This window comes from Oncorhynchus keta, chromosome 18 (assembly GCF_023373465.1).
Source record: "Oncorhynchus keta strain PuntledgeMale-10-30-2019 chromosome 18, Oket_V2, whole genome shotgun sequence".
Lineage (NCBI taxonomy): Eukaryota > Metazoa > Chordata > Actinopteri > Salmoniformes > Salmonidae > Oncorhynchus > Oncorhynchus keta.
The window spans coordinates 47,565,040-47,709,218 of record NC_068438.1 but is presented as its reverse complement, the minus strand read 5'-3'; the positions used below and the strand labels follow the sequence as shown (position 1 = coordinate 47,709,218).

At 46.7% G+C, this 144,179-nt stretch overlaps 4 protein-coding genes, 2 long non-coding RNA genes and 1 pseudogene across 15 annotated transcripts; 2 read left to right on the top strand and 5 right to left on the bottom strand.

The window, feature by feature from the left end:
* Positions 1-5,315, bottom strand: part of LOC127908862 (syntaxin-1A-like) — a 239,195-nt pseudogene extending 233,880 nt beyond the window's left edge.
* Positions 5,316-5,649: 334 nt separating this feature from the next.
* On the bottom strand, positions 5,650-16,728 carry LOC127908861 (uncharacterized). The gene is made up of 7 exons (XR_008068785.1): positions 16,246-16,728; positions 15,913-15,950; positions 15,423-15,728; positions 12,114-12,159; positions 11,972-12,033; positions 11,241-11,835; positions 5,650-8,463 (listed from the first exon to the last, which is right to left on the bottom strand). It is a non-coding gene; the product is annotated as an uncharacterized LOC127908861 (long non-coding RNA).
* A 26-nt stretch (positions 16,729-16,754) lies between these two features.
* Positions 16,755-22,452, top strand: LOC118379036 (dnaJ homolog subfamily C member 30, mitochondrial-like). The gene has a single exon (XM_052468623.1). It carries the CDS (start codon positions 17,594-17,596, stop codon positions 18,023-18,025), a length of 432 nt encoding a protein of 143 aa, XP_052324583.1. The 5' UTR covers positions 16,755-17,593; the 3' UTR covers positions 18,026-22,452.
* Positions 22,453-28,831: 6,379 nt separating this feature from the next.
* Positions 28,832-92,614, bottom strand: LOC118397000 (SH2B adapter protein 2-like). Of its 6 annotated transcripts, XM_052468619.1 has the most exons (10): positions 67,510-67,758; positions 54,832-54,919; positions 53,766-54,711; positions 45,269-45,376; positions 40,418-40,509; positions 39,636-39,736; positions 39,180-39,341; positions 35,326-35,531; positions 33,457-33,655; positions 28,832-30,600 (listed from the first exon to the last, which is right to left on the bottom strand). In XM_052468619.1, exons 2-10 carry the CDS (start codon positions 54,864-54,866, stop codon positions 30,230-30,232), a joined length of 2,220 nt encoding a protein of 739 aa, XP_052324579.1. In that variant the 5' UTR covers positions 54,867-54,919; positions 67,510-67,758; the 3' UTR covers positions 28,832-30,229. The 6 variants fall into 6 exon arrangements, with proteins under 6 accessions (XP_052324579.1, XP_052324582.1, XP_052324581.1 ...); XM_052468622.1 differs by lacking the exons at positions 54,832-54,919; positions 67,510-67,758 and adding an exon at positions 92,038-92,614; XM_052468621.1 differs by lacking the exon at positions 54,832-54,919 and having other exon boundaries at positions 67,510-67,757.
* Positions 92,615-100,680: 8,066 nt separating this feature from the next.
* LOC118396999 (protein CASP-like) lies at positions 100,681-106,167 on the bottom strand. The gene is made up of 7 exons (XM_052468905.1): positions 106,075-106,167; positions 105,910-105,990; positions 104,677-104,763; positions 102,577-102,633; positions 101,627-101,707; positions 101,474-101,538; positions 100,681-101,353 (listed from the first exon to the last, which is right to left on the bottom strand). Exons 1-7 carry the CDS (start codon positions 106,165-106,167, stop codon positions 101,305-101,307), a joined length of 513 nt encoding a protein of 170 aa, XP_052324865.1. The 3' UTR covers positions 100,681-101,304.
* An 11,101-nt stretch (positions 106,168-117,268) lies between these two features.
* Positions 117,269-124,011, top strand: LOC127908854 (uncharacterized). 3 transcript variants are annotated; one of them, XR_008068772.1, is made up of 3 exons: positions 117,269-117,538; positions 117,930-118,166; positions 123,587-124,011. It is a non-coding gene; the product is annotated as an uncharacterized LOC127908854 (long non-coding RNA). The 3 variants fall into 3 exon arrangements; XR_008068771.1 differs by having other exon boundaries at positions 117,930-118,212; XR_008068773.1 differs by having other exon boundaries at positions 117,269-117,561; positions 117,930-118,212.
* A 4,444-nt stretch (positions 124,012-128,455) lies between these two features.
* LOC127908853 (dynein heavy chain-like) lies at positions 128,456-130,244 on the bottom strand. 3 transcript variants are annotated; one of them, XM_052468616.1, is made up of 4 exons: positions 130,053-130,244; positions 129,275-129,879; positions 128,894-128,918; positions 128,637-128,813 (listed from the first exon to the last, which is right to left on the bottom strand). In XM_052468616.1, exons 1-4 carry the CDS (start codon positions 130,242-130,244, stop codon positions 128,637-128,639), a joined length of 999 nt encoding a protein of 332 aa, XP_052324576.1. The 3 variants fall into 3 exon arrangements, with proteins under 3 accessions (XP_052324574.1, XP_052324576.1, XP_052324575.1); XM_052468614.1 differs by having other exon boundaries at positions 128,456-128,813; positions 129,275-130,244; XM_052468615.1 differs by having other exon boundaries at positions 128,749-129,879.
* Positions 130,245-144,179: the final 13,935 nt, after the last annotated feature.

The following is a 144,179-nucleotide window of genomic DNA, read 5'->3' as shown; positions in this document are numbered from 1 at the left end:
AGGCTATATAAAGAACTATAACCCCTAGCAGGCTATATAAAGAACTACAACCCCTAGCAGGCTATATAAAGAACTACACCCCTAGCAGGCTATATAAAGAACTATAACCCCTAGCAGGCTATATAAAGAACTATAACCCCTAGCAGGCTATATAAAGAACTATAACCCCTAGCAGGCTATATAAAGAACTACACCCCTAGCAGGCTATATAAAGAACTATAACCCCTAGCAGGCTATATAAAGAACTATAACCCCTAGCAGGCTATATAAAGAACTACAACCCCTAGCAGGCTATATAAAGAACTACACCCCTAGCAGGCTATATAAAGAACTACACCCCTCGCAGGCTATATAAAGAACTACACCCCTCGCAGGCTATATAAATTTACATTTAAGTCATTTAGCAGACGCTCTTATCCAGAAACCCTAGCAGGCTATATAAAGAACTACAACCCCTAGCAGGCTATATAAATAACTACACCCCTACCTAGCAGGCTATAAAAAGAACTACACCCCTAGCAGGCTATATAAAGAACTATAACCCCTAGCAGGCTATATAAATAACTACACCCCTAGCAGGCTATATAAAGAACTACACCCCTAGCAGGCTATATAAAGAACTATAACCCCTAGCAGGCTATATAAAGAACTACAACCCCTAGCAGGCTATATAAAGAACTACACCCCTAGCAGGCTATATAAAGAACTATAACCCCTAGCAGGCTATATAAAGAACTACAACCCCTAGCAGGCTATATAAATAACTACACCCCTACCTAGCAGGCTATAAAAAGAACTACACCCCTAGCAGGCTATATAAAGAACTATAACCCCTAGCAGGCTATATAAATAACTACACCCCTAGCAGGCTATATAAAGAACTACACCCCTAGCAGGCTATATAAAGAACTATAACCCCTAGCAGGCTATATAAATAACTACACCCCTAGCAGGCTATATAAAGAACTACACCCCTAGCAGGCTATATAAAGAACTACACCCCTAGCAGGCTATATAAAGAACTACACCCCTAGCAGGCTATATAAAGAACTACACCCCTAGCAGGCTATATAAAGAACTATAACCCCTAGCAGGCTATATAAAGAACTATAACCCCTAGCAGGCTATATAAAGAACTACAACCCCTAGCAGGCTATATAAAGAACTACACCCCTAGCAGGCTATATAAAGAACTATAACCCCTAGCAGGCTATATAAAGAACTACAACCCCTAGCAGGCTATATAAATAACTACACCCCTACCTAGCAGGCTATAAAAAGAACTACACCCCTAGCAGGCTATATAAAGAACTATAACCCCTAGCAGGCTATATAAATAACTACACCCCTAGCAGGCTATATAAAGAACTACACCCCTAGCAGGCTATATAAAGAACTATAACCCCTAGCAGGCTATATAAATAACTACACCCCTAGCAGGCTATATAAAGAACTACACCCCTAGCAGGCTATATAAAGAACTACACCCCTAGCAGGCTATATAAAGAACTACACCCCTAGCAGGCTATATAAAGAACTACACCCCTAGCAGGCTATATAAAGAACTACAACCCCTAGCAGGCTATATAAATAACTACACCCCTAGCAGGCTATATAAATAACTACACCCCTAGCAGGCTATATAAAGAACTACACCCCTAGCAGGCTATATAAAGAACTACAACCCCTAGCAGGCTATATAAAGAACTACACCCCTAGCAGGCTATATAAAGAACTATAACCCCTAGCAGGCTATATAAATAACTACACCCCTAGCAGGCTATATAAAGAACTACACCCCTAGCAGGCTATATAAAGAACTACACCCCTAGCAGGCTATATAAAGAACTACAACCCCTAGCAGGCTATATAAAGAACTACAACCCCTAGCAGGCTATATAAAGAACTATAACCCCTAGCAGGCTATATAAAGAACTATAACCCCTAGCAGGCTGTATAAAGAACTACACCCCTAGCAGGCTATATAAAGAACTATAACCCCTAGCAGGCTATATAAATAACTACACCCCTAGCAGGCTATATAAAGAACTACACCCCTAGCAGGCTATATAAAGAACTACACCCCTAGCAGGCTATATAAAGAACTACAACCCCTAGCAGGCTATATAAAGAACTACAACCCCTAGCAGGCTATATAAAGAACTACAACCCCTAGCAGGCTATATAAAGAACTATAACCCCTAGCAGGCTATATAAAGAACTACAACCCCTAGCAGGCTATATAAATAACTACACCCCTAGCAGGCTATATAAAGAACTATAACCCCTAGCAGGCTATATAAAGAACTATAACCCCTAGCAGGCTATATAAAGAACTACACCCCTAGCAGGCTATATAAAGAACTACACCCCTAGCAGGCTATATAAAGAACTACAACCCCTAGCAGGCTATATAAAGAACTACAACCCCTAGCAGGCTATATAAAGAACTACAACCCCTAGCAGGCTATATAAAGAACTATAACCCCTAGCAGGCTATATAAAGAACTACAACCCCTAGCAGGCTATATAAAGAACTATAACCCCTAGCAGGCTATATAAAGAACTATAACCCCTAGCAGGCTGTATAAAGAACTATAACCCCTAGCAGGCTATATAAAGAACTACAACCCCTAGCAGGCTGTATAAAGAACTATAACCCCTAGCAGGCTATATAAAGAACTACAACCCCTAGCAGGCTGTATAAAGAACTATAACCCCTAGCAGGCTATATAAAGAACTATAACCCCTAGCAGGCTATATAAAGAACTACAACCCCTAGCAGGCTATATAAAGAACTATAACCCCTAGCAGGCTATATAAAGAACTATAACCCCTAGCAGGCTATATAAAGAACTATAACCCCTAGCAGGCTATATAAAGAACTACAACCCCTAGCAGGCTGTATAAAGAACTATAACCCCTAGCAGGCTATATAAAGAACTATAACCCCTAGCAGGCTATATAAAGAACTACAACCCCTAGCAGGCTATATAAAGAACTACAACCCCTAGCAGGCTGTATAAAGAACTATAACCCCTAGCAGGCTATATAAAGAACTATAACCCCTAGCAGGCTATATAAAGAACTATAACCCCTAGCAGGCTATATAAAGAACTACAACCCCTAGCAGGCTATATAAAGAACTACAACCCCTAGCAGGCTGTATAAAGAACTATAACCCCTAGCAGGCTATATAAAGAACTATAACCCCTAGCAGGCTATATAAAGAACTATAACCCCTAGCAGGCTGTATAAAGAACTATAACCCCTAGCAGGCTATATAAAGAACTATAACCCCTAGCAGGCTGTATAAAGAACTATAACCCCTAGCAGGCTATATAAAGAACTATAACCCCTAGCAGGCTATATAAAGAACTATAACCCCTAGCAGGCTATATAAAGAACTACAACCCCTAGCAGGCTATATAAAGAACTACAACCCCTAGCAGGCTGTATAAAGAACCGCTCAGCTGGTTGCTGTCTTTACTTGGTGACAAATGGTTTGTAAAAAAACAACCATTAAATCAAATGGGATTGATTGATACTTTTACCATCAAGGACCAATCTGGAAATGAGTGTTTTAATTAATACTTCTTAGTGTTCTCATCTGGGAACACATTATTATTGTGTAGATTTTTACCCAAATCAATGGGGGCGGCAGGGTAGCCTAGTGGTTAGAGTGTAGAGGTGGCAGGGTAGCCTAATGGTTAGATTGTAGAGGTGGCAGGGTAGCCTAGTGGTTAGAGTGTTGGACTAGTTACCGGAAGGTTGCGAGTTCAAACCCCCGAGCTGACAAGGTACGAATCTGTCGTTCTGCCCCTGAACAGGCAGTTAACCCACTGTTCCCAGGCCGTCATTGTAAATAAGAATGTGTTCTAACTGACTTGCCTGGTTAAATAAAGGTAAAATAAAATAAAAAATTAAATTGTCATACACACACAGATGTATTATGAGGGCACTGGGATTTTCTGTGTGCTTAACACATAGTCTATACATGACACTGGAATGAAATGCCACGTCCCTAACACCCTCCCTTTCGGGTCCCACCAAAAGTATCACCTACACCAGCTATTGGTGTAGGTGATACCAGGTCGTTACCAGGTTGAAATTCAACATCATTCCTTCGACGGAGATTCATAACAGAGAGAATCCTCATGGATAAGTCAACCGTACTGTATACATTTGCGCGTAACAGCGTTACGCACAGTGAGGTGTCCAGTGCCCACATGCCAGCTGCTCGCTCATATGGTGATGAAAGCGCAATGGAAATGTGCAATTCCAGGAAAAACAAATGTGGAGTGAGGCTGGAGTGCCCATCTCGAACCTCTCTTCGTGGTGGACTGTGAAAATAATAGCCCAGTTTATCTCATTCATTGTCTATTGACAAAAATGCAGGCAACGCCTCGATAATCGGCGCTGGAGCTGTTATTTATGATAACATGTCTGTAATATGCGAGACCATGGTCACCAATGGTGACACTTTATATATGTACCACCCCAGACCCCACCTCAAAAACTCGTTTATAGGACCGTTTTCATTATAACCAGGAGCAATTGTGTCACCATAGGTTAATAATACAGTAAATAAATTGTCATACCCAAAGTAAGCTAGATTGTTTTAAAAAATATATACTTTTTCCTCGTCTAGTCCAATTTGACAACTGTTGCTTGGCACAATGTTTCCCACTAAGACATTCCCGCTAATTTATGATGTCCAGTTATTCCATCAGACGTTTGAATCGTCTACAATAGCCTACAGTCAGATACAATTGCCACTGTGACCATTCCTTCTTCGATAACTGTAAACGGACTATTTATAGATCGACAAAAAGTGTCAACTCGCCTGTCGAAGTTCTTGCGTGCGGTCTTTCATCATCACTTATGTTACACTTTGTCCGACTCTCTCCGTAACGCCCCTTTATGAATGTGGTGGTGGTGATGGTTTCCCCGCTTATTCTTTATATTTTCTAAAATCTTCAAAAGAGCGGTGGCAAAAAGCAGAGAGAGCAGAAGGGTGTCCAAACGTCGAGTGCGCGCTTCAATCGGCTGCTGGATGGCAAGCTAGTAGCGTGATTTCCTCGTCCGTGTTTTTGGAAGGTGGGACTCCCTCGGGGTTGACGCGCTTGAAAGGTGAGGCTAGGCCACCCGTTTTTTCACACATGAATCCCCAGTGTTCATCGCAACAGATTATATCCCCATATCAAAATACATTCTGATGCAACATTTTTTTTTTTTACCCCTCCACTCAATCATTCAAATTGGCCTAAAAGACCACAGGCGAGAACAAGGAATGGACACGGTTTAACACGTCGCCAAGACGACGATAACGCCCAAGTGAGCCTCGATAGTGGAGATGTCATTTCTGGGGGAAGCTATTTGTTGTGCAAGAGCGGCCTCTATAGGTATAAAAGACAGCACGGTTGAAATTATTGTAGACCTGTCGCCTAACTTTATTAATCGATTTCTACTGATTGCTACCAGATTACGTACAAACTAATCTAGACATGCATTATGCATGTCTCTTGTACGAAATTATACAATACATTACGCCATTAATACATCGTTTGGAATCATTACCAATGTCGTGTGTCTGTGCAGTAGTGATCTTGCTCATAGACACTTCCAACAGCATGGAGAAGAGCTGAGTCACGTGTAGAGAACATGTTTATTATTACAGAGATAAGACACGTTGTTCAGTTAATAACTGCATTCAGATGAACGAGACTATCGACAATGTAATACGGGGCATATCTCAAAATAATTACATGTAGCCCACAGGCCTGGGATGACTAGTGGCCTCTAAATGATATAACTAACCACTGGGATGACTAGTGGCCTCTAAATGATTTAACTAACCACTGGGATGACTAGTGGCCTCTAAATGATTTAACTAACCACTGGGATGACTAGTGGCCTCTAAATGATTTAACTAACCACTGGGATGACTAGTGGCCTCCAAATTATATAACTAACCACTGGGATGACGAGTGGCCTCTAAATGATTTAACTAACCACTGGGATGACTAGTGGCCTCTAAATGATTTAACTAACCACTGGGATGACTAGTGGCCTCTAAATGATTTAACTAACCACTGGGATGACGAGTGGCCTCTAAATGATTTAACTAACCACTGGGATGACTAGTGGCCTCTAAATGATTTAACTAACCACTGGGATGACTAGTGGCCTCTAAATGATATAACTAACCACTGGGATGACTAGTGGCCTCTAAATGATTTAACTAACCACTGGGATGACGAGTGGCCTCTAAATGATTTAACTAACCACTGGGATGACTAGTGGCCTCTAAATGATTTAACTAACCACTGGGATGACTAGTGGCCTCTAAATGATATAACTAACCACTGGGATGACTAGTGGCCTCTAAATGATATAACTAACCACTGGGATGACTAGTGGCCTCTAAATGATTTAACTAACCACTGGGATGACTAGTGGCCTCTAAATGATATAACTAACCACTGGGATGACTAGTGGCCTCTAAATGATTTAACTAACCACTGGGATGACTAGTGGCCTCTAAATGATTTAACTAACCACTGGGATGACTAGTGGCCTCTAAATGATATAACTAACCACTGGGATGACTCGTGGCCTCTAAATGATTTAACTAACCACTGGGATGACTAGTGGCCTCTAAATGATTTAACTAACCACTGGGATGACTAGTGGCCTCTAAATGATTTAACTAACCACTGGGATGACTAGTGGCCTCTAAATGATATAACTAACCACTGGGATGACTAGTGGCCTCTAAATGATATAACTAACCACTGGGATGACTAGTGGCCTCTAAATGATATAACTAACCACTGGGATGACTAGTGGCCTCTAAATGATTTAACTAACCACTGGGATGACTAGTGGCCTCTAAATGATTTAACTAACCACTGGGATGACTAGTGGCCTCTAAATTATATAACTAACCACTGGGATGACTAGTGGCCTCTAAATGATATAACTAACCACTGGGATGACTAGTGGCCTCTAAATGATTTAACTAACCACTGGGATGACGAGTGGCCTCTAAATGATTTAACTAACCACTGGGATGACGAGTGGCCTCTAAATTCCATGACTATTGGCCTCTAAATTACATGACTATCCACTGGGTTGACAATTGGCCTCCAAATTACATGACATGAATATTCACTGGGATTGATATGGGCCTATGAATCAAGACATCAAATCAAATTTTATTTGTCACATGCGCCGAATACAACCGGTGTTGACCTTACCGTGAAATGGCTTCCTCTCAAGGCCTTTACCAACAGGTGTTGACCTTACCGTGAAATGGCTTCCTCTCAAGGCCTTTACCAACCGGTGTTGACCTTACCGTGAAATGGCTTCCTCTCAAGGCCTTTACCAACCGGTGTTGACCTTACCGTGAAATGGCTTCCTCTCAAGGCCTTTACCAACAGGTGTTGACCTTACCGTGAAATGGCTTCCTCTCAAGGCCTTTACCAACCTGTGTTGACCTTACCGTGAAATGGCTTCCTCTCAAGGCCTTTACCAACAGGTGTTGACCTTACCGTGAAATGGCTTCCTCTCAAGGCCTTTACCAACAGGTGTTGACCTTACCGTGAAATGGCTTCCTCTCAAGGCCTTTACCAACAGGTGTTGACCTTACCGTGAAATGGCTTCCTCTCAAGGCCTTTACCAACAGGTGTTGACCTTACCGTGAAATGGCTTCCTCACAAGGCCTTTACCAACCGGTGTTGACCTTACCGTGAAATGGCTTCCTCTCAAGGCCTTTACCAACAGGTGTTGACCTTACCGTGAAATGGCTTCCTCACAAGGCCTTTACCAACCGGTGTTGACCTTACCGTGAAATGGCTTCCTCACAAGGCCTTTACCAACAGGGGTTGACCTTACCGTGAAATGGCTTCCTCACAAGGCCTTTACCAACAGTGCAGTTAAAGACATGTTACAGAACATGTTTAATTCAAGCTTTCAAACAAAAAGTCCACATCAAACATTTAAAATAGAATATGCAGCTCGAGGGGAAATTATCTAGTCCAGAAGAATGGGTCTAAGATCAGAGAGAGGAATTTATTTTCTTTGCTGTCCATTTGTTGGGGCCAGTTTCTGTCCAGAGGTTTGGGACCATGTCCTAGAGAGGGGTCCGTTTCTGTCCAGAGGATTGGGACCATGTCCTTGAGAGGGGCCAGTTTCTGTCCAGAGGATTGGGACCATGTCCTCGAGAGGGGCCAGTTTCTGTCCAGAGGATTGGGACCATGTCCTCGAGAGGGGCCAGTTTCTGTCCAGAGGATTGGGACCATGTCCTAGAGAGGGGCCAGTTTCTGTCCAGATTCTGTCCACAGGACAGTAGTATTCCATAATGGTGAATCTCCAGGCCCGGAACACACAGGACTGACTGGGGTTCAGAAGTGAGTCCTTCTCTGCCGGGCAGTGTACGTTGTGTCAGCTCGGACCTCCCTGAGAGACAGAACACACCACAGACAGTAAGAGACCAGCCTTTCTGTTACAGAGCCTACTGGCTTCATCCAAATGGGGTTGTAAACTATATGAATGTAATAAGTTGATGATACTAATGTTAACCTGTACAGGATCACCACCCAATGAGACAGTGTAGACAGAGGGGTAAATACCTGCCCTGTCTTCTCAATGAGGCAGTGTAGACAGAGGGGTACATACCCACCCTGTCTTCTCAATGAGACAGTGTAGACAGAGGGGTACATACCCACCCTGTCTTCTCAATGAGACAGTGTAGACAGAGGGGTAAATACCCACCCTGTCTTCTCAATGAGACAGTGTAGACAGAGGGGTACATACCTGCCCTGTCTTCTCAATGAGACAGTGTAGACAGAGGGGTAAATACCTGCCCTGTCTTCTCAATGAGACAGTGTAGACAGAGGGGTACATACCTGCCCTGTCTTCTCAATGAGACAGTGTAGACAGAGGGGTACATACCTGCCCTGTCTTCTCAATGAGACAGTGTAGACAGAGGGGTACATACCTGCCCTGTCTTCTCAATGAGACAGTGTAGACAGAGGGGTAAATACCTGCCCTGTCTTCTCAATGAGACAGTGTAGACAGAGGGGTACATACCTGCCCTGTCTTCTCAATGAGACAGTGTAGACAGAGGGGTACATACCCACCCTGTCTTCTCAATGAGACAGTGTAGACAGAGGGGTAAATACCTGCCCTGTCTTCTCAATGAGACAGTGTAGACAGAGGGGTACATACCTACCCTGTTTTCTCAATGAGACAGTGTAGACAGAGGGGTACATACCTACCCTGTTTTCTCAATGAGACAGTGTAGACAGAGGGGTACATACCTACCCTGTTTTCTCAATGAGACAGTGTAGACAGAGGGGTACATACCCACCCTGTCTTCTCAATGAGACAGTGTAGACAGAGGGGTACATACCTACCCTGTTTTCTCAATGAGACAGTGTAGACAGAGGGGTACATACCCACCCTGTCTTCTCAATGAGACAGTGTAGACAGAGGGGTAAATACCTGCCCTGTCTTCTCAATGAGACAGTGTAGACAGAGGGGTACATACCTGCCCTGTCTTCTCAATGAGACAGTGTAGTCAGAGGGGTACATACCTACCCTGTCTTCTCAATGAGACAGTGTAGACAGAGGGGTACATACCTACCCTGTCTTCTCAATGAGAGAGTGTAGACAGAGGGGTACATACCTGCCCTGTCTTCTCAATGAGAGAGTGTAGACAGAGGGGTACATACCTGCCCTGTCTTCTCAATGAGACAGTGTAGACAGAGGGGTACATACCTACCCTGTCTTCTCAATGAGAGAGTGTAGACAGAGGGGTAAATACCTGCCCTGTCTTCTCAATGAGACAGTGTAGTCAGAGGGGTACATACCTACCCTGTCTTCTCAATGAGAGAGTGTAGACAGAGGGGTACATACCTGCCCTGTCTTCTCAATGAGACAGTGTAGACAGAGGGGTACATACCTACCCTGTCTTCTCAATGAGCCAGTGTAGACAGAGGGGTAAATACCTGCCCTGTCTTCTCAATGAGACAGTGTAGTCAGAGGGGTACATACCTACCCTGTCTTCTCAATGAGAGTGTAGACAGAGGGGTATATACCTGCCCTGTCTTCTCAATGAGAGTGTAGACAGAGGGATACATACCTGCCCTGTCTTCTCAATAAGAGAGTGTAGACAGAGGGGTAAATACCTGCCCTGTCTTCTCAATAAGAGAGTGTAGACAGAGGGGTAAATACCTGCCCTGTCTTCTCAATGAGAGAGTGTAGACAGAGGGGTAAATATCTGCCCTGCCTTCTCAATAAGAGTGTAGACAGAGGGGTAAATATCTGCCCTGCCTTCTCAATAAGAGTGTAGACAGAGGGGTAAATACCCACCCTGTCTTCTCAATAAGACAGTGTAGACAGAGGGGTAAATACCTGCCCTGCCTTCTCAATAAGAGTGTAGACAGAGGGGTAAATATCTGCCCTGCCTTCTCAATAAGAGTGTAGACAGAGGGGTAAATATCTGCCCTGCCTTCTCAATAAGAGTGTAGACAGAGGGGTAAATATCTGCCCTGCCTTCTCAATAAGAGTGTAGACAGAGGGGTAAATACCTGCCCTGTCTTCTCAATAAGACAGTGTAGACAGAGGGGTAAATACCTGCCCTGTCTTCTCAATAAGACAGTGTAGACAGAGGGGTAAATACCTGCCCTGTCTTCTCAATGAGACAGTGTAGACAGAGGGGTAAATACCTGCCCTGTCTTCTCAATGAGACAGTGTAGACAGAGGGGTAAATACCTGCCCTGTCTTCTCAATAAGACAGTGTAGACAGAGGGGTAAATACCTGCCCTGTCTTCTCAATAAGACAGTGTAGACAGAGGGGTAAATACCTGCCCTGTCTTCTCAATAAGACAGTGTAGACAGAGGGGTAAATACCCACCCTGTCTTCTCAATAAGAGTGTAGACAGAAGGGTAAATACCTGCCCTGTCTTCTCAATAAGACAGTGTAGACAGAGGGGTAAATACCTGCCCTGTCTTCTCAATGAGACAGTGTAGACAGAGGGGTAAATACCTGCCCTGTCTTCTCAATGAGACAGTGTAGACAGAGGGGTAAATACCTGCCCTGTCTTCTCAATAAGACAGTGTAGACAGAGGGGTAAATACCTGCCCTGTCTTCTCAATAAGACAGTGTAGACAGAGGGGTAAATACCTGCCCTGTCTTCTCAATAAGACAGTGTAGACAGAGGGGTAAATACCTGCCCTGTCTTCTCCTCCCCTCCAGGATCCAGTCTTTCCCTTCTTTGCAGACTTGCCCTTCATGTTCTTAAAGCGAGATCTTCACGAAGACAAACAGGAAATGACCACCAGCAGACACAGGAAGGGATCGAGACACCGCAGCGCTAATCAACCTGTAGTTGTTTTTACTCAACTTTAACTTCAATCTGCTCTATGTCTCGTGACAGATTGTAAAGGACGTCACACGCTGCTTTCCAAACGAGTACCACTTCCTCCTGATTCGGCTCACACCAAGGCTGGAACCCAGCAAACACTGCAAACACCTGTGACCACTTCCTCCTGATTCGGCTCACACCAAGGCTGGAACCCAGCAAACACTGCAAACACCCGTGACCACTCACCTGAAGCGGCTGACCCATAAAGCTATTCAGCAGGCGCAAGTGGAGACCCTACAGGCTGAGCAGTGAGTTTCCCAAATCCCCATCTGCTTGATCATGTGATGTCAGAGGGAGGAAAAGCTGCCGGGCAGTAACTGTAGTCAGGCAGGACGACAGCCCTCTATGTCCATCTGGGTCCTTCAACCTCATCAGGGCAGGGAAATGTGCCTGGCCTGACCTGAGGAAAAGACCTGCCCAATGTCATCTACCCAACTATGCTAGTACTTTTATTAATAGGTATTTTCTTTAACATAATGGTGGTAATTAAGCATTACAACATGTCTAAAGTTGACAATCTTATTAAATCACTTTACCTCTGTCCTGTGAATTGGACTTGACTTGGGACACTCCTGTCCACCGTCTCTGACCCCAACCACTGAAAACACAAACCATCAGCATTCAGCACTCAATACTGCATAGTCTATTGAAATAAAACCCCCCTGTTCTTTTACTCACCTTGGATAGGCTTCCTGAAAACCCAACCAACAGACACAGGAAGAACCTGAGGAGAAGAATGTCAGTTTGACATTCAAGCACCAACAACATTTACACGTGAGTAATTTAGCAGACACTCTTATCCAGAGAGACTTGCAGTTAGCGCATTCATCTCAAGGTAACTAGGTGAGACAACCACATATGAGTCATACCAAAGTCAAACTTTTCCTCATTAAAGCAGCTGTCAGCGGTCAGTTAAGTTAAAAAAAACAGACTTGTTTTATTTCTAGTGTGACCACCATAGAAGCTATCATTATGCACTTTAACTGGGGAGCGATGCTTATCATTATGCACTTTATCTGGGGAGCGATGCTTATCATTATGCACTTTAACTGGGGAGCGATGCTTATCATTATGCACTTTAACTGGGGAGCGATGCTTATCATTATGCACTTTATCTGGGGAGCGATGCTTATCATTATGCACTTTAACTGGGGAGCGATGCTTATCATTATGCACTTTAACTGGGGAGCGATGCTTATCATTATGCACTTTAACTGGGGAGCGATGCTTATCATTATGCACTTTAACTGGGGAGCGATGCTTATCATTATGCACTTTAACTGGGGAGCGATGCTTATCATTATGCACTTTATCTGGGGAGCGATGCTTATCATTATGCACTTTAACTGGGGGGCGATGCTTATCATTATGCACTTTATCTGGGGAGCGATGCTTATCATTATGCACTTTAACTGGGGAGCGATGCTTATCATTATGCACTTTAACTGGGGAGCGATGCTTATCATTATGCACTTTATCTGGGGAGCGATGCTTATCATTATGCACTTTAACTGGGGAGCGATGCTTATCATTATGCACTTTAACTGGGGAGCGATGCTTATCATTATGCACTTTAACTGGGGAGCGATGCTTATCATTATGCACTTTAACTGGGGAGCGATGCTTATCATTATGCACTTTATCTGGGGAGCGATGCTTATCATTATGCACTTTAACTGGGGAGCGATGCTTATCATTATGCACTTTAACTGGGGAGCGATGCTTATCATTATGCACTTTAACTGGGGAGCGATGCTTATCATTATGCACTTTATCTGGGGAGCGATGCTTATCATTATGCACTTTAACTGGGGAGCGATGCTTATCATTATGCACTTTAACTGGGGAGCGATGCTTACTACTAGTGTGCATTTGTATTTGCCAAAGGGTCAAATCATTACATCTCTAACAAGCTCTGTACACAAAACGTTATTCAATTTTTTTTAAACGATTTATTGGCTAGATATTTCAACTCTCTGTATCGTAAAGCGTTACATGTCTGGCTGAAAAGGCTTAGGAGTCACATCTCATTCTAGATACATTAACAATCTAATCACATCTCATTCTAGATACGTTAACAATCTAATCACATCTCATTCTAGATACGTTAACAATCTAATCACATCTCATTCTAGATACATTAACAATCTAATCACATCTCATTCTAGATACATTAACAATCTAATCACATCTCATTCTAGATACGTTAACAATCTAATCACATCTCATTCTAGATACGTTAACAATCTAATCACATCTCATTCTAGATACGTTAACAATCTAATCACATCTCATTCTAGATACGTTAACAATCTAGTCACATCTCATTCTAGATACGTTAACAATCTAATCACATCTCATTCTAGATACGTTAACAATCTAATCACATCTCATTCTAGATACATTAACAATCTAATCACATCTCATTCTAGATACATTAACAATCTAATCACATCTCATTCTAGATACATTAACAATCTAATCACATCTCATTCTAGATACGTTAACAATCTAATCACATCTCATTCTAGATACGTTAACAATCTAATCACATCTCATTCTAGATACATTAACAATCTAATCACATCTCATTCTAGATACATTAACAATCTAATCACATCTCATTCTAGATACATTAACAATCTAATCACATCTCATTCTAGATACATTAACAATCTAATCACATCTCATTCTAGATACATTAACAATCTAATCACATCTCATTCTAGATACATTAACAATCTAATCACATCTCATTCTAGATACGTTAACAATCTAATCACATCTCATTCTAGATACAACAATTCTCAACAAGATCTTAACAATCTAATCACATCTCATTCTAGATACGTTAACAATCTAATCACATCTCATTCTAGATACATTAACAATCTAATCACATCTCATTCTAGATACATTAACAATCTAATCACATCTCATTCTAGATACATTAACAATCTAATCACATCTCATTCTAGATACGTTAACAATCTAATCACATCTCATTCTAGATCTTAACAATCTAATCACATCTCATTCTAGATACACAATTAATCACATCTCATTCTAGATCAACAATCTAGTCATCTCATTCTAGATACATTAACAATCTAGTCACATCTCATTCTAGATACATTAACAATCTAATCACATCTCATTCTAGATACGTTAACAATCTAATCACATCTCATTCTAGATAAATTAACAATCTAATCACATTTCATTCTAGATACGTTAACAATCTAATCACATCTCATTCTAGATACATTAACAATCTAGTCACATCTCATTCTAGATACGTTAACAATCTAATCACATCTCATTCTAGATACATTAACAATCTAATCACATCTCATTCTAGATACATTAACAATCTAATCACATCTCATTCTAGATACTTTAACAATCTAATCACATCTCATTCTAGATACATTAACAATCTAGTCACATCTCATTCTAGATACATTAACAATCTAATCACATCTCATTCTAGATACGTTAACAATCTAGTCACATCTCATTCTAGATACATTAACAATCTAATCACATCTCATTCTAGATACATTAACAATCTAATCACATCTCATTCTAGATACGTTAACAATCTAATCACATCTCATTCTAGATACGTTAACAATCTAATCACATCTCATTCTAGATACGTTAACAATCTAATCACATCTCATTCTAGATACATTAACAATCTAATCACATCCTCTTCTTTTTCTTCTTCTCTTGCGAGACAGATGGGTAACCAAGTGAATAATCTTGTAGTGTGCGACGGTCGTTTAAATGCGATGGGTTCAGCGATGTTCAGGTTTTAAAAGTCATGTCCGCCTGGCAGACCCCACTTAGCCCCGAGTCACACGTGGATGGGACAAGTTATATACACACACTCAGTCTGAAGTAGCTTTAATGTCTTGTTCTCCTACCCATACCTATTACATTAATGAGAGCCCTCAGACGTCCCCTGGCCGGTACACCTACCCCACATCTAGCAGGATACAGGGCTGGTCCTCAGGCAGGTTCAGCAGCTCCACAGCCCTCTAGGACATCATGCCCATCTAGCAGGATACAGGGCTGGTCCTCAGGCAGGTTCAGCAGCTCCACAGCCCTCTAGGACATCATGCCCATCTAGCAGGATACAGGTCTGGTCCTCAGGCAGGTTCAGCAGCTCCACAGCCCTCTAGGACATCATGCCCATCTAGCAGGATACAGGGCAGGTCCTCCGGCAGGTTCAGCAGCTCCACAGCCCTCTAGGACATCTGGCCCTGGATCTCAATCACCCGAGAACTGGAAATCAATGAGGAAATTATTGAACTGTTGATTACTTAGTTACCTTTAATCATATTACATTATACTATGTATCAAACATATTCTATCAAGGACAGCCTCTGATCAGTATGTAAATGTTAAATGCAACGACTGATTCATATTCTGCAGCCCATAAGAGGTCATTGTCAAACTCTGGACTCACTTTTGAAAATATTTATTGGCCTCCTCTTCGTTGTAGAACTACATAATGAGTTGAAATCAAAACAGAAGAAGTTAAGTGCTATATCAATCAAATGTATAAAGTCCATTGTACATCAGTAGAGTGTTTAGCTAGCTATACATAAACCCAGCCCAAAACCCCAAATGTAGTGCACATAATGAACTAAATGAATGACCAGTCACTTGGTATGTAGGCATTTGAGAGCAGATCACTAGAGAACTTAGCAAACGTTAAGTCTTCCTACAGTTAGCGGCTAACAGGGCGCTAGCTAGCTCTCATTACTATCTTTAAAACCAGTGAACATGTCATACTAACCATTCTTAAGCGGGGCAATATGCTCTGGTTTTCGACAACTTGAGGCCATGCTTTTTTTTTTTTGTTTAATACAAGTTATCCAACAGTGATCGATTGAAACCAAAAGAAGTCGTTCTGATGTCGAGCCCCAGCTCTATCCAGACATGTCAGTATGACGTAGAATGTCTGCGCCAAAGGGGGGCAAGTGATTTAAGGAGGCAGCCACAGTTTAAAAATTAAAAATACTTTCACATACGACTTCAACAACTAAAACTTGAATTAAATGCATATATAAACCCAATTTTAAATCATACGAAAAATTCAGTTGCACAGACTATCGCAAACTCTTTACCATAATACCCGAGAGGAAGAGGTGGCATTTGATAACGTTCAAGCCTCAATTCCTCTTATATAATTTGATGTCAGAATACGTTTTTGTGACCACTTAACATTTCTATCGACTCTCGTGTGTGCTATACATTTTACCGGATACCACCCCTGTATTTCCTCCATGGTCGCTGTACCTGCTGCTACGGGAGAATGGAGGTCAGTCGGAGATTGGGGAGCGAAGCGTACAGATTAGAAACGCACCGACTCATTCCCTCCGCTGCGCCAAAGGTCAAGAAAACAGAACGATGTCAGTAGCAGCAGGTTTTATAATTGGAGCCAGAACCTGTAGAGGCAAGGTAACCGCACAGTGGATTTACAAATGTCAGCAGGTGTCAACAAGGGACATTCGGGCAAGTTCCTGGGAACCGGAAAATGAAAACCTCAAAGATAATGCCCTTGAATGAATGGAGTTAAGGGCACAGAGCTCAAATACTTTTTAGCCTAAAACATGAGAACAGACTGGGTTATGGGACATTACCTCAAGTTTGTTCAATTTATGATTTACTTTTATTAGACATTGATGCTCAACCCTCCGTCAAATGAGCAACTGTTCTGCCCAGTGTACAGCCTATGTCCCAGGGTAAACTAGTAATAACAGTACACAGGATGACGTGTTGGAATAGCAGAGGTGTTGTCATGGCCACCTTTCACCCTGAAACCTTTGGGTCACCTCAGCAGCTCCAAGAATTCAGCACGGTCATGTTCAACCTGGCAGAGCAGCAGTCAGGCCGGTTTCGACCTCACCCAGAGGTCCTGTACTCCACCAGGGCTCACAGCTGGAGGAGCAAAATCAACCAATCAGACTTCCCACCTCTTCACAGGAGCAGAACGGCCTACTACGACATCCTCAGAGTGTCCCCAAGTAAAGACCGCCTACTAGAAGCAGTCGTTCATCTACCACCCAGACAAGAACCCTGACAACGAGGAAGCCAGCCAGCGTTTCTCTGAGATCAGTGAGGCCTTTAGCGTGCTGGGGAGCATGGCCCTGAGGAGGAAGTACGACCACAGCATCTTCAGTGGGTCAGACCAGGAGGCTGGCAGACCCTCTGAACGGGAGTCCACCTACAACACCAGAGCCTCTAGCCCACAGCAGTATCAACAACAGCAGAGATCCCCACGGTTCTCCAACGTTGGAGGGAAGGCCATGTTTGACCTTGATGCCTTCTTCCAGGCTCACTATGGTGAGCAGCTGCAGAGGGAGAAGGAGCTCAGGTCCAGAAGGGCCCAGTACCAGCAGAAACAGCAGCATGATTATAAGCAGTGGAAGCTGGGGAAGATGTTGGAGATTACTGTAGGGGTGCTGCTGGCCATCAGGGGTCAGGGGTCATCTTCACTATCACCAGGTCCTGATTGTAGGGGTACTGCTGGCCATGAGGAGTCAGGGGTCATCTTCACTATCACCAGGTCCTGATTGTAGGGGTGCTGCTGGCCATCAGGTGTCAGGGGTCATCTTCACTATCACCAGGTCCTGATTGTAGGGGTACTGCTGGCCATGAGGAGTCAGGGGTCATCTTCACTATCACCAGGTCCTGATTGTAGGGGTGCTGCTGGCCATCAGGGGTCAGGGGTCATCTTCACTATCACCAGGTCCTGATTGTAGGGGTGCTGCTGGCCATCAGGGGTCAGGGGTCATCTTCACTATCACCAGGTCCTGATTGTAGGGGTGCTGCTGGCCATCAGGGGTCAGGGGTCTTCTTCACTATCACCAGGTCCTGAAATAGATCTTAACCAACCTGTCCCTACCTGCCTGTTGAGGTTTTGTTTTTGGACTGGTGGTTTCCCTCTCCACGGGTCCTTCTCACAGCAAACCACTGACATTTAAGAAGAACACCAGATACTGATGTCGTTAATGGGCCCTACTCTCCACAGTGTCATTATCAGAATTGATACCAGGCGTTTAGCCTACTTCGTTCCTACACAATTGATTATAGCCACACATACATAGTCAAGCTATTCTTAAAAACTCAATCAAACCACAATGGATTGTTTATACAGGGATGTTTTCATTTATTAGGATCCCTATTGGCTAAAGCAAATGTAGCAGCTACTGTTCCTGGCGTCCACACAAAACATGATACACATGACAAGAGTACAGAACAGTTATAGACAACATAAGATAATATGTTAAGTAAAAAATAGCATAAAAGTAAATTATGACGACTAAACTGAATTGTGGTTACTTTTAGAGTTCTCAGATGACGACCTCATAACTGGTTCTATGGGTTCAGTCAGAGTTTGATAATGGGGGTGTTTAACAATGCAGACGATTTTAAGGTCTAGACTGACTGATCTACAAAACACCTTGCATTATAAATAACTACTTGATATTATTTGTAGATCAGTCAGTCACAATATACCCATGATGCACTACATGACCAAAAGTGTGTGGACATCTACTCGTTGAACATCTCACTCCAAAGTCATGGCCATTAATATGGAGTTGGTCCCCACTTGCTGCTATAACAGCCTCCACTCTTCTGGGAAGGCTTTCCACTAGATGATGGAACATTGCTGCTATAACAGCCTCCACTCTTCTGGGAAGGCTTTCCACTAGATGTTGGAACATTGCTGCTATAACGACCTCCACTCTTCTGGGAAGGCTTCCACTAGATGTTGGAACATTGCTGCTATAACAGCCTCCACTCTTCTGGGAAGCCTTTCCACTAGATGTTGGAACATTGCTGCTATAACAGCCTCCACTCTTCTGGGAAGGCTTTCCACTAGATGTTGGAACATTGCTGCTGTAACGACCTCCACTCTTCTGGGAAGGCTTCCACTAGATGTTGGAACATTGCTGCTATAACAGCCTCCACTCTTCTGGGAAGCCTTTCCACTAGATGTAGGAACATTGCTGCTATAACAGCCTCCACTCTTCTGGGAAGGCTTTCCACTAGATGTTGGAACATTGCTGCTATAACAGCCTCCACTCTTCTGGGAAGGCTTTCCACTAGATGTTGGAACGTTGCTGCTATAACAGCCTCCACTCTCCTGGGAAGGCTTTCCACTAGATGCTGGAACATTGCTGCTATAACAGCCTCCACTCTTCTGGGAAGGCTTTCCACTAGATGTTGGAACATTGCTGCTATAACAGCCTCCACTCTTCTGGGAAGGCTTTCCACTAGATGTTGGAACGTTGCTGCTATAACAGCCTCCACTCTCCTGGGAAGGCTTTCCACTAGATGCTGGAACATTGCTGCTATAACAGCCTCCACTCTTCTGGGAAGGCTTTCCACTAGATGTTGGAACATTGCAGCTGTAACGGCCTCCACTCTTCTGGGAAGGCTTTCCACTAGATGTTGGAACATTGCTGCTATAACGGCCTCCACTCTTCTGGGAAGGCTTTCCACTAGATGTTGGAACATTGCTGCTGTAACGGCCTCCACTCTTCTGGGAAGGCTTTCCACTAGATGTTGGAACATTGCTGCTGTAACGACCTCCACTCTTCTGGGAAGGCTTTCCACTAGATGTTGGAACATTGCTGCTATAACAGCCTCCACTCTTCTGGGAAGGCTTTCCACTAGATGTTGGAACATTGCTGCTATAACAGCCTCCACTCTTCTGGGAAGGCTTTCCACTAGATGTTGGAACATTGCTGCTATAACAGCCTCCACTCTTCTGGGAAGCCTTTCCACTAGATGTAGGAACATTGCTGCTATAACAGCCTCCACTCTTCTGGGAAGGCTTTCCACTAGATGTTGGAACATTGCTGCTATAACAGCCTCCACTCTTCTGGGAAGGCTTTCCACTAGATGTTGGAACATTGCTGCTATAACAGCCTCCACTCTTCTGGGAAGGCTTTCCACTAGATGTTGGAACATTGCTGCTATAACAGCCTCCACTCTTCTGGGAAGGCTTTCCACTAGATGTTGGAACATTGCTGCTATAACAGCCTCCACTCTTCTGGGAAGGCTTTCCACTAGATGTTGGAACGTTGCTGCTATAACAGCCTCCACTCTCCTGGGAAGGCTTTCCACTAGATGCTGGAACATTGCTGCTATAACAGCCTCCACTCTTCTGGGAAGGCTTTCCACTAGATGTTGGAACATTGCAGCTGTAACGGCCTCCACTCTTCTGGGAAGGCTTTCCACTAGATGTTGGAACATTGCTGCTGTAACGGCCTCCACTCTTCTGGGAAGGCTTTCCACTAGATGTTGGAACATTGCTGCTGTAACGGCCTCCACTCTTCTGGGAAGGCTTTCCACTAGATGTTGGAACATTGCTGCTGTAACGACCTCCACTCTTCTGGGAAGGCTTTCCACTAGATGTTGGAACATTGCTGCTGTAACGGCCTCCACTCTTCTGGGAAGGCTTTCCACTAGATGTAGGAACATTGCTGCTGTAACGGCCTCCACTCTTCTGGGAAGGCTTTCCACTAGATGTAGGAACATTGCTGCTGTAACGGCCTCCACTCTTCTGGGAAGGCTTTCCACTAGATGTTGGAACATTGCTGCTGTAACGGCCTCCACTCTTCTGGGAAGGCTTTCCACTAGATGTAGGAACATTGCTGCTGTAACGGCCTCCACTCTTCTGGGAAGGCTTTCCACTAGATGTTGGAACATTGCTGCTGTAACGGCCTCCACTCTTCTGGGAAGGCTTTCCACTAGATGTAGGAACATTGCTGCTGTAACGGCCTCCACTCTTCTGGGAAGGCTTTCCACTAGATGTTGGAACATTGCTGCTGTAACGGCCTCCACTCTTCTGGGAAGGCTTTCCACTAGATGTTGGAACATTGCTGCTGTAACGGCCTCCACTCTTCTGGGAAGGCTTTCCACTAGATGTAGGAACATTGCTGCTGTAACGGCCTCCACTCTTCTGGGAAGGCTTTCCACTAGATGTTGGAACATTGCTGCTGTAACGGCCTCCACTCTTCTGGGAAGGCTTTCCACTAGATGTAGGAACATTGCTGCTGTAACGGCCTCCACTCTTCTGGGAAGGCTTTCCACTAGATGTTGGAACATTGCTGCTGTAACGGCCTCCACTCTTCTGGGAAGGCTTTCCACTAGATGTTGGAACATTGCTGCTGTAACGGCCTCCACTCTTCTGGGAAGGCTTTCCACTAGATGTTGGAACATTGCTGCTGTAACGGCCTCCACTCTTCTGGGAAGGCTTTCCACTAGATGTTGGAACATTGCTGCTATAACAGCCTCCACTCTTCTGGGAAGGCTTTCCACTAGATGTTGGAACATTGCTGCTATAACAGCCTCCACTCTTCTGGGAAGGCTTTCCACTAGATGTTGGAACACTGCTGCTGTAACGGCCTCCACTCTTCTGGGAAGGCTTTCCACTAGATGTTGGAACATTGCTGCTGTAACAGCCTCCATTCTTCTGGGAAGGCTTTCCACTAGATGCTGGAACATTGCTGCTGTAACGGCCTCCACTCTTCTGGGAAGGCTTTCCACTAGATGTTGGAACATTGCTGCTGTAACGGCCTCCACTCTTCTGGGAAGGCTTTCCACTAGATGTTGGAACATTGCTGCTATAACAGCCTCCACTCTTCTGGGAAGGCTTTCCACTAGATGTTGGAACATTGCTGCTATAACAGCCTCCACTCTTCTGGGAAGGCTTTCCACTAGATGTTGGAACACTGCTGCTGTAACGGCCTCCACTCTTCTGGGAAGGCTTTCCACTAGACGTTGGAACATTGCTGCTGTAACAGCCTCCATTCTTCTGGGAAGGCTTTCCACTAGATGCTGGAACATTGCTGCTATAACAGCCTCCACTCTTCTGGGAAGGCTTTCCACTAGATGTTGGAACATTGCTGCTATAACAACCTCCACTCTTCTGGGAAGGCTTTCCACTAGATGTTGGAACATTGCTGCTATAACGGCCTCCACTCGATGTAGTGATTTTGCCCGACCTAATGAAGTCGGGCAAATAGAAAAAGGAATGAACAGAACAAGTAAATATATACTACCTTTCAAAAGTTTGGGGTCACTTAGAAATGTCCTTGTTTTTGACAGAAAAGCAAATTTTTTTGTCCATTAAAATAACATCAAATTGATCAGAAATACAGTGTAGACATTGTTAATATTGTGAATGACTAATGTAGCTGGAAACTGCTGATCTTTCAATGGAATATGTACATAGGTGTACAGAGGCCCATGATCAGCAACCATCACTCTTGTGTTCCAATGGCACGTTGTATTAGCTAATCAAAGTTTACAGAGCAAATTGGCTCTAACCAGAATAAAAAGAGTGAGAGGCCTCAGTGCACAACTGAGCAAGAGGACAAGTACATTAGTGTCTAAGTTTGAGAAACAGACGTCTCACAGGTCTTCAACTGGCAGCTTCGTTAAATAGTACCCGCAAAACACCAGTCTCAACGTCAACAGTGAAGAGGCGACTCCGGCATGCTGGCCTTCTAGGCAGAGTTCCTCTGTCCAGTGTCCTCAGTCCTCTGTCCAGTGTCCTCAGTCCTCTGTCCAGTGTCCTCAGTCCTCTGTCCAGTGTCCTCAGTCCTCTGTCCAGTGTCCTCAGTCCCCAGTCCTCTGTCCAGTGTCCTCAGTCCTCTGTCCAGTGTCTTCAGTCCTCTGTCCAGTGTCCTCAGTCCAGTCTGAAATATATATTTTTCTTTGCGACTCTGCGTGTTAAATCTTCAGAGCTGCTACTTAATTATGCTTCCTGCTTTACTGCCTGAGACAACTATATTGTAGTCTATGGGCCCGTATCCACAAAGCATTCAATGTCATATTAATGTTGTTCATTTATGATGTTAAAAGCTAAACTGATTTTAAATCAGCAGTACTACAGTGAGATGTTTTTATGGCTAACAGGCCCTTGGCCCTAATTTACCAATATGACACTATTTAAGTAGACCTATTTGTTAAATATTCATGCATATTAACACACAATTATACAAGCATATGCCTAATACATGACACTGGTGGTCTCTTTGTAGGATATACAGCACCTTTGGAAAGTATTCAGACCCCTTGAATTTTTTCCACATTTTGTTACGTTACAGCCTTTTTCTAAAATGGATTACTTTTTCCCCTCATCAATCTACTTACAATACCCCATAATGACATCACAATACCCCATAATGACATCACAATACCCCATAATGACATCACAATACCCCATAATGACATCACAATACCCCATAATGACATCACAATACCCCATAATGACATCACAATACCCCCATAAAGCAAACACAGGTTTTTAGAAAAACCTGGTTGCAAAAAAGCCAGAAATATTACATTTACATAAGTATTAGACCCTTTACTCAATACTTTGTTGAAATATGTTTGGTAGCGATTACAGCCTTGACTTTTCTTTTTTCTCATGGTCAGAAGAGTCGTTAGGTGCCTTTTAGCAAACTCCAAGTGGGCTGTCGTGCTTTTTACTGAGCAGTGGCTTCCATCTGGCCCCTCTACCATAAAGGCCTCATTGGTGGAGTGCTTCTGGAAGGTTCTCTCATCTCCACAGAGGAACTCTGGAGCTTTGTTAGAATGACTATCAGATTCTTGGTCACCTCCCTGACCAAGGCCCTTCTCCCCCGATTGCTCAGTTTGGCCATGCAGCCACTTGGTGGTTCCAAATGTCTTCTATTTAAGAATGATAGGGGCCACTGTGTTCTTGGGGACCTTCATAAATGTTGGGGACCTACATAAATGTTTTGGTACCCTTCCCCAGATCTGTGGCTTGACACAATCCCATCTCGGAGCTCTACAGACAATTCCTTCGACCTCGTGTCTTTGTTTTTGCTCTGACATGCACTGTCAACTGTGGGACCTTATATAGACAGCGGTGTGCCTTTCCCAATCATGTCCAATCAATTGATTTTACCACAGGTTGACTCCGATCAACTTGTAGAAACATCAAGGATGATCAATGGTAACAGGATGCACCTGAGCTTAATTTTGAGTCTCATAGTAAAGGGTCTGAATACTTATGTAAATAAGGTGTTTTATATATATATATCCATACATACATTTCTAAAAACCTGCTTTTGTACAGCTGTGGCCAAAAGTTGGCAATGACACAAATATTAATTTTCACAAAATCTGCTGCCTCAGTTTGTATGATGGCAATTTGCATATACTCCAGAATGTTATAAAGATTGATCAGAAGTCCCTCTTTGCCATGCAAATGAACTGAATCCCCAAAAAAACATTTCCACTGCATTTCAGCCCTGCCACAAAAGGACCAGCTGACATCATGTCAGTGATTCTCTCGTTAACACAGGTGTGAGTGTTGACGAGAACACTGCTGGAGATCACTCTGTCATGCTGATTGAGTTTGAATAACAGACTGAAAGCTTCAAAAGGAGGGTGGTGCTTGGAATCATTGTTCTTCCTCTGTCAACCATGGTTACCTGCAAGGAAATATGTAATCATTGCTTTAAACAAAAAGGGCTTCACAGGCAAGGATATTTCTGCCAGTAAGATTGCATCTAAATCAACCATTTATTGGATCGTCAAGAACTTCAAGGAGAACGGTTCTATTGTTGTGAAGAAGGCTTCAGGGCGCCCAAGAAAGTCCAGCATGCGCCAGGACCGTCTCCTAAAGTTGATTAAGCTTCGGGATCGGGCACCACCAGTACAGAGTTTGATCAGGAATGGCAGCAAGCAGGTGTGAGTGCATCTGCACGCACAGTGAGGCAAAGACTTTTGGAGGATGGCAAGGTGTCAAGAAGGGCAGCAAAGAAGCCACTTCTCTCCAGGAAAAACCATCAGGGACAGACTGATATTCTGCAAAAGGTACAGAGATTGGACTGCTGAGGACTGGGGTAAAGTCATTTTCTCTTATGAATCCCCTTTCCGATTGTTTGGGGCATCTGGGAAAAAAGCTTGTCCGGAGAAGACAAGGTGAGCACTACCATCAGTCCTGTGTCATGCCAACAGTAAAGCATCCTGAGACCATTCATGTGTGGGGTTGCTTCTCAGCCAAGGGAGTGGGCTCACTCAACTTCTCCCAACCATCCAGGAACAGTTTGGTGAACAATGCCTTTTCCAGTATGATGGAGCACCTTGCCATAAGGCAAAAGTGATAACTAAGTGCCTCGGGGAACAAAACATCGATATTTTGGGTCCATGGCCAGGAAACTCCCCAGACCTTAATTCCCTTGAGAACTTGTGGTCAATCCTCAAGGAGGTGGGTGGACAAACAAAAACCCACAAATTCTAACAAACTCCAAATATTGATTATGCAAGAATGGGCTGCCATCAGTCAGGATGTGGCCCAGAAGTTAATTGACAGCATGCCAGGGCAGATTGCAGAGGTCTTGAAAAAGAAGGGTCAACACTGCAAATATTGACTCTTTGCATCAACTTCATGTAATTGTCAATAAAAGCCTTGGACACTTATGAAATGCTTGTAATTATACTTCAGTGTTCCATAGTAACATCTGACGAAAAATATCTAAAGACACTGAAGCAGCAGGCTTAGAAAATGTATATTTGTCATTCTCAAAACTTTTGGCCACGACTGTAGATTGAGGGATAAAAATAATAATGACTTAAGAAAATGTTTTTTTTTTAAATCAATGGGTCTGAATACTTTCCAAATGCAGGAGTCTCTGCCTCTGCAGTGGTGCAGGAGTCTCTGCCTCTGCAGTGGTGCAGGAGTCTCTGCCTCTGCAGTGGTGCAGGAGTCTCTGCCTCTGCAGTGGTGCAGGAGTCTCTGCCTCTGCAGTGGTGCAGGAGTCTCTGCCTCTGCAGTGGTGCAGGAGTCTCTGCCTCTGCAGTGGTGCAGGAGTCTCTGCCTCTGCAGTGGTGCAGGAGTCTCTGCTCTGCAGTGGTGCAGGAGTCTCTGCCTCTGCAGTGGTGCAGGAGTCTCTGCCTCTGCAGTGGTGCAGGAGTCTCTGCCTCTGCAGTGGTGCAGGAGTCTCTGCCTCTGCAGTGGTGCAGGAGTCTCTGCCTCTGCAGGGGTGCAGTCTCTGCCTCTGCAGTGGTGCAGGAGTCTCTGCCTCTGCAGTGGTGCAGGAGTCTCTGCCTCTGCAGTGGTGCAGGAGTCTCTGCCTCTGCAGTGGTGCAGGAGTCTCTGCCTCTGCAGTGGTGCAGGAGTCTCTGCCTCTGCAGTGGTGCAGGAGTCTCTGCCTCTGCAGTGGTGCAGGAGTCTCTGCCTCTGCAGTGGTGCAGGAGTCTCTGCCTCTGCAGTGGTGCAGGAGTCTCTGTCTCTGCAGTGGTGCAGGAGTCTCTGCAGTGGTGCAGGAGTCTCTGCCTCTGCAGTGGTGCAGGAGTGCCGTGGTGCTCTGCTCTGCAGTGGTGCAGTCTCTGCCTCTGCAGTGGTGCAGGAGTCTCTGCCTCTGCAGTGGTGCAGGAGTCTCTGCCTCTGCAGTGGTGCAGGAGTCTCTGCCTCTGCAGTGGTGCAGTCTCTGCCTCTGCAGTGGTGCAGGAGTCTCTGCAGTGGTGCAGGAGTCTCTGCAGGAGTCTCTGCCTCTGCAGTGGTGCAGGAGTTCTGCAGTGGTGCAGGAGTCCTGTCTACCTAGTGGTGCAGACTAGTCTGCAGTGGTGCAGGAGTCTCTGCCTCTGCAGAACACCTTTGGTGTCCACTAGAGATCTCTGCAGTGGTGTCCAGTCAGTAAAAGTCCAAACCTATTCTCAGTGGTGCAAGTGCTGCAGTGGTGCAGTGTTCAATTCAAGTATGTTGTGAGTGGTGCAGGAGTTGGCCTGCAGTCAGTGAACCTGTCAAATGTCTTGTCCACTAGGGTGTCCATCAGCCAAACCTATTCTCATGAAGTGCTGAGCAGTGTTCAATTCAATATGTTGTGATCGGGGTTGGTGCTTGATCAAATGTCTTGTGGGTGGCTTAGAAACGGAAGACATGATGTTCATAATAACAGTTTGCTCAAGTTTTATTCACAGAAATATAAAGTTATGTCAAGTACATCACTCGGTACAAAATTACACAGACTCAAACTCAGCCAGACAACATAAATCAACACTACATGTTAAGTAAAACGAAGAGGACACCGGTCCGGCACGAGCCTCTGATATGTGACCAAGTCTGCTGTGACTCACTGGTTGCACTGAGAACAATGAAGAATGACATCAATAAGACTCGGTAGGAAAATTTAATTTACAACAGCTGAGGAATAAATACTCTTTAAAAAAAAAATACAATTTTAATTGGCACATTTACCACGAACTGCCCTTCCCCTCCCCTCATCCCTCCTCCTGTCAGTCTGATATGGCCATTATGGTGACAACGACCGTTGCCCTATGCTAGACAGGACTAATTACAAAATGCTGTATTAATACAAACCTGTTTCCGATTCTGTCCTAGCATGACCATCTAGGAACTACTGTACAGTTCTCGGTCCTTCCCGTAGGCCCCTGCCCCCTTGACTTCACCATGCAGCAGTGCCAGTATGAGGCACTAAGTCCCCCAATATATGGTCGCCAAGTCCCCCAAACTGTGGTCGCCAAGTCCCCTAAACTACGGTCGCCAAGTTCCCTGAACTATGGTCGCCAAGTCCCCCAAACTACGGTCGTCGAGTCCCCCAAACTACGGTCGCCGAGTCCCCTAAACTACGGTCGCCAAGTCCCCTAAACTACGGTCGCCAAGTCCCCTAAACTACGGTCGCCAAGTCCCCTACGGTCGCCAAGTCCCCTAAACTACGGTCGCCAAGTCCCCTAAACTACGGTCGCCAAGTCCCCTAAACTACGGTCGCCAAGTCCCCCTGTTTCAGCTGGTTTTCCTGTATTCTAATTCCATAATCAACCAGTTCTTTAGAATGTTCCAAACCAATTTTTTGAAACGAGTCAAGTCTTCAGGTGTCTGGAAATGATATGATACCTCAGACAGAAGACCATCACATAAAGGGGTGCTATAGGACCAGGTTAAGGAAACAACAGTAGCACATCACACATCAGGCTTGGGGCTGGACATCACAAGAGGTTAGTCAAACCCATAGAGGTCAGCCAGAACAATCCTCTGATATAGCTGATCATATCACTATTGCATGGCTTTCAAACAGCTGTCTTGGAGGTGCTTTCCATCGTACAGCACCTTTTTGTCTATATGTAAGATACCTCTTACAGTATATTCTGGAATGCCGAGCTGTGTTCCGGTAGGTGGAGATGTGAGCTGGAATGCTGAGCTGTGTTCCGGTAGGTGGAGATGTGAGCTGGAATGCTGAGCTGTGTTCCGGTAGGTGGAGATGTGAGCTGGAATGCTGAGCTGTGTTCCGTTGGAGATGTGAGCTGGAATGCTGGCTGTGTTCCGGTAGGTGGAGATGTGAGCTGGAATGTGTTCTGAGCTGGAATGCCGAGCTGTGTTCCGGTAGGTGGAGATGTGAGCTGGAATGCTGAGCTGTGTTCCGGTAGGTGGAGATGTGAGCTGGAATGCTGAGCTGTGTTCCGGTAGGTGGAGATGTGAGCTGGAATGCTGAGCTGTGTTCCGGTAGGTGGAGATGTGAGCTGGAATGCTGAGCTGTGTTCCGGTAGGTGGAGATGTGAGCTGGAATGCTGAGCTGTGTTCCGGTAGGTGGAGATGTGAGCTGGAATGCTGAGCTGTGTTCCGGTAGGTGGAGATGTGGCTCATGTTTTCAGGGTTGGGGTCAATTCCATTGGAATTCCAGTCAATTCAGGAAGTACACTGAGATTCCAAATTCTCTTTATTGCTTTTCAAGAGGACAATGTGGAATTGGAATTTGATTAACTTTCTGAATTTACTAGAATCGAAATGACCCCAACCCTGCATAATTTATCACCTTGACCTGAGGTCATCACTGCCAATGATCACATCATATGATCAAAGCGCTGTGTAACTGACAAGCACTAGGACCTTTTGCCTGTACACTGAGAACATCTCAAATAACACTAACACACCCATTACTATTACTGATGTTACCATTCATTTTGGCAAAGCTATAGGAAAAGAAAGCTTGTTGAACTTGTAACTCCCCTTGGGGACAGTGAGGATATCCGGGACAGACGAGAAGCAGCTTCACAAACATTAGGGATATGCTCAAGAGGGCCTGGGGAGGAAAACCATTTAGGTAGGGTAGCTTCAGCTCTGGTTACTTAGCAGGGCGGGGACAGAGGCTTTGTTCCTAGGGAATTGTGGGTAGGGCAGACAGGAAGTGGTCTGGTGAAGTGAATCAAAACCTCCACTGGGCCACTTCCTCTCTCTCTCTCTCTCCACCATCCCTGTCTCTCTCCATCCATCCCTGTCTCTCTCCATCCATCCCTGTCTCCATCCCTGTCTCTCTCCTTCTCCATCCATCCCTCTCATCACTCTCTCTCTCCATCCCATCTCTCCATCTCTCTCCCTCCATCCCATCTCTCTCCCTCTCCATCCCAACCCTCTCCCTCTCGATACATCACTCTCTCCCCCTCTCTCCTCCTCCATCCATCCATCTCTCTCCTCATCCATCCCATCCCTCCCGCTGTCTCCATTCATCCCTCCCTCTCTCTCTCTCATGACTAAATCATCTGTTTCTTCATATCCTTAATGTCAGCTGATGAGTGTGGCCACAGAGCCAGGGGTGAACTGGACACAGACACACCTTGGAGAAACAGGACATCTCTTGGAACACAAACAAGCAAATAAACAAGATAATGAGTGATCCATGTCCATCCATGACATTTCACATATTTAGTCCAAATCCCTGTACGTCCTGTGTCTCAGCCAATGAGAGCTCCCGGTTTGGTTGCGCCCAGTCTCAGTAGAAGGAGTACTGGTTCTCCACAGCTCTGGCCCTGCGTGTTCCATCTGTCTCTTGGTAGTCCTCAGAGGCACCACTAGAGGGATCTAACAGACGTTCTGAGCTGTTGCTCCTGCTAACCAGCCCCTCGCCTCCTCCTCCTCCTCCTCCTCCGCTGCCTGGCTCACCACGGGAGTGGGAAGGAAAGGCGATGGGCGAGGATGAGGAGCTGGATGATATCGGGGTGTCGGAGGGGGGCCCTGCCGGCAACGAGAACCCAGGGAGGTGAAGGGTTGGGTCAGTCCAGCAGCCTTGGTCCCTGGGTGGGGTGGGGAGCTGAGGCACGGTCACATCTGTGTGAGAGCAGTAGAGAGAGACGGGATATCTGTCTGTAAGAAAAGAGAAGTGTTTTTAGAGGCCTGATGCAGTTTGTTTTATCAAAGTATCTTTCATTAAACATAAAACACAAGTTAAAGTGTTGACGACCTTCTATACCATCACCTCTCTTGGTGGGACAACAACAGTAGTGCCACTGATGAAAACACGGCTAAGCAGCTTCTATCAATTACGCTTTTTACACGCTGGACCAACAACCCACTCACTGTGTGTGTGTGTCCGGGGGAAACAGAGGGTCTCTTTGTGAGTGTTGTGTTGGGGCCTGAGGCTGGGCCTGTTGTATAATCACCCCCCTCTCTCTCCCCCGTCTCTCTCTATGCACAGGAGGGCATTCATCCCCTGCCAGGCGAGTGGGTGGGGTGCGGTGGGGGTTGGGGCGGGGGGCTGGTCACTGGTTAAAACATCTAGTTAAAACTTTAAGACGGAGAAAAACATCAGTCTGAGGTCATCCCGCTGAAAGGTTGCTGACTTCTTCCCAAGCGATTCACTGGACCGAACGATGTTGTTGTTTCCTGCCAGACGTCAGACTGTCCTCTTTAATAACAAGGGTCAGACAGAGCTACCCAGGGGCTGTCCAAACTGATCATGAATGACAAACTGTTTCTAGAAGGACGTTCTCAACATTGGACCAGTTAAGAGCTTTAGAGTATATATATTGTAATGAAACAGCAGGCAGGGAGCAGGTCGAGAGGTCAGGCAGGGAGCAGGTCGAGAGGTCAGGCAGGGAGCAGGTCGAGACGTCAGGCAGGGAGCAGGTCGAGAGGTCAGGAAGGGAGCAGGTCGAGAGGTCAGGCAGGGAGCAGGTCGGGAGGTCAGGCAGGGAGCAGGTCGCGAGGTCAGGCAGGGAGCAGGTCGAGAGGTCAGGCAGGGAGCAGGTCGAGAGGTCAGGCAGGGAGCAGGTCGAGAGGTCAGGCAGGGAGCAGGTCGAGAGGTCAGGCAGGGAGCAGGTCGAGAGGTCAGGCAGAGAGCAGGTCGAGAGGTCAGGCAGAGAGCATGTCGAGAGGTCAGGCAGGGAGCAGGTCGAGAGGTCAGGCAGGGAGCAGGTCGAGAGGTCAGGCAGGGAGCAGATCGAGAGGTCAGGCAGGGAGCAGGTCGAGACATCAGGCAGGGAGCAGGTCAGGCAGGGAGCAGGTCGAGAGGTCAGGCAGGGAGCAGGTCGAGAGGTCAGGCAGGGAGCAGGTCGAGAGGTCAGGCAGGGAGCAGGTCGAGAGGTCAGGCAGGGAGCAGGTCGAGAGGTCAGGCAGTGAGCAGGTCGAGAGGTCAGGCAGGGAGCAGGTCAGGCAGGGAGCAGGTCAGGCAGGGAACAGGTCAGGCAGGGAACAGGTCAGGCAGGGAACAGGTCAGGCAGGGAACAGGTCAGGCAGGGAACAGGTCAGGCAGGGAGCAGGTCAGGCAGGGAGCAGGTCAGGCAGGGAGCAGGTCAGGCAGGGAACAGGTCAGGCAGGGAGCAGGTCGAGAGGTCAGGCAGGGAGCAGGTCGAGACGTCAGGCAGGGAGCAGGTCGAGACGTCAGGCAGGGAGCAGGTCAGGCAGGGAGCAGGTCGAGAGGTCAGGCAGGGAGCAGGTCGAGACGTCAGGCAGGGAGCAGGTCGAGACGTCAGGCAGGGAGCAGGTCGAGACGTCAGGCAGGGAGCAGGTCGAGACGTCAGGCAGGGAGCAGGTCGAGACGTCAGGCAGGGAGCAGATCGAGAGGTCAGGCAGGGAGCAGATCGAGAGGTCAGGCAGGGAGCAGGTCGAGACGTCAGGCAGGGAGCAGGTCAGGCAGGGAGCAGGTCGAGACATCAGGCAGGGAGCAGGTCGAGAGGTCAGGCAGGGAGAGAGGTCAGGCAGGGAGCAGGTCGAGACATCAGGCAGGGAGCAGGTCAGGCAGGGAGCAGGTCGAGAGGTCAGGCAGGGAGCAGGTCGAGAGGTCAGGCAGGGAGCAGGTCGAGAGGTCAGGCAGGGAGCAGGTCGAGAGGTCAGGCAGGTAGCAGGTCGAGAGGTCAGGCAGGGAGCAGGTCGAGACATCAGGCAGGGAGCAGGTCGAGAGGTCAGGCAGTGAGCAGGTCGAGAGGTCAGGCAGGAGCAGGTCGAGAGGTCAGGCAGGGAGCAGGTCGAGAGGTCAGGCTGGGAGCAGGTCGAGAGGTCAGGCTGGGAGCAGGTCGAGAGGTCAGGCAGGGAGCAGGTCGAGAGGTCAGGCAGGGAGCAGGTCGAGAGGTCAGGCAGTGAGCAGGTCGAGACGTCAGGCAGGGAGCAGGTCGAGAGGTCAGGCAGGGAGCAGGTCGAGAGGTCAGGCAGGGAGCAAACCTTCTTGCCACAGCTCGCATTGATGTGCCATCCTGGATGAGCTGTACTACCTGAGCCACTTGTGTGGGTTGTAGACTCCGTCTCATGCTACCACTAGAGTGAAAGCACCGCCAGCATTCAAAAATGACCAAAACATCAGCCAGGAAGCATAGGAACTGAGAAGTGGTCTGTGGTCCCCACCTGCAGAACCACTCCTTTATTGGGGGTGTCTTGCTAAATGCCTATAATTTCCACCTGTTGTCTATTCCATTTGCACAACAGCATGTGACATTTATTGTCAATCAGTGTTGCTTCCTAAGTGGACAGTTTGATTTCACAGGAGTGTGATTGACTTGGAGTTACATTGTATTGTTTAAGTGTTCCCTTTATTTTTTTTTTAGCAGTTTATATAAACCTGTTGTTCATGTTTAGAGGTGTGTGGGTGTGTGTGTGTGTTGGGCGTACCTGTGGGGGTGTGTGTGTTGGGCGTACCTGTGGGGGTGTGTGTGTGTATTGGGCGTACCTGTGGGGGTGTGTGTGTGTGTGTGTTGGGCGTACCTGTGGGGGTGTGTGTGTTGGGCGTACCTGTGAAGGTGTGTGTGTTGGGCGTACCTGTGGGGGTACCCTGTACTTGTACGTAGGAACGCAGTGTGATGTCAGCGGAGCCCCCCGACTCCAGAGGGATGGGGTGGGCATGGAAGTGCCTGAGCATATCTGACACGGTGTGGAACCACAGATGATGAACATGACACTGACCGTTACCATTCAGCGACAGACGCAGGTGCTGGGGGGCAGAGGAGAGAGAGGGGGGAGAGGGGGGAAGAGAGAGGAGGAGAAGGGGAGCGGGGGGGATTGTGAGTAATATAAAGTTTCACTTATAACACTCCTGTACATTAATGTAAGAGAGAGAGGGAAAATAAGAGGTTAAAAATAAGTAGAAGGGGAAGAATAGAGAGAGGAGTAGAGAGGTGAGGAGTAGAGAGGAGTAGAGAGAGGTGAGTAAGGAGTAGAGAGGTGAGAGAGGGGAAGAGAGAGGTGACTGAGGAGTAGAGAGGAGTAAAGAGGGGAAGAGAGAGGAGTAGAGAGGAGAAGAGAGAGGTGAGTGGGGAGTAGAGAGGTGAGAGAGGGGAAGAGAGAGGTGAGTGAGGAGTAGAGAGGAGTAAAGAGGGGAAGGGAGAGGTGAGTCAGGAGTAGAGAGGAGTAAAGAGGTGAGTGAGGAGTAGAGAGGAGTAGAGAGGGGAGTGAGGAGTAGGAGAGGTGAGTGAGGAGTAGAGAGGTGAGTGAGGAGTAGAGAGGTGAGTGAGGAGTAGGAGAGGTGAGTGAGGAGTAGAGAGGTGAGTGAGGAGTAGAGAGGTGAGTGAGGAGTAGAGAGGTGAGTGAGGAGTAGAGAGGAGTAAAGAGGGGAAGGGAGAGGTGAGAGAGGAGTAGAGAGGAGTAAAGAGGGGAAGGGAGAGGTGAGTGAGGAGTAGAGAGGAGTAAAGAGAGGTGAGTGAGGAGTAGAGAGGTGAGTGAGGAGTAGAGAGGTGAGTGAGGAGTAGAGAGGAGTAAAGAGGGGAAGGGAGAGGTGAGTGAGGAGTAGAGAGGAGTAAAGAGGTGAGTGAGGAGTAGAGAGGAGTAAAGAGAGGTGAGTGAGGAGTAGAGAGGAGTAAAGAGAGGTGAGTGAGGAGTAGAGAGGTGAGTGAGGAGTAGAGAGGAGTAAAGAGGGGAAGGGAGAGGTGAGTAAAGAGAGGTGAGTGAGGAGTAGAGAGGTGAGTGAGGAGTAGTGCAGTACAGTGTGCATTTATTTATTATTTTATATTTAGAGTAGAGAGGAGTGAGGAGGAGTGAGGAGTAGAGAGGAGTAGAGAGGTGAGTGAGGAGTAGAGAGGTGTAGAGAGGTGAGTGAGGTGTAGAGAGGTGAGTGAGTAGAGAGAGGAGTGGAGTAGAGAGGTGTAGAGAGGAGTAGAGAGGTGAGGAGTAGAGAGGTGTAGAGAGGAGTAGAGAGGGGGAAGCAGGTACAAGTTACACCATATTGCTTATACCAATCAAATCCTCTCAGATCTCCACAAGTGCGTAGGGGTCCATTTGGGATTTGGCCTAGCCCACTATACAGTGTGCATGCCCATAATATCCACACCAGTACTTAAGTCTGGGATAAACAGGGACATTGTCAATAGTCTGTCAGCAACCTGTCCTGTTTCCTGAAAGCAAATCCTTCAGTTGGCATCTTATGTTTGAAGATCAGTGCATGTGAAGGGGAGGAGGTATAAGTAAACCGCCTGCGATTGGCTGACCTTGCCCTGTCTGCAAATGGCTGGCCTTGGCGTTTCCCTTTCTGTGATTGGCTCACCTTGGTGTTTCCCTTTCTGTGATTGGCTGGCCTTGGTGTTTCCCTTTCTGTGATTGGCTTGACCTTGGTGTTTCCCTTTCTGTGATTGGCTCACCTTGGTGTTTCCCTTTCTGTGATTGGCTCACCTTAGCTTTGCCCTGGAAGTTAAAGGTGAGGACGTACTCTCCCGGGCGCGTCTCGCTTTGGCGAATCACAAACAGCCCGTGGCTCCTAGCTCCGCCCGCCAGCACCAGTTGGGCAGCACGCACGCGTGACAATGTCCCGTGGAACCATGGGTACTCCGCCAGGCTGGGTTCTGCCTCCGTCTCAGTCGCCCCGTCACCTAGAACCCCTGAAGGGAGGAGACAAAGATAAAGATCACATGATAAAAAGGTAGACCACCTTATTGATATTGAGTTGCAACCCCTTTTTTTCCCTCAGAACAGCCTCCATTTGTCGGGGCGTGGACTCTACAAGGTGTTGAAAGAGTTCCGCAGGGATGCTGGCCCATGTGGACTCTACAAGGTGTTGAAAGAGTTCCGCAGGGATGCTGGCCCATGTGGACTCTACAAGGTGTTGAAAGAGTTCCGCAGGGATGCTGGCCCATGTTGACTCTACAAGGTGTTGAAAGAGTTCCGCAGAGATGCTGGCCCATGTGGACTCTACAAGGTGTTGAAAGAGTTCCGCAGGGATGCTGGCCCATGTGGACTCTACAAGGTGTTGAAAGAGTTCCGCAGGGATGCTGGCCCATGTGGACTCTACAAGGTGTTGAAAGAGTTCCGCAGGGATGCTGGCCCATGTTGACTCGAATGCTTCCAACAGTTGTGTCAAGTTGGCTGGATGTTCTTTGGGTGGTTTACCTAAGGGTGACCAACGGGAACTGAACCCACTATCCTCGCGTTGCAAGCACCATTCAGTTCCCTTTACCTATTTACCTCAGGGGGACCAACGGGAACTGAACCCACTATCCTCGCGTTGCAAGCACCATTCTGTTCCCTTTACCTGTTTACCTCAAGTGGACCAACGGGAACTGAACCCACTTTCCTCGCGTTGCAAGCACCATTCTGTTCCCTTTACCTATTTACCTCAGGGGGACCAACGGGAACTGAACCCACTATCCTCGCGTTGCAAGCACCATTCTGTTCCCTTTACCTGTTTACCTCAGGGTGACCAACGGGAACTGAACCCACTATCCTCGCGTTGCAAGCACCATTCTGTTCCCTTTACCTGTTTACCTCAGGGGGACCAACGGGTACAGAACCCACTATCCTCGCGTTGCAAGCACCATTCTGTTCCCTTTACCTGTTTACCTCAGGGGGACCAACGGGAACTGAACCCACTATCCTCGCGTTGCAAGCACCATTCTGTTCCCTTTACCTGTTTACCTCAGGGGGACCAACGGGAACTGAACCCACTATCCTCTCGTTGCAAGCACCATTCTGTTCCCTTTAACTGTTTACCTCAGGGGGACCAACGGGAACTGAACCCACTATCCTCGCGTTGCAAGCACCATTCTGTTCCCTTTACCTGTTTACCTCAGGGGGACCAACGGGAACTGAACCCACTATCCTTGCGTTGCAAGCACCATTCTGTTCCCTTTACCTATTTACCTCAGGGGGACCAACGGGAACTGAACCCACTATCCTCGCGTTGCAAGCACCATTCTGTTCCCTTTACCTGTTTACCTCAGGGGGACCAACGGGAACTGAACCCACTTTCCTCGCGTTGCAAGCACCATTCTGTTCCCTTTACCTATTTACCTCAGGGGGACCAACGGGAACTGAACCCACTATCCTCGCGTTGCAAGCACCATTCTGTTCCCTTTACCTGTTTACCTCAGGGGGACCAACGGGAACTGAACCCACTATCCTCGCGTTGCAAGCACCATTCTGTTCCCTTTACCTGTTTACCTCAGGGGGACCAACGGGAACTAAACCCACTATCCTCTCGTTGCAAGCACCATTCTGTTCCCTTTAACTGTTTACCTCAGGGGGACCAACGGGAACTGAACCCACTATCCTCGCGTTGCAAGCACCATTCTGTTCCCTTTACCTGTTTACCTCAGGGGGACCAACGGGAACTGAACCCACTATCCTTGCGTTGCAAGCACCATTCTGTTCCCTTTACCTATTTACCTCAGGGGGACCAACGGGAACTGAACCCACTATCCTCGCGTTGCAAGCACCATTCTGTTCCCTTTACCTGTTTACCTCAGGGGGACCAACGGGAACTGAACCCACTTTCCTCGCGTTGCAAGCACCATTCTGTTCCCTTTACCTATTTACCTCAGGGGGACCAACGGGAACTGAACCCACTATCCTCGCGTTGCAAGCACCATTCTGTTCCCTTTACCTGTTTACCTCAGGGGGACCAACGGGAACTGAACCCACTTTCCTCGCGTTGCAAGCACCATTCTGTTCCCTTTACCTATTTACCTCAGGGGGACCAACGGGAACTGAACCCACTATCCTCGCGTTGCAAGCACCATTCTGTTCCCTTTACCTGTTTACCTCAGGGGGACCAACGGGAACTGAACCCACTATCCTCGCGTTGCAAGCACCATTCTGTTCCCTTTACCTATTTACCTCAGGGGGACCAACAGGAACTGAACCCACTTTCCTTGCGTTGCAAGCACCATTCTGTTCCCTTTACCTGTTTACCTGGGGGACCAACGGGAACTGAACCCACTATCCTCGCGGTGCAAGCACCATTCTGTTCCCTTTACCTGTTTACCTCAGGGGGACCAACGGGAACTGAACCCACTATCCTCGCGGTGCAAGCACCATTCTGTTCCCTTTACCTGTTTACCTCAGGGGGACCAACGGGAACTGAACCCACTATCCTCGCGTTGCAAGCACCATTCTGTTCCCTTTACCTGTTTACCTCAGGGGGACCAACGGGAACTGAACCCACTATACTCGCGGTGCAAGCACCATTCTGTTCCCTTTACCTGTTTACCTCAGGGGGACCAACGGGAACTGAACCCACTATACTCGCGTTGCAAGCACCATTCTGTTCCCTTTACCTGTTTACCTCAGGGGGACCAACGGGAACTGAACCCACTATCCTCGCGGTGCAAGCACCTTTCTGTTCCCTTTACCTGCTTACCTCAAGTGGACCAACGGGAACTGAACCCACTATCCTCGCGTTGCAAGCACCATTCTGTTCCCTTTACCTGTTTACCTCAGGGGGACCAACGGGAACTGAACCCACTATCCTCGCAGTGCAAGCACCATTCTGTTCCCTTTACCTGTTTACCTCAGGGGGACCAACGGGAACTGAACCCACTATCCTCGCAGTGCAAGCACCATTCTGTTCCCTTTACCTGTTTACCTCAAGTGGACCAACGGGAACTGAACCCACTATCCTCGCGTCGCAAGCACCATTCTGTTCCCTTTACCTGTTTACCTCAGGGGGACCAACGGGAACTGAACCCACTATCCTCGCAGTGCAAGCACCATTCTGTTCCCTTTACCTGTTTACCTCAGGGGGACCAACGGGAACTGAACCCACTATACTCGCGGTGCAAGCACCATTCTGTTCCCTTTACCTGTTTACCTCAGGGGGACCAACGGGAACTGAACCCACTATACTCGCGGTGCAAGCACCATTCTGTTCCCTTTACCTGTTTACCTCAGGGGGACCAACGGGAACTGAACCCACTATCCTCGCGTCGCAAGCACCATTCTGTTCCCTTTACCTGTTTACCTCAGGGGGACCAACGGGAACTGAACCCACTATCCTCGCAGTGCAAGCACCATTCTGTTCCCTTTACCTGTTTACCTCAAGTGGACCAACGGGAACTGAACCCACTATCCTCGCGTCGCAAGCACCATTCTGTTCCCTTTACCTGTTTACCTCAGGGGGACCAACGGGAACTGAACCCACTATCCTCGCAGTGCAAGCACCATTCTGTTCCCTTTACCTGTTTACCTCAGGGGGACCAACGGGAACTGAACCCACTATCCTCGCAGTGCAAGCACCATTCTGTTCCCTTTACCTGTGGTGGGGCTTTTCCCCTGGGCCTCTGGGGACTGGAGGAAGCGCTCCAGGGGGACATGGGAAGGGTGCTGGGTGAAGGGTAGTTCTCTACAGCGGACAGAGGGGGCGCTATACAGTTCTGCTGCGGAGCCGCAGGATCTCTCAGGGGTGCGATGAACACCTTGGACACAGAAACACAACATTATAAGATACTGTACATACATTACAACCTTACACAGCAGCCAGATTGACAGCACATCCATTTCCCTCAAAAGGCAATGTGTGTGTGTGTGTGTGTCCCTGTACATTTACCTGTATGTATGTGTGTGTGTGTGTCCCTGTACATTTACCTGTGTGTGTGTGTGTGTGTGTGTGTGTGTGCGTGCGTGCGTGCGTGCGTGCGTGCGTGCGTGCGTCCGTCCGTCCGTCCGTCCGTCCGTCCGTCCGTCCGTGAGCGTGTTTGTGTTTGTCTCACCCTCTGACAGAAGCTCACAGCTGCAGGAGGCCACCATGGAGAACTCTTTAGACGCCTGGCCGTGGGGACATGACGCCAGCTCAATGTCATCTCCACTGTCCCTGTGTCACACACACAGACACACAGGTAAATGTACAGGGACACACACAGTGCCCACACACACACAGGTAAATGTACAGGGACACACACACACACACACAGGTAAATGTACAGGGACACACACACACACACACACAGGTAAATGTACAGGGACACACACATACAGGTAAATGTACAGGGACACACACAGTGCCCACACACACACACAGGTAAATGTACAGGGACACACACACACATACAGGTAAATGTACAGGGACACACACACACACACACACACACACACAGGTAAATGTACAGGGACACACACACACACACATACAGGTAAATGTACAGGGACACACACACACACACACACACACACACAGGTAAATGTACAGGGACACACACACACACAGATACAGGTAAATGTACAGACACACACACACACACACACACACACACACACACACAGGTAAATGTACAGGGACACACACACACACACATACAGGTAAATGTACAGGGACACACACAAAATGTATCTCTGTTTATGGCTGTCTAAATACATGCCTGGACTGAACAGACAAACTCACTGTACCAGGAAAAACTCAGTGTGAGAGAGGGATCTGTCAAACTCTTACAGGGTGATTAATGGCTGTGTGCTGTTCCCCCCTCGGTGAACAGTAAATATTTAACCCTCCATTTACCCAGGGTCCATACAGTCCTGGATGTCAGACACCCAGGAGTTTTTCTGCAGCGAGTCGATGGTCTCCAGGATATATTCACCTCCATTTTCCACCTGTGGAGAGAAAACACACCAAACCACAGAACAGTTACTGTGGGAGTCCAGAGGGGAGACAGACTGCAAGAAAGAGAAGCAAGCTGTTAGTTTGGTTTGTCAGGTATTCGTGTCTATAAAGTAGTGTGGTGAGAACAGAACAGAGAGAAGACAGGGTAGTGTGAGAGAACAGAACAGAGAGAAGACAGGGTAGTGTTGTGAGAGAACAGAACAGAGAGAAGACAGGGTAGTGTTGTGAGAGAACAGAACAGAGAGAAGACAGGGTAGTGTGAGAGAACAGAACAGAGAGAAGACAGGGTAGTTGTGAGAGAACAGAACAGAGAGAAGACAGGGTAGTGTTGTGAGAGAACAGAACAGAGAGAAGACAGGGTAGTGTTGTGAGAGAACAGAACAGAGAGAAGACAGGGTAGTGTTGTGAGAGAACAGAACAGGGAGAAGACAGGGTAGTGTTGTGAGAGAACAGAACAGAGGGAAGACGGGGTAGTGTGAGAGAACAGAACAGAGAGAAGACAGGGTAGTGTGAGAGAACAGAACAGAGAGAAGACAGGGTAGTGTGAGAGAACAGAACAGAGAGAAGACAGGGTAGTGTTGTGAGAGAACAGAACAGAGAGAAGACAGGGTAGTGTGAGAGAACAGAACAGAGAGAAGACAGGGTAGTGTGAGAGAACAGAACAGAGAGAAGACAGGGTAGTGTGAGAGAACAGGGAGAAGACAGGGTTGTGTGAGAGCACAGAACAGAGAGAAGACAGGGTAGTGTTGTGAGAGAACAGAACAGGGAGAAGACAGGGTAGTGTGAGAGAACAGAACAGAGAGAAGACAGGGTAGTGTTGTGAGAGGTAGAACAGGGAGAAGACAAGGTAGTGTTGTGAGAGGTAGAACAGGGAGAAGACAGGGTAGTGTTGTGAGAGGTAGAACAGGGAGAAGACAGGGTAGTGTTGTGAGAGGTAGAACAGGGAGAAGACATGGTAGTGTGAGAAAACAGAACAGAGAGAAGACAGGGTAGTGTGAGAGAACAGAACAGAGAGAAGACAGGGTAGTGTTGTGAGAGGTAGAACAGGGAGAAGACAGGGTAGTATTGTGAGAGGTAGAACAGGGAGAAGACAGGGTAGTGTTGTGAGAGAACAGAACAGGGAGAAGACAGGGTAGTGTTGTGAGAGAACAGAACAGGGAGAAGACAGGGTAGTGTTGTGAGAGGTAGAACAGGGAGAAGACAGGGTAGTGTTGTGAGAGGTAGAACAGTGAGAAGACAGGGTAGTGTTGTGAGAGAACAGAACAGAACAGGGAGAAGACAGGGTAGTGTTGTGAGAGAACAGAACAGAGGGAAGACAGGGTCGTGTTGTGAGAGAACAGAACAGGGAGAAGACAGGGTAGTGTTGTGAGAGAACAGAACAGGGAGAAGACAGGGTAGTGTTGTGAGAGAACAGAACAGGGAGAAGACAGGGTAGTGTTGTGAGAGGTAGAACAGGGAGAAGACAGGGTAGTGTTGTGAGAGGTAGAACAGGGAGAAGACAGGGTAGTGTTGTGAGAGGTATAACAGAGAGAAGACAGGGTAGTGTTGTGAGAGAACAGAACAGGGAGAAGACAGGGTAGTATTGTGAGAGGTAGAACAGGGAGAAGACAGGGTAGTGTGAGAGAACAGAACAGGGAGAAGACAGGGTAGTGTGAGAGAACAGAACAGAGAGAAGACACGGTAGTGTGAGAGAACAGAACAGGGAGAAGACAGGGTAGTGTTGTGAGAACAGAACAGGGGGAAGACAGGGTAGTGTTGTGAGAGGTAGAACAGGGAGAAGACAGGGTAGTGTTGTGAGAGGTAGAACAGAGAGAAGACAGTGAGTGTAGTGTTGTGAGAGAACAGAACAGGGAGAAGACAGGGTAGTGTTGTGAGATGTAAAACAGGGAGAGGACAGGGTAGTGTGAGAGAACAGAACAGGGAGAAGACAGGGTAGTGTTGTGAGAGGTAGAACAGGGAGAAGACAGGGTAGTGTTGTGAGAGAACAGAACAGGGAGAAGACAGGGTAGTGTTGTGAGAGGTAGAACAGGGAGAAGACAGGGTAATATTGTGAGAGAACAGAACAGGGAGAAGACAGGGTAGTATTGTGAGAGAACAGAACAGGGAGAAGACAGGGTAGTATTGTGAGAGGTAGAACAGGGAGAAGACAGGGTCGTGTTGTGAGAGGTAGAACAGGGAGAAGACAGGGTAGTGTTGTGAGAGAACAGAACAGAGAGAAGACAGGGTAGTGTTGTGAGAGAACAGAACAGAGAGAAGACAGGGTAGTGTTGTGAGAGGTAGAACAGGGAGAAGACAGGGTAATATTGTGAGAGAACAGAACAGGGAGAAGACAGGGTAGTGTTGTGAGAGAACAGAACAGGGAGAAGACAGGGTAGTGTTGTGAGAGGTAGAACAGGGAGAAGACAGGGTAGTGTTGTGAGAGGTAGAACAGGGAGAAGACAGGGTAGTGTTGTGAGAGGTATAACAGAGAGAAGACAGGGTAGTGTTGTGAGAGAACAGAACAGGGAGAAGACAGGGTAGTATTGTGAGAGGTAGAACAGGGAGAAGACAGGGTAGTGTGAGAGAACAGAACAGGGAGAAGACAGGGTAGTGTGAGAGAACAGAACAGAGAGAAGACACGGTAGTGTGAGAGAACAGAACAGGGAGAAGACAGGGTAGTGTTGTGAGAACAGAACAGGGAGAAGACAGGGTAGTGTTGTGAGAGGTAGAACAGGGAGAAGACAGGGTAGTGTTGTGAGAGGTAGAACAGAGAGAAGACAGTGAGTGTAGTGTTGTGAGAGAACAGAACAGGGAGAAGACAGGGTAGTGTTGTGAGATGTAAAACAGGGAGAGGACAGGGTAGTGTGAGAGAACAGAACAGGGAGAAGACAGGGTAGTGTTGTGAGAGGTAGAACAGGGAGAAGACAGGGTAGTGTTGTGAGAGAACAGAACAGGGAGAAGACAGGGTAGTGTTGTGAGAGGTAGAACAGGGAGAAGACAGGGTAATATTGTGAGAGAACAGAACAGGGAGAGGACAGGGTAGTATTGTGAGAGAACAGAACAGGGAGAAGACAGGGTAGTGTGAGAGAACAGAACAGAGAGAAGACAGGGTCGTGTTGTGAGAGGTAGAACAGGGAGAAGACAGGGTAGTGTTGTGAGAGGTAGAACAGGGAGAAGACATGGTAGTGTGAGAAAACAGAACAGAGAGAAGACAGGGTAGTGTGAGAGAACAGAACAGAGAGAAGACAGGGTAGTGTTGTGAGAGGTAGAACAGGGAGAAGACAGGGTAGTATTGTGAGAGGTAGAACAGGGAGAAGACAGGGTAGTGTTGTGAGAGAACAGAACAGGGAGAAGACAGGGTCGTGTTGTGAGAGGTAGAACAGGGAGAAGACAGGGTAGTGTTGTGAGAGAACAGAACAGGGAGAAGACAGGGTAGTGTTGTGAGAGAACAGAACAGGGAGAAGACAGGGTAGTGTTGTGAGAGAACAGTAGAACAGGGAGAAGACAGGGTAGTGTTGTGAGAGAACAGAACAGAGAGAAGACAGGGTAGTGTTGTGAGAGAACAGAACAGAACAGGGAAGACAGGGTAGTGTTGTGAGAGAACAGAACAGGGAGAAGACAGGGTAGTGTTGTGAGAGAACAGAACAGGGAGAAGACAGGGTAGTGTTGTGAGAGAACAGAACAGGGAGAAGACAGGGTAGTGTTGTGAGAGAACAGAACAGGGAGAAGACAGGGTAGTGTTGTGAGAGGTAGAACAGGGAGAAGACAGGGTAGTGTTGTGTGAGAGGTAGAACAGGGAGAAGACAGGGTAGTGTTGTGAGAGGTATAACAGAGAGAAGACAGGGTAGTGTTGTGAGAGAACAGAACAGGGAGAAGACAGGGTAGTATTGTGAGAGGTAGAACAGGGAGAAGACAGGGTAGTGTGAGAGAACAGAACAGGGAGAAGACAGGGTAGTGTGTGAGAACAGAACAGAGAGAAGACAGGGTAGTGTGAGAGAACAGAACAGGGAGAAGACAGGGTAGTGTTGTGAGAGAACAGAACAGGGAGAAGACAGGGTAGTGTTGTGAGAAGTAGAACAGGGAGAAGACAGGGTAGTGTTGTGAGAGGTAGAACAGAGAGAAGACAGGAGTAGTGTTGTGAGAGAACAGAACAGGGAGAAGACAGGGTAGTGTTGTGAGATGTAAAACAGGGAGAAGACAGGGTAGTGTTGTGAGAGAACAGAACAGGGAGAAGACAGGGTAGTGTTGTGAGAGGTAGAACAGGGAGAAGACAGGGTAATATTGTGAGAGAACAGAACAGGGAGAAGACAGGGTAGTGTTGTGAGAGAACAGAACAGAGAGAAGACAGGGTAGTGTTGTGAGAGAACAGAACAGAGAGAAGACAGGGTAGTGTTGTGAGAGGTAGAACAGGGAGAAGACAGGGTAATATTGTGAGAGAACAGAACAGGGAGAAGACAGGGTAGTGTTTTGAGAGAACAGAACAGGGAGAAGACAGGGTAGTGTTGTGAGAGGTAGAACAGGGAGAAGACAGGGTAATATTGTGAGAGAACAGAACAGGGAGAAGACAGGGTAGTATTGTGAGAGAACAGAACAGGGAGAAGACAGGGTAGTATTGTGAGAGGTAGAACAGGGAGAAGACAGGGTAGTGTTGTGAGAGAACAGAACAGGGAGAAGACAGGGTCGTGTTGTGAGAGGTAGAACAGGGAGAAGACAGGGTAGTGTTGTGAGAGAACAGAACAGGGAGAAGAGTGTTGTGTGCTGGTTTCTTACCCTTACCTTCAGGACGAAGGTGTTGTCTCTGTCAGGCATCTCCAGGGGCATGGTGGTCCTCACCTCCACAATGGCAGACAGAGGGATGCTCACCTTGGGCTTTGATGACTGTTAAACACACACACAGGCACACACACAGGCATACACACACACACAGGCATACACACAGGCGCATGCATACACACATACACACACACAAACACCCCCACACACACACACAGGCACACACACACCCATACAGGCATACACACACCCATACAGGCACACACACACCCATACAGGCACACACACACACACACACACACAGCCATACACACACACACAGCCATACACACACACACACAGCCATACACACACACACACAGGCATTCACACATACACACACAGGCATACACAGGGGAGTATTGTGACACAGAACAGGCACACACACAGGCATACACACACACACACCCATACAAACACAGGCATACACACACACACACCCATACAAACACAGGCATACACACACACACACACAGGCATACACACACACATAGGCACACACACACAGGCATACACACACACACACCCATACAAACACAGGCATACACACACACACACAGCCATACACACACACACAGCCATACACACACACACAGCCATACACACACAGGCATTCACACATACACACACACAGGCATACACACAAACATAGGCACACACACAGGCATACACACACACACACCCATACAAACACAGGCATTCACACACACACACCATACAAACACAGGCATACACACACACACACACAGGCATACACACACACATAGGCACACACACACAGGCATACACACACACACACCCATACAAACACAGGCATACACACACACACACACAGCCATACACACACACACAGCCATACACACACACACAGCCATACACACACAGGCATTCACACATACACACACAGGCATACACACACACATAGGCACACACACACACAGGCATACACACACACACACCCATACAAACACAGGCATTCACACATACACAAACAGGCATACACACACACACAGGCATTCACACACACACACAGGCATACACACACACACAGGCATTCACACACACACACACACATACCTTTTAGATTTCAATTCAAATGTTCTGTGTGTGTGTGTGTGTGTGTGTGTGTGTGTGTGTGTGTGTGTGTGTGTGTGTGTGTGTGTGTGTGTGTGTGTGTGTGTGTGTGTGGCATGTCAGTTGATCTGACTGGATCATCAGTCTGTTCTTTATCTCCCTGTACACTGACTAGCTGTCCTGGTCCTCCACTCAGCTCATCTCCCATACGACTGACTCGCTGTCCTGAGTCCTTCACTCAGCTCATCTCCCTGTACAACTGACTAGCTGTCCTGAGTCCTCCACTCAGCTCATCTCCCTGTACGACTGACTAGCTGTCCTGAGTCCTCCACTCAGCTCATCTCCCTGTACGACTGACTAGCTGTCCTGAGTCCTCCACTCAGCTCATCTCTCTGTACGACTGACTAGCTGTCCTGAGTCCTCCACTCAGCTCATCTCCCTGTACGACTGACTCGCTGTCCTGAGTCCTTCACTCAGCTCATCTCCCTGTACGACTGACTAGCTGTCCTGAGTCCTCCACTCAGCTCATCTCCCTGTACGACTGACTAGCTGTCCTGAGTCCTCCACTCAGCTCATCTCCCTGTACGACTGACTAGCTGTCCTGAGTCCTCCACTCAGCTCATCTCCCTGTACGACTGACTAGCTGTCCTGAGTCCTCCACTCAGCTCATCTCTCTGTACGACTGACTAGCTGTCCTGAGTCCTCCACTCAGCTCATCTCCCTGTACGACTGACTAGCTGTCCTGAGTCCTCCACTCAGCTCATCTCCCTGTACGACTGACTAGCTGTCCTGAGTCCTCCACTCAGCTCATCTCCCTGTACGACTGACTAGCTGTCCTGAGTCCTCCACTCAGCTCATCTCTCTGTACGACTGACTAGCTGTCCTGAGTCCTCCACTCAGCTCATCTCCCTGTACGACTGACTAGCTGTCCTGAGTCCTCCACTCAGCTCATCTCCCTGTACGACTGACTAGCTGTCCTGAGTCCTCCACTCAGCTCATCTCCCTGTACGACTGACTAGCTGTCCTGAGTCCTCCACTCAGCTCATCTCTCTGTACGACTGACTAGCTGTCCTGAGTCCTCCACTCAGCTCATCTCCCTGTACTGACTAGCTGTCCTGAGTCCTTCACTCAGCTCATCTCACTGTACGACTGACTAGCTGTCCTGAGTCCTCCACTCAGCTCATCTCCCTGTACGACTGACTAGCTGTCCTGAGTCCTCCACTCAGCTCATCTCCCTGTACGACTGACTAGCTGTCCTGAGTCCTCCACTCAGCTCATCTCCCTGTACGACTGACTAGCTGTCCTGAGTCCTCCACTCAGCTCATCTCCCTGTACGACTGACTAGCTGTCCTGAGTCCTCCACTCAGCTCATCTCCCTGTACGACTGACTAGCTGTCCTGAGTCCTCCACTCAGCTCATCTCTCTGTACGACTGACTAGCTGTCCTGAGTCCTCCACTCAGCTCATCTCCCTGTACGACTGACTAGCTGTCCTGAGTCCTCCACTCAGCTCATCTCACTGTACGACTGACTAGCTGTCCTGAGTCCTCCACTCAGCTCATCTCCCTGTACGACTGACTAGCTGTCCTGAGTCCTCCACTCAGCTCATCTCCCTGTACGACTGACTAGCTGTCCTGAGTCCTCCACTCAGCTCATCTCCCTGTACGACTGACTAGCTGTCCTGAGTCCTCCACTCAGCTCATCTCCCTGTACGACTGACTAGCTGTCCTGAGTCCTCCACTCAGCTCATCTCCCTGTACGACTGACTAGCTGTCCTGAGTCCTCCAATCAGCTCATCTCCCTGTACGACTGACTAGCTGTCCTGAGTCCTCCACTCAGCTCATCTTCGGGGGATGAATATAAAAAGGGTACTTCCTGTATCTAAAAGGGATATTTCCTGTTCCTCTTGCCCCACTGAGATCACATCACATCCTTGCCAATAGTCAACAATACCTTGACTCCATTCAAAAACTGTACCTGAAAAACAGTTTGTAACTAATCTCATCTGAGATGACTAGATTGATTAAAAGCACCATGAAGGAGACGTACCTACTTCTATAGGAAGTCAAATCTTCGTGGAGTTAAGGAGAGAAGGAAGCATTTTGGTACTGGCCCTCTGTCTGTTCTGCCTATGCCTCCATCTTGTTATAAGGCAGGGTGCTGCCTAAAGTTTACTGTATGACAAGAGTATTGTGTGTTCTCTCCTCCCGTTGTCTGTCTGTCGGTCTGCTGGGAGATTGATGGTGTGCTGGTGGGGCCTGAAGCAGAGGCAGAGCATCCGGGCCAGACCGGGGCCAGGCAAGTGAGACTTCGTGCCTCAGATACTAAGTCTCACAGACACCGTCGACTCCACAGAGCTTTGGCTTGTGAGAACCTGGACCCATAGCCACTTAGTATCACATCCGGCCGTGATCGGGAGTCCCATAGGATGGCGCACAATTGGCCCAGCATCGTCCGGGTTTGGCCGGGGGTAGGCCGTCATTGTAAATAAGAATGTGTTCTTAACGGACTTGCCTAGTTAAATTAAAAGGTTAAATAAATTATTTTAAAGTGTCTCAGAATACGAGTGCTGATCTAGGATCTGTCCATACAATATTATTAGTGTGATCTCTATCCAGACCAATGTTCTCTGTCCTGATCCACCATCCTGACCACTATTCTCCGTCCTGACCACTATTCTCCGTCCTGACCACTATTCTCCGTCCTGACCACTATTCTCCATCCTGACCACTATTCTCCATCCTGATCACTATTCTCCATCCTGATCACTATTCTCCATCCTGATCCACCATCCTGACCACTATTCTCCATCCTGATCCACCATCCTGACCACTATTCTCCATCCTGATCACTATTCTCCATCCTGACCACTATTCTCCATCCTGATCACTATTCTCCATCCTGATCACTATTCTCCATCCTGACCACTATTCTCCATCCTGATCACTATTCTCCATCCTGACCACTATTCTCCGTCCTGATCACTATTCTCCATCCTGATCACTATTCTCCATCCTGATCCACCATCCTGACCACTATTCTCCGTCCTGACCACTATTCTCCGTCCTGACCACTATTCTCCGTCCTGACCACTATTCTCCATCCTGATCACTATTCTCCATCCTGATCACTATTCTCCATCCTGATCACTATTCTCCATCCTGATCACTATTCTCCGTCCTGATCACTATTCTCCGTCCTGACCACTATTCTCCGTCCTGACCACTATTCTCCGTCCTGATCACTATTCTCCGTCCTGATCACTATTCTCCGTCCTGACCACTATTCTCCGTCCTGACCACTATTCTCCGTCCTGACCACTATTCTCCATCCTGATCACTATTCTCCATCCTGACCACTATTCTCCGTCCTGACCACTATTCTCCATCCTGACCACTATTCTCCATCCTGATCACTATTCTCCATCCTGACCACTATTCTCCATCCTGACCACTATTCTCCATCCTGATCACTATTCTCCATCCTGACCACTATTCTCCATCCTGATCACTATTCTCCATCCTGATCCACCATCCTGACCACTATTCTCCATCCTGATCCACCATCCTGACCACTATTCTCCATCCTGACCACTATTCTCCGTCCTGACCACTATTCTCCATCCTGACCACTATTCTTCATCCTGATCACTATTCTCCATCCTGATCACTATTCTCCGTCCTGATCACTATTCTCCGTCCTGACCACTATTCTCCGTCCTGACCACTATTCTCCGTCCTGACCACTATTCTCCATCCTGACCACTATTCTCCATCCTGACCACTATTCTCCATCCTGACCACTATTCTCCATCCTGACCACTATTCTCCATCCTGACCACTATTCTCCATCCTGACCACTATTCTCCATCCTGACCACTATTCTCCGTCCTGACCACTATTCTCCGTCCTGACCACTATTCTCCGTCCTGACCACTATTCTCCATCCTGACCACTATTCTCCATCCTGATCACTATTCTCCATCCTGATCACTATTCTCCATCCTGATCACTATTCTCCATCCTGATCACTATTCTCCATCCTGATCACTATTCTCCATCCTGACCACTATTCTCCATCCTGATCACTATTCTCCATCCTGACCACTATTCTCCATCCTGATCACTATTCTCCATCCTGATCACTATTCTCCATCCTGATCACTATTCTCCATCCTGATCACTATTCTCCATCCTGATCACTATTCTCCATCCTGATCACTATTCTCCGTCCTGACCACTATTCTCCATCCTGACCACTATTCTCCATCCTGACCACTATTCTCCATCCTGACCACTATTCTCCATCCTGACCACTATTCTCCATCCTGACCACTATTCTCCATCCTGACCACTATTCTCCATCCTGACCACTATTCTCCATCCTGACCACTATTCTCCATCCTGACCACTATTCTCCATCCTGACCACTATTCTCCATCCTGATCACTATTCTCCATCCTGATCACTATTCTCCATCCTGACCACTATTCTCCATCCTGACCACTATTCTCCATCCTGACCACTATTCTCCATCCTGACCACTATTCTCCATCCTGATCACTATTCTCCATCCTGATCACTATTCTCCATCCTGACCACTATGCTCCATCCTGATCACTATTCTCCATCCTGATCACTATTCTCCATCCTGATCACTATTCTCCATCCTGATCACTATTCTCCATCCTGATCACTATTCTCCATCCTGATCACTATTCTCCATCCTGATCACTATTCTCCATCCTGATCACTATTCTCCATCCTGATCACTATTCTCCATCCTGATCACTATTCTCCATCCTGATCACTATTCTCCATCCTGATCACTATTCTCCATCCTGACCACTATTCTCCATCCTGACCACTATTCTCCATCCTGATCACTATTCTCCATCCTGACCACTATTCTCCATCCTGATCCACTCCTGATTCTCCATCCTGACCACTATTCTCCATCCTGATCACTATTCTCCATCCTGATCACTATTCTCCATCCTGATCACTATTCTCCATCCTGACCACTATTCTCCATCCTGATCACTATTCTCCATCCTGATCACTATTCTCCATCCTGACCACTATTCTCCATCCTGACCACTATTCTCCATCCTGACCACTATTCTCCATCCTGATCACTATTCTCCATCCTGACCACTATTCTCCATCCTGATCCTGCTCTAAGAGGCTTTGTGGATACGGGCCCTGATTAGACACCCGTAGTGAAGCAGTCACTGTTGAGCCGTGGACTTGTACGTCTCTTCAGGGAACAGTGTCTTTGTGGCCATTGGGCACCTGGATCACAAGTGGTCTCTTTTCCCACCTCGGTGACTGAATCAGTTTACAGAAACTCTCTCTCTCTATATAATAACATTATTAATTCATGTACAAATCATAAAATGACCAAATCTGTTCACAGGAATGGATAACAGTAGAGATTCCTCCAGTCTTCGCAGATTTGGGAAAATCTGCATTTTGTTTTAATACCCCAATTTTGTGGAACATTCTGGAGAGTTCATTGCAGTTATGTGTGCCGGTGCCACTCAGGAAGTTTCAATTATTGATCGAGGACCTCTATGTAGTTGAATGTGATTGTTTTAAAATGTTTATTTTATATTGTTTTTACTGTGCTGACTTTGTTTTATACACATACATGTAGTATGTTTTAATATTCCGTGTTTTATTGTCATGTGTACAGGGCTCTCTTATAAAACAGAGTCTCAAATGACTCCCTGTTTAAATAAAGGTTCAATAAATCAAATCCTCATACTGTGTCTCTCTCCGTAAAGCCATGTGCTCCTGAGTGTTTCCCCTGAGTCTGCTGCTTACCAAGCTGCCTGATTTGAGGTCCTTCAGAAATCCCTCCATCCCCCTCCCTCCCTCCATCTCCCTCCATCTCCCTCCCTCCATCTCCCTCCCTCCCTCCCTCTCCTCCCTCCCGCCCCGCCATCCCCCTCCCTCCCTCCCGCCATCCCCATCTCCTCCATCCATCCCTCTCCCTCCCTCCCTCTCCCTCCCTCCCGCCCGCCATCCCCCTCCCTCCCTCCCAGCCATCCCCCATCCCTCCATCTCCCTCCCTCCCTCACTGAACCCTCTCCCTCCCTCCCTCCCTCCCTCCATCCCTCCATGCCATCCCGACCAAATCCCTCCCAGGAATGGATAACGCCATCCCCCTCCCTGCCGCCATCCCACTCCCTCTTCCATCTCCCTCCCTCCCTCCATCTCCCTCCCTCCATCTCCCTCCCTCCATCCCCTCCCGCCATCCCCCTCCCTCCCTCCCCCTCCAGCTTTCCCGTTTATCCCCCTCCCTCCCTCCCGCCTGATCCCCCTCCCTCCATCTCCCTCCCTCCATCTCCCTCCCTCCCCCTCCAGCTCTCCCCCCTGCTCCTGATCCCGTTTAAATCCATCTCCCTCCCTCCATCCCCCTCCCTCCCTCCCGCCATCCCCTCCCGCCATCCCCTCCAGCTCTCCCTGATTTGATCCCCCTCCCTCCCCCCTCCCTCCATCCCCCTCCCTCCATCCCCCTCCCTCCATCTCCCTCCCTCCCCCCTCCAGCTCTCCCGCCATCCCCCTCCCTCCCTCCCGCCATCCCCCTCCCTCCATCTCCCTCCCTCCCCCCTCCAGCTCTCCCGCCATCCCCTCCCCCTCCCGCCATCCCCCTCCCTCCATCTCCCTCCCTCCATCTCCCTCCCTCCCCCCCTCCAGCTCTCCCGCCCTCCCCCTCCCTCCCTCCCTCCGCCATCCCCCTCCCTCCATCTCCCTCCCGCCATCCCCCTCCCTCCATCTCCCTCCCTCCATCTCCCTCCCGCCATCTCTCTCCCCTCCCGCCATCCCCCTCCCCGCCATCTCCCTCCCTCCATCTCCCTCCCGCCATCTCTCCCTCCCGCCATCCCCTCCCTCCATCTCCCTCCCTCCATCTCCCTCCCGCCATCTCTCTCCCTCCCGCCATCCCCCCCCTCCATCTCCCTCCCTCCATCTCCCTCCCGCCATCTCCCTCCCTCCCTCATCCCCCCTCCCTCCCTCCCGCCATCCCCCTCCCTCCCTCTCCCTCCCCCCCCCTCCATCTCCCTCCCTCCCCCTCCAGCTCTCCCGCCATCCCCTCCCTCCCGCCATCCCCTCTCTCCATCTCCCTCCCTCTCTCCATCTCCCTCCCTCCCGCCATCCCTCTCACTCCAGCTCATCCCCTCCCTCCCTCGTATCCTTGGGCCCCCTGGTATGAAGGGAGAGCAGAGAGATTTAAACAGCTTCAGTCATATTTTCTCACCTTAAGGTCAGAACCAGTGATCTGTGAAGCCCGCATAGACAAATATGACAGTGTGTGTGTTTTTGTGTGTGTTTTTGTGTGTGTTTTCGTGTGTGTGTTTTCGTGTGTGTTTTTGTCTACCTTGGGTGGCACATAGAACTCCAACAGGAACTTGTCACCCCCTTCGTCCCTCCTGGTCTTCCTCAGCAGCAACCTACACTTCTGCCACTGAGGCACCCCTATACAGTTAGTATCATCAGCCACCATGTAACGCAGAGCCCCCTCTCTCTGGATCTCCAGCAGCTCAGCCGTGTGCCCCTGAGACCCCCTGGGAAGACGCAGTCTCTGGGACCATCTCTCCCCCCCTGGCTCCCCTCCTCCATTGACCCGTCTGACCCCTCCGGACCCCACCACAGGGTCTGGTTCAGGGGAGGCGTGGCGGTGCCAGATCTCCTTCACCCCGTCCACCACACACAGACTCATGTTCCTCAGAGAGAATCCCTTCTTGAAGCGGGCCTTGGGGTGTCCCACTGACACGTCCTCTGAGCTGCGTGACTGGCCCAGAGCAGAGGGCTTGTGGGCAGGCTGGGGGGTGCGGGAGGTGGCCATAGAGGAGGAACTACCTCCTCCTATCCCTTCTAGTCCTAAACCTCCACTGTCCATACTGTCCAGGGACTCGCTGGAGGCGTCCTTGCGCCGCTGATAGAGGTCGTTGTGTCCGTAGGGCAAAGGGCAGCCCTGGATGCCCAGGAAGGGAACAATGCTGTACTTGGGGGGAGCGTTGGAGCCGTCGTCCCCTGGCAAGAGCGAGGCCTGGTGGTCCCTGGCCTGGGTGACAGCAGCAGAGAAACACTCCAGGAAGTGTCTGGCGAAGTGCTGCGAGAAGCTGCTGTCGGCACCCGGGGCGTCGTAGCACGGGTTCTCCGTCAGGAAGCGGCGGAACTTGTGGGCAAAGTCGGCGGCGGAGGTACGGGCATGGAGCTCGCAGAACTCTCGCCAGTCGGGCAGCGGGCAGGAGGAGAACTCCGGGCTGCCGGGCACTGCCGCGCTGTTCATCACTGGGCCATGCCAACCCACCTGGGAGAGGCTGAGAGAGATGACAGAAGGAAAGGAAGAGGGAGAGAGAGAGAGGTGTGAGGTGAGAGAGAGAGAGAGAGAGGTGTGAGGTGTGAGAGAGAGCGAGGTGAGAGAGCGCGTGCCAACATACCGTGTGTCTGCCACCAATAGCAGGGAAAGACACATTACAGTGAGAATGTGTGCAGCCTAGCATATACAAATGACAGCGCCAACAGTCCCTGCCGTGTGAAAAACAGAAGATGTGGGAATGAAACAGACTGCTGAGGCTGGGAGATCGTGTCATTTCCCTAAATAGAGGCGACAGGCCACAGCCCCAGTCCTTCTCTCTCTGTGGAAGAACGATCTCCCCACACAGCCCTGCTACACTGACACACATCAATCACAAGGCTCATATACCAGCTGACATCATATGTTGTTAAGAGGTTATTGACATGGACGTGACTAGAGCCAGATGGAATCTGCAGGAAATCATTTCCTTTTAATCGTTCTTATCCGGCTGTGTTCATCTAATAAAATAAAAAAAATCTGTATTCTTGTTTTGTACCAGTGTTTGGTTTGGAATTCTACAGATAGCATGACTAAAGTGCAGATACAATATAATTAAATCCAATTCAAGAGAAACTTAATATATGAACTGTTTGTCAGCTAGAAATCTAAATGTCTAAACTCAAACCGATGAGTTCTCCCTCCCGCTCTTCCCTTTGTCTCAGCCTGCATCCCTGTAAATCAATGTGAAGAGACCGCCTGGTTCTGCTCTCTCTACTGGAGATCCCCATCCCTCTCACCCCCCATCTCCACCATCCCTCTCTGCCTCACTGGATGTATGACTCCCCTATCTCTTCATCCCTGCCTCCCATCTCTCAGGCTCATCCCTCTCACCCCATCAGATCACACACATCCCTCTCTCTCCTCTCTCTCTCCATCCCATTTCTCCCCCCTCCACCATCTCTCTCTGCCTCACTGGATGTATGACTCAACCCCCATCCCTTCTTTCCCTCTGCCCTGCAGGCCCAGGCTGTGCCAAAAATCAGATCACACACAAACGCCCTCGCTCTCTCCCTCTTCTCCATCTCATTTCTCCGCTCTCCTGCTCCCCATTGCTTGTTAGCTCGCCCCCCCCACCCCGTTCTTTCCACTCTGAAGCCCTGCAGTAAAGAACCAACTGAGCTGGATTAAAATCAGGTCACATGAAGGACCCTGACTGAGCCCAGGGAAGGATAAGGAGAAACCCCCCAGTACATATAGCTGAGGGAGAAACCCCCCAGTACATACAGCAGAGGGAGAAACCCCCCAGTACATACAGCAGAGGGAGAAACCCCCCAGTACATACAGCTGAGGGAGAAACCTCCCAGTACATACAGCTGAGGGAGAAACCCCCCAGTACATACAGCTGAGGGAGAAACCCCCCAGTACATACAGCTGAGGGAGAAACCCCCAGTACATACAGCTGAGGGAGAAACCCCCCAGTACATACAGCTGAGGGAGAAACCCCCCAGTACATACAGCTGAGGGAGAAACCCCCCAGTACATACAGCTGAGGGAGAAACCCCCCAGTACATACAGCTGAGGGAGAAACACCCCAGTACATACAGCTGAGGGAGAAACACCCCAGTACATACAGCTGAGGGAGAACCCCCAGTACATACAGCTGAGGGAGAAACCCCCCAGTACATACAGCTGAGGGAGGGAGCTTCCATCTACCACCTTCTTTCAACATGTAAAGACTTGTTTGTAATGCACCGAGATAAAAGTAAATCTAGAGTTTGTGGAGGGAAGGGTAAGATAGGGGCAGGAAGGAGGAGAGGATAGGAGGGAGGAAGGAGGAGAGGATAGGGGGGAGGAAGGAGGAGAGGAAGGAGAAAAATCAAACCAAATATATTTATATAGCCCATCTTACATCAGCTGATATCTCAAAGTGCTGTACAGAAACCCAGCCTAAAACCCCAAACAGCAAGCAATGCAGGTGTAAAAACTCCCTAGAAAGGCCAAAACCTAGGAAGAAACCTAGAGAGGAACCAGGCTATGTGGGGTGGCCAGTCCTCTTCTGGCTGTGCCGGGTGGAGATTATAACAGAACATGGCCAAGATGTTCAAATGTTCATAAATGACCAGCATGGTCGAATAATAATAAGGCAGAACAGTTGAAACTGGAGCAGCAGCACAGTCAGGTGGACTGGGGACAGCAAGGAGTCATCATGTCAGGTAGTCCTGGGGCACGGTCCTCGGGCTCAGGTCCTCCGAGAGAGAGAAAGAAAGAGAGAATTAGAGAGAGCATATGTGGGGTGGCCAGTCCTCTTCTGGCTGTGCCGGGTGGAGATTATAACAGAACATGGCCAATATGTTTAAATGTTCAAAAATGACCAGCATGGTCGAATAATAGTAAGACACATCAGAAGACACATTCATGTTAAGTGAAATCCCTCGCCTCTCTCAACTCTGGATCCAGAGGAAATACAGCAGGAATGATCGGCATTGCATCAATGTCTCCAGTCTTCCCTCAGATGAATCCCAGCCAGAAATCAGCACAATGTAATTAAAGAATCCATAGTCTCGAACCACTTCTGGGAAAATTGGGCAACACTAAACAAACACAGAGTTATTTATGCAAAATGGAGTTGTACGGGTAATTTATTTATTTATTTTACCTTTATTTGTACCTTTGTACCTTGCAACCTTCCGGTTACTAGTCCAACGCTGTTCCCCATTGTTCCTGTTCCCAAGAAAGCTAAGGTAACTGAGCGAAACGACTTCTGTCATCATGAAGTGCTTTGAGAGACGAGTCAAGGACCATATCACCTCCACCCTACCCGACACCCTAGACCCACTCCAATTTGCTTACCGCCCCAATAGGTCCACAGATGACGCAATCGCAACCACACTGCACACGGCCCTAACCCATCTGGACAAGAGGAATACCTATGTGAGAATGCTGAGACCCTGGGTCTCGACCCGCCCTGTGCAACTGGTTACGGGACTTCCTGACGGGCCGCCCCCCAGGTGGTGAGGGTAGGTACCAACATCTCCACCCCGCTGATCCTGAACACTGGGGCCCCACAAGGGTGCGTTCTGAGCCCTCTCATGTACGCCCTGTTCACCCACGACTGCGAGGCCATGCACGCCTCCAACTCAATCATCAAGTTTGCGGACGACACAACAGTGGTAGGCTTGATTACCAACAGCGGGCCATCTGAGTGTGGTGTCAGGAAATAACCTCACACTCAACGTCAACAAAACAGAGGAGATGATTGTGGACTTCAGGAAACAGCAGAGGGAGCACCCCCCTTTCCACATCGATGGTACAGTGGTGGAAAAGGTAGAAAGTTTTAAGTTCCTCGGCGTACACATCACAGACAAACTGAATTGGTCCACCCACACAGACAGCGTGGTGAAGAAGGCGCAGCAGGTCCTCTTCAACCTCAGGAGGCTGAAGAAATTCAGCTTGTCACCAAAAGCACTCACAAACTTCTACAGATGCACAACAACCACCCGAGCCACTGCCTGTTCACCCCGCTGTCATCCAGAAGGCGAGGTCAGTACAGGTGCATCAAAGCAGGGACCGAGAGACTGAAAAACAGCTTCTACCTCAAGGCCGACAGCCACCACGAACATTGAGTGGCTGCTGCCAACATACTGACTCAACTCCAGCCACTTTAATAATCGGAATTGATGGAAAAATGTATCACTGCCACTTTAAACAATGCCATAATGTTTACATACCCTACATTACTCATCTCATATGTATATGTAAATACTGTGCTAATTTAAACTGCTGCATCTTGCCATCTTTATGTAATACATGTATCACTAGCCACTTTACCATCTACTGCATCTTGCCTATGCCGCTCTGTACCATCACTCATTCATATATCTTTATGTACATATCCTTTACCCCTTTACACTTGTGTGTATAAGGTAGTAGTTGTGGAATGGTTCGGTTTGATTACTCGTTGGTTATTACTGCATTGTCGGAAGCACAAGCATTTCGCTACACTTGCATTAACATCTGCTAACCATGTGTATGTGACAGATAAATTGTGATTTGATTTGAGTTAGTACTACAGGATCAGATTTCTGTTTGAAAAAGCTCGCCTTAGCTTTCCTAACTGCCTGTGTATATTTGTTCCTAACTTCCCTGAAGGGGGCTATTCGATGCGAATGCAGAACACCACAATATGTTTTTGTGCTGCTCAAGGGGAGACAGGTCTGGGGTGAACCAAGGGCTATATCTATTCCTAGTTGTACATTTTTTGAATGGGGCATGCATATTTAAGACGGCTATTCTTTAAAAGTGCCTTCCTCACCAGGCATCATCTACTGATGGGATGAGGTCAATGTCATTCCAGGATACCCCGGCCAGGTTGATTAGAAAGGCCTGCTCGCAGAAGTGTTTTAGGGTGCGTTTGACAGTGATGAGGGGTGGTCGTTTGGTCGCAGATCCATTACGGATGCAGGCAATGATCGCTGAGATCTTGATTGAAAACAGCAGAGGTGTATTTGGAGGGCGAGTTAGTTAGGATGACATCTATGAGGGTGCACGTGTTTACAGATTTGGGGTTGTACCTGGTAGAATGCGTTTGGCCGGAGTCAAACGCTCCCTAAAGCATGTCCCAGTTTAGGTCACCTAGTAGCACGAGCTCAGAAGATAGATGGGGGGCAATCAATTCACATATGGTATCGAGGGCACAGCTGGGGGCAGAGGGAGGTCTATAGCAAGCGGCAACAGTGAGAGACTTGTTTCTGGAAAGGTGCATTTTTAGAAGTAGAAGCTCAAATTGTTTGGGTACAGACTTGGATAGTAATACAGAACTCTGCAGGCTATCTTTGCAGTAGATTGCAACACCGCCCCCCTTGGCAGTTCTATCTTGGCGTAAAATGTTATAGTTAGCCATGGAGATTTCAGTGTTTTTGATGGTTTTCCTAAACCAGGATTCAGACACAGCTAAAGACAAATGGGTTGGAGAGATGCAAACTCGGTCTCAACCTTTAAGTCTTTACTAAAGACTTATCTCTTCAGTGGGTCATATGATTGAGTGTAGTCTGGCCCAGAAGTGGGAAGGTGAACGGAAAGGCTCTGGAGCAACGAACCGCCCTTGCTGTCTCTGCCTGGCCGGTTCCCCTCTTTCCACTGGGATTCTCTGCCTCTAACCCTATTACAGGGGCTGAGTCACTGGCTTACTGGGGCTCTCTCATGCAGTCCCTGGAAGGGGTGTGTCACCTGAGTGGGTTGATTCACTGATGTGGTCATCCTGTCTGGGTTGGCGCCCTCCGCCCCCCTTGGGTTGTGCCGTAGCGGAGATCTTTGTGGGCTATACTCAGCCTTGTCTCAGGATGGTAAGTTGGTGGTTGAAGATATCCCTCTAGTGGTGTGGTGGCTGTGCTTTGGCCCTGTCCGGGGGTGTCCTCGGATGGGGCCACAGTGTCTCCTGACCCCTCCTGTCTCAGCCTCCAGTATTTATGCTGCAGTAGTTTGTGTCGGGGGGCTAGGTCAGTTTGTTATATCTGGAGTACTTCTCCATTCCTAGTCTGCTGTCCGGACCTCTGGCAGTCTCTATGGGGGTGCCACAGGGTTCAATTCTTGGACCGACTCTCTTCTCTGTATACATCAATGAGGTCGCTCTTGCTGCTGGTGAGTCTCTGATCCACCTCTACGCAGACGACACCATTCTGTATACTTCTGGCCCTTCTTTGGACACTGTGTTAACAACCCTCCAGGCAAGCTTCAATGCCATACAACTCTCCTTCCGTGGCCCCCAATTGCTCTTAAATACAAGTAAAACTAAATGCATGCTCTTCAACCGATCGCTACCTGCACCTACCCGCCTGTCCAACATGGCGATGTCATTTACAAAATAGCCTCCAATACCCTACTCAACAAATTGGATGCAGTCTATCACAGTGCAATCCGTTTTGTCACCAAAGCCCCATATACTACCCACCATTGCGACCTGTACGCTCTCGTTGGCTGGCCCTCGCTTCATACTCGTCGCCAAACCCACTGGCTCCACGTCATCTACAAGACCCTGCTAGGTAAAGTCCCCCCTTATCTCAGCTCGCTGGTCACCATAGCATCTCCCACCTGTAGCACACGCTCCAGCAGGTATATCTCTCTCGTCACCCCCAAAACCAATTATTTCTTTGGCCGCCTCTCCTTCCAGTTCTCTACTGCCAATGGCTGGAACGAACTACAAAAATCTCTGAAACTGGAAACACTTATCTCCCTCACTAGCTTTAAGCACCAACTGTCAGAGCAGCTCACAGATTACTGCACCTGTACATAGCCCACCTATAATTTAGCCCAAACAACTACGTCTTTCCCAACTGTATTTAATTAATTTATTTATTTTGCTCCTTTGCACCCCATTATTTTTATTTCTACCTTGCACATTATTCCATTGCAAAACTACCATTCCAGTGTTTTACTTGCTATATTGTATTTACTTTGCCACCATGGCCTTTTTTGCCTTTACCTCCCTTCTCACCTCATTTGCTCACATCGTATATAGACTTGTTTATACTGTATTATTGACTGTATGTTTGTTTTACTCCATGTGTAACTCTGTGTCGTTGTATCTGTCGAACTGCTTTGCTTTATCTTGGCCAGGTCGCAATTGTAAATGAGAACTTGTTCTCAACTTGCCTACCTGGTTAAATAAAGGTGAAATAAAAAATAAATAAAATAAATTCGGTGTCCTGTGTGAATCTAAGTGTGCGTTCTCTAATTCTCTCCTTCTCTCTTTTTTTTCTCTCTTGGAGGACCTGAGCCCTGGACCATGCCCCAGGACCACCTGACAAGATGATTCCTTGCTGTCCCCAGTCCACCTGGCCGTGCTGCTGCTCCAGTTTCAACTGTTCTGCCTAATTATTATTCGACCATGCTGGTCAATTATGAACATCTTGGCCATGTTCTGTTATAATCTTCACCCGGCACAGCCAGAAGAGGACTGGCCACCCCACATAGCCTGGTTCCTCTCCAGGTTTCTTCCTAGGTTTTGGCCTTTCTAGGGAGTTTTTCCTAGCCACCGTGCTTCTACACCTGCATTGCTTGCTGTTTGGGGTTTTAGGCTGGGTTTCTGTACACTTTGAGATGTCAGCTGATGTACGAAGGGCTATATAAATACATTTGATTTGATTTGGTTGGCAGAGTGTGCTAAAGCAGTGAGTACAACAAACTTAGGGAATAGGCTTCTAATGTTAACATTCATGAATCCAAGGCTTTTACGGTTACAGAAGTCAACAAATGAGAGCACCTGGGGAGTAGGATTGGAGCTAGGCACTGCAGGACCTGGATTAACCTCCACATCACCAGAGGAACAGAGGAGAAGTAGGATAAGGGTACGACTAAAGGCTATAGGAACTGGCCGTCTGGCACGTTCGGAACAGAGCAAGTTTCTGGGCACGATAGCATAGATACATAGTGTACAGACAAAGGTAAGGTAGGATGTGAGTGCATTGGCGGTAAACCTAGGCATTGAGTAATGAGAGAGATATAGTCTCTAGAGACGTTTAAACCAGGTGATGTCATCGCATATGTAGAAGGTGGAACAACATGGTTGGTTTTTTATTTTACCTTTATTGCCTCTGTCTAGGCAAGTCAGTTAAGAACAAATTCTTATTTTCAATGACGGCCTAGGAACAGTGGGTTAACAGTGTGTGTGTGTGTGTGTGTGTGTGTGTGTGTGTGTGTGTGTGTGTGTGTGTGTGTCAGATGATTTCAGTACCCTAGCAGTAACTGTGTGTGTGTATTAGATGGTTTTAGTACCCCAGCAGTAACTGTGTGTGTGTGTGTGTGTGTGTACCAGATGGTTTCGGTACCCTAGCAGTAACTGTGTGTGTGTGTGTGTCTGTGTGTGTATATATGGGTGTGTGTATCAGATGGTTTCAGTACCGTTAACAGTAACTGTGTGTGTGTGTGTGTGTGTGTGTGTGTGTGTGTGTGTGTGTGTGTGTGTGTGTGTGTGTGTGTGTGTGTGTGTGTATATATGTGTGTGTATCAGATGGTTTCTGTGTGTATATATGGGTGTGTGTATCAGATGGTTTCATTACCGTTAACTGTGTGTGTGTGTGTGTGTCTGTGTGTATATATGGGTGTGTGTATCAGATGGTTTCAGTACCGTTAACTGTGTGTGTGTGTGTGTGTGTGTGTGTGTGTGTGTGTGTGTGTGTGTGTGTGTGTGTGTGTATGGTTTGTACCGTCAACAGTAACTCTGTGTGTGTATGTGTGTGTGGTTTCAGTGTGTGTGTGTGTGTGTGTGTGTGTGTGTGTGTGTGTGTGTGTGTGTGTGTATCATATGGTTTCAGTACCGTCAACAGTAACTGTCCCAGGGGATATGGACAGGAAAAGGGACATTACTTGGAGCAGAAGCAGAGAGGCAACTCCAGCCTGCTAAAACACATTGACCAGGAGACATGAGCAGGACGATCGGATCCAGTCCTCCAAGGAGATGTTCTTTTCAGTACATCACGTTGATTAATACAACAACACTATTACAGCTGCACTCACACTCACACACACACACACACACACACACACACACACACACACACACACACACACACACACACACACACACACACACACACACACACACACTGTTCTGAGGACTTCCCTGCCAGCTCAGCAGGGCTGTGGGTTGGGGACTCTCTCCCTCCAATTGGTTGAAATGGACTGCTGGTGAAGGTGTTCTCCCACCCGAGGGACTCTGGGCCCTGTCATGCTTTCTAAGATAATCCTGGCCAGGACAAGTCATGTGTTCTCTTTACTACAGTAAACACATACACAGGAAGTCACTGCTGGGAAGAGCAGGAAATTGCACAGGCCAAATTCACAACCAGACACATAAGATAAAATGATAGGCAGACACAAGACACAGAACACACACAGGCCTACAAGGGTAGAATGTAGTGTAAACACAGGGCCACAGCCACACATAAGTCTATCTGTTTCCTCTGGGAATTATATCTCAAATTAACAAGATTTGTTCCTTCGGGATCTATAACAGCAGATCAGACAGTGGAGGGTAGTCTAGTGTGACACTACTGGGACTGACTTACTCAGCAAAGGAAGCCTGGCATCAGAGGCCAGAGAAACCAATGGCAGCCTAAATGCATAGCAGAAGAAATGATGCCAGAGAGAGGGAGCAGCAGACATTCAGAATAAAGGATGCCAGAGAGATGGAGCAGCAGACATTCAGAAGAAAGGATGCCAGAGAGACGGAGCAGCAGGCATTCAGAATAAAGGATGCCAGAGAGACAGAAGAAATTATGCCAGAGAGACGGAGCAGCAGACATTCAGAATAAAGGATGCCAGAGAGATGGAGCAGCAGACATTCAGAAGAAAGGATGCCAGAGAGACGGAGCAGCAGACATTCAGAAGAAAGGATGCCAGAGAGATGGAGCAGCAGACATTCAGAATAAAGGATGCCAGAGAGATGGAGCAGCAGACATTCAGAAGAAAGGATGCCAGAGAGACGGAGCAGCAGACATTCAGAATAAAGGATGCCAGAGAGACGGAGCAGCAGACATTCAGAATAAAGGATGCCAGAGAGATGGAGTAGCAGACATTCAGAAGAAAGGATGCCAGAGAGACGGAGCAGCAGACATTCAGAAGAAAGGATGCCAGAGAGATGGAGTAGCAGACATTCAGAAGAAAGGATGCCAGAGAGACGGAGCAGCAGACATACAGAAGAAAGGATGCCAGAGAGACGGAGCAGCAGACATTCAGAATAAAGGATGCCAGAGAGATGGAGTAGCAGACATTCAGAAGAAAGGATGCCAGAGAGACGGAGCAGCAGACATTCAGAAGAAAGGATGCCAGAGAGATGGAGTAGCAGACATTCAGAAGAAAGGATGCCAGAGAGACGGAGCAGCAGACATTCAGAAGAAAGGATGCCAGAGAGATGGAGTAGCAGACATTCAGAAGAAAGGATGCCAGAGGGACAGAGCAACAGACATTCAGAATAAAGGACGCCAGACATTCAGAAGAAATGATGCCAGAGAGAGGGAGCAGCAGACATTCAGAATAAAGGATGCCAGAGAGAGGGAGCAGCAGACATTCAGAAGAAAGGATGCCAGAGAGAGGGAGCAGCAGACATTCAGAAGAAAGGATGCCAGAGAGAGGGAGCAGCAGACATTCAGAAGAAAGGATGCCAGAGAGAGGGAGCAGCAGACATTCAGAAGAAAGGATGCCAGAGAGAGGGAGCAGCAGACATTCAGAAGAAAGGATGCCAGAGAGAGGGAGCAGCAGACATTCAGAAGAAAGAATGCCAGAGAGAGGGAGCAGCAGACATTCAGAAGAAAGGATGCCAGAGAGAGGGAGCAGCAGACATTCAGAAGAAAGGATGCCAGAGAGAGGGAGCAGCAGACATTCAGAAGAAATGATGACAGCCCATAGATTAGACCCCATGCAGTAAGGGGTCAGAGGTCAACGTTATACAACCCTCCCTTACCACACACTATGACCTTTGACCTGACCTCTTTCTTCCCTCATGAGGTCATATCAGTCCTGCCGGCTGCTTCCTGACTCTCAACCAACTGTCACAGAGAGGAATGTTCTCTTCTCCAGGTAGAAGTGGGACGTAGCCTAGCAACAGATCTAGAATCAGTTTTGCTCCCCCCTTCACAGATACAGCCTCTCCTATACAGACGGGTGCCTTCACAGATACAGCCTCTCCTATACAGACTGGTTCCTTCACAGATACAGCCTCTCCTATACAGACTGGTTCCTTCACAGATACAGCCTCTCCTATACAGACGGGTTCCTTCACAGATACAGCCTCTCCTATACAGACTGGTTCCTTCACAGATACAGCCTCTCCTATACAGACGGGTGCCTTCACAGATACAGCCTCTCCTATACAGACTGGTCCCTTCACAGATACAGCCTCTCCTATACAGACTGGTTCCTTCACAGATACAGCCTCTCCTATACAGACTGGTTCCTTCACAGATACAGCCTCTCCTATACAGATGGGTGCCTTCACAGATACAGCCTCTCCTATACAGACTGGTTCCTTCACAGATACAGCCTCTCCTATACAGACTGGTTCCTTCACAGATACAGCCTCTCCTATACAGACTGGTTCCTTCACAGATACAGCCTCTCCTATACAGACTGGTTCCTTCACAGATACAGCCTCTCCTATACAGACTGGTGCCTTCACAGATACAGCCTCTCCTATACAGACGGGTGCCTTCACAGATACAGCCTCTCCTATACAGACTGGTGCCTTCACAGATACAGCCTCTCCTATACAGACTGATAGCGCCAGACTGGGCTGACATGATGACAGCAGTCAGGGCAGGCATAACTTACTGCCCTATGGCCATACTATTTACAAGCATAATGTACTCAGAGTACACACAAACATGAAAACAATGCCTTTGAGGTGTGCTGTATCACAGAAATACTACCGACAGGAATCTATCGCTGAGTTCTGATTCGGGATGTGCCTACTGTTGGTCTACAGGCGCCTCCAGTGCTGTAAAAGAAACAAGGAGGCACTTATAAACAACCCACACGCCACGGTGCATGTTAAACACACTAATTAGCGTGAGAGCAGACCGGAGACAAACAGAGCGAATGTAAATATTGAGTGAGCAGCGTTCCTCCATTATGACCAAAGGTGATAAAGGATAGAGCGCGTGAGACGCTCATTCCGCGACTCGTTGCTTCTTCCGGTTTCTCTCAATCACTATATTCATTTCACAGATGATCAAAACACCCTGAAATTCAAGATGTGGGAGTTTTCTTTTCATCTTGAAACTATAAAATATGACCGGTGCATACATATGCTGTAATCAGAGAATGAATTCTGTGAACAAATAGGTTACTGGATCATGTTTTTTAGTAGACTGGTAACAAAACCAATCAGTAGTAAACATTGCCTAGGTTAGCCTACATGTTGCACTGCACTGATAATTTATTAAGTGGCATGATTGTTGTCTGATCTTCACTGTAGCCTCTGTTTGATCATAGTCTATCGAATGAAACAGTCCGCTATAACAACATTATGCCTATAAGAGCCATTACCAATTAGATAGAACTGTAAAATATATATCACTAGCCTAGGCCTTTTAATAATCAATGGGAAAAATCAATATGCTGTGGTACCATGTGCGCGCGGATGCGGTGCTCATGAATGAGAAATAACCGGCTATTGAACGGCTGAGCACCGAGTCTGCGACTGAAAGAACGGGTCCCGAAATCCGCGTCAATGAAGGTCTGTTAACAGAGTAGACTTTATAGGCAAAGACAGCACACAGACTCTGAGATTGGCAATGACTGCTGGAGACATGTTATTGTGGTCTTTGTTAATGTCCCCTCGAGAGACCTACCCCTAGATCCGCTAAATGGATCAGGGGAAAAGTCCCTTACCGCATAGTCCCAATCCCGAGTAGCGTTGTCTTGAGGAGGAAGCTCATCAATCATTAAGGTGTAATAAGAACGGCATCAATCGAGTCTGTTAAAGCCTAGGCTACCAGTGTGTCCAAACAATGTTTTTAAATGGATGCGTTTCAGCACCAGACGCGTTGTCGGGGCGAATAGACAAACGGCTATCCTTCAGCACCTGGAGCGAACACAGTGAGGGCTGAGCCAAACTGCCGAGCCGAGAATAGCTACCCTCCTCACTAAAGCACGACGCAAACATGTTCATAGCCTATAAATAAAATGATATGTGGAACGTAGCCTAAGCTACAGGTTGGCGACCATAAAGTCAAATAGTAGGCTAGAATGCGCGCTATAGCGCCCAGCAAAATCCAAGCAGGTCGGAAGCCACAAAATGGAAAAACATGAACGCAGCAGCGCTCACCTCGATGTCCGACGCGACGATCCCCGCTGATGTCGGGGAGCCAATCCGTGCACTGCTGGTTGTTGTTATTTTTGTTGTCCAATCAAGGCCAATACTGTGCATTACTTCTCTTCATATCGGAGATTAGGAGTCTACCGCGGCAACGTTACATTTTCTCTATATCCGCTCGACGCACACAACACTTTGGGATCCACCGCCTCTCAGCCCAGGGATGGCTGTGTGTGCGTGTGTTGATCTCTCTCTCTCTGATCTATTTAACAGTCCTCGCAGTCTGCCCTTAAAGGGGCCGAGCGCGATTCCTGCTTTCTCGAGATCGGTTCACATGCCCAAGGTAGAAACGATGCGTGTTTCTTTGTGAGCTAGATGGAAGTCTATTATGTGTAATCCCACCAGGCTCCCTCCTTACCCCCCCCCCCAACACGTTTGTTTTACTGTTTTACTGTCAATTGATTCTCATTCAAAATCCTATCTTCCCTAACCTCTAACCTTAAAAGGCATGTTTCCCCATCCAAAACTGCTTGGAACAGTCTGTGTATATATTATATTTGAGTAAAAATACTACTTAAGTTATTTTTGGGGGTATCTGTACTTTACTATTTATATTTTTGACAACTTTTACTTGACGACGTACCTAAAGAAAATGATGTACTTTTTACTCCTTACATTTTCCCTGACACCCAAAACTACTCGTTACATTTTGATGCTTAACAGGTGAGAGAACTGGTCTAATTCACACACTTATCAAGAGAACATCCCTGGTCATCCCTACTGTCTCTGATCTGACTGACTCACTAAACAGAGAACATCCCTGGTCATCCCTGCTGCCTCTGATCTGACTCACTAAACAGAGAACATCCCTGGTCATCCCTACTGTCTCACTAAACAGAGAACATCCCTGGTCATCCCTACTGTCTCACTAAACAGAGAACATCCCTGGTCATCCCTACTGTCTCTGATCTGACTGACTCACTAAACAGAGAACATCCCTGGTCATCCCTACTGCCTCACTAAACAGAGAACATCCCTGGTCATCCCTACTGTCTCACTAAACAGAGAACATCCCTGGTCATCCCTACTACCTCTGATCTGACTGTCTCACTAAACAGAGAACATCCCTGGTCATCCCTACTGTTTCACTAAACAGAGAACATCCCTGGTCATCCCTACTGTCTCACTAAACAGAGAACATCCCTGGTCATCCCTACTGTCTCACTAAACAGAGAACATCCCTGGTCATCCCTACTGCCTCTGATCTGACTGACTCAATAAACAGAGAACATCCCTGGTCATCCCTACTGTCTCACTAAACAGAGAACATCCCTGGTCATCCCTACTGTCTCTGATATGACTGTCTCACTAAACAGAGAACATCCCTGGTCATCCCTACTGTCTCTGATCTGACTCACTAAACAGAGAACATCCCTGGTCATCCCTACTGTCTCACTAAACAGAGAACATCCCTGGTCATCCCTACTGTCTCACTAAACAGAGAACATCCCTGGTCATCCCTACTGTCTCTGATCTGACTGACTCACTAAACAGAGAACATCCCTGGTCATCCCTACTGTCTCACTAAACAGAGAACATCCCTGGTCATCCCTACTGTCTCACTAAACAGAGAACATCCCTGGTCATCCCTACTGTCTCTGATCTGACTGTCTCACTAAACAGAGAACATCCCTGGTCATCCCTACTGTCTCTGATCTGACTCACTAAACAGAGAACATCCCTGGCCATCCCTACTGTCTCTGATCTGACTGTCTCACTAAACAGAGAACATCCCTGGTCATCCCTACTGCCTCTGATCTGACTGTCTCACTAAACAGAGAACATACCTGGTCATCCCTACTGCCTCTGATCTGGAGGACTCACTAAACAGAGAACATCCCTGGTCATCCCTACTGTCTCTGATCTGACTGTCTCACTAAACAGAGAACATCCCTGGTCATCCCTACTGTCTCTGATCTGGAGGACTCACTAAACAGAGAACATCCCTGGTCATCCCTACTGCCTCTGATCTGACTCACTAAACAGAGAACATCCCTGGTCATCCCTACTGTCTCTGATCTGACTGTCGCACGAAACAGAGAACATCCCTGGTCATCCCTACTGTCTCTGATCTGGTGGACTCACTAAACAGAGAACATCCCTGGTCATCCCTACTGCCTCTGATCTGGCGGATTCACTAAACAGAGAACATCCCTGGTCATCCCTACTGTCTCTGATCTGGCGGATTCACTAAACAGAGAACATCCCTGGTCATCCCTACTGCCTCTGATCTGGCGGATTCACTAAACAGAGAACATCCCTGGTCATCCCTACTGCCTCTGATCTGACTCACTAAACAGAGAACATCCCTGGTCATCCCTACTGCCTCTGATCTGACTCACTAAACAGAGAACATCCCTGGTCATCCCTACTGCCTCTGATCTGACTGTCTCACTAAACAGAGAACATCCCTGGTCATCCCTACTGTCTCTGATCTGGAGGACTCACTAAACAGAGAACATCCCTGGTCATCCCTACTGTCTCTGATCTGACTGTCTCACTAAACAGAGAACATCCCTGGTCATCCCTACTGTCTCTGATCTGGCGGATTCACTAAACAGAGAACATCCCTGGTCATCCCTACTGCCTCTGATCTGGCGGATTCACTAAACAGAGAACATCCCTGGTCATCCCTACTGCCTCTGATCTGACTCACTAAACAGAGAACATCCCTGGTCATCCCTACTGCCTCTGATCTGACTCACTAAACAGAGAACATCCCTGGTCATCCCTACTGCCTCTGATCTGACTGTCTCACTAAACAGAGAACATCCCTGGTCATCCCTACTGTCTCTGATCTGGAGGACTCACTAAACAGAGAACATCCCTGGTCATCCCTACTGTCTCTGATCTGACTGTCTCACTAAACAGAGAACATCCCTGGTCATCCCTACTGCCTCTGATCTGGAGGACTCACTAAACAGAGAACATCCCTGGTCATCCCTACTGCCTCTGATCTGACTCACTAAACAGAGAACATCCCTGGTCATCACTACTGCCTCTGATCTGACTCACTAAACAGAGAACATCCCTGGTCATCCCTACTGTCTCTGATCTGACTCACTAAACAGAGAACATCCCTGGTCATCACTACTGCCTCTGATCTGACTCACTAAACAGAGAACATCCCTGGTCATCCCTACTGTCTCTGATCTGACTCACTAAACAGAGAACATCCCTACTGCCTCTGATCTGACTCACTAAACAGAGAACATCCCTGGTCATCCCTACTGCCTCTGATCTGGAGGACTCACTAAACAGAGAACATCCCTGGTCATCCCTACTGCCTCTGATCTGGAGGACTCACTAAACAGAGAACATCCCTGGTCATCCCTACTGCCTCTGATCTGGAGGACTCACTAAACAGAGAACATCCCTGGTCATCCCTACTGCCTCTGATCTGGAGGACTCACTAAACAGAGAACATCCCTGGTCATCCCTACTGCCTCTGATCTGACTGTCTCACTAATCAGAGAACATCCCTGGTCATCCCTACTGCCTCTGATCTGTCTCACTAAACAGAGAACATCCCTGGTCATCCCTGCTGCCTCTGATCTGACTCACTAAACACAAATACTTTATTTGTAAATGATGCCTAGGGGTTGGAGTGTGCCCCTGGTCCTTCCCCTCATGATGCCACATGAACATGCAAACTACCCCAGCCATTTAGACACAGCAAGATACATACATTCATTTGGTGGCAGACAGACAGACACAGTAACATCATTGAGTGAGTGCGGACAGACATATTTCTGCACACAGAGACAGACAGACAGACAGACAGACAGACAGACAGACAGACAGACAGACAGACATATTTCTGCACACAGAGACAGACAGACAGACAGACAGACAGACAGACAGACAGACAGACAGACAGACAGACATATTTCTGCACACACAGACAGACAGACAGACAGACACGACAGACACGACAGACACGACAGACACGACAGACACGACAGACACGACAGACACGACAGACACGACAGACACGACAGACAGACAGACAGACAGACAGACAGACAGACAGACAGACAGACAGACAGACAGACAGAGTAACATCATTGAGTGAGTGCGTGCAGACGGACATATTTCTGCACACAGAGACAGACAGAGACAGACACAGTAACTCATTGAGTGCAGAGTGACCCAGCCTCCACCATACTATTTCTCACAGTATTGTTCTTTCAGACTGTCTCCTGAAAATCATTCACAGGGGCTTCCTGGGGGAGGGGCTCAGACCAGCTGGACACGGACACACACACACACACACACACACACACACACACACACACACACACACACACACACACACACACACACACACACACACACACACACACACACACACACACAGAGAGCTGCTCTATAGTCCGACCCATTGAGTTCCAGAATGGGGTGAAAATGTCAGCCACATTGTTCAGGGAGAAATTCAAACCAGTCTGACTGGAACGAATGGTCCTAGAGGCATAACATTTACATTTTAGTCATTTAGCAGACGCTCTTATCCAGACCGACTTACAAGAACAGTTAGGGGTTAAGTGCCTTACTCAAGGGCACATCGACAGATTTCTCACCTCGAGGATTCAAACCAGCGACCTTTCAGGTTACTGGCCCAACGCTCTTAACCACTAAGGTTACTGCTCCAACGCTCTCATCCACTAAGGTTACTGGCCCAACGCTCTTCACCACTAAGGTTACTGGCCCAACGCTCTTATCCACTAAGGTTACTGGCCCAACGCTCTTCACCACTAAGGTTACTGACCCAACACTCTTCACCACTAAGGTTACTGGCCCAACGCTCTTCACCACTAAGGTTACTGGCCCAACGCTCTTATCCACTAAGGTTACTGGCCCAACGCTCTTCACCACTAAGGTTACTGGCCCAATGCTCTTCACCACTAAGGTTACTGGCCCAACGCTCTTCACCACTAAGGTTACTGGCCCAACGCTCTTCACCACTAAGGTTACTGGCCCAACGCTCTTAACCACTAAGGTTACTGGCCCAACGCTCTTCACCACTAAGGTTACTGGCCCAACGCTCTTAACCACTAAGGTTACTGGCCCAACGCTCTTAACCACTAAGGTTACTGGCCCAACGCTCCTAACAACTAAGGTTACTGGCCCAATGCTCTTAACCACTAAGGTACTGGCCCAATGCTCTTAACCACTAAGGCTACTGGCCCAACGCTCTTAACCACTAAGGTTACTGGCCCAACGCTCTTAACCACTAAGGTTACTGGCCCAACGCTCTTAACCACTAAGGTTACTGGCCCAACGCTCTTAACCACTAAGGTTACTGGCCCAACGCTCTTAACTACTAAGGTTACTGGCCCAACGCTCTTAACCACTAAGGTTACTGGCCCAATGCTCTTAACAACTAAGGTTACTGGCCCAACGCTCTTAACCACTAAGGTTACTGGCCCAACGCTCTTAACCACTAAGGTTACTGGCCCAATGCTCTTAACCACTAAGGTTACTGGCCCAACGCTCTTAACCACTAAGGTTACTGGCCCAACGCTCTTAACCACTAAGGTTACTGGCCCAACGCTCTTAACCACTAAGGTTACTGGCCCAACGCTCTTAACCACTAAGGTTACTGGCCCAACGCTCTTAACCACTAAGGTTACTGGCCCAACGCTCTTAACCACTAAGGTTACTGGCCCAAAGCTCTTAACCACTAAGGTTACTGGCCCAACGCTCTTAACCACTAAGGTTACTGGCCCAACGCTCTTAAACACTAAGGTTACTGGCCCAACGCTCTTAACCACTAAGGTTACTGGCCCAACGCTCCTAACCACTAAGGTTACTGGCCCAATGCTCTTAACCACTAAGGTTACTGACCCAATGCTCTTAACCACTAAGGTTACTGGCCCAATGCTCTTAACCACTAAGGTTACTGACCCAACGCTCCTAACCACTAAGGTTACTGACCCAATGCTCTTAACCACTAAGGTTACTGGCCCAACGCTCTTAACCACTAAGGTTACTGGCCCAATGCTCTTAACCACTAAGGTTACTGAGCCAACGCTCCTAACCACTAAGGTTACTGACCCAACGCTCTTAACCACTAAGGTTACTGGCCCAATGGTCTTAACCACTAAGGTTACTGGCCCAATGCTCTTCACCACTAAGGTTACTGGCCCAACGCTCTTATCCACCAAGGTTACTGGCCCAATGCTCTTAACCACTAAGGTTACTGGCCCAATGCTCTTAACCACTAAGGTTACTGGCCCAACGCTCTTAACCACTAAGGTTACTGGCCCAACGCTCTTAACCACTAAGGTTACTGGCCCAACGCTCTTAACCACTAAGGTTACTGGCCCAACGCTCTTAACCACTAAGGTTACTGGCCCAACGCTCTTCACCACTAAGGTTACTGGCCCAACGCTCCTAACCACTAAGGTTACTGGCCCAATGCTCTTAACCACTAAGGTTACTGACCCAATGCTCTTAACCACTAAGGTTACTGGCCCAATGCTCTTAACCACTAAGGTTACTGACCCAACGCTCCTAACCACTAAGGTTACTGACCCAATGCTCTTAACCACTAAGGTTACTGGCCCAACGCTCTTAACCACTAAGGTTACTGGCCCAATGCTCTTAACCACTAAGGTTACTGAGCCAACGCTCCTAACCACTAAGGTTACTGACCCAACGCTCTTAACCACTAAAGTTACTGGCCCAACGCTCTTAACCACTAAGGTTACTGGCCCAATGCTCTTCACCACTAAGGTTACTGGCCCAACGCTCTTATCCACCAAGGTTACTGGCCCATTGCTCTTAACCACTAAGGTTACTGGCCCAATGCTCTTAACCCTTAAGGTTACTGGCCCAACACTCTTAACCACTAAGGTTACTGGCCCAACGCTCTTAACCACTAAGGTTACTGGCCCAATGCTCTTAACTACTAAGGTACTGGCCCAATGCTCTTAACCACTAAGGTTACTGGCCCAACGCTCTTAACCACTAAGGTTACTGGCCCAATGCTCTTAACCACTAAGGTACTGGCCCAATGCTCTTAACTACTAAGGTACTGGCCCAATGCTCTTAACCACTAAGGTTACTGGCCCAACGCTCTTAACCACTAAGGTTACTGGCCCAACGCTCTTAACCACTAAGGTTACTGGCCCAATGCTCTTAACCACTAAGGTTACTGAGCCAACGCTCTAACCACTAAGGTTACTGACCCAACGCTCTTAACCACTAAGGTTACTGGCCCAATGGTCTTAACCACTAAGGTTACTGGCCCAATGCTCTTCACCACTAAGGTTACTGGCCCAACGCTCTTATCCACCAAGGTTACTGGCCCAATGCTCTTAACCACTAAGGTTACTGGCCCAATGCTCTTAACCACTAAGGTTACTGGCCCAACGCTCTTAACCACTAAGGTTACTGGCCCAACGCTCTTAACCACTAAGGTTACTGGCCCAACGCTCTTAACCACTAAGGTTACTGGCCCAACGCTCTTAACCACTAAGGTTACTGGCCCAACGCTCTTCACCACTAAGGTTACTGGCCCAACGCTCCTAACCACTAAGGTTACTGGCCCAATGCTCTTAACCACTAAGGTTACTGACCCAATGCTCTTAACCACTAAGGTTACTGGCCCAATGCTCTTAACCACTAAGGTTACTGACCCAACGCTCCTAACCACTAAGGTTACTGACCCAATGCTCTTAACCACTAAGGTTACTGGCCCAACGCTCTTAACCACTAAGGTTACTGGCCCAATGCTCTTAACCACTAAGGTTACTGAGCCAACGCTCCTAACCACTAAGGTTACTGACCCAACGCTCTTAACCACTAAGGTTACTGGCCCAACGCTCTTAACCACTAAGGTTACTGGCCCAATGCTCTTCACCACTAAGGTTACTGGCCCAACGCTCTTAACCACCAAGGTTACTGGCCCAATGCTCTTAACCACTAAGGTTACTGGCCCAATGCTCTTAACCCTTAAGGTTACTGGCCCAACACTCTTAACCACTAAGGTTACTGGCCCAACGCTCTTAACCACTAAGGTTACTGGCCCAATGCTCTTAACTACTAAGGTACTGGCCCAATGCTCCTAACCACTAAGGTTACTGGCCCAATGCTCTTAACCACTAAGGTTACTGGCCCAACGCTCTTAACCACTAAGGTTACTGGCCCAACGCTCCTAACCACTAAGGTTACTGGCCCAACGCTCTTAACCACTAAGGTTACTGGCCCAACGCTCCTAACCACTAAGGTTACTGGCCCAACGCTCTTAACCACTAAGGTTACTGGCCCAACGCTCCTAACCACTAAGGTTACTGGCCCAACGCTCTTAACCACTAAGGTTACTGGCCCAACGCTCTTAACCACTAAGGTTACTGGCCCAACGCTCTTCACCACTAAGGTTACTGGCCCAACGCTCTTAACCACTAAGGTTACTGACCCAACGCTCTTAACCACTAAGGTTACTGGCCCAATGCTCTTAACCACTAAGGTTACTGGCCCAACGCTCTTAACCACTAAGGTTACTGGCCCAATGCTCTTAACCACTAAGGTTACTGGCCCAATGCTCTTAACCACTAAGGTTACTGGCCCAATGCTCTTAACCACTAAGGTTACTGGCCCAACGCTCTTAACCACTAAGGTTACTGGCCCAACGCTCTTAACCACTAAGGTTACTGGCCCAACGCTCTTAACCACTAAGGTTACTGGCCCAATGCTCCTAACCACTAAGGTTACTGGCCCAATGCTCTTAACCACTAAGGTTACTGGCCCAACGCTCTTAACCACTAAGGTTACTGGCCCAACGCTCCTAACCACTAAGGTTACTGGCCCAACGCTCTTAACCACTAAGGTTACTGGCCCAACGCTCTTAACCACTAAGGTTACTGGCCCAACGCTCTTAACCACTAAGGTTACTGGCCCAACGCTCTTAACCACTAAGGTTACTGGCCCAACGCTCTTCACCACTAAGGTTACTGGCCCAACGCTCTTAACCACTAAGGTTACTGACCCAACGCTCTTAACCACTAAGGTTACTGGCCCAATGCTCTTAACCACTAAGGTTACTGGCCCAACGCTCTTAACCACTAAGGTTACTGGCCCAATGCTCTTAACCACTAAGGTTACTGGCCCAATGCTCTTAACCACTAAGGTTACTGGCCCAATGCTCTTAACCACTAAGGTTACTGGCCCAACGCTCTTAACCACTAAGGTTACTGGCCCAATGCTCTTAACCACTAAGGTTACTGGCCCAATGCTCTTAACCACTAAGGTTACTGGCCCAACGCTCTTAACCACTAAGGTTACTGGCCCAATGCTCCTAACCACTAAGGTTACTGGCCCAACGCTCTTAACCACTAAGGTTACTGGCCCAACGCTCTTAACCACTAACCTACTCGGCACGTTACACCGGAACATAAAACTAAGTCATGTGATATATCAGAAATTGTGTAATAGAATTATTGTCAAGCTAAAATATTATTATAAACAGTTTATATGGGTTTTATACCAATTCTCTGTATAAATATCCTCTAGAATGAATATACACGTGAACAGAGTGTAAATGTCTTCATTTTTGTTTTCTTGGAAAGCTGTAACAGAATCCGCCTGGCGAGGGCGCTACAGGACGCTGTATCACTACGTTGTGTGTGGATTTATTTATTTCACATCTGGATCCATGCGGTCAGACTCTTACCAATCCTCCCCCTTTCCCCCTCGTGACAAATCCATATCTCCTCCAACTTGCGACTTCAGCCAATCAGACAATAGCCACCTGTCTCAACCTTGTGCCGTGATTGGCTTGCCAGCCTGACCCATGATCTCCAAGGGAGTAAATATACCTCTGCGGTGTAGGGAAATCATGCACGCTCTAGAATGCCCTTCAAGCCAATCAGAAACGAGTATTCAACAATGCCATGGTACAATTTGTTCTATTCCTTGCATTCCATAAACTGCATTTAAATGTCTGTACAACATAACCATCCTCATGTTCATCTTCGTCAGTGTGTGTAAATAAAGTCCCCTGTGTGTGTCAAGTCTCGGGTTGCTTATCTCCACTTTAACCAGGGTGAGGTAGTCATTGGGTCACAGGTCAGCAAATACGTAGAGCCCGGTCGCTCTCTTTCACGCTCCTTCGAGACGGATTGGTGACTTTGCTGACAACACTACAGTATGGTGGCCCGCAGTGACCACACAGTTCCTCACTGCCCACCTGAGGTCCAGGACGACTGCCGCAATAGCCGAGAGTGCTTTTATATGATACAATATCGGTATTTGTTTCATTTACAACTTGTCCTATAATCAACTGATTTCAGCCAGTTTTTGGCTGTGGATTCACTACATTGTTTCCATGGAAACGTTGGCATGTTGGCAGTAAATTTGAAATATTAATTGAATCATTCCTCTAAATCTGGCTGGCTAGCTAGCTAACAAACATACAGTGAAGATATATATATTATATTATAAGATAAATTCTTCAAATTCAGCACTTTTACACAATATCTTATCACAGCACTGGCAAACCATAGTTGACCAACTCCCCTGAACAAAATGGCCGACCTTCATCCCAGCATAAGAAGGTTCATTACCATTCTAGCGTTCTAACTCCTAATTCTATGCTTGTTACATATAGAGAGACACTGTTAGCTCCCCAGACAGACAGACTCCCTTGGCTCCAGTCTACAACAGGGGCTTCTCTTTCTCTCACCTCTCTTTTTAAAAATTCTATGGTCAAGCCATTGATGCTCCACTCCTCCTGGCGGTGTTCCCCTCCATTAGACAGAAACAAGGTGTGTTTCCCTCCATTAGACGGAAACAAGGTGTGTTCCCCTCCATTAGACGGAAACAAGGTGTGTTCCCCTCCATTAGACGGAAACAAGGTGTGTTCCCCTCCATTAGACGGAAACAAGGTGTGTTCCCCTCCATTAGACGGAAACAAGGTGTGTTTCCCTCCATTAGACGGAAACAAGGTGTGTTTCCCTCCATTAGACGGAAACAAGGTGTGTTCCCCTCCATTAGACGGAAACAAGGTGTGTTCCCCTCCATTAGACGGAAACAAGGTGTGTTCCCCTCCATTAGACAGAAACAAGGTGTGTTTCCCTCCATTAGACAGAAACAAGGTGTGTTCCCCTCCATTAGACAGAAACAAGGTGTGTTTCCCTCCATTAGACAGAAACAAGGTGTGTTTCCCTCCATTAGACAGAAACAAGGTGTGTTTCCCTCCATTAGACAGAAACAAGGTGTGTTTCCCTCCATTAGACAGAAACAAGGTGTGTTTCCCTCCATTAGACAGAAACAAGGTGTTTCCCTCCATTAGACAGAAACAAGGTGTGTTCCCCTCCATTAGACAGATACAAGGTGTGTTCCCCTCCATTAGACAGATACAAGGTGTGTTCCCTCCATTAGACAGAAACAAGGTGTGTTTCCCCCATTAGACAGAAACAAGGTGTGTTCCCCTCCATTAGACAGATACAAGGTGTGTTTCCCTCCATTAGACAGAAACAAGGTGTGTTTCCCTCCATTAGACAGAAACAAGGTGTGTTTCCCTCCATTAGACAGAAACAAGGTGTTTCCCTCCATTAGACAGAAACAAGGTGTGTTTCCCTCCATTAGACAGAAACAAGGTGTGTTTCCCTCCATTAGACAGAAACAAGGTGTGTTTCCTCCATTAGACAGAAACAAGGTGTGTTTCCCTCCATTAGACAGAAACAAGGTGTGTTTCCCTCCATTAGACAGAAACAAGGTGTGTTTCCCTCCATTAGACAGAAACAAGGTGTGTTTCCCTCCATTAGACAGAAACAAGGTGTGTTTCCCTCCATTAGACGGAAACAAGGTGTGTTTCCCTCCATTAGACAGAAACAAGGTGTGTTCCCCTCCATTAGACAGAAACAAGGTGTGTTTCCCTCCATTAGACGGAAACAAGGAACAATTTACCAGACTACGCCACGGCTCGTCCTAATATTTCTACATTTAATTCTTTAACTTTTTAGATTTGTGTGTTTTGTTGTGTATTGTGAGATATTACTGCACGGTTGGAGCTATAAACACAAGCTTTTTGCTTCATCCGTAATGACATATTCTAAATAAGTGTATGTGACCAATCACAATTTTAATTTTGAACCCACATAGACATTTGATTACCCCTGAAAGCATCTGAAGTGGTTGAAAGGGAGATTGGCGTCTTGGGGGCGTTTGAGGATGGATGTGTGGGTCTTCTCAACCCCCCCAAAACTGCCTCTGTCACGAGAGGGACTGGTGACTGCAAGATACCCCTTCCTACTGAGTTACAGAGAGGGCTTACAATGTGAATATGTGGAGATTATAGAGAGAGAGAGAGCAGGGAGAGAGGGAGAGGGAGTTGGATGGAGAGGGAGATGGAGTTGGATGGAGAGGGAGAGGGAGTTGGATGGAGAGGGAGAGGGAGTTGGATGGAGAGGGAGAGGGAGTTGAATGAAGAGGGAGAGGGAGGGGGAGAGGGAGTTGGATGGAGAGGAAGTTGGGGAATTGGATGGAGAGGGAGTTGGATGGAGAGGGAGTTGGGGAGTTAGATGGAGAGGGAGGGGAGGAGGAGTTGGATGGAGAGGGAGAGGGAGTTGGATGGAGAGGGAGAGGGAGTTGGATGAAGAGGGAGAGGGAGTTGGATGAAGGGGGAGAGGGAGGGGGAGAGGGAGTTGGATGAAGAGGGAGAGGGAGGGGGAGAGGGAGTTGGATGGAGAGGAAGTTGGGGAGTTAGATGGAGAGGGAGGGGGAGGAGGAGTTGGATGGGGAGGGAGAGGGAGTTGGATGGAGAGGGAGGAGGAGTTGGATGGAGAGGGGGAGGAGGAGTTGGATGGAGAGGGGGAGGGAGGAGGGGAGGGGGAGTTGGATGGAGAGGGAGTTGGGGAGTTAGATGGAGAGGGAGGGGGAGGAGGAGTTGGATGGAGAGGGGGAGGGGAGGAGGAGTTGGATGGAGAGGGGAGGGGGAGAGGGAGTTGGATGGAGAGGGAGTTGGATGGAGAGGGAGAGGGTGGGGGAGGGGGAGGGGGAGGGAGGGAATTGGGACTTCTGTTCTCCCTAGTGACTGAGAACAGAAAAGGCCCAATGAGCAGAGCTTACTCAGGCTCCCACAATCCCTCAGCACTCATGCGCCTCACTGGGGTTGACAACTACATATTTATTAAAGCAGTTAATGTGTGTGTGTGCGTATTTTAGTCAAATTACACCTGTTCTCTCACAGAGCCAGTGATGTCAGTATGTCTGGGGACAGGAGCAGAGACAACACATAGTAGACAACATACTAAATCATCACAGACCAGGAGAGAAGGATGAATGTGCTGATCCAACTTCATCAACAGAGAGACATCAACAGCACTAATATTCCCATTCACTCCCACAATGACGAAAAAGCCGACAGTATCAATCAATGACATTTCACTGTGCTTTGTAGAAAAAGGAATTTGACACAATGTCCCTGACAGTTAATGTATTCATTTTGACACAGGGTGCTCTTCAATAAACACTGCAGGAGGCTAAGAGTCTGACTGGAAATACAATGTTTTTTTGTTTGTTGTCATGATGCCACGATCAGTGGATTAGTGCAGCAGCCTCTGTCTTCTCTGTCTGCTCTGTCAGCCTCTGTCTGCTCTGTCAGCCTCTGTCTGCTCTGTCAGCCTCTGTCTGCTCTGAGACCCAGCCCCAGAGTCTCCTCTGTCAGCCTCTGTCTGCTCTGTCAGCCTCTGTCTGCTCTGAGACCCAGCCCGAGTCTCCTCTGTCAGCCTCTGTCTGCTCTGAGACCCAGCCCGAGTCTCCTCTGTCAGCCTCTGTCTGCTCTGAGACCCAGCCCGAGTCTCCTCTGTCAGCCTCTGTCAGCTCTGAGACCCAGCCCCAGAGTCTCCTCTGTCAGCTCTGTCTGCTCTGAGACCCAGCCCCAGAGTCTCCTCTGTCTGCTCTGTCTGCTCTGAGACCCAGCCCCAGAGTCTCCTCTGTCTGCTCTGTCTGCTCTGAGACCCAGCCCCAGAGTCTCCTCTGTCTGCTCTGTCTGCTCTGAGACCCAGCCCCAGAGTCTCCTCTGTCTGCTCTGTCTGCTCTGAGACCCAGCCCCAGAGTCTCCTCTGTCTGCTCTGTCTGCTCTGAGACCCAGCCCCAGAGTCTCCTCTGTCAGCTCTGAGACCCAGCCCCAGAGTCTCCTCTGTCAGCCTCTGTCTGCTCTGAGACCCAGCCCCAGAGTCTCCTCTGTCAGCCTCTGTCTGCTCTGAGACCCAGCCCCAGAGTCTCCTCTGTCAGCCTCTGTCTGCTCTGAGACCCAGCCCCAGAGTCTCCTCTGTCAGCCTCTGTCTGCTCTGAGACCCAGCCCCAGAGTCTCCTCCTGGGGGAAGGAGGAGAGGTGGGGAGTCTCTGCCTCACCAAGGGGTGTAAGGGGGCCGGGTGAAGGGGGGCAGGCTCAGAGCGGGAGGAGCGTTGGGGGGGGCCTCTAAACATCTGATTGGCTGGACAGGCGGTCACATGTGTGGGTGACTCAGGCCAGTTGCTGTCAGAGCGTATCAGAGCGCATATTGGGGAGTGTTCAGCAGGAGCAACCTGACGGAGGTCTGTTTCCATGGCAACGACCGGGGGAACCAGGGGGCGAAGCGACTGCACGCTGGGAAAGAGAAATAGAGAGAGGCGGAGCTTGTTGTGGGGGAGAGGAGTTCCCTAGGAGATGAAGGGAATGAGGCAGGAGAGGTGGAGGGGAGGAGAGGTGGAGGTGTGGAGGGGTGTGGTGAATGGTGCCATTGAAAAATGTATGACCCCCTCACACACACTCTATATTAATGATGTGGGGGGGGTGGGGGATCTTGATTAAACATTTTCTGAGCTGACGTAGTTAGCAACACATAAGATAACATCTTGAATGATGTTGAATCAGTGGATGAGATTTCCACAGCTACTAAGAAGTGAATGATTCTGCTTCTGAATGGTTGGCTGGGAATGTTTCACATATAGGACTTCTGGCCTGGGGAGCAGGTTTGGGGTCAATTCCATTTCAATTCAGAAAGTAAGCCAAATTCCAATTTCACATTTTCCTAATTGAAAAGCAATAAAGATAATTGTAATTGGACTTTCAGTGTACTTCCTGAATTGCCTGGAATTGTAATTGAATGAACCCTGACCCCACAGGGCAGTCTTAAAACAGGGGTTTAAAGTAACTGTCCATTTGAAAATCTCACTTTTAAAAGTTCCTATTCTGTTAACTCATACCCAAATCATTTTGTTGACGCATCCTATACTCATAGTTGTAGCCAAAACACAAAAACCCTTCCTCAAAGAGACTGTTTCAAACATGCTTGTTATTTCCTCATAGAGAATAACGTCATCCTCCTGGGGAGAATGAGCTGCCCAATCAGCTGTCTACTTACATGAATACTAATGACCGGTATATGCCCACACCATTCTGTCGTTGGGGTACGCCCACACCATTCTGTCGTTGGGGTACACCCACACCATTCTGTCGTTGGGGTACACCCACACCATTCTGTCGTTGGGGTACGCCCACACCATTCTGTCGTTGGGGTACACCCACACCATTCTGTTGTTGGGGTACACCGCCACCATTCTGTTGTTGGGGTACACCCACACCATTCTGTTGTTGGGGTACACCCACACCATTCTGTTGTTGGGGTACACCGCCACCATTCTGTTGTTGGGGTACGCCCACACCATTCTGTTGTTGGGGTACACCCACACCATTCTGTTGTTGGGGTAGGCCCACACCATTTTTTACATTCAGCACCACTACGTCATGGGAAATATATTATTTCTAACAAAGTTGAGAGCATAGTGACAGGGGAAGTTGAGAGCATAGAGACAGGGGAGGTTGAGCATAGAGACAGGGGAGGTTGAGCATAGAGACAGGGGAGGTTGAGCATAGAGACAGGGGAGGTTGAGCACAGAGACAGGGGAGGTTGAGCACCCAAGGGGAGGTTGACCATTCTGTTGGAGAGGTTGAGAGCATAGAGACAGGAGACCATTCTGTTGTTGAGGTACAGAGACAGGGGAGGTTGAGCATTCTGGGGAGGTTGAGAGCATAGAGACAGGGGAGGTTGAACATAGAGACAGGGAGGTTGAGAATAGAGAGAGGGGAGGTTGAGAGCATAGAGACAGGGGAGGTTGAACATAGAGACAGGGGAGGTTGAGAATAGACCCAGACCAGGTTGAGGCATAGAGACAGGGAGGTTGAGAGCATAGAGACAGGGGAGGTTGAGCATAGAGACAGGGAGGTTGAGCATAGAGACAGGGGAGGTTGAGCATAGAGACCGCCACCATTCAGGGAGGTTGAGAGCATAGAGACAGGGAGGTTGAGAGCATAGAGACAGGGAGGTTGAGCATGGAGTCAGGGGAGGTTAAGAATAGAGACAGGGAGGTTGAGAATAGAGACAGGGGAGGTTGAGAGCATAGAGACAGGGGAGGTTGAGAGCATAGAGACAGGGGAGGTTGAGAATAGAGACAGGGGAGGTTGAGCACAGAGACAGTGGAGGTTGAGCACAGAGACAGGGGAGGTTGAGAGCACAGAGACAGGGGAGGTTGAGAGCACAGAGACAGGGGAGGTTGAGAGCATAGAGACAGGGGAGGTTGAGAGCATAGAGACAGGGGAGGTTGAGAGCATAGAGACAGGGAGGTTGAGAGCATAGAGGGGGAGGTTGAGAGCATAGGGGAGGTTGAGCATAGAGACAGGGGTTGAGTATAGAGACAGGGAGGTTGAGCATAGAGACAGGGGAGGTTGAGCATAGAGACAGGGGAGGTTGAGAGCATAGAGACAGGGAGGTTAAGCATAGAGACAGGGGAGGTTGAGAGCATAGAGACAGGGAGGTTGAGAATAGAGACAGGGGAGGTTGAGCATGGGGACAGGGAGGTTGAGCATGGGGACAGGGGAGGTTGAGCATGGGGACAGGGGAAGTTGAGAGCATAGAGACAGGGGAAGTTGAGAGCATAGAGACAGGGGAGGTTGAGAGCATAGAGACAGGGAGGTTGAGAATAGAGACAGGGGAAGTTGAGCATAGAGACAGGGAGGTTGAGAGCATAGAGACAGGGGAGGTTGAGAGCATAGAGACAGGGGAGGTTGAGCATAGAGACAGGGGAGGTTGAGAGCATAGAGACAGGGGAGGTTGAGAGCATAGAGACAGGGGAGGTTGAGAGCATAGAGACAGGGGAGGTTGAGAGCATAGAGACAGGGGAGGTTGAGCATAGAGACAGGGGAGGTTGAGCATAGAGACAGGGGAGGTTGAGCATAGAGACAGGGGAGGTTGAGCATAGAGACAGGGGAGGTTGAGCATAGAGACAGGGGAGGTTGAGCATAGAGACAGGGGAGGTTGAGCATAGAGACAGGGGAGGTTGAGAATAGAGACAGGGGAGGTTGAGAATAGAGACAGGGGAGGTTGAGCATGGGGACAGGGAGGTTGAGCATGGGGACAGGGGAGGTTGAGCATGGAGACAGGGGAAGTTGAGAGCATAGAGACAGGGGAGGTTGAGCATAGAGACAGGGGAGGTTGAGCATAGAGACAGGGAAGTTGAGAGCATAGAGACAGGGGAGGTTGAGAATAGAGACAGGGAGGTTGAGAATAGAGACAGGGGAGGTTGAGAATAGAAACAGGGAGGTTGAGCATAGAGACAGGGGAGGTTGAGCATAGAGACAGGGGAGGTTGAGCATAGAGACAGGGGAGGTTGAGCATAGAGACAGGGGAGGTTGAGCATAGAGACAGGGGAGGTTGAGCATAGAGACAGGGGAGGTTGAGAGCATAGAGACAGGGGAGGTTGAGAATAGAGACAGGGGAGGTTGAGAGCATAGAGACAGGGGAGGTTGAGAGCATAGAGACAGGGGAGGTTGAGAGCATAGAGACAGGGGAGGTTGAGAGCATAGAGACAGGGGAGGTTGAGAGCATAGAGACAGGGGAGGTTGAGAGCATAGAGACAGGGGAGGTTGAGAATAGAGATAGGGGGAGGTTGAGAATAGAGACAGGGAGGTTGAGAGCATAGAGACAGGGGAGGTTGAGAGCATAGAGACAGGGGAGGTTGAGCATAGAGACAGGGGAGATTGAGAGCATAGGGTCAGGGGAGGTTGAGCATAGAGACAGGGAGGTTGAGCATAGAGACAGGGGAGGTTGAGCATAGAGACAGGGAGGTTGAGCATAGAGACAGGGGAAGTTGAGCATAGAGACAGGGAGGTTGAGAATAGAGACAGGGGAAGTTGAGAATAGAGACAGGGAAGTTGAGCATGGGGACAGGGGAGGTTGAGCATGGGGACAGGGAGGTTGAGCATGGGGACAGGGAGGTTGAGCATGGGGACAGGGAGGTTGAGCATGGGGACAGGGGAAGTTGAGCATAGGGACAGGGAGGTTGAGCATGGGGACAGGGAGGTTGAGCATGGGGACAGGGGAGGTTGAGCATGGGTACAGGGGAGGTTGAGCATGGGGACAGGGGAGGTTGAGAGCATAGAGACAGGGGAAGTTGAGAGCATAGAGACAGGGGAGGTTGAGAGCATAGAGACAGGGGAGGTTGAGAATAGAGACAGGGGAAGTTGAGCATAGAGACAGGGGAGGTTGAGAGCATAGAGACAGGGAGGTTGAGAGCATAGAGACAGGGGAGGTTGAGAATATTGACAGGGGAGGTTGAGAATAGAGACAGGGGAAGTTGAGAGCATAGAGACAGGGGAGGTTGAGAGCATAGAGACAGGGAAGTTGAGAGCATAGAGACAGGGAGGTTGAGAGCATAGAGACAGGGGAAGTTGAGAGCATAGAGACAGGGAGGTTGAGAGCATAGAGACAGGGAGGTTGAGCATAGAGACAGGGAGGTTGAGCATAGAGACAGGGGCGGTTGAGAGCATAGAGACAGGGGAGGTTGAGAGCATAGAGACATGGGAGGTTGAGAGCATAGAGACATGGGAGGTTGAGAGCATAGAGACAGGGAGGTTGAGCGCATAGAGACAGGGGAGGTTGAGCGCATAGAGACAGGGGAGGTTGAGCATAAAGACAGGGAGGTTGAGCATAGAGACAGGGGAGGTTGAGCATAGAGACAGGGGAGGTTGAGCATAGAGACAGGGGAAGTTGAGCATAGAGACAGGGAGGTTGAGAATAGAGACAGGGGAAGTTGAGAGCATAGAGACAGGGGAGGTTGAGAATAGAGACAGGGGAGGTTGAGAATAGAGACAGGGAGGTTGAGAATAGAAACAGGGAGGTTGAGCATAGAGACAGGGGAGGTTGAGCATAGAAACAGGGAGGTTGAGCATAGAGACAGGGGAGGTTGAGCATAGAGACAGGGAGGTTGAGCATAGAGACAGGGGAGGTTGAGCATAGAGACAGGGAAGTTGAGAGCATAGAGACAGGGAGGTTGAGAATAGAGACAGGGGAAGTTGAGAGCATAGAGACAGGGGAGGTTGAGAGCATAGAGACAGGGAGGTTGAGAGCATAGAGACAGGGGAGGTTGAGAGCATAGAGACAGGGGAGGTTGAGAGCATAGAGACAGGGGAGGTTGAGAGCATAGAGACAGGGAGGTTGAGAATAGAGATAGGGGAGGTTGAGAATAGAGACAGGGGAAGTTGAGAGCAGAGACAGGGAGGTTGAGAGCATAGAGACAGGGAGGTTGAGCATAGAGACAGGGGAGATTGAGAGCATAGGGTCAGGGAGGTTGAGCATAGAGACAGGGAGGTTGAGCATAGAGACAGGGGAGGTTGAGCATAGAGACAGGGGAGGTTGAGCATAGAGACAGGGGAAGTTGAGCATAGAGACAGGGAGGTTGAGAATAGAGACAGGGAAGTTGAGAATAGAGACAGGGAAGTTGAGCATGGGGACAGGGAAGTTGAGCATGGGGACAGGGGAGGTTGAGCATGGGGACAGGGGAGGCTGAGCATGGGGACAGGGGAGGTTGAGCATGGGTACAGGGAGGTTGAGCATGGGGACAGGGGAGGTTGAGAGCATAGAGACAGGGGAAGTTGAGAGCATAGAGACAGGGGAGGTTGAGAGCATAGAGACAGGGAGGTTGAGAATAGAGACAGGGGAAGTTGAGCATAGAGACAGGGGAGGTTGAGAGCATAGAGACAGGGGAGGTTGAGAGCATAGAGACAGGGAGGTTGAGAATATTGACAGGGGAGGGAGAATAGAGACAGGGGAAGTTGAGAGCATAGAGACAGGGAGGTTGAGTAGAGACAGGGAAGTTGAGAGCATAGAGACAGGGGAGTAGAGCATAGAGACAGGGAAGTTGAGAGCATAGAGACAGGGGAGGTTGAGAGCATAGAGACAGGGAGGTTGAGCATAGAGACAGGGGAGGTTGAGCATAGAGACAGGGGCGGTTGAGAGCATAGAGACAGGGAGGTTGAGAGCATAGAGACATGGGAGGCTGAGAGCATAGAGACATGGGAGGTTGAGAGCATAGAGACAGGGGGAGGTTGAGCGCATAGAGACAGGGGAGGTTGAGCGCATAGAGACAGGGGAGGTTGAGCATAAAGACAGGGGAGGTTGAGCATAGAGACAGGGGAAGTTGAGAGCATAGAGACAGGGAAGTTGAGAGCATAGAGACAGGGGCGGTTGAGAGCATAGAGACAGGGGAGGTTGAGAGCATAGAGACAGGGAGGTTGAGCATAGAGACAGGGGAAGTTGAGAGCATAGAGACAGGGGAAGTTGAGAGCATAGAGACAGGGGAAGTTGAGAGCATAGAGACAGGGAGGTTGAGCATAGAGACAGGGGAGGTTGAGTATAGAGACAGGGAGGTTGAGTATAGAGACAGGGGAGGTTGAGAATAGAGACAGGGGAGGTGAGTATAGAGACAGGGGAATTTGAGTATAGAGACAGGGAAGTTGAGTATAGAGACAGGGAGGTTGAGAATAGAGACAGGGAGGTTGAGCATAGAGACAGGGGAAGTTGAGTATAGAGACAGGGGAAGTTGAGAATAAAGACAGGGAGGTTGAGCACGGGGACAGGGAGGTTGAGCATGGGGACAGGGAGGTTGAGCATGGGGACAGGGGAGGTTGAGCATAGAGACAGGGGAGGTTGAGAGCATAGAGACAGGGAGGTTGAGAGCATAGAGACAGGGAGGTTGAGAGCATAGAGACAGGGGAGGTTGAGAGCATAGAGACAGGGGAGGTTGAGAGCATAGAGACAGGGGAAGTTGAGAGCATAGAGACAGGGGAGGTTGAGAGCATAGAGACAGGGAGGTTGAGAGCATAGAGACAGGGAGGTTGAGAATATTGACAGGGGAGGTTGAGAATAGAGACAGGGGAAGTTGAGAGCATAGAGACAGGGGAGGTTGAGAGCATAGAGACAGGGGAGGTTGAGAGCATAGAGACAGGGGAGGTTGAGAGCATAGAGACAGGGGAGGTTGAGAGCATAGAGACAGGGGAGGTTGAGAGCATAGAGACAGGGGAGGTTGAGAGCATAGAGACAGGGGAGGTTGAGAGCATAGAGACAGGGGAGGTTGAGAATAGAGACAGGGGAGGTTGAGAGCATAGAGACAGGGGAGGCTGAGATTAGAGACAGGGGAAGTTGAGAGCATAGAGACAGGGGAGGTTGAGAGCATAGAGACAGGAGGTTGAGAGCATAGAGACAGGGAGGTTGAGAATAGAGACAGGGGAAGTTGAGAGCATAGAGACAGGGGAAGTTGAGAGCATAGATACAGGGGAAGTTGAGAGCATAGAGACAGGGGAGGTTGAGAGCATAGAGACAGGGGAGGTTGAGAGCATAGAGACAGGGAGGTTGAGAGCATAGAGACAGGGGAGGTTGAGAGCATAGAGACAGGGAGGTTGAGAGCATAGAGATCGGGGAAGTTGAGAGCATAGAGACAGGGGAGGTTGAGAGCATAGAGACAGGGGAGGTTGAGAGCATAGAGACAGGGAGGTTGAGAGCATAGAGACAGGGAGGTTGAGAGCATAGAGACAGGGGAGGTTGAGAGCATAGAGACAGGGAGGCTGAGAGCATAGAGACAGGGAGGTTGAGAGCATAGAGACAGGGGAGGTTGAGAGCATAGAGGCAGGGAGGTTGAGAGCATAGAGGCAGGGGAGGTTGAGAGCATAGACAGGGAGGTTGAGAGCATAGAGACAGGGAGGTTGAGAGCATAGACAGGGGAGGTTGAGAGCATAGAGACAGGGGAGGTTGAGAGCATAGAGACAGGGGAAGTTGAGAGCATAGAGACAGGGGAAGTTGAGAGCATAGAGACAGGGAGGTTGAGTATAGAGACAGGGGAGGTTGAGCATGGGGACAGGGGAGGTTGAGCATGGGGACAGGGGAGGTTGAGCATGGGGACAGGGAGGTTGAGCATGGGGACAGGGAAGTTGAGCATAGAGACAGGGGAGGTTGAGTATAGAGACAGGGAGGTTGAGTATAGAGACAGGGAGGTTGAGTATAGAGACAGGGGAGGTTGAGTATAGAGACAGGGAAGTTGAGTACAGAGACAGGGAGGTTGAGTATAGAGACAGGGAGGTTGAGCATAGAGACAGGGGAGGTTGAGCATAGAGACAGGGGAGGTTGAGCATGGGGACAGGGGAGGTTGAGCATGGGGACAGGGGAGGTTGAGCATGGGGACAGGGGAGGTTGAGTATAGAGTCAGGGGAAGTTGAGCATAGAGACAGGGGAGGTTGAGCATGGGGACAGGGGAGGTTGAGCATGGGGACAGGGGAGGTTGAGCATGGGGACAGGGGAGGTTGAGTATAGAGACAGGGTAAGTTGAGCTTTCTTGGGGTAGGTGGGTGATGATGTCCAGTGACAGTAGATGATGGTGCTAGTAGGTCCAAATTAAATCATGGAATGGGGGTGTGTTATATTGTAGAACTTAAATGTGTGTCTAGATTCAGACATATATCTCTCTGCCAGTTGTCTGGGACAGGGAGGTTGTCTCGATGTGTCAATTATTAGGAATTTTCTCTGCATTTGAGGCGACTAAGCCCATGAAAGTGGTCCGTGAGATTCTTGATATGTTTATCAAGCTCAGACTCCATGTCGTCAGATAAGACCTTGTGTCCCTCTGCTACTCTGTCACAGCCTCTCTGTGACACAGCTACAAGGATGCTCTTTCATGCTAGGTCTAGGACCTCATATTGTAGCTCATGGAGATCCCAACTGATGTATAGAACAATCTTTAAAATGATCTACTTTGGTTTAAATACAAGTATCATGAAGCCTAAGACACAACACATCCGTTTTTTGGACCCAACTTGCTTACCACCTTTTCAATATGTTTTTTCTTTCACAGACTCCATGAAATGCTGGCCTCTTCCTCAATATTTGGTCACATGATTCATTTTGTGTCTGGTTTCCTTGAAACAAGGGGTGGCTCAAATAACTCTTTGGCTCAACTTACCCCAATATTCCCTATCATTTTTTGGGGGGGAAGGGAAAACGATTTAACTCATATTGTAATTAATTCTAAGTTATATTTAATAGAAATCTGTAAACATTGGACAGTTACTTTAACATCAGTCTTCTGACCTCAACATTATGTGCAGTTTTGTAGTTTCCCTTAATTAAACAGGTCATTTCTCATTAAACATGTGACTTCTTACTTCACTACTATTGGCCTATTTATTTGCTTACCTCCTCACGCCATTTGCACACACTGTATATAGACTTTTTCTATTGTGTTATTGACTGTATGTTTGTTTTACTCCATGTGTAACTCTGTGCTGTTGTTTGTGCCACACTGCTTTACTTTATCTTGGCCAGGTCACAGTTGTTAATGAGAACTTGTTCTCAACTGGCCTACCTGGTTAAATAAAGGTGAAATAAATAAATGTTAAAATAATTCTCATGTATTTTTCAGCAGTGCAGGTTGGATTAAATTACACCCTAATTAGCAGAAGCAGCAGCTCATATGTATCATTGACTGTGAGGTAGAAAGAAACAGAACAGTCAATAGCTTTCTTCCTGCCTGGGGGCATTACAGCACTATTACTAACATATGTTGTCCTGACCATCTTCATCGACAGGAGATGGTCAGATGCACACTGGACAACTGCAAAGAAAGAAAGAAAGAAAGAAAGAAAGAAAGAAACAGACAGACAGACATAGCTCTACACACAGAGACAAACAGACACGACAGATCCCTTTTATCCAAATGCACACTGAAAAACCGCACACAAAGAGACAGACAGGACAGAATGATCCCTTTATCCACATACACACTGGACAACCACACAGACAGAATAAAAGAGAAATATACAAACAAACACAGACACACCTAAGGTGAGGATAAGAGGAGTGTCAGGATGAGGTCAGTAAAGAGAACACATTCTCTATCGCCCTCTGCTGACGGCATGTTGTAGACAGACAGTCAACATGTAAGTGTCTGGATTTCAACTTGCTATTATTTTTTCACATTTATCATTGTGTTTTTGAGCTTAAGTAAGATGGACCGACAGACATTGCAGCTCTGCTTCTAGCTCTTAAGCAACTTGGCAGAATTTATTTTTTTTGTGTGTTATTTCTTACATTATTAGCCAAGAATGGTTTTTGTGTTATTAAATACAGCCATAAATAACTGTTGGACATCAGAGCGGAGGTAACTCACCAGCATTATGACCAGGAATACCACTTTCCCCAATTGGATCCTTTGTTCGTACCCCCCAGGGCAAATGAACTTATCCCAGGGGCTGCTCCAAGATGCCACCGGTGGAGAAAAGGTATTCGGAGTGGTATACTTCTAGTTTGACTCAGGGTGGTCCTTCCGAGTATATTACTCGTTAATGTCCAGTCTCTGGACAATAAAGTAGACGAGCTCAGGGCGAGGATCTCCTTCCAGAGATACATCCGGGACTGTAACATACTCTGTTTCACGGAATCATGGCTCTCTTTGAATATACTGTCCCCGTCCATACAGCCAGCTGGGTTCTCAGAAGAAGGGCGTGGTGTTTGTTTCATGATTAACTACTCATGGTGTGATTGTGAAAAAAATGTCAGAAACTCAAGTCCTTTTGTTCACCCAACTGACTGTATTACCTCCCAAGTGAATTGTCTTCGGTTATAGTCACATTCCCCCTCAAGCCGATACCCCGACGGCCATCAAGGAACTACATTGGACTTTATGTAAACTGTAAACCACACGTCCATTTATTTATTGTAGCCGGAGATAACAAAAACAAATTTGAGGAAAAATGCTACTGAAGTTGTATCAACACATTGACTGTAGTACTCGCACTGGGAAAACACTCGACAACTGCTATTCTCTCTTCCGGGATGCCTACAAGGCCCTCCCCCGCCCTCCCTTCGGCAAATCTGATCACAACTCCCCTTTGCTCCTCCCTTCCTATAGGCAGAAACTCAAACAGGAAATACCCGTGCTAAGATCTATTCATCGCTGGTGTCTGACCAATCGGAATCCATGAAAGATTGTTTTGATCGTGAGGACTGGGAAATGTTCCCGGGTTGCCTCAGAGAATAACATTGATGTATACACGGACACGGTGACTGAGTTCATCAGGAAGTGTATAGGGGATGTTGTTCCCACTGTGACTATTAAAACCTACCCAAACCAGAGACCGTGGACAGATGGCAGCACTCACACTAAACTGAAAGCGCCTACTAGCACCAGATTTAACCTTGGGCAAGATGACTGGGAATATGGTTGAATACAAAAACAGTGTAGTTATTCCCTCCGTAAGGCAATCAAACAGGAAATGACTCAGACACAATACGTATGTAGCAGTCTACAGACAATCACAGACTACAAAGGGAAAAGCAGCCACGTCGCAGACACCGACGTCTTGCTCCCAGACCAGCTAAACACCTTCGCTTTGAGGGTAACACAGTGCCATCGACACGGCCCGCTCCCAAGGACTGTGGGCTCTCGTTCTCCGTGGCCGACGTCAGTGAGAGAGTTAAGCGTGTAAACCGTTGCAAGGCTGCCGGGCCAGATGGCATCCCTAGCCGCGTCCTCAGAGCATGTGCAGACCAGCTGGCTGGAGTGTTTACAGACATATTCAATCTCTCCCTACCCAGTCTGCTGTCCCCACATGCTTCAAGATAGCCACCATTGTTCCTGTACCCAAGAAAGCACAGGTAACTGAACTAAATGACTATCGCCCCGTAGCACTCACTTCTGTCATCATGAAGTGCTTTGAGAGGCTAGTTATCACCTCTACCTTACCTGACACCCTAGACCCTCCTCCATTTGCATATCGCCCCAATAGATTCACAGACGATGAAATGGCGATTGGACAATAGGATCATGTGGAATATCTGGATAGGACAAGAGGAATATCTATGTAAGAATGTTGTTCATTGGGTATAGCTCAGCCTTCAACACCATTCTACCCTCCAAGCTCATCATCAAGCTCAGGGCCCTGGGTCTGAACCCCGCTCTGTGCAACTGGGTCCTGGACTTCCTGACAGGCCGCCCCTATGTGGTGAAGGTTGGAAACAACACCTTCACTTCACAAGGGTGCGTGCTCAGCCCCCTCCTGTTCACCCATGACTGCATGATCACGCACGCCTCCAACTCAATCATCAAGTTTGCAGATGACACAACAGTGGTAGACCTGATTACCAACAATGACGAGTCTACAGGGAGGAGGTGAGGGCCCTGGCGGAGTGGTGCCAGGAAAATAACCTCTCCCTCAACGTCAACAAAACAAAGGAGCTGATCGTGGACTTCAGGATACAGCAGAGGGAGCACGCCCCTATCCACATCAACGGAACCGCAGTGGAGAAGGTGCAAAGCTTCAAGTTCCTCGGCGTACACATCACTGACGATCTGAAATGGTCCACCCACATAGACAGTGTGGTGAAGAAGGCACAACAGTGCCTATTCAACCTCAGGAGGCTAAAGAAATGTGGCTTGTCACCTAAAACCCTCACAAACTTCTACAGACGCACAACAAAGCATCCTGTCGGGCTGTATCACCGCCTGGTACGGCAACAGCATCGCCCACAACCGCAGGGCTCTCCAGAAGGTGGTGTGGTCTATCTAACGCATCACCGGGGGCACACTACATTTGCTAAACGTGTATGTGACCAATAGCATTTGCTAAACGTGTATGTGACCAATAGCATTTGCTAAACGTGTATGTGACCAATACCATTTGCTAAATGTGTATGTGACCAATAACATTTACTAAATGTGTATGTGACCAATAACATTTACTAAATGTGTATGTGACCAATAACATTTACTAAATGTGTATGTGACCAATAACATTTGATTTGACCCATCCGAACTATGTATTATTGAGGAAGTGTCATTTGAGACGATTCCTCCGACGCAATTAAAACACACTCTTTAAGAACTATGCTGTTATTTCAGAGACGACGGAGGTGAATATTTATGGAGAGGTTGATGAGAGGAGGAAAACTGACTGACTGCAGAGAGCAAGCGGGAGCTCTGAATAGAGGATGCACTGATTAGATGTGAGTGGCAGGTGGGGTGAGGGGGAGGGATTAGCTGACAGGTAAATTGGGGAGGAAAAAGGTGAATTGAAGTCTCTGAAGATTGGATCAGGCCAGGGTGATTATGCTGACTGGAGGGTGGATGTGAGATGGTCTGGGGAGGAAAAAGGTGAATTGAAGTCTCTGAAGATTGGATCAGGCCAGGGTGATTATGCTGACTGGAGGGTGGATGTGAGATGGTCTGGGGGAGGAAGTGGTGGATGTGTGTGTGGTGGTGGGTTTCCTGTGGTCAGAACACCTCTTTAAAGTTGAATGATCCAGTAAGAGGTTTAGAGACGTGTGGAACTCTTTAAAGGCTCTTCCTCACATTAATAATTCAGTCTCACTCAGAAGCACACAAGACCTGAGACCTCCCACAACCCCCACATACCGTAGACAAGAGACCTCTCATTCCAACACATCAAATTATTGGCACGTTTGAGTGGTAGGGCTCGAGCTACTGACTGGAGACCAACGTCGAAGAGTGAAGTTGGGGGAAGTGCCTCTGCGACAGCCGGAAGTCCAACAGTAAGGCTCAGATCAACGTGGCAGCGTTGCCATGGTTTTATAAAACTGTTTATTCACAACGTTGAAATAAACACGTCTCCAAGCCCCGACACTCAGACTGAAACCATGTGTGTACAAACAATTAGTGTGAGAGAACACCTGAAAATCACATTTTATTTGTATATATATATATATTCGCTGTATAGGCGACATGAATCGCTGTAAAGTTGGTTCCAGTTTGTCGTTTCTTTGGGCGTGGGTCAAACAAAAACGCCTTAATGATTGGTTGACATTAGAGCGTCCCACAATGCAGGCGATGGCTGCAGGATGTATGTATGTGGTCTAGAGCAAAGTGCAGAAACATGCAGTCGACTGCAGTGAAAAAAAAATTCATGACGTCACAATGATCAACGTCTAAATGATGTCACAATGATCCATGTCTAACTGACGTCACAATGATCCATGTCTAAATGACGTCACAATGATCCATGTCTAAATGATGTCACAATGATCAACGTCTAAATTTACATTTACATTTTACATTTCAGTCATTTAGCAGACGCTCTTATCCAGAGCGACTTACAAATTGGTGCATTCACCTTATGACATCCAGTGGAACAGCCACTTTACAATAGTGCATCTAAATCTTTTAAGGGGGGCTGAGAAGGATTACTTTATCCTATCCTAGGTATTCCTTAAAGAGGTGGGGTTTCAGGTGTCTCTCCGGAAGGTGGGATTGACTCCAGGTCCTGGGTGAGGGAGTGTGTTCCACCATTGGGAGCCAGAGCAGCTGAACAGTTTTGACTGGGCTGAGCGGGAACTGTACTTCCTCAGTGGTAGGGAGGCGAGCAGGCCAGAGGTGGATGAACACAGTGCCCTTGTTTGGGTGTAGGGCCTGATCAGAGCCTGGAGGTACTGAGGTGCCGTTCCCCTCACAGCTCCGTGGCAAGCACCATGGTCTTGTAGCGGATGCGAGCTTCAACTGGAAGCCAGTGGAGAGAGCGGAGGAGCGGGGTGACGTGAGAGAACTTGGGAAGGTTGAACACCAGACGGGCTGCGGCGTTCTGGATGAGTTGTAGGGTTTTGGCACAGGCAGGGAGCCCAGCCAATAATTCAGTAATCAGACGGGAGATGACAAGTGCCTGGATTAGACCTCGCCGCTTCCTGTGTGAGGCAGGGTACTCTGCGGATGTTGTAGACATGAACCTCTCAGGAACACATCAATGTTAGTTGGCAACGACAGGGTGTTGTCCAGGATCACGCCAAGGTTCTTAGCGCTCTGGGAGGAGGACACAATGGAGTTGTCAACCGTGATGGCGTCATGGAACGGGCAGTCCTTCCCGGGAGGAAGAGCAGCTCCGTCTTGCCGAGGTTCAGCTTGAGGTGGTGATCCGTCATCCACACTGATATGTCTGCCAGACATGCAGAGATGCGATTTATAAAACCTGGTCATCAGAAGGGGAAAGGAGAAGATGAATTGTGTGTCCCTGCATAGCAATGATAGGAGAGACCATGTGAGGTTACAAGAGCCAAGTGACTTGGTGTATAGCGAGAATAGGAGAGGGCCTAGAACAGAGCCCTCACCAGTGGTGAGAGCGCGTGTGAGGAGACAGATTCTCGCCACGCCACCTGGTAGGAGCTAAATGACGTCACAATGATCAACGTGTAAATGACGTTCACAATTATCAACGTCTAAATGATGTCACAATGATCAACGCTAAATGATGTCACAATGATCAATGTCTAAACGACGTCACAATGATCAATGTCTAAATGACGTCACAATGATCAATGTCTAAATGACGTCACAATGATCAATGTCTGCAGGATGTCATGATCAATGTCTAAACGAGTCACAATGATCAATGTCAGAAACAATGATCAATGTCTCGACGTCACAATGATCAATGTCTAAATGACGTCACAATGATCAATGTCTAAATGACGTCACAATGATCAACGTCTAAATGACGTCACAATGATCAATGTCTAAATGACGTCACAATGATCAACGTCTAAATGACGTCACAATTATCAACGTCTAAATGATGTCACAATGACCAATATCAAATGATCAATGTCTAAATGATGTCACAATGATCAATGTCTAAACGATGTCACAATGACCAATGTCTAAATGATGTCACAATGACCAATGTCTAAATGATGTCACAATGATCAATGTCTAAATGATGTCACAATGATCAATGTCTAAACGACGTCACAATGATCAATGTCTAAATGATGTCACAATGATCAATGTCTAAACGACGTCACAATGATCAATGTCTAAATGACGTCACAATGATCAATGTCTAAACGATGTCACAATGATCAATGTCTAAACGATGTCACAATGATCAATGTCTAAATGACGTCACAATGATCAATGTCTAAACGATGTCACAATGATCAATGTCTAACTGATGTCACAATGATCAATGTCTAAATGATGTCACAATGATCAATGTCTAAATGATGTCACAATGATCAATGTCTAAATGATGTCACAATGATCAATGTCTAAATGATGTCACAATGACCAATATCTAAATGATGTCACAATGATCAATGTCTAAATGATGTCACAATGATCAATGTCTAAATGATGTCACAATGATCAATGTCTAAATGATGTCACAATGATCAATGTCTAAATGATGTCACAATGATCAATGTCTAAATGATGTCACAATGATCAATGTCTAAATGATGTCACAATGATCAATGTCTAACTGATGTCACAATGATCAATGTCTAAATGATGTCACAATGATCAATGTCTAAATGATGTCACAATGATCAATGTCTAAATGATGTCACAATGATCAATGTCTAAATGATGTCACAATGATCAATGTCTAAATGATGTCACAATGATCAATGTCTAAATGATGTCACAATGATCAATGTCTAAATGATGTCACAATGATCAATGTCTAAATGATGTCACAATGATCAATGTCTAAATGATATCACAATGACCAATATCTAAATGATGTCACAATGATCAATGTCTAAATGATGTCACAATGATCAATGTCTAAATGATGTCACAATGATCAATGTCTAAATGATGTCACAATGATCAATGTCTAAATGATGTCACAATGATCAATGTCTAAATGATGTCACAATGACCGCATGATTTTGGTCAAGTTCACGCAGTCGACATGTAGACGCAAGCCTGTCTATTTTTACCCCGATAATGCAACATACTTTTCAGACTTGACAAAAGTGATTCGCTCCAACGCAGATTACAAGTTGTAAACACGGGCATCTTTCTAGAACTTTGACTTTCTGACCTGAAGTTCCCATAGCGCTTCCAGGACAACTGGGAACTCTTGAAAAATACGACATCTAATCATGACGTGATCTTCAGGTCAGAGATCTAGAAAGAAAATTCCCCCGAGTTCCCAGTTATCTTGAATGCACTGCAATCGGAGATTTCCGAGCTCCCAGTTGTTTTGAAAACACCATTAGTACCTGTGATGCAATATGACAGAAAAAAAAAGTTTTATCCCATACTGTGACAACATTCACTTTATCATCGTCCACTGTAACATTAAGCATTGATGGTGACATTGAACATTCTGGCACCACTTATTGTGACATCACTCATTGTGACATCATTTTGACATCACTCACTGTGACATAATTTTGACATTGTGACATCATTTAGACATTGATCATTGTGACGTCATTATGATTCACATTGTAACATCCACATACATTTATTATATTTCTATGACTCCCCGCATAAATAAAGGTGAATCATTCCACATATTGTGACATCTCTCATTGTGACCAAAACACACAGGTAAATGCATAGAGTTTATTTAGAATGATAGCGAATGGTGATGAAAGTGATATATGGTTTGCAGCTCAAGTTAGTACATGTCCTAATAGCAAGTGGAAGGAGGAGGTTGGAGTATAGGAATCTATTTCATCATAATAGTCAATCACATGAGACTCAGCAATCCTTCATTGTGAACTACTGTAACAGAAATCATGACCTGTGTGATGTCATCTGTCCAAATCCATCAATCTAGGAGCCAAAGACCCCTCAACACAACCACATCACCCCTATTCACCTGGCTGGAAACAATGTTCCTGCCTGGACACCCACCCTAAGAAAACAACAGCATGTCATGACACAGATACACTTCAACATAAGATACAAGTTAAACCATACTGCCAATCTAGTTCAATTCAGACATTTATAGCAATAAAAGGTGCTGTGATAATTCAGATTTATAGCAATTATAGGTGCTGTGATAATTCAGATTTATAGCAATTATAGGTGCTGTGATAATTCAGATTTATAGCAATTATAGGTGCTGTGATAATTCAGATTTATAGCAATTACAGGTGCTGTGATAATTCAGATTTATAGCAATTACAGGTGCTGTGATAATTCTTCACATTTTACTGAACTATGTCATCTCAAAGAGGGAAATGTAAAAGCCAAAGATGGAACTTAATCTTTAAACATGATCTCTTAAGTTGTATAGCAATTGTAATTTTGAAATCCATTCACAAATACACACGTACTTTCACAATATTCCTCAACACCCTAAAAATGACCCGAATCAAAGGAAAACAAAACACCCCTCTTGTCAATCACTTCTTCATTCATCAAAATGATTATTTTAATAATATCAGTATTGCAGACTACAGGCTAGGACAGAATATAGCAAAACTAAACATATTGATCCCTTTGGTACTAGGAAATGGTAAGATACCATTGTTAAGTTCAATTTAAACTTTAATCCATTTCTATCAAAAACAGATTCTCAACTTCTCTTAAAAATTATTGTCTTTAGTTAATTAACGTTATTCTTTAACATATCAATGTTAAGGAAGCAGAGGACTATCCAAGACCTTAGACGGATAGTTTACTCTATAAATCAAAGTTTGACATTTTCACACAACATGGTCTAAGGTATGACAAAATGTCTGACAAAATGTCTGACAAAATGTCTGACAAAATGGCTGACAAAATGTCTGACAAACGTGGCTAAATTCTCTTTCATAAGCAGTTAGTTTCTATGCCTTGACACTGGGAAGAGAGCTGGAGAGAGAGCTGGAGAGAGAGCTGGAGAGAGAGCTGGGGAGAGAGCTGGGGAGAGAGCTGGGGAGAGAGCTGGAGAGAGAGCTGGAGAGAGAGCTGGAGAGAGAGCTGGGGAGAGAGCTGGGGAGAGAGCTGGGGAGAGAGCTGGGGAGAGAGCTGGGGAGAGAGCTGGGGAGAGAGCTGGGGAGAGAGCTGGGGAGAGCTGGGGAGAGCTGGGGAGAGAGCTGGGGGAGAGCAGGGGGGAGAGAGCTGGAGAGAGAGCTGGAGAGAGAGCTGGAGAGAGAGCTGGAGAGAGAGCTGGGGAGAGAGCTGGGGAGAGAGCTGGGGAGAGAGCTGGGGAGAGAGCTGGGGAGAGAGCTGGGGAGAGAGCTGGGGAGAGAGCTGGGGAGAGAGCTGGGGAGAGAGCTGGAGAGAGAGCTGGGGAGAGAGCTGGGGAGAGAGCTGGGGAGAGAGCTGGAGAGAGAGCTGGAGAGAGAGCTGGGGAGAGAGCTGGGGAGAGAGCTGGAGAGAGAGCTGGAGAGAGAGCTGGGGAGAGAGCTGGGGAGAGAGCTGGTGAGAGAGAGCCTAAGGGGATTTTTCTGACAGCCCGACTAGCCAACATCTATAACTGACCTTTACATTAACCCTAACCTTAACCAAACTCTTAACCTAACCTTAACCAAACTCTTAACCCCCCCAAAAAAGCAGAGAGAAAGCACACCCCACAGTGGGTAAAATCATCTACTGGAGAAAATAAAGCTGCTATTCCAGTCTGCCCTTAGTCTCGCCACGACCTGTTGACATCACAGGTTGTCATCACAGGTTGTCATCACAGGTTGACATCACAGGTTGACATCACAGGTTGTCCCCGTTCTCATGGAAACGATGCAGGTGATCCGAGTACCTGACAGACGGACAGAAGGGAGGGGATTGAAAGAAGAAGAGATGGATAGAATTAAAGGCAAGCCTAACCTGACACCGCTGTTCTGCTAGCGGGGGGAGGAAGACAGAATGAAGTACTCACTTCTTAGCACAGAAGGCAGAGCAGTCTCGACCGATGCTCTCACTCCAGGCTGTCTTATACAGCACCTGAGAACACACACAAACACACATTATGACATCAGCACCGACATCTGTGAACAGCCAATGGGGTGGTGGGAGGTGTAAGGTTACATACCAGGAAGACCAGGCAATGCAGGAAGAGGGTGTAAAAGAAAGCAATGGTTCTGGCCATCTTGTTGGAGAGAATACCACGACCCTAAAACACATGGGTGAATTACTACCGTTTGTCACACACATGTATGTGTGAACGAATGCACGTCAGTTGGCAGCCCCCATCCCTTATGGGGTTAATTATTATTATTCAACCATGCTGGTCATTTATGAACATTTGAACATCTTGGCCACGTTCTGTTATAATCTCTACCCGGCACAGCCAGAAGAGGACTGGCCACCCCACATATGCTCTCTCTAATTCTCTCTTTCTTTCTCTCTCTCGGAGGACCTGAGCCCTAGGACCGTGCCCCAGGACTACCTGACATGATGGCTCCTTGCTGTCCCCAGTCCACCTGACTGTGCTGCTGCTCCAGTTTCAACTGTTCTGCCTTATTATTATTCCCGTGCTGGTCATTTATGAACATTTGAACATCTTGGTCATGTTCTGTTATAATCTCTACCCGGCACAGCCAGAAGAGGACTGGCCACCCCACATAGCCCGGTTCCTCTCTAGGTTTCTTCCTAGGTTTTGGCCTTTCTAGGGAGTTTTCCTAGCCACCGTGCTTTTACACCTGCATTGTTTGCTGTTTGGGGTTTTAGGCCGGGTTTCTGTACAGCACTTTGAGATATCAGCTGATGTACGAAGGGCTATATAAATAAATTTGATTTGATTTTTGATTTGATTTAATTGACGCATAAACAAACATTAGAATAATTCACTGTGGCAATTAAATGATCAGTATTCTTCTGGTGTTCTCTGCATTGCGCATCGCATAAAGAGTAAAAAAATGTCAGATAAAAATCTATACATAATAGTAAATGATATCCCTAGAGCAGTACAATAATATACATACATACAGCCCCTGCGTGCGTGTGCGTGTGCGTGCGTGCGTGTGTGTGTGTGTGACTCACTAGGCTGAGTGTAACCTTGTCCCAGGGGCTGAGGCTCAGGTATCTGCGCTGGCGTTCCTGTAAACACACATGAGTCTCAACAACAACACATACAAATACACACTGACCAATACACATCAACACACACTGACCGATACACATCAACACAGACTGACCAATACACATCAACACAGACTGACCAATACACATCAACACAGACTGACCAATACACATCAACACAGACTGACCAATACACATCAACACACACTGACCAATACACATCAACACACACTGACCAATACACATCAACACACACTGACCAATACACATCAACACAGACTGACCAATACACATCAACACAGACTGACCAATACACATCAACACATACTGACCAATACACATCAACACAGACTGACCAATACACATCAACACAGACTGACCAATACACATCAACACACACTGACCAATACACATCAACACACACTGACCAATACACATCAACACACACTGACCAATACACATCAACACAGACTGACCAATACACACTGACCAATATACTGACCAATACACATCAACACAGACTGACCAATACACATCAACACAGACTGACCAATACACATCAACACACACTGACCAATACACATAAACACAGACTGACCAATACACACTGACCAATACACATCAACACACACTGACCAATACACATCAACACACACTGACCAATACACATCAACACAGACTGACCAATATACATCAACACACACTGACCAATACACATCAACACACACTGACCAATATACATCAACACAGACAGACCAATACACATAAACACAGACTGACCAATATACATCAACACAGACTGACCAATACACATCAACACAGACTGACCAATACACATCAACACAGACTGACCAATACACATCAACACAGACTGACCAATACACATCAACACAGACTGACCAATACACATCAACACAGACTGACCAATACACATCAACACAGACTGACCAATACACATCAACACAGACTGACCAATACACATCAACACAGACTGACCAATACACATCAACACACACTGACCAATACACATCAACACACACTGACCAATACACATCAACACAGACTGACCAATATACTGACCAATACACAACACAGACAGACCAATACACATAAACACAGACTGACCAATACACATCAACACAGACTGACCAATACACATCAACACAGACTGACCAATACACATCAACACAGACTGACCAATATACATCAACACAGACAGACCAATACACATCAACACAGACTGACCAATACACATCAACACAGACTGACCAATACACATCAACGCATACTGACCAATACACATCAACACAGACTGACCAATACACATCAACACATACTGACCAATATACTGGCCAATACACATCAACACATACTGACCAATACACATCAACGCATACTGACCAATACACATCAACACAGACTGACCAATACACATCAACACACACTGACCAATATACATCAACACACACTGACCAATATACATCAACACAGACTGACCAATACACATCAACACAGACTGACCAATACACATCAATACACACTGACCAATATACTGACCAATACACACTGCAATACACATCAACACACACTGACCAATACACATCAACACACACTGACCAACACACACTGACCAATACACATCAACACAGACTGACCAATATACATCAACACACACTGACCAATACACATCAACACATACTGACCAATACACATCAACACAGACTGACCAAAACACATCAACACAGACTGACCAATACACATCAACACAGACTGACCAATACACATCAACACAGACTGACCAATACACATCAACACAGACTGACCAATACACATCAACACAGACTGACCAATACACATCAACACAGACCGACCAATACACATCAACACAGACTGACCAATAAACATCAACACAGACTGACCAATACACAACACAGACTGACCAATACACATCAACACAGACTGACCAATACACAACACAGACTGACCAATATACTGACCAATACACATCAACACACACTGACCAATACACAATCTGCCTAAAGTGTGTGTGGTTGTCCTCACCCTCTTGCTGAAGGAGGCGAAGGGGTCCAGTCTTTCCTCATACTGGGAGGAGTAACGCACCGTAACCGTGTCATCACTGCCTCCAGCCTGTAGGGGGAGACAGACAGACAGGAAGTCAGTCCAGCCTATAGGGTGAGACAGATCAGTCAGTCAGGAAGTCAGTCCAGCCTATAGGGGGAGACAGATCAATCAGTCAGGAAGTCAGTCAGGAAGTCAGTCCAGCCTGTAGGGGAGACAGATCAATCAGTCAGGAAGTCAGTCAGGAAGTCAGTCAGGAAGTCAGTCAGGAAGTCAGTCCAGCCTGTAGGGGAGACAGACAGTCAGTCAGGAAGTCAGTCCAGCCTGTAGGGGCTCTAGTCAGACAGTCAGTCAGGAAGTCAGTCCAGCCTATAGGGGGAGACAGACAGTCAGTCAGGAAGTCAGTCCAGCCTGTAGGGGGAGACAGATCAGTCAGTCAGGAAGTCAGTCCAGCCTATAGGGGGAGACAGACAGACAGTCAGTCAGGAAGTCAGTCCAGCCTATAGGGGGAGACAGATCAGTCAGTCAGGAAGTCAGTCCAGCCTATAGGGGGAGACAGATCAGTCAGTCAGGAAGTCAGTCCAGCCTGTAGGGGGAGACAGATAGACAGTCAGTCAGGAAACAGTCCAGTCTATGGGGGACAGATCAATCAGTCAGGAAGTCAGTCCAGCCTATGGGGGAGACAGATCAGTCAGTCAGGAAGTCAGTCCAGCCTATAGGGGAGACAGATCAGTCAGTCAGGAAACAGTCCAGCCTGCCAGGGTAGCAGATCTGTCAGTCAGGAACCTCAGTCCAGCCTGTAGGGGAGACAGACAGTCAGTCAGGAAGTCAGTCCAGCCTATAGGGGCCAGATCAGTCAGCTCAGAGAAGTCAGTCCAGCCTATAGGGGAGACAGATCAGTCAGTCAGGAACCAGTCCAGCCTATGCCAGACAGACAGACAGTCAGGAAGTCAGTCCAGCCTCTGGGGAACAGACAGACCCTCCAGGAAGTCAGCCAGCTGGGGAACCTACTCACCCAGTCAGGATGTCAGTCCAGCCTATAGGGGAGACAGATCAGTCAGTCAGGAAGTCAGAGGAGCCTATCACCCTGACAGATCAGTCAGTCAGGAAGTCAGTCCAGCCTATCGGGGAGACAGAGTAAAAGGTAAACGATTTCCCTGCCAGGGTTCCTCTGGAACTCACCCTGCCAGGGTAGCTCTAGAGGAACCTACTCACCCTGCCAGGGTAGCTCTGGAGGAACCTACTCACCCTGCCAGGGTAGCTCTGGAGGAACCTACTCACCCTGCCAGGGTAGCTCTAGAGGAACATACTCACCCTGCCAGGGTAGCTCTAGAGGAACCTACTCACCCTGCCAGGGTAGCTCTAGAGGAGCCTACTCACCCTGCCAGGGTAGCTCTGGAGGAACTTGATCTTCTCGTAGAGTTTGATGTTGTCGGCACGCAGGCTGTCCAGCTCACTCTGCAGGGCCAGCATGGTCACCTGCACGGAACGACTCTCCTGGAGGACACAGAGAGAGGGAAGGGGGGTAAGAAAGAGGGTAGAAAAGTCTGTGTGTGTGTGTGTGTGTATATATTAGAGGTCGACAGATTAATCTGAATGGCTGATTTCAAGTTTTCAGAACAATCGGAAATCAATCGGAAATGCAGATATTAAATGTAAATGCATTTTTTTTTATACCTTTATTTAATCAGGCAGGTCAGTTAAGAACACATTCTTATTTTCAATGACGGCCTAGGAACAGTGGGTTAACTGCCTTGTTCAGGCGCAGAACGACAGATTTTCACCTTGTCAGCTCGGGGGATCCAATCTTGCAACCTTACAGCTAACTAGTCCAACGCTCTAACCACCTGCCTCTCATTGCACTCCACGAGGAGCCTGCCTGTTACGCGAATGCAGTAAGAAGCCAAGGTAAGTTGCTAGCTAGCATTAAACTTATCTTATAAAAAACAATCAGTCAATCATAATCACTAGTTATCTACACATGGTTGATGATATTACTAGTTTATCTAACGTGTCCTGCGTTGCATATAATCGATGCGGTGCGTAGCGTTGCTCCAATGTGTACCTAACCATGACCACCAATGCCTTTCTTAAAATCAATACACAGAAGTATATATTTTTAAACCTGCATATTTAGCTAAAAGAAATCCAGGTTAGCAGGCAATATTAACCAGGTGAAATTATGTCACTTCTCTTGCGTTCATTGCACGCAGAGTCAGGGTAAATGCAACAGTTTGGGCCGCCTGGCTCAAACTTCATTCAAACAGCACTTTAGTGCGTTTTGCCAGCAGCTCTTCGCTGTGCTTCAAGCATTGAGCTGTTTGTGACTTCAAGCACATCAACTCCCGAGATTAGCCTGGTGTAACCGATGTGAAATGGCTAGCTAGTTAGTGGGGTGGGCGCTAATAGTTTCAAACATCACTCGCTCTGAGACTTGGAGTAGTTATTCCCCTTGCTCTGCAAGGGCCGCGGCTTTTGTGGAGCGATGGGTAACGCTGTTTCGAGGGTGGCTGTTGTCCATGTGTTCCTGGTTCGAGCCCAGGTAGGGGCGAGGAGAGGGACGGAAGCTATACTGTTACACTGGCAATACTAAAGTGCCTATAAGAATATCCAATAGTCAAAGGTTAATGAAATACAAATGGTATAGAGGGAAATAGTCCTATAAATACTATATTAACTACAACCTAAAACCTCTTACCTGGGAATATTGAAGACTCATGTTAAAAGGAACCACCAGCTTTCAAATGTTCTCATGTTCTGAGCAAGGAACTGAAACGTTAGCTTTCTTACATGGCACATATTGCACTTTTACTTTCTTCTCCAACACTTTGTTTTTGCATTATTTAAACCAAATTGAACATGTTTCATTATTTATTTGAGGCTAAATGGATTTTATTGATGTATTGTATTAAGTTAAAATAAGTGTTCATTCAGTATTGTTGTAATTGTCATTGCAAATAAATAAATACATAAAAAATAATAATAATATTTATTTATTTAATATATATATATATATATATATAGTTATATAAATCGGCCGAATTAAATCGGTATTGCCTTTTTTGGTCCTCCAATAATCGCTATTGAAAAATCATAATCGGTCGACCTCTAGTGTGTGTGTGTGTGTGTGTGTATATATATATATATAGTGGGACTTGGTTGCTTTTGGAGACCTGCCATTGTTTGCTGTTTGGGGTTTTGGGAGGGGAGGATAACCAGCACCTGTTAGACACAGCACCGTTATGAGATATCAGCACCGATGACACACCCAGCACCACCCAGCACCGTTATAAATAAGCACCATTTGACCATTTGATTTGATTTGACTCACAGCACCACCCAGCACCTGGTTAGACACACCCAGCACCACCCAGCACCGTTATAGACACCTCAGCTCTCTATAGGCTGGAGCACAGTTATGGAGCACAGTTATAGACACACCCAGCACCGTCCATCTGGCACTTATAGACAGCCCAGCACCGTTATAGACACACCCAGCACTGGGCAGGGCACCGTTAGGATAACCAGCACCGTTAGACACACCCAGCACCGTTATAGACACACCCAGCACCGTTATAGACACACCCAGCACCGTTATAGACACACCCAGCACCGTTATAGACACACCCAGCACCACCCAGCACCGTTATAGACACACCCAGCACCATTATAGACACACCCAGCACCATTATAGACACACCCAGCACCGTTATAGACACACCCAGCACCGTTATAGACACACCCAGCACCGTTATAGACACACCCAGCACCACGTTATAGACACACCCAGCACCATTATAGACACACCCAGCACCACCCAGCACCGTTATAGACCACCCAGCACCGTTATAGACACACCCAGCACCACCCAGCACCGTTATAGACACACCCAGCACCGTTATAGACACACACCGTTATAGCACACACCCAGCACCGTTATAGACACACCACAGCACCAGCACCGTATAGACACACCCAGCACCGTTATAGACACACCCAGCACCACCACCCAGCACCGTTATAGACACACCCAGCACCATTATAGACACACCCAGCACCGTTATAGACACACCCAGCACCGTTATAGACACACCCAGCACCGTTACACACCCAGCACCGTTATAGACACACCCACCGCAGCACCGTTATAGACACACCCAGCACCACACACAGCACCGTTATAGACACACACCGTTATAGACACACCCAGCACCGTTATAGACACACCCAGCACAGCACAGTTATAGACACACCCAGCACCGTTATAGACACACCCACACAGCACGTTATAGACACACCCAGCACCGTTATAGACACACCCAGCACCGTTATAGACACACCCAGCACCATAGACACCAGCACCGTTATAGACACACCCAGCACCGTTATAGACACACCCAGCACCACCCAGCACCGTTATAGACACACCCAGCACTGTTATAGACACACCAGCACCGCACCGTTATAGACACACCCAGCACCGTTATAGACACACCCAGCACCGTTTTAGACACACCCAGCACCACCCAGCACCGTTATAGACACACCCAGCACCGTTATAGACACACCCAGCACCGTTATAGACACACCCAGCACCGTTATAGACACACCCAGCACCGTTATAGACACACCCAGCACCGTTATAGACACACCCAGCACCGTTATAGACACACCCAGCACCGTTATAGACACACCCAGCACCGTTATAGACACACCCAGCACCGTTATAGACACACCCAGCACCGTTATAGACACACCCAGCACCGTTATAGACACACCCAGCACCGTTATAGACACACCCAGAACCGTTATAGACACACCCAGCACCATTATAGACACACCCAGCACCACCCAGCACCAGCACCATTATAGACACACCCAGCACCGTTACACACCCAGCACCGTTATAGACACACCCAGCACCACCCAGCACCGTTATAGACACACCCAGCACCGTTAGACACACCCAGCACCGTTATAGACACACCCAGCACCGTTATAGACACACCCAGCACCGTTATAGACACACCCAGCACCGTTATAGACACACCCAGCACCACCCAGCACCGTTATAGACACACCCAGCACCGTTATAGACACACACAGCTCCTACGACATACCTGTAAACATGGCAGTGGCCTCTCTGATTGGCTCAGGGATGCTGTCAATCATGCTGGTCAGGTCAGACCCCTGGTGGAGAAAACATTAAATCAATCTTTATTTAAAGTGCATTTAAATACTTTACACTAATAAGAACAGATTAGACATGGAGTAATTTGGGGTTCAGGACCCGATTCGGACTTAAGTCAACTTCTCTCGTCTGAGAATAGGGACCTATGTGCATCCCAGTGATGGGGAGACTAACACCAGGCTCAAAGTGATGTCACAGAGTCAGGGTAGGTGAAAGGTCAGAGAGGTGAAAGACAAACCTCAGCATCAGGGCGTGACAGGGAGGACATGGTCTGGATGCTGCTCAGGTCGTGTTCCAGTTTGAGGATGAGCTCCTTCTGCTCGGCGCTGGTCCGGACCGCAGACGAGAACTCCAGCTGCAGGTCTGCGTAGCGTCCTGAGGAGGGAACACGTGGAGACAGAGGACAGCCGGTTAAACACACATCATTATAGATCATCAGTGCTTAGGCTTAAAATACATTCAATGCATTTGCAGACACATATTTCATCTGTATGTTCTGGTCATATGTAGCTCCCCAGTCAGTTACTTAGCGGTTTTCAGACGTCAACAGCCGTGGGTCTCGATTACTCCACGAGACATTTTACCTAGGCTTCTGAAGAACACAGGACCAAACAGGTTCTGAAGGACACAGGACCAAACAGGTTCTGAAGAACACTTACCAAACAGGTTCTGAAGGACACAGGACCAAACAGGTTCTGAAGGACACAGGACCAAACAGGTTGAAGGACACTTACCAAACAGGTTCTGAAGGACACTTACCAAACACAGGACCAAACAGGTTCTGAAGGACACAGGACCAAACAGGTTCTGAAGAACACTTACCAAACAGGTTCTGAAGAACACAGGACCAAACAGGTTCTGAAGGACACAGGACCAAACAGGTTCTGAAGGACACTTACCAAACAGGTTCTGAAGGACACTTACCAAACACAGGACCAAACAGGTTCTGAAGGACACAGGACCAAACAGGTTCTGAAGGACACTTACCAAACACAGGACCAAACAGGTTCTGAAGGACACTTACCAAACACAGGACCAAACAGGTTCTGAAGGACACTTACCAAACACAGGACCAAACAGGTTCTGAAGGACACTTACCAAACACAGGATGGAACAGGTTCTTGTCTGAGTTCTGTCCAAAGTTCTGTCCTAACTGGCTTGTTTGTTGAAAGGACACTTTCAAAGTGAGGCTTCTGCCTAAAATGTCTCTGTCTCTGTGTGTGTGTGTCTGTCTCTCTGTGTGTGTGTGTCTGTCTCTCTGTGTGTGTGTGTCTGTCTCTCTGTGTGTGTGTCTGTCTCTCTGTGTGTGTGTCTGTCTCTCTGTGTGTGTGTCTGTCTCTCTGTGTGTGTGTCTGTCTCTCTGTGTGTGTGTCTGTCTCTCTGTGTGTGTGTGTCTGTCTCTCTGTGTGTGTGTGTCTGTCTCTCTGTGTGTGTGTCTGTCTCTCTGTGTGTGTGTCTGTCTCTCTGTGTGTGTGTCTGTCTCTCTGTGTGTGTGTGTCTGTCTCTCTGTGTGTGTGTCTGTCTCTCTGTGTGTGTGTGTGTCTCTCTGTGTGTGTGTCTGTCTCTCTGTGTGTGTGTGTCTGTCTCTCTGTGTGTGTGTGTCTGTCTCTCTGTGTGCGTCTCTCCCTCTCTGTGTGCGATGTCATTTAAAAAAAAATATCATTACATTTTTGAACCCTCAAAGTTCCATAATGGGGTGAAAATGTCAGCCATATTGTTCAGGGAGAAATCCAAACCCGTCTGACTGGAACGAATGGTCATAGAGGCATAATCCTGATTTAACGTTTACATTTTAGTCATTTAGCAGACGCTCTTATCCAGACCGACTTACAGGTTAAGTGCCTTACTCAAGGGCACATCGGCAGATTTCCCTTTTAGTCTGCTCGGGCATTCGAACCAGCGACCTTTCGGTTACTGGCCCAACTCTCTTAACCGCTAGGTTACCTACCGCGCCAGTTACAAGATGACCCGAGGGAAACCGAGGTCAACAAAGTAATTGTAGAGCATCATGGCATCACATCCTTCAGTAGGGAATGAGATGGCAGAAACTTCAAACAAAGACAACACCATCTGTGTTTGTATAAAAGAGATTTACTTCAATTATGACACCTAGGGTGCATGTGAATAAACCTAATAACAACACTACATTGTTTATTACAGTGATATTGCTTCTCCATGTTGTGTAAGGGACTGTCTTACAGCGCTGAGAACAGACAACATGACAGAAATATATTCAACGGAAACAAGCAAAAACCCAAGGCAAGGCCAATGAAAGCAGGTTCAGAAAAAATGGAGCAACCCAAGTGCTAGCTAGGGAAACTAGGATCTCCTAGCCATCCTTTAACAACCATACAAAACACCAACCTGGTCTCAGAGCATTTCCTATTTTTCTGTATGTAAATCAGAGACGCTCAAAATTTCGACGATATGTTAATTTGTGGATGTCCATCACCCATTTCGTATTACAAGTTACGAATTTGCAAAACGTACAATGTTACGAATGAACAAAACGCTAAAGTTGTCTGTGAGGAGATTCGAACATCGCAACCATTAGGTAAGCTAGACGTTCGCGTTATATGCCCACCTGTAACATATTTTACTAAATGGAGTGTCACGGATTTACTCACAGAATAATAGGTATTGCTCTTGAGACCGGGTTGAATACACTGAAACACAAACAAGTGACTGGGATAGGATGAGAAGACTTCAACAACAAATGGTTGCCGACTGAAAGTAACAAATTGTAACGCTTCACTCTGAACTGACAACAAACAAATGATTGGTTCAAGCCACCTAAAGCATATTAAAGCTTTGTGAAGAGGTAAGGATGAACCTTCTCTCTGCATTTTGGTTTACAACTTTAACTCTGATCTCAAGAGTGGGAAACGGCGTAGGGAGAATCTGGGCTAGACGTTTCTCACCAAAAGTTCACTTCAACCAAAGTTTCATTTCATCTTAATGGCTGATATCATATTGATAAGAATATTAAATAGAAAGTGTCTTAGCTTGTGAATGATATGTGGATTTTGTGCAGTGAACGGAACAACTTTTTGTTTGGTTGAGATTTTAACTTGGAGGGGGAAAAAAATGCTTAATCTCTTTATACAACTGCTTTTTCATAAAGACCCATTAGTGTCTCTAGTTTCTGGTCAGAAATAATACCAAGAAACGTTCAAGCAGACATGGTAATCTCATTATGGGAATCAATTGTCCAAACCACAAGTAGCCAGCTAATGACTGGACAGCATGACAACTCAAACAGGAAGTCAGTCCAGTGCAGGGTTGGGGGTCAAATCCATTTAAATTATAGTTTATTCAGGAAGCATACTGAAATTCCAATTATCTTCAATGCTTTTTTTTATTTTTATTTTTTAAATTGGGAACATTTAGAATTTGGTTTTACTTTCTGAATTGACAGGTATTTAAATGGACTTGTCTCTAACCCTGGTCCAGTGCCTTTTACTAACTGGGACATTCTACCCAGTCTCCTCATCCAGCTACCGACAGACCAGAGCCAGTAGAGACAGACAAGGTAGAAACAAACTTATTATGTTCATGTACTATTTATATATATATATATATATATATATATATATATATATGAATGAGAGGTGTGAGTGTCAATAAACATCCTTAAATAGGAGAGCTCCATGAGGGGCATAGACAGGGGCCCGATAAACACAACATTCTCCAGTGTGCTGTGATGTGAGAAAGAGGAAGTGTGTGTGTGTGTGTGTGTGTGTGTGTGTGTTGTGCTGTGCTGTGTATACCAATGATTCTAAAAGTATTTTCCTTCTTACAAAAATCCACTTCAATAATATGTCTTTTAAAAAGTATTAGAAAACAGAGCATTGTTTTTCCTAGTCCTGATATGGAGCCCAGTGCTGCGGTCCAGACCGCCTCTACAACCACATACACTAACAACTACTACTTCAATAGAACAAACAGTATCAACGTTTTACAACTTCAGGAGACACTAACATGATATACAGTCTGTTGCATCTGTACAGCGTTTTATACGACAGTGTATAGAATCATCTGATTTAGCTTTATAGAAAAATATCTGTGGATGGAAAATTCCTGAATTCCCCCCCTCCACCAAACAAAATAAATCCAATCAAATCAGACAATAACATCAAATTGTTCAGCTGTAAAAGACAGATGAGAATATTTATCACAAAACAACCGTTCCTCCTCTTCCCATCAGACACTGCAGGCTGAACCTCGTACAGTCTAATCTGAAAACTTGATTTAGGCTTCCAGAAAGTGACCATCCTCCTAGAGGAAACTGACTGTGTAAATAACCAACCCAAAAGATACATACAACCAAAACACACAGCAGATCCCCTTCTACACAGAATCTCTTGAATGCCACCAAAACTTGACCCTTTACATTTTGACAGAAAAGATGTTGAGAAACAAAAATAAGCTAAAAGAAGAAAAAAAAGAATGTCATCTTTGTATTTTGGTCAATCGATGCAATATGTTCCTACAGTCTTCATGGAAAATGATTAGAGAGACCGGTCTATTGGCAGTGGGTGAGGAGAGAAACACAAGATAAGTTCCATGAGGGGCCTTTAACCTCTTAAGGTATAGGGGGCTATAGGGGGCAGCATTTTCACTTTTGGATAAATAGCGTGCCCAATTTCAACTTCCTGCTACTCATCACCAGAATATAAGATATGCATATTATTAGTAGATTTGGATAGAAAACACTCTGAAGTTTCTAAAACTGTTTGAATAATGTCTGTGAGTATAACAGAACGTATGGGGCAGGCAAAACCCAGAGGACAAACTATTCATATTTTTTAATATATTTTTTTGCCTCCGACTGTACCCTCAGACTTGGTGCATTATATAGAGAACAAGCTGCCATTTGGAGAGAAGCTGTAGTTTCTGTAACGGCAGTCCGGCACTGGGAAGTGTGGCCCAGTCATACAGAGACGACATCATACCGACAGGACATCTGACACGGACGGCACCCATTTGGTTTCCGTGACGATAGAAACCACTTATTAAATTAGGATTCCGTCAGATCAGAATAAACATCGATTCGAGATAGAAGTGGACTATGGTAAACTGCACCGACATTACAGACAGTATGGACACCTGTCATGAAGCAGCTGTTATGTTACAATACCGTAATAGTACACTGTGCGTCTGAAATGGTGCTGTATTCAAACCATTTTCTATGGTTCAGATTTATGTAGCCATCCGTGCTTGTGATATGAGCAAATATCATACGAGTGAAAGGAGGATCTGAGAAGCACTGCTACACAAGCCAACGAAATGGACCTACGGCCTCCAAAATATAGTCTAATCTACATCCAGGTCAAAGGTCTCTTTAACTAAAAGATCACTGCCCTGTGACTGGCTGCTGTCATGCACGGTCTCTGATGATCTCCCACTGTCTGTGATGGAAGTGCTTAAGAGCATCAAAACACTCATGATAAAAGCAGTAGAGGTGGTTTAAGAGACAGTCCAAGCCAGGCAGGAGAAGACAACGTGTCTCTCATTAGGAGATCACAGCTGTTTTACAGCCTTCATCATAGAGAGAGAGAGAGAGAGAGAGAGAGGGGGGAGAGATGGAGAGAGAGGGGGGAGAGATGGGATGGAGGGGGGAGAGATGGAGAGAGAAGGGGGAGAGATGGAGAGAGAAGGGGGAGAGATGGAGAGAGAAGGGGGAGAGATGAAGAGGGGGAGAGATGGAGAGGGGGAGAAATAGAGAGAGAGCACAGTAACCCTGATTCCTTTCTGAAATCCTGATTAATCAAGAAATATATATGGACTTAGAACTCTGGGAATGCTTTTGGTTTCTAACCAACGGTTAGATGTCAAGAGATTGGCTAAGGAGACGCAGTATAATGAAGGGTTTTTGGTTTAGAACCAAGTCCCCTGGGTGCTGCTGGCTGTGTTGTCGCTAAGTGTTGTCGCTAAGGGTTGTCGCTAAGTGTTGTCGCTAAGTGTTGTCGCTAAGTGTTGTCGCCAGGCGTTGTAAGTCAAACACAGTATAAAGAAGCAGTGTCGTGCTGGGCTGCAGGTCATATGAGTAAAGAGCCTGTGTTTGGTTTGGAACCACGTGTGAAAGGTGTACATTTCCCAGAGTTATTTGGAGTGCTGAGCTGAACAGGAGGGTTTTGCTTAGCAGCCTACAGTGAGTCTATGGATGGGTCTGTTATGGCTGCTATGGATACGGGCCGTTTCTACCGATGCATAACAACAGTATTACTATTATCGGATCAATCAATAAGTGTGTTATGATGGCTGGATAATGCTTTAGATCTTGGCGAGGTCATACAGTCTGTAATGTATGGAGCAGACAACGTAAGGGACACGACTGTGTAAAATAACACTTCCTTATTTCCTGAAATATATACTCTTTCAATCTCAATTCGGTTCAGAGATGATTCTCCCGGGCCGAGATCAGTCAAGACTAGTTGTCATGAGTCTATTTCCTATCACCAGACACCATTTTGAACAAAACATACCCACAAACAGGAAAAGGAAACAGCAACAACAGGGTTCAGTGATTCGTCTAAAAGCCCCCGACTTGTACATCAAGGACACCTTGTATGACTGAGTTTATTGCACCGTGTTCTTCAGACGGCACCGATGTAATGTGGCGCCTGTGAAATGAAGACCGCATGTTATTGCCCCAACGACACACCATCAGACATGAGCCATTGGGAGATATAGATACCTCCGATCTAGGAGATAGTGCCAAGAGATACTCTGCGATCTAGGAAAGGGTTTCTTAAACTATAGGTGGGGACCCAAAGCGTGCACTGGGCAAGTGGGGTGGGTCCTGAATTATGAGAATACATCTATAAATCACATACCATTTCTTCTTCATTTGGGTCGTTGTAGGATGATTTTGGTCACAGGAAGATGGTCAATTTCGCATTTGGGTCTTGAGCTGAAAAAGTGTGTAGAACCCCCTAATCTAATAGATGGTTCTTAGCGATATTCTGTGATTTTGAATATAGTGCCAAGAGATATTGTGTAATCTTGTCTTGCAGATGTATCGTTTGATTCAACGATAAAGGGCATAAGCATCGTGAGGGAAAGAGTCAATGCCTGAGCGTGTACTGTAGATGTCATGTAATTGGTACTGTAGATGTCACGTAATTGGTACTGTAGATGTCATGTAATTGGTACTGTAGATGTCATGTAATTGGTACTGTAGATGTCACGTAATTGGTACTGTAGATGTCACGTAATTGGTACTGTAGATGTCATGTAATTGGTACTGTAGATGTCACGTAATTGGTACTGTAGATGTCATGTAATTGGTACTGTAGATGTCACGTAAATGGTACTGTAGATGTCATGTAATTGGTACTGTAGATGTCATGTAAATGGTACTGTAGATGTCATGTAATTGGTACTGTAGATGTCATGTAATTGGTACTGTAGATGTCACGTAATTGGTACTGTAGATGTCACGTAAATGGTACTGTAGATGTCATGTAATTGGTACTGTAGATGTCATGTAAATGGTACTGTAGATGTCATGTAATTGGTACTGTAGATGTCATGTAAATGGTACTGTAGATGTCATGTAATTGGTACTGTAGATGTCATGTAAATGGTACTGTAGATGTCACGTAATTGGTACTGTAGATGTCATGTAAATGGTACTGTAGATGTCATGTAAATGGTACTGTAGATGTCACGTAATTGGTACTGTAGATGTCACGTAAATGGTACTGTAGATGTCACGTAAATGGTACTGTAGATGTCATGTAATTGGTACTGTAGATGTCATGTAAATGGTACTGTAGATGTCATGTAATTGGTACTGTAGATGTCACGTAAATGGTACTGTAGATGTCACGTAATTGGTACTGTAGATGTCACGTAATTGGTACTGTAGATGTCATGTAATTGGTACTGTAGATGTCACGTAATTGGTACTGTAGATGTCACGTAATTGGTACTGTAGATGTCATGTAATTGGTACTGTAGATGTCACGTAAATGGTACTGTAGATGTCACGTAATTGGTACTGTAGATGTCACGTAATTGGTACTGTAGATGTCAGGTAAATGGTACTGTAGATGTCACGTGAATGGTACTGTAGATGTCACGTAAATGGTACTGTAGATGTCACGTAAATGGTACTGTAGATGTCATGTAAATGGTACTGTAGATGTCATGTAATTGGTACTGTAGATGTCACGTAAATGGTACTGTAGATGTCACGTAAATGGTACTGTAGATGTCACGTAAATGGTACTGTAGATGTCATGTAATTGGTACTGTAGATGTCACGTAATTGGTACTGTAGATGTCACGTAATTGGTACTGTAGATGTCATGTAATTGGTACTGTAGATGTCACGTAATTGGTACTGTAGATGTCACGTAATTGGTACTGTAGATGTCATGTAATTGGTACTGTAGATGTCACGTAATTGGTACTGTAGATGTCATGTAATTGGTACTGTAGATGTCATGTAATTGGTACTGTAGATGTCACGTAATTGGTACTGTAGATGTCATGTAATTGGTACTGTAGATGTCATGTAATTGGTACTGTAGATGTCACGTAATTGGTACTGTAGATGTCATGTAATTGGTACTGTAGATGTCACGTAATTGGTACTGTAGATGTCACGTAATTGGTACTGTAGATGTCATGTAATTGGTACTGTAGATGTCACGTAATTGGTACTGTAGATGTCATGTAAATGGTACTGTAGATGTCACGTAATTGGTACTGTAGATGTCATGTAATTGGTACTGTAGATGTCATGTAATTGGTACTGTAGATGTCACGTAATTGGTACTGTAGATGTCATGTAAATGGTACTGTAGATGTCACGTAATTGGTACTGTAGATGTCATGTAATTGGTACTGTAGATGTCATGTAATTGGTACTGTAGATGTCATGTAAATGGTACTGTAGATGTCATGTAATTGGTACTGTAGATGTCATGTAATTGGTACTGTAGATGTCACGTAATTGGTACTGTAGATGTCACGTAATTGGTACTGTAGATGTCATGTAATTGGTACTGTAGATGTCATGTAATTGGTACTGTAGATGTCATGTAATTGGTACTGTAGATGTCATGTAATTGGTACTGTAGATGTCATGTAATTGGTACTGTAGATGTCACGTAATTGGTACTGTAGATGTCACGTAATTGGTACTGTAGATGTCACGTAATTGGTACTGTAGATGTCATGTAATTGGTACTGTAGATGTCACGTAATTGGTACTGTAGATGTCACGTAAATGGTACTGTAGATGTCATGTAATTGGTACTGTAGATGTCATGTAAATGGTACTGTAGATGTCACGTAATTGGTACTGTAGATGTCACGTAAATGGTACTGTAGATGTCACGTAAATGGTACTGTAGATGTCACGTAATTGGTACTGTAGATGTCACGTAAATGGTACTGTAGATGTCATGTAATTGGTACTGTAGATGTCACGTAATTGGTACTGTAGATGTCACGTAATTGGTACTGTAGATGTCACGTAAATGGTACTGTAGATGTCACGTAATTGGTACTGTAGATGTCACGTAAATGGTACTGTAGATGTCACGTAAATGGTACTGTAGATGTCACGTAATTGGTACTGTAGATGTCATGTAATTGGTACTGTAGATGTCACGTAATTGGTACTGTAGATGTCACGTAAATGGTACTGTAGATGTCATGTAATTGGTACTGTAGATGTCACGTAATTGGTACTGTAGATGTCACGTAATTGGTACTGTAGATGTCACGTAAATGGTACTGTAGATGTCACGTAAATGGTACTGTAGATGTCACGTAATTGGTACTGTAGATGTCACGTAAATGGTACTGTAGATGTCATGTAATTGGTACTGTAGATGTCACGTAATTGGTACTGTAGATGTCACGTAATTGGTACTGTAGATGTCACGTAAATGGTACTGTAGATGTCACGTAATTGGTACTGTAGATGTCACGTAATTGGTACTGTAGATGTCATGTAATTGGTACTGTAGATGTCATGTAATTGGTACTGTAGATGTCATGTAATTGGTACTGTAGATGTCATGTAATTGGTACTGTAGATGTCATGTAATTGGTACTGTAGATGTCATGTAATTGGTACTGTAGATGTCACGTAAATGGTACTGTAGATGTCACGTAAATGGTACTGTAGATGTCACGTAATTGGTACTGTAGATGTCATGTAATTGGTACTGTAGATGTCACGTAATTGGTACTGTAGATGTCATGTAATTGGTACTGTAGATGTCATGTAATTGGTACTGTAGATGTCACGTAATTGGTACTGTAGATGTCATGTAATTGGTACTGTAGATGTCACGTAATTGGTACTGTAGATGTCATGTAATTGGTACTGTAGATGTCATGTAATTGGTACTGTAGATGTCATGTAAATGGTACTGTAGATGTCATGTAATTGGTACTGTAGATGTCATGTAATTGGTACTGTAGATGTCATGTAATTGGTACTGTAGATGTCACGTAAATGGTACTGTAGATGTCACGTAATTGGTACTGTAGATGTCACGTAAATGGTACTGTAGATGTCATGTAATTGGTACTGTAGATGTCACGTAATTGGTACTGTAGATGTCACGTAATTGGTACTGTAGATGTCACGTAATTGGTACTGTAGATGTCACGTAATTGGTACTGTAGATGTCACGTAATTGGTACTGTAGATGTCACGTAAATGGTACTGTAGATGTCACGTAATTGGTACTGTAGATGTCATGTAAATGGTACTGTAGATGTCATGTAATTGGTACTGTAGATGTCATGTAAATGGTACTGTAGATGTCATGTAATTGGTACTGTAGATGTCATGTAAATGGTACTGTAGATGTCACGTAATTGGTACTGTAGATGTCATGTAAATGGTACTGTAGATGTCATGTAAATGGTACTGTAGATGTCACGTAATTGGTACTGTAGATGTCACGTAAATGGTACTGTAGATGTCATGTAATTGGTACTGTAGATGTCACGTAATTGGTACTGTAGATGTCACGTAATTGGTACTGTAGATGTCACGTAAATGGTACTGTAGATGTCACGTAATTGGTACTGTAGATGTCACGTAATTGGTACTGTAGATGTCACGTAAATGGTACTGTAGATGTCACGTAAATGGTACTGTAGATGTCACGTAATTGGTACTGTAGATGTCACGTAATTGGTACTGTAGATGTCATGTAATTGGTACTGTAGATGTCATGTAATTGGTACTGTAGATGTCATGTAAATGGTACTGTAGATGTCATGTAAATGGTACTGTAGATGTCATGTAATTGGTACTGTAGATGTCATGTAATTGGTACTGTAGATGTCATGTAATTGGTACTGTAGATGTCATGTAATTGGTACTGTAGATGTCATGTAATTGGTACTGTAGATGTCATGTAATTGGTACTGTAGATGTCATGTAATTGGTACTGTAGATGTCATGTAAATGGTACTGTAGATGTCATGTAATTGGTACTGTAGATGTCATGTAATTGGTACTGTAGATGTCATGTAAATGGTACTGTAGATGTCATGTAAATGGTACTGTAGATGTCATGTAATTGGTACTGTAGATGTCATGTAATTGGTACTGTAGATGTCATGTAAATGGTACTGTAGATGTCATGTAATTGGTACTGTAGATGTCATGTAATTGGTACTGTAGATGTCATGTAAATGGTACTGTAGATGTCATGTAAATGGTACTGTAGATGTCATGTAATTGGTACTGTAGATGTCATGTAATTGGTACTGTAGATGTCATGTAAATGGTACTGTAGATGTCATGTAAATGGTACTGTAGATGTCACGTAATTGGTACTGTAGATGTCACGTAATTGGTACTGTAGATGTCATGTAATTGGTACTGTAGATGTCATGTAATTGGTACTGTAGATGTCATGTAATTGGTACTGTAGATGTCATGTAAATGGTACTGTAGATGTCATGTAAATGGTACTGTAGATGTCACGTAATTGGTACTGTAGATGTCACGTAATTGGTACTGTAGATGTCACGTAATTGGTACTGTAGATGTCACGTAATTGGTACTGTAGATGTCACGTAATTGGTACTGTAGATGTCATGTAATTGGTACTGTAGATGTCATGTAAATGGTACTGTAGATGTCATGTAATTGGTACTGTAGATGTCATGTAATTGGTACTGTAGATGTCATGTAAATGGTACTGTAGATGTCATGTAATTGGTACTGTAGATGTCATGTAATTGGTACTGTAGATGTCATGTAAATGGTACTGTAGATGTCATGTAAATGGTACTGTAGATGTCATGTAATTGGTACTGTAGATGTCATGTAATTGGTACTGTAGATGTCATGTAAATGGTACTGTAGATGTCATGTAATTGGTACTGTAGATGTCATGTAATTGGTACTGTAGATGTCATGTAAATGGTACTGTAGATGTCATGTAAATGGTACTGTAGATGTCATGTAATTGGTACTGTAGATGTCATGTAATTGGTACTGTAGATGTCACGTAATTGGTACTGTAGATGTCATGTAATTGGTACTGTAGATGTCATGTAATTGGTACTGTAGATGTCATGTAATTGGTACTGTAGATGTCACGTAATTGGTACTGTAGATGTCACGTAAATGGTACTGTAGATGTCACGTAAATGGTACTGTAGATGTCACGTAATTGGTACTGTAGATGTCACGTAAATGGTACTGTAGATGTCACGTAATTGGTACTGTAGATGTCACGTAATTGGTACTGTAGATGTCACGTAATTGGTACTGTAGATGTCACGTAAATGGTACTGTAGATGTCACGTAATTGGTACTGTAGATGTCACGTAATTGGTACTGTAGATGTCACGTAAATGGTACTGTAGATGTCACGTAATTGGTACTGTAGATGTCACGTAATTGGTACTGTAGATGTCACGTAATTGGTACTGTAGATGTCATGTAAATGGTACTGTAGATGTCATGTAATTGGTACTGTAGATGTCATGTAATTGGTACTGTAGATGTCACGTAATTGGTACTGTAGATGTCACGTAAATGGTACTGTAGATGTCACGTAAATGGTACTGTAGATGTCACGTAATTGGTACTGTAGATGTCACGTAAATGGTACTGTAGATGTCACGTAATTGGTACTGTAGATGTCATGTAATTGGTACTGTAGATGTCACGTAATTGGTACTGTAGATGTCACGTAAATGGTACTGTAGATGTCACGTAAACTGGATACTGGTAGAGATGTCACGTAATTGGTACTGTAGATGTCATGTAATTGGTACTGTAGATGTCATGGGTACTGTAGATGTCATGTAATTGGTACTGTAGATGTCATGTAATTGGTACTGTAGATGTCATGTAATTGGTACTGTAGATGTCATGTAAATGGTACTGTAGATGTCATGTAAATGGTACTGTAGATGTCATGTAATTGGTACTGTAGATGTCATGTAAATGGTACTGTAGATGTCATGTAAATGGTACTGTAGATGTCATGTAATTGGTACTGTAGATGTCATGTAATTGGTACTGTAGATGTCAGAATTGGTACTGTATGTAATGGTACTGTAGATGTCATGTAAATGGTACTGTAGATGTCATGTAATTGGTACTGTAGATGTCATGTAATTGGTACTGTAGATGTCATGTAATTGGTACTGTAGATGTCATGTAATTGGTACTGTAGATGTCATGTAATGTAGGTACTGTAGATGTCATGTAATTGGTACTGTAGATGTCATGTAATTGGTACTGTAGATGTCACGTAATTGGTACTGTAGATGTCATGTAAATGGTACTGTAGATGTCATGTAATTGGTACTGTAGATGTCATGTAATTGGTACTGTAGATGTCACGTAATTGGTACTGTAGATGTCATGTAAATGGTACTGTAGATGTCACGTAAATGGTACTGTAGATGTCACGTAATTGGTACTGTAGATGTCACGTAAATGGTACTGTAGATGTCATGTAATTGGTACTGTAGATGTCACGTAATTGGTACTGTAGATGTCACGTAATTGGTACTGTAGATGTCACGTAAATGGTACTGTAGATGTCACGTAATTGGTACTGTAGATGTCACGTAATTGGTACTGTAGATGTCACGTAAATGGTACTGTAGATGTCACGTAATGGTACTGTAGATGTCACTGGTAGAGATGTCACGTAAATGGTACTGTAGATGTCATGTAATTGGTACTGTAGATGTCATGTAATTGGTACTGTAGATGTCATGTAATGGGTACTGTAGATGTCATGTAAATGGTAGATGTCATGTAAATGGTACTGTAGATGTCATGTAATTGGTACTGTAGATGTCACGTAATGGTACTGTAGATGTCACGTAAATGGTACTGTAGATGTCACGTAAATGGTACTGTAGATGTCACGTAATTGGTACTGTAGATGTCACGTAAATGGTACTGTAGATGTCACGTAAATGGTACTGTAGATGTCACGTAATTGGTACTGTAGATGTCACGTAATTGGTACTGTAGATGTCATGTAAATGGTACTGTAGATGTCAGAATGGTACTGTAGATGTCACGTAATTGGTACTGTAGATGTCACGTAAATGGTACTGTAGATGTCATGTAATGGTACTGTAGATGTCACGTAATTGGTACTGTAGATGTCATGTAAATGGTACTGTAGATGTCATGTAATTGGTACTGTAGATGTCATGTAATACTGTAGATGTCATGTAATTGGTACTGTAGATGTCATGTAATTGGTACTGTAGATGTCATGTAAGATGTGGTACTGTAGATGTCATGTAAATGGTACTGTAGATGTCATGTAAATGGTACTGTAGATGTCATGTAATTGGTACTGTAGATGTCATGTAATTGGTACTGTAGATGTCATGTAATTGGTACTGTAGATGTCATGTAATTGGTACTGTAGATGTCATGTAATTGGTACTGTAGATGTCATGTAATTGGTACTGTAGATGTCATGTAATTGGTACTGTAGATGTCATGTAATTGGTACTGTAGATGTCATGTAAATGGTACTGTAGATGTCATGTAATTGGTACTGTAGATGTCATGTAATTGGTACTGTAGATGTCATGTAAATGGTACTGTAGATGTCATGTAAATGGTACTGTAGATGTCATGTAATTGGTACTGTAGATGTCATGTAATTGGTACTGTAGATGTCATGTAAATGGTACTGTAGATGTCATGTAATTGGTACTGTAGATGTCATGTAATTGGTACTGTAGATGTCATGTAAATGGTACTGTAGATGTCATGTAAATGGTACTGTAGATGTCATGTAATTGGTACTGTAGATGTCATGTAATTGGTACTGTAGATGTCATGTAAATGGTACTGTAGATGTCATGTAAATGGTACTGTAGATGTCACGTAATTGGTACTGTAGATGTCACGTAATTGGTACTGTAGATGTCATGTAATTGGTACTGTAGATGTCATGTAATTGGTACTGTAGATGTCATGTAATTGGTACTGTAGATGTCACGTAAATGGTACTGTAGATGTCATGTAATTGGTACTGTAGATGTCACGTAATTGGTACTGTAGATGTCACGTAATTGGTACTGTAGATGTCACGTAATTGGTACTGTAGATGTCACGTAATTGGTACTGTAGATGTCACGTAATTGGTACTGTAGATGTCATGTAATTGGTACTGTAGATGTCATGTAAATGGTACTGTAGATGTCATGTAATTGGTACTGTAGATGTCATGTAATTGGTACTGTAGATGTCATGTAAATGGTACTGTAGATGTCATGTAATTGGTACTGTAGATGTCATGTAATTGGTACTGTAGATGTCATGGGTACTGTAGATGTCATGTAAATGGTACTGTAGATGTCATGTAATGGTACTGTAGATGTCATGTAATTGGTACTGTAGATGTCATGTAAATGGTACTGTAGATGTCATGTAATTGGTACTGTAGATGTCATGTAATTGGTACTGTAGATGTCATGTAAATGGTACTGTAGATGTCATGTAAAGATGGTACTGTAGATGTCATGTAATTGGTACTGTAGATGTCATGTAAATGGTACTGTAGATGTCATGTAAATGGTACTGTAGATGTCATGTAAATGGTACTGTAGATGTCACGTAATTGGTACTGTAGATGTCATGTAAATGGTACTGTAGATGTCATGTAAATGGTACTGTAGATGTCACTGGTACTGAGATGTCACGTAATTGGTACTGTAGATGTCATGGTACTGTAGATGTCATGTAATTGGTACTGTAGATGTCATGTAATTGGTACTGTAGATGTCATGTAAATGGTACTGTAGATGTCACGTAAATGGTACTGTAGATGTCACGTAATTGGTACTGTAGATGTCACGTAATTGGTACTGTAGATGTCACGTAATTGGTACTGTAGATGTCACGTAATTGGTACTGTAGATGTCACGTAATTGGTACTGTAGATGTCATGTAATTGGTACTGTAGATGTCACGTAATTGGTACTGTAGATGTCACGTAATTGGTACTGTAGATGTCATGTAATTGGTACTGTAGATGTCACGTAATTGGTACTGTAGATGTCACGTAATTGGTACTGTAGATGTCATGTAATTGGTACTGTAGATGTCATGTAATTGGTACTGTAGATGTCACGTAAATGGTACTGTAGATGTCACGTAATTGGTACTGTAGATGTCACGTAATTGGTACTGTAGATGTCACGTAAATGGTACTGTAGATGTCACGTAATTGGTACTGTAGATGTCATGTAATTGGTACTGTAGATGTCATGTAAATGGTACTGTAGATGTCACGTAATTGGTACTGTAGATGTCACGTAATTGGTACTGTAGATGTCATGTAATTGGTACTGTAGATGTCATGTAATTGGTACTGTAGATGTCACGTAATTGGTACTGTAGATGTCACGTAATTGGTACTGTAGATGTCACGTAATTGGTACTGTAGATGTCACGTAAATGGTACTGTAGATGTCACGTAAATGGTACTGTAGATGTCACGTAAATGGTACTGTAGATGTCACGTAAATGGTACTGTAGATGTCACGTAAATGGTACTGTAGATGTCACGTAAATGGTACTGTAGATGTCACGTAAATGGTACTGTAGATGTCACGTAAATGGTACTGTAGATGTCACGTAATTGGTACTGTAGATGTCACGTAAATGGTACTGTAGATGTCACGTAAATGGTACTGTAGATGTCACGTAAATGGTACTGTCGATGTCACGCAACGGAAAAGACACATCCAATAAACTTCACAATTCCTCAATATACAAACGTACGAGAACTAACTACATCTTGTAAATATTACCCACGATACTGCCGGCAGTCTCAGCCCCGCCCCAAAGTCCGTGCCCTCAGGTAATCCACTATGCAATACAAACACCAAGGCAAATAATAAGCCGTTAGATGATCGATACAGACGAATAAAAACCAAACTATATGTACGATATGACCATACAAGGAGTCTACAGTTAAAATATATCACGCTACTTCATGATGCTAATAATAATAATAATAATAATAACCCATTAAAACAGCTTATAGTAAATGGTGAGTGGCAGTTGTGCACTCTTAAGTGTGTGCAAGTACGAACGAGAAACGCCCCCCCATTCAGAACATAAAAATAAAACAAACACACACACACACACACACACACACACACACACACACACACACACACACACACACACACACACACACACACACACACACACACACACACACACACACACACACACACACACACACACACACACACACACACACACACGACAGAGAGGCAGTGGGCTGACAGGCACTAAGAGAGGATGTTTATGGAGGGGTAAGGGAGGGAGAGAGGGAGAGAAAGAGAGGGAGGGGTAAGGGAGAGAGGGAGAAGGGTAAGGGAAGGAGGGAGAGAGAGGGTGGGATAGGGAGGGACGAGAGAGAGGGAGGGGGTAAGGGAGAGAGGGAGAAGGGTAAGGGAAGGAGGGAGAGAGAGGGTGGGATAGGGAGGGACGAGAGAGGGGAGGGGTAAGGGAGAGAGGGAGAAGGGTAAGGGAAGGAGGGAGAGAGAGGGTGGGATAGGGAGGGACGAGAGAGAGGGAGGGGTAAGGGAGAGAGGGAGAAGGGTAGGGGAAGGAGGGAGAGAGAGGGTGGGATAGGGAGGGACGAGAGAGGGGGGAGGGGTAAGGGAGGGAGAGAGGGAGAGGGAGGGGTAAGGGAGGGAGAGAGGGAGAGTTAAGGGAGGGAGAGAGGGAGAGTTAAGGGAGGGAGAGAGGGAGAGGGAGGGGTAAGGGAGGGAGAGAGGGAGAGGGAGGGGTAAGGGAGGGAGAGAGGGAGAGGTAAGGGAGGGAGAGAAGGAGGGGTACGGGAGGGACGAGAGAGAGATGGAGGGGTGAGGAAGGGAGGGAAAGGGAGGGGTAAGGGAGGGAGAGAAGGAGGGGTACGGGAGGGAGAGAAGGAGGGGTACGGGAGGGAGAGAAGGAGGGGTACGGGAGGGACGAGAGAGAGATGGAGGGGTAAGGAAGGGAGGGAAAGGGAGGGGTAAGGGAGGGAGAGAGGGGGTGAGGGAGAGAGTTTTCATAAAGGTCTAAACCAATAGGTGTACAGTACTAGCTACAGAATGTACAAACACAGCATACAGCTGCCGTACACTCATGACCCATAGTCTAGTGTGACACCGTGTGGAATGAAGGACAGGGGACTTGTAGCCTTGGAGAAGGATCTGGAGTAGGGTGTATGAAGTAGGGTGTGTGGAGCAGGGTGTATGGTTAGGATGTGTGGAGCAGGGTGTATGAAGTAGGGTGTATGAAGTAGGTTGTGTGGAGTAGAGTAGGGTGTGTAGAGTAGAGTAGGGTGTGTAGAGTAGAGTAGGGTGTGTGGTTAGGATGTGTGGAGCAGGGTGTATGAAGTAGGGTGTGTGTGGAGTAGAGTAGGGTGTGTGTGGATAGAGTAGGGTGTGTGTGGAGTAGAGTAGGGTGTGTGGAGTAGAGTAGGGTGTGTGTGGATAGAGTAGGGTGTGTGTGGAGTAGAGTAGGGTGTGTGTGGAGTAGGTGTGTAGAGTAGAGCAGGGTGTGTAGAGTAGAGCAGGGTGTGTAGAGTAGAGCAGGGTGTGTGGAGTAGAGTAGGGTGTGTGGAGTAGAGTAGGGTGTGTGGAGTAGCGTAGGGTGTGTGGAGTAGCGTAGGGTGTGTAGAGTAGAGCAGGGTGTGTAGAGTAGAGCAGGGTGTGTAGAGTAGAGCAGGGTGTGTAGAGTAGAGCAGGGTGTGTAGAGTAGAGCAGGGTGTGTAGAGTAGAGCAGGGTGTGTGTAGAGTAGAGCAGGGTGTGTAGAGTAGGGTGTGTGTAGAGTAGAGTAGGGTGTGTGGAGTAGAGTAGGGTGTGTGTGGAGTAGAGTAGGGTGTGTAGAGTAGAGTAGGGTGTGTGGAGTAGAGTAGGGTGTGTGGAGTAGAGTAGGGTGTGTAGAGTAGAGCAGGGTGTGTAGAGTAGAGCAGGGTGTGTAGAGTAGGGTGTGTGTGGAGTAGAGTAGGGTGTGTAGAGTAGAGTAGGGTGTGTAGAGTAGAGTAGGGTGTGTAGAGTAGGGTGTGTGTGGAGTAGAGTAGGGTGTGTAGAGTAGAGTAGGGTGTGTGGAGTAGAGTAGGGTGTGTAGAGTAGAGCAGGGTGTGTAGAGTAGAGCAGGGTGTGTAGAGTAGAGCAGGGTGTGTAGAGTAGAGCAGGGTGTGTAGAGTAGAGCAGGGTGTGTAGAGCAGGGTGTGTGGAGTAGAGCAGGGTGTGTAGAGTAGAGCAGGGTGTGTAGAGTAGGGTGTGTGGAGTAGAGCAGGGTGTGTAGAGTAGAGTAGGGTGTGTAGAGTAGGGTGTGTGGAGTAGAGCAGGGTGTGTAGAGTAGAGTAGGGTGTGTAGAGTAGAGCAGGGTGTGTAGAGTAGAGTAGGGTGTGTAGAGTAGAGTAGGGTGTGTAGAGTAGAGCAGGGTGTGTAGAGTAGAGCAGGGTGTGTAGAGTGGGACTTTAGTATAAGCCACCTGCCTCTCTGCATGTAGACGAACACAGCAGCCTGTGTTATTGCAGAGCAGGGTGTGTAGAGTAGAGCAGGGTGTGTAGAGTAGAGTAGGGTGTGTAGAGTAGGGTGTGTAGAGTAGAGCAGGGTTTGTAGAGCAGAGCAGGGTGTGTAGAGTGGGACTTTAGTATAAGCCACCTGCCTCTCTGCATGTAGACGAACACAGCAGCCTGTGTTATTGCAGAGTAGGGTGTGTAGAGTAGAGCAGGGTGTGTGGAGTAGAGTAGGATGTGTAGAGTAGAGCAGGGTGTGTGGAGTGGAGCAGGGTGTGTAGAGTAGAGTAGGGTGTGTAGAGTGGGACTTTAGTATAAGCCACCTGCCTCTCTGCATGTAGACGAACACAGCAGCCTGTGTTATTGCAGAGTAGGGTGTGTAGAGTAGAGCAGGGTGTGTAGAGTAGAGCAGGGTGTGTAGAGTAGGGTGTGTAGAGTAGAGTAGGATGTGTAGAGTAGGGTGTGTAGAGTAGAGCAGGGTTTGTAGAGCAGAGCAGGGTGTGTAGAGTAGAGTAGGGTGTGTGGAGTAGAGCAGGGTGTGTAGAGTAGAGCAGGGTGTGTAGAGTAGAGTAGGGTGTGTAGAGTAGGGTGTGTAGAGTAGAGCAGGGTTTGTAGAGCAGAGCAGGGTGTGTAGAGTGGGACTTTAGTATAAGCCACCTGCCTCTCTGCATGTAGACGAACACAGCAGCCTGTGTTATTGACCAAACAGATGATAATGACATGTCTGTGTTGTTCTGTCTAATTTTCCTGATTTGGCCTGAAAATATGTTTTGTGATGAAAACATTGGCAGAGACACAACAGGTCAGAGCAGGTTGGTTATACAGTGAGGTGTACACTTACTAACCCAGAACAATGACAACATATCACTACGTGAGCTCACTACGGCGTTTCATCATATAATCACGTTTCAACTGGGAGTAAACCAAGTTTCCTTTTTTAAAGTTTCAAAACGGTAACTCTTCTCTTTTTTTAGCTTTTGTAAAAAACAATTCTCTAACTTGTACTCTCTGGAGTCAATAGACTGTGCAATCTCTTAGTGGCAACCAAATTGCTGTATAAAAAAAAAAAAATTGGAGGACACCAGGGAACAAAAAAAATCTGGTTCCTCTTCCGTTGAGTGGTGCACGGGACATCCTGCCGCTCAGCACCATCACATGGCTGCTAGCAGGACCACACAGGGTGTGGGTCCTTCTTCCCTCAGTAACTATGGAAACTTGGCCTTTTTAGGTTTGATTCTTCTCTTCAGCTGAATCATCTTGATCCTCAGCCACGCACGGACACGCAGACACAGACACACACACAGCCACACAGACAGACACACACACACACACACACACACTGGAGTAACAAGGAGTAACAAGGTTAAAAAGCCACAGGAACCCTTAAAACAACACACATCAGTGGAGAGAGAACAAGGCAAAAGGTTTGAAACAGCCACTGGACAGTGTGGGGGAAAGAGGTGGCTGGGCTCACTACGTGAGGTCACTACGTGAGGTCACTACGTGAGGTCACTACGTGAGGTGAGTTCTGTGGGACAGGACACCGAGTTGACAGGGGAAAAAATGGATCTCTTCTAAATTAACACATTAAAGAATTTCTCTTCCTGTGAGTGCGTCCATCCATCCTTTAAAACAGCCCCAGCTCAGCATGCCTTCCTGCCTGTCTGTCTGTGGTGCAGCCACCTTCCTGCCTGTCTGTGGTGCAGCCTGCCTTCCTGCCTGTCTGTGGTGCAGCCTGCCTTCCTGCCTGTCTGTGGTGCAGCCTGCCTTCCTGCCTGTCTGTGGTGCAGCCTGCCAGTAACTGATGCTGTTTTGGGGGTACAGCAGGCCCTGTGGCCAGCAGGACAACTAAGTGCTTTACTCAGTAACAAAACTAAACTCAGTATTCAGAGAGCCTAGGATTCAATCCTTTTTGTCTTCTCAGAGTTCATTATATCTTCTCCTACATCTAGGTTTGGGAACCACTTCTCTCCTTTCTCTCAGGAACGAGACTGTGTATAAAAATGGCCATTAAGCTTGGCTTTGGCTGTTGCCCTCTTCTGTCCAATAGGAGAAGACCAGGGCGAGGGTCAAAGGGCAGAGGTTGTGAGGTCATGAGAAGGGGTGTGAGGGGAGGGGGGTTCAGAACTCCCACTCAGATGGGTCTTCCTTGCCGGCAGCCTTCTCCAGTCTGTGGATGATATTGTTGAGGTTGGCAGCTTTCTTCTTGCGCAGGGTATTGTCCCTGGGGTTCCTAGCCGGGGTTGAGGTGTGACTGGCTGGGGCTGAGAGAGAGAGACCTGCCTCAGGGGGACCGAAGAGGCTGCTGCTGCTGGAGCCCGGCCCGGCCGAACCTGAGGTAGTGCAGTTTCTCGGGACAGGGGATCCACCTGACACCCCAGCTTCAACCCTGACCTCCACGTCCTGGTCTTCAGAGGCCTCTTTGTGCTCCTCTGGCCCTGTAGGCCTCCGGTGGCGACCCTCCACCGTGCCATCGGACTCTGTCCCGTCACAGCTGTCCCCCTCCCCTGCTTTAGCTGCTGCCGCTGACCCTGCAGCCTGAATCTCCTCTATGAAGAGCTCCCTGCGGATACGAGACCTGGGGAGGGACGGAGAACAGGGGGTTAAAGACTAGGTCTACGAAGAGCTCTCTGGGGATACGAGACCTGGGGAGGGACGGAGAGCAGGGGGTTAAAGACTAGGTCTACGAAGAGCTCTCTGGGGATACGAGACCTGGGTAGGGACGGAGAACAGGGGGTTAAAGACTAGGTCTATGAAGAGCTCCCTGGGTATACGAGACCTGGGGAGGGACGGAGACGGAGACTAAGTCTACGAAGAGCTATCTGCGGATACGAGACCTGGGGAGGGACGGAGAGCAGGGGGTTAACTTCTCTAGGGTAGGTGGCAGCATTTTAAATTTTGGATGAAAAGCATGCCCAAATTAAACTGCCTTTTACTCGGGCCCAGAAGATAGGATATGCATATAATTAGTATAATTGGATAGAAAACACTAAAGTTTCCAAAACTGTTAAAATAATGTCTGTAAGTATAACAGAACTGATTTGGCAGGCGAAAACCTGAGAAATATCCATTCAGGAAGTAGGATTTGTTTTGTTGTTGTAGTTTTCTATTCAATGCCATTACAGTATCCATTGATTTAGGACTCAGTTCCTGTGCCTTCCACTAGATGTCAACAGTCTTTTGAAATTGTTTCAAGCTTGTATTCTGAAAAATGAGGGATTAAGAGCAGCCTGAATGAGTGGACCCTGCCATGTCACAGAGCCTTTTCATTTAGCGCTACCGAGTGCGCGCCTTTCTTGTTTACCTTTTATATTGACAACGTTATTGTCCGGTTGAAATATTATAGATCATTTAGGCTAAAAACAACCTGAGGATTGAATATAAACATTGTTTGACATGTTTGTACGAACTTTACGGATACAATTTTGATTTTTTTTGTCTGCCTGTTGTGACTGTGTTTGAGCCTGTGGATTACTGAAGAAAACACGCGAACAAAACAGAGGTTTTTGGATATAAAGAGATTCTTTATTGAACAAAATGAAAATTTATTGAATAAATGAATGTCTTCTGAGTGCAAACATATGAAGATCATCAAAGGTAAGGGATTAATTTTATCTCTATTTCTGACTTGTGTAACTCTTCTACTTGGCTGGTTACTGTTTGTAATGATTTGTCTGCTGGGCTATGTTCTCAAATAATTGTAAGGTATGCTTTCGCCGTAAAGCATTTAAAAATTCTGACACCGTGGTTGGATTCACAAGAAGTTAATCTTTAAACCTATATTTAATAGATGAATCTTTACTGACTTTTTATAATGAGTATTTCTGTATTTGAATATGGCGCTCTCCAATCTCACTGGATGTTGGCCAGGTGGGACGCTAGCGTCCCACATACCCTAGAGAGGTTAAAGACTAGGTCTATGAAGAGGGGAGGGACGGAAAGCAGATGGTTAAAGACTGACTCCTCAAACACAACTGGACATCATATGTCAACCAGAAGACCGTAAGTAGAAGTAGATTTGAACTAAACAGTCACCAACTCCACAGTGTGTAATATCACAGCACTAGGATTCACAGCAACAGAACAGACAATGGTTTAATGAATTAGTTATAGCTCTGTTCCTATCCCACACAGGACTCTTAATTAACATACTTCACTGGTGCTATCAACTTCAAAGAGTTAGAAGCACCAGAAAATAAGATGTATTAAATTGATTGATTGATTGATTGATTGATTGCGATGGAGCCAATATTGGACCTAATTGAATTCTAGCTGCTTTTGAAGTACATGTTGTGTACCACAACCCAAAATGTAACACCGTAAAGACATTGGTCTAGTTTATTATAAAAGCCGAAATGTTCATACGAATACCTGTCATTGAAATTACGTCATTTGTGGAATATCAGGTTTCTAGATTTTGTAAAAAAGTTAATTTCCATTTTTTATTTGAACCTTTACTTAAATAGGCAAGTCAGTTAAGAACAACTTCTTATTTACAATGACGGCCTACCCCAAAACCCGGACGACACTGGGCCAATTGTGCCCCGCTCTATGGGATTCGCAATCAGGGCTGGTTGTGATATGTAATGTAAATCCAAGATGGCGTAGCAGTCGTGCGAGTGTTTGTCTTGTCCCGTGTAAATAGTCGGATCTCCATTTTTCTTGTATATATTTCAATCTCACTTTCCACCTACGCTCTAAATATACTTTCCTGCAACCCGCCTCACCCAATGCGGTACGGATCTGCTATTTTTAAACTTCATAACTGGAACCATTAGAAGCAAGCCAGCTAACTAGCTACTAGTCATTGTTAGCCGCGGCTAGCGGCCTTCACCTTTAGCTCGGACACCAGCCAGCTTTAGCTCGGTCAATACCTGCCAGTCTGCACAGCGCGATATCAACCCAGAGCATATCGGACTGCTTTTCTCCACCACCAGCTAATTCGTGGGCTACAATTCCTCTTTGCCAATTGGCCTGGACCCTTTATTGTCGACACGGAGGCCCGCCGATCCATCGAGACTGGTCTGTGGACGTAATTGTCCGATGTGGTTTCAATAGGCTTTTCCATTGCGATGTCGCCGAAGACCCATATGCTAGCCCCGGCCCGCTTTCTGAACCCAGTGTCTCCCTCTCGTCTAACAAAGTTGCGACTTCCGAACGGCTATGACCCTATGATCACTTGGCTACACATGCCTCTCTCTAATGTCATTATGCCTTGTCAACCGCTTTTAATTCACTGTAGAGCCCCCGGTCCTGCTCAAAATGCCTAAGATAGCTCTTTTATCCCACCCCCCACACATGCGGAGACCTCACCTGGCTTAACTGGTGTCTCCAGAGATGCAAGCTTTTTCATTGTCACTCAAATGCCTAGGTTTACCTCCAGTGTACTCAAATCATACAATACCCTTGTCTGTACATTATGACCTGGATCTATTCTACCACACCCAGAAATCTGCTCCTTTTATTCTCTGTTCCCATTGCACTAGACAACCAGTTCTTTTAGCTGTACCATTATCCTACTCCTCCTCTGTTCCTCTGGCGATGTAGAGGTTAACTCAGGCCCTGTAGCCCCCAGCATTACACCTATTTCCCAGGCACTCTTATTTGTTGACTTCTGTAACCGCAAAAGCCTTGGTTTCATGCATGTTGACATCAGAAGCCTCCTCCCTAAGTTTGTTTTATTCACTGCTTCAGCGCACTCCGACAACCCTGATGTCCTAGCCGTGTATCCTGGTTTAGGAAGGCCACCAAAAATCCTGAAATTTCCATCCCCAACTACAACATTTCCGTCAAGATAGAACTGCCAAAGAGAGCAGAGTTGCTATCAACTGAAGAGAGTTGCCTGCGGAGTTCTGTCATACTATCCAGGTCTGTGCCCAAACAGTTCGAGCTTCTACTTTTAAAAATCCACCTTTCCAGAAATAAGTCTCTCAGTGTTGCCGCTTCTTATAGAACCCCCTCAGCCCCCAGCTGTGCCCTGGAGACCATATATGAATTGATTTCCCCCCATCTATCTTCAGAGTTCGTACTGTTAGTTGACCTAAACTGGGAAATGCTTAGCACCCCAGTCGTCCTACAATCTAAGATAGATGCCATCAATCTCACACAAATTATCAAGGAACCTACCAGGTACAACCCTAAAATTGTAAACATGGGCACCCTCATAGATTTAATCCTGACCAACTTGCCCTCTAAATACACCTCTGCTGTCTTCAACCAGAATCTAAGCGATCACTGCCTCATTGCCTGCGTCTGTAATGCGTCCGAGGTAAAACGACCACCCCTCATCACTGTCAAACGCTCCCTAAAACACTTCTGTGAGCAGGCCTTTCTAATCGACCTGGCCGGGGTATCCTGGAAGGATATTGACCTCATCTCATCAGTAGAGGATGCCTGGTAGTTCTTTAAAAGTGCTTTCCTCACCATCTTAAATAAGCATACCCCATTCAAAAAATGTAGATCTAAGAACAGATATAGCCTCTGGTTCACTCCAGACTTGACTACCCTTGACCAGCACAAAAACATCCTGTGGCGTACTGCATTAGCATCGAATAGCCCCCGCGATATGAAACTTTTCAGGGAAGTGTGGAACCAATATACACAGTCAGTTAGGAAAGCTAAGGCTAGCTTTTTCAAACAGAAGTTCGCATTCTGTAGCACTAATTCCCTCCTCCCACTGAGACTAGGAAACACTGTCACCACCGATAAATCTACGATAATCGAGAATTTCAAATAACTTTTTTCCATGGCTGGCCATGCTTTCCACCTGGCAACCCCTACCAACAGCTCTGCCCCCCCCGCAGAAACATGCCCAAGCCCTCACCGTTTCTCCTTCACCCAAATCTAGAAATCTGCATCCCTACAAATCAGCTGGGCTAGAAAATCTGAACCCTCTCTTTCTAAAATTACCCGCCGAAATTGTTGCAACCCCTATTACCAGCCTGTTCAACCTCTCTTTCATATCGTCTGAGATCCCTAAAGATTGGAAAGCTGCCGCAGTCATCCCCCTCTTCAAATGGGGTGACACTCTAGACCCAAACTGTTACAGACCTATATCCATCTTGCCCTGCCTCTCTAAAGTTAACAAACTGATCACCGACCATTTCAAATCCCACCTTACCTTCTCCGCTATGCAATCTGGTTTCTGAGCTGGTCACGGGTGCACCTCAGCCACACTCAAGGTCCTAAACGATATCATAACTGCCATCGATAAAGGACAGTACTGTGCAGCCGTCTTCATTGACCTGGTCAAGAGTTGACTCTATCAATCACCTCATTCTTATCAGCAGACTCAACCACCTTGGTTTCTCTAATGACTGCCTCGCCTGGTTCACCAACTACTTCTCAGACAGAGTTCCATGTGTCAAATCGGAGAGTCTGTTGTCCGGACCACCTATGGCAGTCTCTATGGGGATACCACAGGGTTCAATTCTTGGGCCGACTCTTTTCTCTGTATATATCAATGATATCGCTCTTGCTGCTGGTGATTCTCTGATACACCTCTACGCAGACGACACCATTCTGTATACATCTGGCCCTTCTTTGGACACTCTGCTATTAAACTTCTGAAGGAGTTTCAATGCCATACAACACTCCTTCCGTGTTCTCCAACTGCTCTTAAATAAAAATAAATGCATGCTCTAAAACCGATTGCTGCCCGCACCTGCCCGCCCGATCAGCATCCCTACTCTGGACGGTTCTGACTTAGAATATTTGTACAACTACAAATACCTAGGTGTCTAGCTAGACTGTAAACTCCCCTTACAGACTCATATTAAGCATTTCCAATCCAAAATTAAATCTAGGATCGGCTTCCTATTTCACAACAAAGCCTCTTTTACTCATGCTGCCAAACATACCCTTGTAAAACTGACTATCCTACAAATCCTTGACTTCGGCGATGTCATTTCCAAAATAGCCTCCAGCACTCTACTGCGGAAACTGGATGCAGTCTATCACCGTGCCATCCGTTTGGTCACCAAAGCCCCATATACTACCCACCACTGCGACCTGTATGCTCTCGTTGGCTGGCCCTCGCTTCATATTCGTCACCAAACCCACTGGCTCCAGGTCATCTATAAGTCTTTGCTAGGTAAAGCGCTGCCTTATCTCAACTCACTGGTCACCATAGCAACACCCACCCGTAGCATGCGCTCCAGCAGGTATATTTCACTGGTCATCCCCAAAGCCATCACCTACTTTGGCCGCCTTTCCTTCCAGTTCTCTACTGCCAATGACTGGAACGAATTGCAAAAATCACTGAAGCTGGAGTCTTATGTCTCCCTCACTAACTTTAAGCATTAGCTATCAGAGCAGCTTACCGATCACTGTACCTGTACACAGCCCATCTGAAAATAGCACACACAACTACCTCATCCTCATATATATATTTTTTTATTCTCTCTTTTGCAACCCAGTATCTCTACTTGCACATCATTATCTGCACATCTATCATTCCAGTGTTAATGCTAAATTGTAATTATTTTGCCTCTATGGCCTATTTATTTCCTTACCTCCCCACTCTTCTACATTTACACACTGTACATATATTTTTCTATTGTGTTATTGACTGTATGTTTGTTTATGTGTAACTCTGTGTTGTTTTTGTCGCACTGCTTTGCTTCATCTTGGCCAGGTCGCAGTTGAAAATGAGAACTCATTCTCAGTTGCCCTACCTGGTTAACCTCTCTTGGGTAGGGGGTAGTATTTTCACCTCCGGATGAAAAGTGTGCCCAAAGTAAACTGCCTGTTACTCAGGCCCAGAAGCTAGGATATGCATATTATTGGCAGATTTGGATAGAAAACACACTAACGTTTCTAAAAATGTTCAAATAATGCCTGAGTATAGCACCCTGATTTGGCAGGTGAAAACCTGAGGACAAACCATCCAGGGGAAAATACATTTTTCTATGGGACACCCTTATTATTAGGAACCTGGCTCCAGTTCCTAGGGCTTCCACTAGATGTCAACAGTCTTTAGAAATTGTTCGAGGTTTTTATTTTGAGAAATGAAGAAGTAGCCCTATTCATTGTAAGTGTCACTCCAGGTGGACTCTACTGTTTTGGTGCACGTGAACAGGAGCGCGCTCCACGTTGTTTTTTTAGAAACCGTTTATTCCGTCTTAAATTTTATCGATTGTTTACGTTTTAGGGTACCTGAGGTTGGATTAGGAACATTGTTTGAAATGTTTGGACCAAGTTTGCAGGTAACTTATTAGATACTTTGTAGGCATGTTGGGCGAGTTGAAACCGGTGTATTTCTGAATCAAACGCGCCAAATAAATTGACATTTTTTGGGACATAAAGAAGGACATTATCGAACAAAAGGACCATTTGTGATGTTTATGGGACATTTTGGATTGCCAACAGAAGAAAATCTTCAAAAGGAACACGGGACAAACCCAAATGAGTTGTACTTTAGATCCCACACCCTAAGCTTAGCCTGATAGTGCAGTAACTGACCTGTAGTTGTGGAACCAGTTGATAACAGTGCTGGTCTTCAGGTGAAGCTGGGAGGCCAGCTCCTCAATGGTTTTGGGGGAGGGGTAGGGTTTCTCCTGGTAAGCCCTCTTCAGAGCCTCCTTCTCCTCGGGACCCAGAACCACACGGATCTTCTTCTGGTACAGCTGAGGAGGCTGCTGGTGCTGGGGGCTGGCACTCTGGAGGAAGTCTGGCCCTGCCAGGCCACCGTCCACAGAATGGCCGTCACTCAGCGAACTGTGGCGCCTCTTCAGGTAGGCTGGGGAGAGACAGAGAAAGGATGAGATTTTGTTGTAGTTAAGCACACAGTGTACTAGTACCGACAACCACTAGGGGGCTGTAATGTCTAACTGTAGCAATACAAGGGCAGAGTCAGCCTCTGAAAACACCACAGCCTTAATGTGCAAATGACAGCATGGATTTGACCTTCTCTAATCTCCTACAGTACAGTACAGTACAGTACATACTGATCCAATATAAGAGAAGAGAAACCCAAATACAGCACAAGCCTACAAGGCCATGTACATGTGTCTGTAACTTCACCGTGATACACGACACAGAGTCAACTCATGGTTTGTCTGCCTTTCCTCCCAGCTCTGCTATTGGTCAGGTCCACTCCCACAGCTCTATTCTGACCTCTGATCACCGACTAGGGCCAACTTCATCCCGCTGCCTGCACTCCGTGACCTCCAACATGTGGTTCAGCCTCTTAACTCCAGGCCTGCTGTGGGCATGCTCAATGGGACACTGACCGCCTGCACAGAAACAGTTGGGGTAGCTCGGCCTGGTCACAGTAGCAGTAGCCTGGTCCAAGATCCGTTGGTACTTTTGCCTGCTCCATTGTCATTGTCAAGCAAATCATGTTTCACATGACAATTCCATAAGGAGTTGTCTAGAGACTAGAAACAGACTGGTACCCAGGCTATATTAAAGAGACCAGGAACAGACTGGTACCCAGGCTATATTAAAGAGACCAGGAACAGACTGGTACCCAGGCTATATTAAAGAGACCAGGAACAGACTGGTACCCAGGCTATATTAAAGAGACCAGGAACAGACTGGTACCCAGGCTATATTAAAGAGACCAGGAACAGACTGGTACCCAGGCTATATTAAAGAGACCAGGAACAGACTGGTACCCAGGCTATATTAAAGAGACCAGGAACAGACTGGTACCCAGGCTATATTGAAGAGACCAGGAACAGACTGGTACCCAGGCTAGGGAAGCCAGGCCTGCTGGCCACATAATGCCTTCTGAAAACAAACTGCTGGCGTCCATGACTTTCTAGCCATCTATCTTCAGTACAGCCGAGAGAGAAACAAAGCAGCGATGTCCTTCCTAATCTGATAGAAGTGTAAGCTAAATCAAATCAATGCAAGAAAGATCATTAAAAGTTAAGACTCAGCGAGATGATGTAGCAAACGAATAGTACTGCAGATATTTAGATGAGCGTGATGAAAGACTGAGCTCACACAGAGTATCCGGACGGGTGGCGTTTCACGTTGATACAATGTGGTGTCTACGGGGCCGAAGCAGCAGAGAAGTTTAGCCTCGCGCTTCAACGCTCTTAGTTACAGAAATGTACCTATGTGTTTACTTCATGCACGCAACGGCATCTCGCTGAGTCTACCTTTAAGTCTCACTATGAAGAGAGAGACTGATGTGTACACCAGGAAGCAGTGGATGAACGTAACCCAGGAAGCAGTAGATGAACAGAACCAGGAAGCAGTAGATGAACGGAACCCAGGAAGCAGTAGATGAACAGAACCCAGGAAGCAGTGGATGAACGGAACCAGGAAGCAGTGGATGAACGGAACCAGGAAGCAGTGGATGAACGTAACCCAGGAAGCAGTAGATGAACGTAACCCAGGAAGCAGTAGATGAACAGAACCCAGGAAGCAGTGGATGAACGGAACCCAGGAAGCAGTAGATGAACGGAACCAGGAAGCAGTGGATGAATGGAACCAGGAAGCAGTGGATGAATGGAACCAGGAAGCAGTGGATGAATGGAACCAGGAAGCAGTGGATGAATGGAACCAGGAAGCAGTGGATGAATGGAACCAGGAAGCAGTGGATGAATGGAACCAGGAAGCAGTAGATGAACGGAACCAGGAAGCAGTGGATGAACGGAACCAGGAAGCAGTGGATGAACGGAACCAGGAAGCAGTGGATGAACGGAACCAGGAAGCAGTAGATGAACGGAACCAGGAAGCAGTAGATGAACGGAACCAGGAAGCAGTAGATGAACGGAACCAGGAAGCAGTAGATGAACGGAACCAGGAAGCAGTAGATGAACGGAACCAGGAAGCAGTAGATGAACGGAACCAGGAAGCAGTAGATGAACGGAACCAGGAAGCAGTAGATGAACGGAACCAGGAAGCAGTAGATGAACGGAACCAGGAAGCAGTAGATGAACGGAACCAGGAAGCAGTAGATGAACGGAACCAGGAAGCAGTAGATGAACGGAACCAGGAAGCAGTAGATGAACGGAACCAGGAAGCAGTAGATGAACGGAACCAGGAAGCAGTAGATGAACGGAACCAGGAAGCAGTAGATGAACGGAACCAGGAAGCAGTAGATGAACAGAACCAGGAAGCAGTAGATGAACGGAACCAGGAAGCAGTGGATGAACGGAACCAGGAAGCAGTGGATGAACGGAACCAGGAAGCAGTAGATGAACGGAACCAGGAAGCAGTAGATGAACGGAACCAGGAAGCAGTGGATGAACGGAACCAGGAAGCAGTGGATGAACGGAACCAGGAAGCAGTGGATGAACGGAACCCAGGAAGCAGTGGATGAACGGAACCAGGAAGCAGTGGATGAACAGAACCCAGGAAGCAGTAGATGAACGGAACCCAGGAAGCAGTAGATGAACAGAACCCAGGAAGCAGTAGATGAACAGAACCCAGGAAGCAGTGGATGAACGAACCAGGAAGGAGTGGATGAACGGAACCAGGAAGGAGTAGATGAACGGAACCAGGAAGCAGTGGATGAACGGAACCAGGAAGCAGTGGATGAACGGAACCAGGAAGCAGTGGATGAACGGAACCAGGAAGCAGTGGATGAACGGAACCAGGAAGCAGTGGATGAACGGAACCAGGAAGCAGTAGATGAACGGAACCAGGAAGCAGTAGATGAATGGAACCAGGAAGCAGTAGATGAACGGAACCAGGAAGCAGTAGATGAATGGAACCAGGAAGCAGTAGATGAACGGAACCAGGAAGCAGTAGATGAACGGAACCAGGAAGCAGTAGATGAATGGAACCAGGAAGCAGTAGATGAACGGAACCAGGAAGCAGTAGATGAACAGAACCAGGAAGCAGTGGATGAACGGAACCCAGGAAGCAGTGGATGAACGGAACCAGGAAGCAGTGGATGAACGGAACCAGGAAACAGTAGATGAATGGAACCAGGAAGCAGTGGATAATGGAACCAGGAAGCAGTGGATGAACGGAACCAGGAAGCAGTGGATGAATGGAACCAGGAAGCAGTGGATGAACGGAACCAGGAAGCAGTGGATGAACGGAACCAGGAAGCAGTAGATGAACGGAACCAGGAGATGAACGGAACCAGGAAGCAGTGGATGAATGGAACCAGGAAGCAGTGGATGAACGGAACCCAGGAAGCAGTAGATGAATGGAACCAGGAAGCCGTGGATAATGGAACCAGGAAGCAGTGGATGAATGGAACCAGGAAGCAGTGGATGAATGGAACCAGGAAGCAGTAGATGAATGGAACCAGGAAGCAGTGGATGAATGGATCCGTGCAGTAAGGGACTCCGAGTGGCGCAGAGGTCTAAGGCACTGCATCTCAGTGCGGAGAGAGAGAGATCATTACCTTTCTTCTCCAGGCGTTTCATGTCCATCAGTTTCTCCACTTTGTGTGGGTCCTGCAGCCAGAACTGCATGCGGACGAATGGCTCACGTCCCTTCAGACTCAGCTTGTGCCAGGGCTTAGGCCGAGCCAGCAGATCAGACACCGAGCCCTGGGTCAGACCCAGGATACTCTCCCCAAACAGACGCTGCCCTGGGGGGAGAGAGAGTAGAGAGAGAAGGGGTCAGGCTGGAGGACTGGAGAGCTTGTATGTGGAGATGAATCTAAAGTGAGATGGGGTGAAACTATAAGTGAACGACAGAGGAAAATATATATATATATATATATATAAATAAATAAAAACAGGAAATAGGTGAGAGACTAAAGAAGGGAAGAGAGAGAGAAGAGGAAGGAGAAAACAGAGACTGAAGGTATCGTAAAAGTCTGAGTCTCACCAAGGTTGTTATCAGTCAGAACCTCCTTGACCTTCTTGGTGAGGACGTATGTGTCCAGCTCTGGAGACATGGCTATCGTCTCCTGGATGCTGAGGCCTGTGATGGGGCCAGGGAGTGGCAGGGGCGTACCGGGCTGGGACTCTCCCCCCGAGGGCTCACCAGATGGGGGCTCCAGAGACGGGGCCTGGGGGGCCAGAGGGTCCCGGTCGCCCCCTAAACCATTGAGTGACTCCTCAGCAGAGCTCAGTGGAGACCCTGGAGGAGGGCTGCAGCTGGCTGATGTCTGGCTGGGAGTGCCATCTGCTGGGGCAGGGCTGCAGCTGGCTGAGGTCTGGCTGGGAGTGCCCTCTGCTGGGGCAGGGCTGCAGCTGGCTGAGGTCTGGCCCTCTGCTGGAGAGAAAAAGCAAGGCAGGAGCAGACAGTACAGTAGGTCAGTACGGTATGCATGCCAGTAGATACCCATAGACTTCCAGTCATTGAGCTAAAACCCGTTAACATTGGTTCGCGAGATTACCTCATACTG

Coding starts and splice junctions, on each gene's coding strand:
- LOC118396999 (XM_052468905.1), bottom strand. CDS start 106,167: ATGCTGGCCCTGCAGAGTGAGCTGGACAGCCTGCGTGCCGACAACATC. Junction 105,991..106,074: donor TCCAGAGCTACCCTGGCAGG/GTGAGTAGGCTC, acceptor ATGTTCCTCTAG/AGCTACCCTGGCAGGGTGAG. Junction 104,764..105,909: donor TCCAGAGCTACCCTGGCAGG/GTGAGTAGGTTC, acceptor CTCCCCCTACAG/GCTGGAGGCAGTGATGACAC.
- LOC118397000 (XM_052468617.1), bottom strand. CDS start 67,120: ATGAGCTTCCTCCTCAAGACAACGCTACTCGGGATTGGGACTATGCG. Junction 33,656..35,325: donor ACTTCCAGGGCAAAGCTAAG/GTGAGCCAATCA, acceptor TCTGCCCCCCAG/CACCTGCGTCTGTCGCTGAA. Junction 30,601..33,456: donor CAACACACACACCTTCACAG/GTACGCCCAACA, acceptor CTTTTCTTACAG/ACAGATATCCCGTCTCTCTC.
- LOC127908853 (XM_052468614.1), bottom strand. CDS start 130,244: ATGCAGAGAGGCAGGTGGCTTATACTAAAGTCCCACTCTACACACCCT. Junction 128,919..129,274: donor TCTACTCCACACACCCTACT/CTACTCTACACA, acceptor TACTCTACACAC/CTACTCCACACACACCCTAC. Junction 128,814..128,893: donor CCACACACACCCTACTCTAC/TCCACACACACC, acceptor CACCCTACTCTA/TCCACACACACCCTACTCTA.
- LOC118379036 (XM_052468623.1), top strand. CDS start 17,594: ATGGCCCTGAGGAGGAAGTACGACCACAGCATCTTCAGTGGGTCAGAC.